The following is a 140,989-nucleotide window of genomic DNA, read 5'->3' on the forward strand; positions in this document are numbered from 1 at the left end:
CCAAAAATGTGTCTGTAGAAGAATCCAGAGTCACTTCTTCAAAAAATAGGTAGTTACGCTTGAGCCAACTTTTATGGCTATAAAACTGTTAAGTTGGGATTAATCGCTATCCATCTGTTAACCCTTATTCAAATGCGAGCTGGTATGCATTTTTTTTACAAAGTTGAAGTGGATTTTGGGTAATTGTGGGTCACTTATTTCATATTCTTGGTCAAAATTTATTTAAAAATAGGGGAAGGGGTAGTTTTTTGGGTGGTAAATAATTTACCATTATCCATTCATGACTACAAATTATTCAATGTTGGTGGTAAAATAGTTACCATTGTCCGTTTTGGTTTATTTTTGGTTCTTGACTAGTGACTTCCTCTTGGTTCTACCTATATTTTATTAAATATTTTGGGAATGAAATAATATTGTTTTTATAAAAATAATTATTATTAATATTGGTCATTATGCTTACAATTATTATGCTTACCTTGAGTCTGAAACTAACAATAAATTCACTAATTACGTAATGTCAAAACGTTACGTAAACAGTTATCAAAATAACTTAAAATTTCTCCAAATATTTATTTAGTTTTATTTGTGCACATACAAAAAACAACAGTTATTTTTATATATCATCAAACTTTTGTCAAGACGGGATCGGACAGTGGTAAACTATTTACCACTTCTTTAAAATGTCTAAACTATATGAATAAATCAATTGCAGACACTGCCTATAAGTGAGACTATACAATAAATGTTATAGTTTAGGATTTTGAATCGAAAAAACACTTATCAGAATTTTCGTTGAACAAAGTTTCAAAAATACCAAAAACGCGCGCTAAAAACTTGAAATTTTTTACACCAAAACCGTTTGGTTGACTTTGACATTACCTGACAGTGACAAATGACGTTGAAAAGTTGTAAGATGGCATAGATAAGTAAAAAAATATATTTAAAAATATAAATAAGTGACCACGATATCTTTAAGTATCACCATATCGAAAATTAGGATCCTTTTTTAAAAGTAAACGAAGTGGTAATATATCTACCTTTATTTGAATAAGGGTTAAAGAGGACACGTGAGATCATTATTTGGTTTTATAACCATAAAAATTGGTCTAATTGATCCCAGAGGTGAGCCCAAAGTGAGGTCTTTTTTCAAGTCACATTTATTGTATATCGCTTTTATAGGATATTTATTGGGCTTTCAAATTACACCAATATTGTTGGGGCACCATGATTGTTTCAGTAGAAACGAGTTTTCCTGTAAAACGTAGGTGGGCCGATTTTTGTGATGACCAGTATAGAACTTGATTAACAAGTTAAAGATATGTTGAATGTTAGTCTTAATATATTATTGTAACATAGCTCACCTAATTAATATTTTCGTAATACTATATTACTTTAAGGGAATTTCCCAAGAAGTTAAGGATAGGTACATACTAGAAGTTAATTTAACTTTAGTGCTTTTCAAATCTTAATTGTTTGCCTTCATTAGGCTGCCTGGAAGTCCTGTCTTAAAGTAAACCTAAACAAACATTGAAATAAAATTGGCTTTAACCTACTTTGCAGGCATTAACCAATATTATTTTATCGCTGAGACTTGAGTAATTTAAGCTATCTTAAGTAACAGCAAAAAATGGAATATCACGCTTTCTGAAATTTGCGATAAACTCAACGCGGCTATAAATAAATATAACGAAAATACTCGTGAATTACTCGCATACTTTTAATAACAATACACCAGGCCTATTGTGATATTTTGTAGATGGTAAGCTTTAAGTGCCTCCTTTGTATTCTGCTTGAAAAATGTTTTTCCTTAAAGGGGTTGTTGGCATGCTGCTTAATGTACACCACCATCCTTTGGTGTTAGTCGCCACAATATTATCTTGGATTAGTAAAGATTTGCATAACCTACTGCTTATAAAATTAGCGTGCTTTGCGAAAGTAGAGCCAGTTTCTTTAATTGTTTGATAATTTGACTGCATAAAAACAAACTTTTATGAAAATTGCAGTTTGGTCACTATTTACATCAAATAAAACTTTTAATATTACAGTACTTATACCTACCTACATTTCAAAACACACACATTGATAAAATAGTCTCATTTCAACTTCAAATCTCAGATACCTAATATAGGGCAAAAATCTCATATCTCTCGCTCATTTTGTTTACACGGACGCGAAATCAATGTTGAATAAGCTTATTGAAACAAGGCTTCAAAGGAGATGTTGACAGGCAACTTTATCAATAAGCATTTTTCCGTTTTTCTGCAGACCCTCGCGCGTCCTTCGCGTTGTTTTGAAAGATTTCTTACCCTCCATTGATCCGATGAAACGGAATAAGTTTGTTTGTTTTACTCCGATATCAGTTTTTAAACTTCACAAGACTCTTTTACGGATTGCAATGCGAATAACAAAGAAATGCGTGATCCATACCTGATAGAAATTTCTTAGTTTTAAACATAAGATTAACGTCTAATGATTCCGTTCTGATGCGGAAAATAAATGGTGTTAAAGTTTAATGAGTCTCTAATTAATTAATGAAATAATTAGTGAATGGTGACTTTTAAAAAGTCTGAACGGTTTATCTATCTAAAGGAAGGATTTATTCGCATTAGTTCCATTATTGTACGTGTAAAAGTGCTTTTTTAAAGCCTACTTACAGAAATAAATGAGTTTTATGAGTTTTTTTTAGTTTTTATTGTCTAGTTTCGTCATCATAATCTCATTACAAGATTAGACACGTTAATTTTAATTTTGGCATCAGACCTAGGCCTCGAACCCCTTTTGTACCGCCAAAACCAATAAGTACCACCTTGTATAACAATCTTAATGTTGGTTTTAATTTTCCAAACTTATTTAAGAAGAAACAAAAAGTGGTGAAAACATGCAAGCTCGTTCATTGTTTGTTTCCCCACTTCGTAAAGGTGACAGCCATGTGTATTGATGTGTAATTCCACATTAATTATCATGATCCACTGTAACAACAAACACGAGTAAGTAACTAATGACTGAATAAAGTATTGATCAAAAGGAAACGGGAAATGTACGCATGTAAATTACTTCCGAAGTAACAATAAGCTTGTAAAATACCCTTTCAAGTTGGACGTAACAACTTTTTGGAAGTTACGAGTTATGTCATACTCATAGTCCCGACGTCACGACTTCTGCGACAAAAACTTCGCTAAATTGAAGGTGACACCACACGACGTTTTGTCACAACGTGTTAACTTTGCCGAAATAAAGTTTTGTGGGATATTTTTCACGCTGAAACGATTTGTACATGAACTTGAGATAATTGTGAAGTTTTAAAACTTTGTATAACCAAAAGTCATGTAATAAACATAAAAGTACGCGCCTCAAAAATACCCTACAATGTAATTACGCTCTCTACGCTGCTCTCATTAACGTGTTCTATTTGTACCTACAAATAGATCTCCTTTACATCCTTAATTTGAATTTGACCCGAGGATTACTTCCAAAGCATTTAGGTACAAATCAAACACCACGTTTGCGACACCTGAAAATGAATGAAAATGGAAACGGGAATTCAGAATTCTGCTAATCTTTGACAAAATACGTTGAACAAAAAATATTTCAAAGCTTTATTTGAACGCAATGGGGAGCAAACAATCTGTGTTTTGAAAGCTATTTCTGAATTTACTAAATTAATTCTGAATTCGCTGAACTGGCGCTGGATTAGGCATTTTTTGTTCCGTGCCAATTGATTGCTTTTTGATGTGAAAATCCATTTAGATTTTTTATGTTGCCTACTAAACTAACACGACGTTAAAACGTAATACATAATGAAACGTCGCTCTTTATTGAGTTAATTAATTTTTAACATCGAAAGTGACCTTCCAATATTTGTAAGGCTTTTAAGGTAAAATAGTTTTATGGTTCCGTATATATAACAAAGGAATCCCTTTTAGCGTCGCCAAATCCGTTAATCCGTTCATGTCCTTAGCTTATCGACTCTACAACTTAATTTCAAAATTAAATTTATGTCACACATTACTGTAAGTAAATAATGTTATACTGTGGTAAACCGCAACTTACACGGGTTGAGTCACGAATAAATTGTAAATAACAACACTCACCTTTAACATTTAAAATTCAATTTATGCACTTGCGGCGCTCGTTAGGTTTCCAAACAGTTCTAGCAAAGCAACCCTACAAATTCACTGTTGAAAAGAACTGCTATTCACACTCGCGCGTTACACGAGCTTCAGAAAGTTATTAAAATTTACCGGCGTTAAGAGTCGCCTCTCGATTCCCGGCAAGCGAAAGTTTGTGGGCTCTATTCCCACCTTAGGCAGATCGATTTTTCAAGTTATTTAAAAAAACCGGCCAAGTGCGAGTCGGACTCGCGCACCGAGGGTTCCGTACAAACCTGCAAGGTTTACAAAGTTCGTTCATTACGACAATCGAGTCATAACTATGGTATTTTTATTGCAAAATGAAATTCATAACATTACAATGGGGAAAGATGGAGGAGCATAAATTTAAGACAAAGATCTCTTTATCGTTTAAGTAATCCTTTATTTTATAGTATTTGATATGAATTTCAACTTGATAGCTCTACGCGTTCATGAGGAAAAAAGTAATAAGTTTATATTTATTAAAAAAATATATATTATGTGATGTAACTAAAAATTTATGGTTTTCGTAATTTTTCCTTTATCTATGCTATAAGACGTTGCTTCGTACCAAATTTCAAGATTCTGAGTTCACGGGAAGCACCCTGTAGGTTTTGATTCCCTTGCAAGTGTCGAAAATTTGCGGCATAAACGGCTGAATCTTTTGATTGCGTTGGCTTAGAAGTTTGATTTTTTCACAGCTTCAAGGGACAGTAGACCTGAGTAATTGATATAAATTTCAGCTTCATACCTCCACGCGTTCCTGAGAAAAAGGGTCTTGACAGACGGACGGACGGACAGACGGACAACAAAGTGATCCTATAAGGGTTCCGTTTTTTCCTTTTGAGGTACGGAACCCTAGATAGAGATCTTTTACAAGGTATTTGATGTGGTCTTGAATTACCGATTTGTCCTTCAATATAAGAAGACACATCAAGGTTAATACTGTGGTATCATATACAGTACCTCTAGTAGGAAAAACTTGCGAGTTCGTTTCGTTGCGTATTCAAAGTGTCATCGAAAAATTTTGTATGAAAAATTAAACAGCGCCCCCTATATTATAGCCGCCCTAGGGGGCGCTGTTTAATTTTTCATACAAAATTTTTCGATGACACTTTGAATACGCAACGAAACGAACTCGAAAGTTTTTCCTACTAGAGGTACAGGTGTAAATAAATTAAGTATTAAATCAATTAACAGTATTTTTGTATTACAATTCTTACAAGTTCAAACCTCACAAATGACACACATTAAGTAGGCCTATAATACTAATGACTACTATACAACAGTACCTCTAGTACGAAAAACTTTCGAGTTCGTTTCGTTGCGTATTCAAAGTGTCATCGAAAAATTTTGTATGAAAAATTAAACAGCGCCCCCTAGGGCGGCTATAATATAGGGGGCGCTGTTTAATTTTTCATACAAAATTTTTCGATGACACTGAATACGCAACGAAACGAACTCGAAAGTTTTTCCTACTAGAGGTACTGGTAGCCAAACTAAGTATCTACTGAAATCTATGTTGCATGAAATTATTAAACAAAGGCCTTTCTGAAAAAGTACCGCGAAAATGAAATTATAAAAACATTTGGTAATGCTATAATAACGTCTAAAATTATTCTGTTAGGTTTTTCCATGAAAAGTCCAGGTGTTTTTCTGTTCTCTCTTGTAAACCACTGGATTTGCATTAAAAATATACTTTGTAAGTAGATTTTTCACTTTTAGAACTATCCCACTGTGCTGTTTACTCGTGGAACATCCCCAATTTTCTAGGCGATACAAAAAATAAGATTCCTATAACAATAAATTCCCACATCGATATTCAAACAGCGTCTCGGATAGCGGTATAAGTTATGGCGTGCGTTTTTCTTTATTTGACAGCATTTCGGAAATATTATATCGATAATTTTCAAAACTCTAGGCAAAGCCTATTTCGTTTAGAGGGATACAATCTCGGAAAACGTCGCTTCTGAAAACAAAGGGCTTCCTAAAACAACGAGAGTAGGGTGGTAAATTAGTAAAATTAACCATTACCTTAGTAGGTAACATATGATTTTAAATATTGAAATAGAATTCAACTGTAGTAAAATCTTTACGATACTTTATTTCAGTTGTAGCTTAGAATATAGCTCAAAAATAACAAATAGAACTCTACTTCACCTCTTCTACTGAACATCGAATTTAATTTATAACGCCTAAGCAAAATATTCACTGAATATCATTTCACTCAAAATAGATATTAAGGCAGCTGTCATTACCGCGGCATATTTTGATAAATCCTTGCCAGATTCAACGCTAAGTGACGCCTTACATTTTGGCAATTATGCCTAATTCTCAGAATATAAATTGCTTTTAGAGACGAGCTGTTAATTAAATTAGTGGTAATGTATAAAATCCCTATCTATGTAGAAGTAAACACGCTGTCCCTATAAAATGAACGACTCTGACTGGAGTAAACAAGGTAATACTAGTAGTTAGGCCTTAAAAAGGTTTAGGTTTAGCAAATTTAACCTTAGCTGTAAACGTAAATGTATCAACGTATGAAGAATATATGGACGTTAAAGTCTTAAGTTTACCTCGTACGTTAACCTACGAGTAATTATTTTATTTTATTTATTTTCTTTATTAGGAAAACATACAGCTTATATTATGATACAGGTAGAATAAAAATAATAATTAATTAGCACTACATAATAGACAAAAAACAACGTTGACATCTACAACTTACTTTAAAAGTAGATAACCCTCATAAGTAGACCAAAAGCTTCTATAGAAGCCTAATAAATACCTAGAGCTCGCATTTTTGGAAATAGGTTCATTCATTAACAACTTAATTCTAACGGCCTAATTTTCGTAAAGACCGTAATCAATGTCACATGTAGGTAATTTTAAATACAAAAACAGGTCATCCATTAAATCCTATTTTGTCGCTATAGCTACTAAACAAATAATATTATACAGGGTGTTTCTTGTAAGGTGTCAAGCCGAAGGCAGGTAATAGGTGAGGACTAGAACTATCGATTTCACCCCCATGTATGTTCTACGATTTTTCGTAGTTTAGAAGTTATCGTTAATTTTGTGATTTTTTTCAAATTTTATGACCTAGTGGCTTAATTTTTTTAAATCTTTTTTTTTGGGTTGACTTTTCTCAGATTTCTTTTTTTTGACAGATTCTCTATTAGTTGCAGATATTTGAAAAAAATAATCACCTTCCTATCTTTGATGCAAGATACAAAATTTTTGCTAGAAACATAAAAAATATGCTTTTAGCAGAACATTCTAATATTTTCAACTGAAATGTATGAGAAAAAAAAGAATTTCCATAGGTCCAAAATAATTTTTAAAACTGCGCAGTTTTCTAAACTTTCATAATAACACAAAAAAAACATGTACTTAATAGGCCATTATTTTCTGTAATCGCTCCACTAAAGTGGTAAGTCGGAGATTCCGTTACATGTTTTTGACTTTCTTAGGACTAAGTAGTATTTGCAATCCCCTAAGTTTACGTTATTTATGTAGAACACATTTAGAGACAATAACTGAAAAGATTTTTTTTATCCACAATGTGGAAGCTCTTGCTCTTCATCTGGTACACAAAAGAGAATATGAAAATATTGATGAACTGCGGACAAAGCTGACTGAAGCACAAAACCATATTAGAATGCAAGAAGCATTTGTAAATTTACGAATAATTGTTTTGCGTCGTTGTTGAATGTGCATTCAGGTCAGCGGCGGACATTTTGAACATTTATTTTAAATTAAATCATTACACCCTTTTTTGCTCTCTCTCTCTCTCTCACACAGACACACACCACACACATCGTAAAGTAACAATCACCACTGTGGTCTAGTGGTAAGACTACCTATTTAGGACAGCCAATTCCGTTTCCACTTTCCATCAGGTCAGATGAAGGATGTGCTCGTTGTGGATAAAAAATGTTCTGTTCAGTTATTGTCTCTAAACGTGTTCTACGTAACGTAAACTTAGTGGATTGCAAACATTAGTTAGTCCTAAGAAAGTCAAAAACATGTAACGGAATCTCCGACTTACTACTTTAGTAGAGCGATTACAGAAAATAATGGCCTATTAAGTACATATTTTATTGTGTTATTATGAAAGTTCAGAAAACTGCTCAGTTTTTAAAATTATTTTGGACCATTGGAAATTCTTTTTTTTTCTAACTTTTAAGTTGAAAATTTTAGAATGTTCTGCTAAAAGCATATTTTTTATTTTTCTAGCAAATATTTTGTATCTTGCATCAAAGATAGGAAGGTGATTATTTTTTTCAAACGTCTGCAATTACTAGGGAATCTGTCAAAAAAAAGAAATCTGAAAATAGTTAACCCAAAAAAAAGATAAAAAAAAATAAAGCCTACTAGGTCATAAAATTTTAAAAAATCACAAAATTAACGATAACTTCTAAACTACGAAAAATCGTAGAACATACATGGGGGTGAAATCGATAGGTCTAGTCCTCACCTATCTCCTGCCTTCGGCTTGACACCTTACAAGAAACACCCTGTATAGGTACGTATAGAATTATAGTGTTTTACAAATTGCCTAGCAAAGTTATATGGAACCTCGTAACTTTCACAGCCCAGAAACTTTCAGAAGCATATTTATAACTTTATGGTGTTTTTCACGAAGTTTTGCGGATATTGTTTTTATTTATTAGCTATCTTACTAGTTTAGGCCTTGTTATTTCGTTGAGCGTGCAATCACCTTGTTATAAGTAAAGAAAAGCAATAAATAATACCGAAAGGGAAGCCGTATCGTGAATAAATTGAATTGTGAAAGGCTTTGTAAATTGACCAGCCTTTTAGGGCTCCATTTGCGTGGGTGTTGACAAATTATGAAAAGTTATTCATATTTTTAAAAAATCAAGGAATATTAGACCTCTAAAACCAAGCTAATACCTATCTAACTTAATTATTTAAGAAGTTTAATACTTAGATAACTCTCCTGAGTCTCCCTGATTAGATCAGGGTCTAATAACCCCAATCCCAATTTTAAATAGCGGAATGCAATTTTAAGGTCGAGTGAGCCGACCATTTAAGGGTTAAAGATGTGAGGGACATAACTCGATCATGTCCCCGATAGAGAGTGAAGTTTTCGGCCATAAAGTTATTTAATGGTTTCGGTTTTAACTGAAAATTAAACGTCTTCAAATATTTTACATCCATAGTTCACCCGTTGTAACTATACGAGTAAGTACTTAAAGCCTAACACCAGGGTTTTACTCGTACCTACATAGCTCCAAAAAAACGCAAAATGTAGAGATTTGCTCAGTGCATAGCTACTACCAAAGTAAAATAAAAAGTGTTTTTAAGCTCAAGGACTTGTACCTGCATACTTTCTGACGAGTTGTAGTGTGAGTGTGACCGACGACAACAGTCAAACTACCTGTATGGAAGCATCATCACGCTTCAATAATATCGGCTGTGTGCCAAAAGCTTTAGCTTTCACCGGAAAGCTTAGTGAAGTAAGTACCAAAATACCGTAATTTCAGGGTTTTTACTGATACCGAATCGTAATGCGGCCGAAACCGAATATCTGTCAAGCACTAATAGCTGCTATAACTATGTAGCTACAGAAGTTTAGCAGTCGACTATTAAATTAGAATTAGAAACAGCCTACTCCGTTTGGGCTCACTCCAGTCAAGTCGGAAACTTTTGAACGGGAGTTTAATATGTAAATAGCCCATTAGGGTCACATAAATAAAACAATACAAGTCCGTCTGTCACTTTCTTCAGTTAAACTTTGGAGAGTCCATAATATTTAAATAACAGCGGTTCAGTAAACTGTTTTTGAAAGACGTACTGTCGTTAAAGGTTTATTTCCAACGACCACCACTAAATCTGCCACCACTGGGTGGTGGTTGAAACGATTATCTAATATTTGGCGAAAAAACCCCCATACCTAAATAGTCACGGAGTAACTTTTCATGAAGGTAAAGTAGATTAATAATGTGGTATTAGTAAAAGAACTCGCACGTAAATAGACGCATTCCTCCCTCGTACTTAACTCTCGTCAATTTTCTGATAGGAAATTCCACTGGGAAGCATAGTCAGAATTCAGTTTGAGGTTTTTTTTTGCCACCCTATTACCTATTTGCCAATATTTTAATAGAAATTTGCCACCTTAAGGTTGTCACGAAGAGATCCCTTTTATCTTTTATCATCAAAATACCAACTTGTAATAAGAAGGTAAAAATAATTAGATAGATAAGTATGTCTTGTTCAAGTCGTCACTATACAAATTGACTGTAGAGTCAGTAGGGCAATGAAATACCTCGCATAGGGTAAGTAACTTAACTATCTAATAACATGTTCTGGGAATTTCAATCGGATTTATGCTCGAGATCACTTTCTAATTACGAATATCTCATAACCTATGTATAAGCTTAGAGCAAGTTTGCTTTGAAGCACCTGCTTTATGGAAATGTAATGATAAGTCGTATAGCTAGCATATCAATTTGCGAAACTGAACTAGGACAAGTTGGAAGACCAATCAAAGTGCCAGCCTACAGTACCTACTCAGGACAAGGAAACTTAGTTTTCGAACCATAATGGATGATAGGTACACCCAGACGTGACTAAGCATGAAAGCTTTGATTAGTCTGTATATTATGTAGATACAATATTTAGACTAGGTAATCACAGGAGGGAAATTAGATATCTACCTACAGAAATTGAGTTTATTAGAGCCTCGGGCGTCGTTTGGCCCCTAGATTCTCTACGCCCACTTTTTCTTACCATTAAATTTTCCATTTAGAAGAGTTTACCTCTTATACTGATTTCTATCCATTTCTCTATCACTCAACTACCGAGAAAGTCAGCTGCTAATTTAAGTATGTTTTAACAGCGGGGAGCGCTTCTACATACGCCACCCTAGAGATAAACATGCTTATTCGAATGAAATCGATCGGTAATGGAACAGAATCGTTTACCGAAGACAAACGGTCAGTCGTAACGATGAAAAACACTATCCATTGGAAATCCCCGGGTTCTTTATTCTATAATAAAGGTTTACGTACCCAAAACGGCTGATAGTGGGTAAGTGGCAATAAAACAGCCTGGCTTAGGGCGATCATTCGTGAAGCTAGTCGGGCTTAAATTTTGGATTCATACGTCTATTACATTGTCATATTCCAACGAATCGGTCACGGACGACTGTGTTTATATAAAATGATAACGGATTGCAAAAGTAAAGTGTCCTTAGTATTATTTAAACGAGGGTAAATAGTCCACGATATTCTCAGTTTGACCCTAAGGTTGACTGGAGGAGAATGCCGACTGTCATTAAGTCCGCCTTCTGTACAGCGTTATGTGCATGTAAGTTCTAAATAAATAAATAGCTGGAAAAGCATGCTATATTATCTCTCATCCTCTTATCATTATTTCAGGAATTAATTACTTTGCATGGGTGTATTTTGCACTACGAAGCGCACTTTTTTCCACCACTCGTTTATTATTAACTTACTTAGTTTTGAGTCACAAAACATTTTTTTAAGTAAGAAACATCCGAGTCGGATCAAAAGAAACCTTTCAAGGTGAAGATCCTCAAAGCAAGCCTAAACGAATGTTTGCCGAGGCGCTTCCCGAGAGTGCGGTAACGGAAAGTGTTTGTAAACTACTCAAACACTCCTACGCAATGAATGCAAGGGTACCTACCTAAGTACCTACCTGTGTGAAGTACAGGGCAGAACAACACAAAGACAAAAATCAAGTACAAGTCAAAAAATATTTATTATTATAAAATAATTGAGGTAACAAAGTATCCTTAAACCTACGTCAAGTCCATATCTCCTATCCACCAAAACACTAAACTGTTTTCGGCTTCTTCTGAATATTTCATATCTGTGATCTCTTTATGCACTACACCATTAATTTGCCCATTTTCTTCTTTCTTCATACTTTCAGGCTTCAAATTTTCATCTTCTATGGTGTTTATGGGGTCAATGAAGTGATACTGCCCCGAACCGGTAGCTAAGATCGGTCTGAGGGGATGTATGGAGACACTGTTGCAGCAATCTTTGTGTAGTGGGAACTGGAATAAATGAATAGCATTTTGAGGCAACTAATATGATTTAATTAATTAAATTACGAATTGTAGAATCTTAGGCTGGGTTGCACCATCTTCCTTTAACTTTGACAAACATCAAAAATCTGTCAAAATCCATACAAAAAACACCGGTTAACGTCATAGTTACGATCAAAGTTAGGTGGTGCAACTCAGCCTTAGAGTAGGCGCACACCGTTGATTTTTCGTCGGCCGATAGTTTAGTCGGGCAGTTGATCAGTATGGGCATGTATGGGAGTGCGCACACTACGCCGATTCGATTTGGCCGATTCTTCATACAATTTAAAACCGGGCACAACTATTGGCCAACTAAAAATCGACGGTGTGCGCCTACTCTTAGAGTGCACAACACAGCTAAGATACTAGTGGCCACTAATCTCTAGGCTGAGCAATTATAAGGAACTTTGCTAAGTACATTAGCCAATAATGGCTTTAGGCACTCCATACACCATGGTAAGGGTTGGTGGTTAAGGATAAAAAAAATTACATGAAGACATGCTTCAGCATAAGAAGTAAGTATTAAATCTGTTGTGAGAAAAACATGATCCTGTAAGCAACTCGGTTTTGTCTATTTACCTTGTAAGTTACATTATCTCCAATTCCCTCAGTTACATCCAAACTTTCCTTCCAGTTGGCTTGTTTAACGTCCCAGACTTTTACTATTCCATCAGTTCCTCCTGTGACTATGTATCTTCCGCACGGAGACACATCAAAGTAAACTCTTTGGTTTGTATCGACTGCTCTGGACAATATGTTTAAGGGTCGCCGATAGTACCGTATGTCCCAAACCAGCAACCGATGGTCTTTTCGAGCGCCTGACACAAGTCTGAAGCCATCTGGTGTGAATTTCATGTGGGTAACTCCTCCTGTTATTAAGAATTAATTTAATCATGATATTTTATACAGTGATGTGGCAACAACACACACTGGGAATAAGAAAACTAAGAAGCATTTATAACATTTTGAATCAGTTATATTACAAAACAGGATTCATTACAATTATGTTAAAGCTATCTGTGAGTTTTTAGCTTAATGTTATGTTTTTTTACTAATTAAAAAAGCTCTAATAAATGAAACTGTACCTCCATGACCATGCATATTCCCAATACTTTTATAGTTTCCTACTTCATTGACATTAAACAAACTAATTGTGGTGTTCCATGAGCCTACTGCCATCAAATTACCATGGGTTGCGATGCATGATGCTGGATTTGATATTTTATGCTCTACATAGTCTCTACCAGGCCTGTAAGTAAACAAAAATACTATTTGGTAAACAAACTCAATAAAAATAAAGAAGTATGTTAATAACAGCTAAATTGAGAACCTCCTCCTTTAGTTTAAATCGGTTAAAAATGTATATAACCTTTTTAAACCAAGGTTATGGAAAATGTACCAACCTTTCTACTTCAAACGTGCGCAAGCATTTTTTGTAGCCTGCCACAATTCTAGTGCCTTGTTGGTTAAAAGTTAAGGATAGAGCTGGTTCCATTTCATCTACAACATCGAATCCTCTGTATGAGCACCTCAAGGAGCCATCAAATGCATCCCACATTTGTATAGGGCCATTTTGCTTTGTGGTTATCCAACTGAAAAAATATTTTAAACATTTAATTATGAAAATTTAAAGTGAGAGTAGTAACAAGGAGCTGGATGGGAAATATCACAAATATTTTTTACAGATTTAACTGGCTACATGCATACAACAGAGCTTAAATTTTTTAAGCAATTTTTGGCACTTTAAAATGTTGTAATACATACCAGCATGTCTCTGGGTATCCACTGTTCATACCAGGGTACCAACAAAAATCATAGATCATACCAGCTTCTTTTACGTGAATCACTGAATCTAATATATTTATTGTTCTATTATAGGTAGGTGTATCTTCATAAAGATCTCTAGGTAATTCACATAGGTGCATCCCATCGTTATTCACTACAGTCAGACAGCAAGTGCCGTCGGGAGACCACTTGCAGCCTCTTAGATAAGGCTGGACGTCGTTTTTGGCTTTATAAGACCGTGACCAAGAAGAACTGCAAAGTTCAAGTAAAGTTTTACCAGCAAACAGAGTAGGATACTCAAAGACCCTTGCTGCACCGAGGTTTTCTTCAGTTGGTTCTGGCGGTTTATCGCCGTTTCCATAATGACTAGTATCATCAATAAGCATTTCAGAAGGAAAGCTTTGGCCCGACATTGACGAAATATCAGTCTCCATTGATATTTCCTCCATTTTCACAATTTTATTATTTCATTTTCTATCACCACAAAAACAACACGCACAGTGTGAAGCGGTTGATGAACTTGTCAAAGTTGTCAATGTCAGTCTTATCAATTTATGTGTCTATGGTCAGTTAGGCTAGACGAACACGAACCAAATACAGTGTACAATAAATATCACGTTATATACTTTCTAATATCACTTGATTTTAAAACTGCTGATATTTATAATTATTGGCAACATTGCAAATCAGCTGTCACCCCATGGCTCAAAAGGGCATGCACCCAGAGCCGTAAAGCTCAATCAAAAAAAAAAAAAAAAGCTGTCACCCCTTCCATCATCTGTCAATTTTCATTTCATTCATTCACGAATCGCAACTCGAAGGAAAACGCGAGTTTTGGAAAGAAAAATATTTAAAATTGTGCTTCAATACCACCTAATATTGATTAGAAACGAATTTATAAAAATGGTACAATGATAAAAAAATATCTGCGCGAAGTTTTTTGTAAATATGTTTTTTTATCCGTGTATTGTTATGTGAATATCGTGTAAGTTTTAGATGTTTATGTTGAGGTATTTGCAGATGAGGCTTAAGTGGTTCGGTAGCGGGTTCCGTTTGGCTGCGGTGAATTTGTATAGAAGCAAGATGTCATACACGGAGACCCCGGCTAAGGCTTCGTTGTGCTGCGAGGACTCTGGCGATGTCCCTCCTCCTACGTTCGCGATGTACGAGGCTCTAAAGGACTCGTGCCAGAACAACGCGACGTACTTCCAGCCGGACGACAGTGAGAACGGCCAGCGCCTGTACCAGGGGTTCATGACGCTGATAGACCACATTGACACCGTGTGGCCCCTTGTTGATCATGTGAGAAGGGTATGTAATCTTTTAAATATCCATTTGAGATGCTAGTACTGATCTAATCTCTAATATTGTAGTAGCAGTTGCAAACTTTAAAATATTATTATCTTCACAAAGTTATTCACTGCATAATACTTTTGTTGTGCAGTAATGCAGATAATGCATCAATGTATTTAGGGTAACCAGCCTCAGCATTAAGAAGGCAAATATGTGTATATTTTGTATAGAGGAACAATGTTTTTTATCTATGAAAGTTCCTTGAGTAAAGGACAAACTCAGTAATACTCCTTCAGTCAGCTAATCTTTTTAACTTTATTATTGTGTTGCAAATTTTGTCCTTAATTTAAAACGGTTTTGGCTTTCAAATCATCTACCTACATACTTTGTTTTGATATATATTTTTATATCTTGTTTTGCTTCTTGGAATAGATAGTACCTACATTCGGGCTTATGAAGTTGCAAATTTTATTAATAAAATGTGGTAGAATGGCTAACTGTAGAAACTACAAGGCCAACTTTAATTAATATAATGCTGAAATGTGATGCTATATGATATGCTAAGAAAATACACATAGAATGTCTATCCTTGAAAATCTAATTTAAGAATTCCTCATCATTATATTACTGAATACCCTTTAAGCCATAAATACACCTATATTTAAATTGATCTAGTAATACATTTTCTTTTTCCTTCCTACATCTGGCAATTACAGCAAGAAAAAATTGGCAGCTGTTTCTAAAACACTATAATGGCTCAACACAAGGTCTCACGGGCGGGTGTTTAGATTATATCAATACTGAACTGTAATTGTGAAGTTTTATTAATTAAATTAATGAAACTTTCTTCTCATTCAAATAAAAAATATATTTAAACATGATATTAGTATAGGATTTTGCATCCTTTACTAATAATAGATGAAACTGTTGACCCACATTTCAAATAATTAGAACCCCATTGGGATAAACTCTCATTTAAATAAAACAATACTTTTTCAAGCATTTACCATAATCTTAAACAAACTATTACACATAAAGTTCTAGGTTTACGTTAGTAATTTTCCAAGACTGATCATGTTTATTTTCTGTTTTAAAAACACTTGCTGGAGAACACAAGTCTGCTTGTTATGGCATGTTCTAAACAAGATTTATGTGTATGTGAAGAGATTACTCGACATTGTTTGTATGACATCATACACATGTGCAGATTATGAACTTTGACCGAGCATTTCTTCGTTATTTTAATAGTGCATGATTAATGAATGATGATAATACCTAGTGTTGATTTATGTAACTGTTTCTTATTGAGTTTTATTTCTAACTAGCGGCTGCCCGCGACTTCGTACGCGTGGACCCCGTTTTACCCTTAGGGGTGAAGTTTCGAGTTTTTTAGGGTTTACACGGAAATTATTCAAACTTTTCTCGCTGTAAAAACCATCCTTGGACTTCAACAAACATTTAAAAAAAAGAATTGGTAAAATTGGTCCAGGCGTTGTTGAGTTATGCGCTTACCAACACATTTTGCGATTCATTTTTATATTATAGATTATATCATACGTAATGATCTTGGCTGATGGAGATAGGACATTTAAATATTAATAATTGGTACTGAAAACTTTTAATATACAATTAGCATGTAGGTAATTATTAAGAATTAAATGTAAGTTAACTTTATCTTTTTAACTAACTGTGACTGTAATTGTGACCATTGTTTACTTAATCAGTCTCCATTGTTGTAGGTGGCTCCAATGTACGATTTCGACGCGAAGTCGCCTGGCAACGGTTATCGCAGCTTCGTCTCTGTCGTGGACTCGTGTGTTCTTCACGGTCTGAAGCTGAGCAGACAAGTCTGTACTGGCCGAGATGCTCTGCTTTTTAGAAAGGGGTACTTCGTTAAGTAAGTATGATAGCCACAATATTTTCATGAATAAGTGATGATAGATTTTTCGCAGTTGCGGTAAAATATGCCTGCGCTCCATTTATTTTTATTACAGCTTTGAAAGCATGGTTCCTCATAAGAGGTACTGTAAAATAAATAAATCAATATTTAATCTTAACTCCTCTCCCAAAAAAATCGAATCAACACTTATGGCTTTTAGCATTTCGCAGTCAATGCATCGAAATCGGTGATTCATTGATTATTAATTGTTGATGTTCTTGGATTAACGACTTGACTTTCAAATCTACAATAATATTAAAAATACTAATGTATAATCTTTAGAGGTCGCGCATTATTTTAAAGGTTGCACGTTATTCTTATCAGATTTGTGATACATACAATAGAAAGTGAAGTAAAGCGTTGAAAAACATCGCATATTCAGTTTGCATATAAAATGGTTCCATCGATTCGGCGGTCTGACATACCACGACCCGAGGATGAAATACGAAAATACAAGGCAACCGAACCGTGATACTTGCTATTTTATAGAACTTGCAAACTTCTAACCAGAAAAGATAACTTTGCTCTAATTCAGCAAAGCACCGGTAGGTTGGTACCTACTTGATTCATGGGGGTACCCCTTGAGCTGTGCTACCCAGGACTATAATAGGAACACATACCTTAAAATACTTATTATAGTAGTTTTTTAAAGATATTTTTAACTCGTTAAGCCTTTGTGGTAAGCTAAATTATTACCACAATATCCAGAGGCGGCGGCGGGGTTCGAAGTTCCTAGGATATCACCTCAAAAGAGATTTGGGGTAATAAACGAATTTGATTTGATTTGATTTGATTTGGCCAGTCCGACATCGACACCAATTGGGCTACTGTCGCTTAAATGAAAGTGAATCAAATACTCGTTACTTTAATCCTATTTCATTCCCTTTATGTAATAGGGCAGATATATCAGACCCAGGGACCGGTGGCCTAGAATTTTAAATGCACATCGCTATACAGTGTGAGTCACGTTAAAGTGTACATATGAAAATAGATGAAACTAGATCTATTTTTATCGACAAAAAAGAGGTCAAAATTTTTTTGAGATTTTTTTTTAATTTTTTATAGAATTTTTTTTCGTCCAATTACTTATTGTAAAGAAAACGTAATAACTTTTAAACTAAGCGGTATATCCTAATAAAATAAAAACAGAAATAATACTAAATAACAGGCGATGCTAAAAAAATACATAAAATACACAAAAAAGGCCAACAAATAATAAAAAATGATACTTTTTGAAAAAAATCTGCTTTTAAATTCGTGTTTTTTTGGTTATTTAATAAATTTCTCCAAAAAATGCCCCTATAACTGGTGGTTTTTATTACTTTGTATTATTCTCTATCGTATTACCTTCGTAAAACCAAAAATCGCATGTCTCTATCCCTATCACAACGTTTGCAATGATCGTTTGAACTAAGTCTCTCCGGGCGCGCCATTCAACGCTTCGTTAACAACGAAACTGAAAATGGCTCTAGATTTGTTATTTTGATAAAGACAAGTTAGATTTCAAATAAAAATAAAAGATTTCGAAGTAAAATAAGCATTTTAGTTAAAATTAAAATTTGTCTCTACCTGTAGCGGAGAATAATGTTGTGGCAGGCCTTTGTTCAAACCGATCATAGCAAATGTTGTGATAGGGATAGAGACATGCAATTTTTGGTTTTATAAAGATAATCCGATAAAGAATAATACAAAGTAATAAAAACCACCTGTTATAGGGGCATTTTTTGGAGAAATTTATCAAATAACCAAAAAAACACGAATTTAAAAGCAGATTTTTTTCAAAAAGTATCATTTTTTATTATTTGTTGGCATTTTTTGTGTATTTTATGTATTTTTTTAGTATTGCCTGTTATTTAGCATTATTACTGTTTTTATTTTATCAGGATATACCGCTTAGTTTAAAAGTTATTACGTTTTCTTTACAATAAGTAATTGGAAGAAAAAAAAATCTATAAAAAATTTAAAAAAAATCTCAAAAAATTTTTGACCTCTTTTTTGTCGATAAAAATAGGTCTAGTTTCATCTATTTTCATATGTTCACTTTAACGTGACTCACACTGTATATAAAGTATGAACCAACACATAAAAGCGCAGTTTTGAACAGGCACTAGGTATTCTTTGTATACCCAAATATTCTTTTACGCATTGACATCTTAGGTACGTGACATTTGCGTGTCTGCTACGTGACTATCGTACCTATACGTGACTTCCATTGCTATCTATATTCGCAATCAATGTGTTTACATTAATGCAGAAAAAGATTTCGCATTTCACTCTTGTGATTCATTTTAGCTAAAATTGAGATATTTTCGATGTATGAGGCAATTCTTAATTACTTTGTGCTATCGAAAATGCTAACCAACTAATCCTTTCGGAAGTCGTCGTTTTTTTTTATATCATAATGTAATAGGAACAAGGTGGGAAATGTGTTAGCAAGTTTTGATTTACGAACGAAAAAACTGCATCCTTTATTGCGAATTCCACTTGGCCAGCATCTCACCTGATGAAAATTAATGATCAGGCCGAAGTTGTAAGCGAGCTGCACCCGTAATCCTCAACCACAGAGGCTATCTTACTGATCTGGCAGTTAGACGAAACACAATAAAGGTTTTTAACGCTATTATTTACTTTTTAGGGAAATCGAATCTTGCGGCCAGCTTCTAGCGTCCTTAGGGACATGTCTCCACCACCTTCACACGTTGCTATCCTGGGCACCGGCGGGAGATCTGTTCCCTACGGAACCGCACTCACCAGAGGAGCTGTTCTCTCAAGCAGACACGATCAATCAGTATTGTTTCTATGGACGATGTCTCGGATTTCAAGTAAGTGAACTAGTTTGTTCATCAGTATTTCGTTCTTATACCTACCGCAAAACCACAATGCAAAAAGCAAGTGTGCTAAAGTTCGTTATGCTCAAAAGTGAAGTCGGAATTTGTAACGAAACCTCGTTTATAAAAAATATCTAGTAAAAAAAAGTTAGAACAGAAGAGGTTAAAGAATAAGAAAAAAAAACGCTTCCCTAGACCCTAGAGCATATTATCACCTCGCTTTATAGCCTCCTGGTAAAACTCAACGCTATACTTATCTTGGGTCTTAAAGTTAAGAATATTATAAATATAATGCACCTTATTATAAGGGAGATAAGTGACCGAAGATCTTTTTCGTTACTCCAGACACATGTTAATATCTTATACTATAATGTATGTGTAAGGTCGTTTTGCTCATAGTAACTTAATTGCAAAAGATAACCCACTGATATTAAATCATCAATTATGTGTGTAATTATACTGATTACATTATAATTAATGCGATTAACGTGTGCTACTGGTCGCTTATCTATCATCAATTTCTCATTTATAAATAGACATTATACAGGATATTGAATAAATCAAATATTTCCGTTTTTGCTGTCACAAGGTCACAAACTGGCACAAATTGCGATTCATTGAAATAAACGTTAAAAAAACCAACAGAATTGAGAACCTCCTCCTTTTGTTGAAGTCTGTTAAAAAAGATGTGTCTTCTTTTTCTTTTTTGAGATTTAAATGTCGGTCCCTGTAAAATAATTTGTTGTAGTAGCCTATTTCGGGATCAGACCAAATTATTTTTTATATGAAATATTTTTATTTGCACAAAATAGTACAATAATTACTGTATAATGTAATACTAAAAATAAAGTGATTGATTACATACAAGTCACATTATCATTATCATCATCATTTCAGCCATAGAACGTCGACTGCTGAATATAGATAGGCCTCCCCCAATGATTTCCATGTTGATCGCTTGGTAGCGACCTACTTCCAGCGCCTTCCTGCTACCTTTATGATGTCACACAAATATGTCTCGTAATAATCAACATAACTTCGCTTCTAGTTCCTACCATCAATGCGCGGCATCCTCAAAGGCATATCCATATGCATGGCCGGGTTCTCAGAAGCGTACTACAGCCACGGGAACCTCATCAGCTCGGTCTGGACAGGAGGACAGTACCTCATCGACCCCGAAATGAGGGCACGGAGAATCGTCAATATATCCCAGTCGGCCAGTGTCGAGTTCTGCAAGGCGTTCTGGTTTCTTGCTGAAAGTGGTATGTGGATTTTTTGTTACTATGTAAAGTTGGTATCTCATCGGACTATACAATTTTTAAATTATGAAGACAGCAATTTTATGAAAGAGAAGAATTTCTTCTTAAAAATTCACAAGTGTTTATTCTCTGCAAAGACTTAAAACGCTATGATTCCTCCTACCTATCTAGATTCTGGGTGATTATTTTACTGCTTTGTAAGTCAGGCATACAAAAAAGCCATTAAGCATCTTTATCACGCACTTGGTTTAAACATTCCCCAGTGCCATATTTAACAATACAGCCCTGTGCAAGCCTTGTTATGGTACAATAAATTGCACAAGCTACCTATTTAGGTTTTCACTGTCACAATTTGTTTGTTTAAGTGGCGTCACATGTGCATTTTTGAAGTTAATTTCGCAATAGGCTAGTTTCTAAAAAAAAATCTTTTAGTCCGTCAATTACATTATCAAAAAATATTGGACACGTATATTTTTTATTTGTCAATCAAACAAGTAATTACGAAGTTATGATGCGTTGAAGTTCCGCGTGACGTCATAAAGTGCTACACTTTTAAGCACGCCTTGACGTAACGGACCTCTTCTTTTGAACTTTGGTGCGCTTTATCTCTTTTAATTTTCATTAGTTTGAGTAGTGAAAAATACGTGTCGAGTATTTTTTGATAAGTTAACCGACGGAGTAATTCAAACTTACTTTTTTACCCAGGAAACATCCCTATTAGTTTTGCTCAAGTGACCTCACTTGTGCGTTTTTAAAACACACTTCGCAATTGTCAATTGATTCATACTTTCAAGCTCGCCAATCACTCTTTTGCACTAGTTCGCCTATAAACCGCACATAACCAACACTTGTATTTTTGTAGAAATAATGAAGCGAGTGCCGAGTCTTATGTCTTCAACGGTGGCTGTAAATAAGCTTATCACGATACCCCCGGAACCTATCACGGTGACCACGACAGAAGGCAAAGAGGTGACAGTGCTGCCCCCTACGGTGCATATAGGCCTGCAAGGACTGAACGTTAGGCTGATCAGTGTCAATAAACGGATGGGAATGGTGAGTAATATGATTATAAGAGTAGAAAATTATTTCGAACCTAAGCTATTAGTGTATAAAGTTAAAAATCAATTTGCTGCGTGGCATTAGGATAGAATATTATTGAGTGCTATTTCTGTGTACAGTTTTTCAGGTTTAATCGCCTCTGTGGTCTAGTGGTAAGACCACCTGCTTCAGACGCAGAGGTCCCGGGTTCGATTCCCAGTGGGGGCAGATTTTTCTGTTCGGTTTGGTTGGTGGTAGGGCTTGTTCTAAGTCCGCCTGGCTAGCTACCACCATCTTACTTAAGTCTGTCGCCATAACAACAATGTTAACAGCATTGTTGTGTTCCGGCAGTTAGAGGTAAGATAGCCAGTTCCTCTGTGGTTGAGGATTCCGGGTGAAGCTCGCTTCCACCTTCGGCCTGATCGTCACTTACCATCAGGTGAGATACAGGCCAAGAGCTTCCTCGTGGATAAAAAAAAACGTGCCTCGTTCACTCACGTGCCACGTCAAAAACAGAGCAATCGCTAACAATTTATATTATTTTCGTGTTGCAAAACAATTGCCTTTAACACGTGTGTTAATTAAGTATTTACTGATTTCCTCACGTTATTAATTGTTTACACGACACGAGTCGATGACAGCTCTTTGACAAGTTATGTAGCATTATAGCAGTTATTATAAAGTATAGCCTGACCAGGAACATAAAAACCCTGGCATAGAGGCGCGTCAATTGCATTTGATAGTGCAACACTGAGTACAGTCGTACCTGTGTTAAATTAATAGGCTAACTTTATGTATCAGGATTCAGGATTACGGGCTAATTTGATATTTTCATAAATTAACGAAAAAATATTATTATAGGTAACCTGGTTTAAATAAATTAAATGAAACCATAAATCGAGTTAGTAGGATTTATTTGATTATTTATCAATAATCAAATTCAGAACTTGAATATTCAACTGCAATGTCTGCTCATGAACGCTTCAAACTCGGTACTTCTTTCCCAATTCCATAAAATTCAACACTTAGGAAGTGACAAAAAACTTTAAAATAGGTATTTGATACAAACCACAGCTAATTTTCATAGTGGACTGTACTATACGATAAACATGTCAGTCAATTTGACAACCTTTGTCGGAAACATTATTCAATGAAAATATTGTCCGAACCCTTAGTATTTCTCTTCGATAAATACTTTAACACATTGTGAACCACTTTTCTTTCACAACTATAAAAAGATTTTAGCAATTTAATTCACAAAATCAATTGCGCACATTTAAAATAAAGTTTGTTTACACTTTGACAGCAATAGACTGACATGCAAGGTGACATGCCAATGAAGTTTTCAGTTACTGTTGCCATTAAAAGAAATTAGTACCATTAGTTTTCCGCAACATGGCGAGGGTTTTTATGTTCCTGGTCAGGCTATAACTAAAATAATTTTGTGAAAATAAATAACATCATTCATTATTAAATAGGCCTCATAAACGTAGCGGGAAGGCGCTAGATGCCGCCACCAACCGGCCATTGTGGAAATCATTGGGGGAGGCTTATGTTCAGCAGTGAACGTCCTATGGTTGAAATGGTGATGATGAAATAACATCATTTGCTTTTTAGGCAGGAGAAGGCACATCAACCTTGCCCCCAGCTGAAGGCATAGTTTTCCACTGCCACGGAGGCGGCTTCGTAGCCCAAAGCTCCAAGTCCCATGAGACTTACCTCCGAGAATGGGCGGCCAAGCTGAATGTACCCATACTGTCCATAGACTACAGTCTGGCACCGCAAGCACCCTTTCCGAGGGCACTGGAGGAAGTGTTTTACGCTTACTGCTGGATGGTGAATAATTTTAAGGAAATCGGAACTACGGGTAAGACTCCGTTGTACCAGAAACACGTCTAAACTTTCTGCTATACTTTATAATTCATTCATTTAGAGACCCATTCATGAACCTACTTATTTGATTAGTAATTTTCAAATTATTCAAATACCCATAACTTATTTGATCCATAAAAATCCGAGATAATTTGGCTTTAAATACTTCAAGGTTCTCATGGATTATGTAAACTACATTTGTTCATTAAACTCTTTCATATAAAAAATATGAGAGCAAAATGATGAGAGCAATACTTATTATTATTCTGTGGCAATACTGTGTTTTCCGATAATCAACTTTCTGTCATAGTAGGTATTAATATGACATTTGACAGAAGCAAGGCACTCACGCGCACCCTTTAGTCACTAAAAAGAAACTTATTTCTGTAAAATTAAAATTTCTGATTGTATTTTAGGTAAACGAATAGTATTTGCCGGCGACTCGGCCGGCGCGAATCTCATAGCCGGCTGCACTCTGAAGATCCTCTCCACCGGTCTTCGAAGACCAGAAGGGTTATTCATGGCATATGCTCCTCTACTCGTCAGCTTCATACCTAGCCCGGCGAGGCTACTGTGTTTGATGGACCCGCTACTGCCTTTTGGGTTTATGATGAGGTGTCTGAAAGGTAACACTAAAACGTATTTGGCTTTCTTATACTGAATTGCACCACCTTAATTTTAACCGTAACTATAACTATAACCGGTGTGTCTGTATGAAGTTTGACAGACTTTGATGTTTGTTATAGTTAAAGTAAGATGGAGCAACCCAGTCTTATATTATGTAATTTTTTTATGCACCTTACTGTCTATTGCATTAAATTTCATTTTCACATACACTACATTAACGGCTGAAAACATTCGAAAGATTTTTACCTACAAAATTTTATACATGTGAAGATTTTAAGTACAAGTACGCTTATTTTAGGGATTTTTAAACTTATTCCGAATACTCCTTGCTTGATAGTATACAAATATTTCAGCATATGCAAGCCCGAACACGAGTAAAAAGGACGACAAACATGGAGCTAATAACACACAGAATGCCGTATCAAATGCGACCACTCCCCTTGACAGCAACGGTTTTCTCAAAGTCAGCCCGTCACAAGGTAAGAACTTACTATCTGTAGGTATTGTGTAGGTACCATATTTTCTAACTGTGATTTATGATTATGAGCTGACCAAATACAATGTCCTCCCACCGAGGAGGCCCAAGAGCATACTTATAAAGCTTGTCCAGATAACGCGTTTTTACTCGCGCGTTTAGAATCTCACGATCATGAGGTACTGGAGGTTATACATTCTGTTCATATGCACTCGCGCGTTTTCAAAACACATGGGAAAGTTTTCAGAGGTAAAACACGCGACTGCACGTGTCCAGAATGTATGTACAGTCGCGGAATGAAAAGGTTCGTCACCTTAGTGTCGGTTTTCGCTTGCACTGTGAGAGTCAAACCTGCCAACATAACCGTGCAAGAAACATTGCTGCTAACATTTAAATAAATATGACGTTTGCTAACGAATAAGGTTTTGCTTGTTTATTTTTCTATCCCATCAGTGCAATGTTACAAAATGTAGTTTTTTTTTAATTAATAGATAATGGCAGGTTGAGCCAACAAGAAGGTTTTAGTTTATCAATCATAATAATCTTCTTGAGAAGTTAAATCGTCAAACAACTTTGATCTGAATAATTTTGAACTTTACTGACGAACAGTTAAAGATTATTTTCTCTAACTCGAGATTATTCTGTAACATAGTTTCAAAAGGTAATATGTGCTCGCGATTCGTTGAAGGAATCAATTTGAAAACTGACGAACCTTTTCATTCCGTGACTGTACATCTAGTATCTCAAAAATTGCGCGAGTTCAAACGCGTAATCTGAATACGGCCATAAGTAGGCACGTAGTTTAGGCTCGCGTTCGCGGTCCATGCACCAGCGCAAGTTTTAGCGTAGGCCCTAAAGTGTGTTGTCAGTTACGATGAAGGGCTTAGTAACGTCATCCCTGTCATTTCATTCATTGTATCATTACCCTATTACAGAAGGCATCAGCGAAGGTCCTTCATCGTTCGAAGAAGTGTCTCCGTCTGACCTGGCCGAGCTGCAAGCCCACAAGTCGGGCAGCGAGCGCAGACAGTCTTCCGACACTACCATCAGCGCTGCTTCGCTGCAGAGCGAGCACACTGCTACCGGTACCGAACTTAGCTCACAGACCGTATCATAAGTCATAACACTTTGTTCCTTATTTAATCCTAATAATATTATAAATGCAAAAGTTTGGGTGTCTGGATGTTTGTTACCCTTTCACGCAAAAACTACTGAACGGATTTTGTTGAAACTTTACAGTATTATTGTTTATAACCCAGATTAACGCGTTCGCGCCTTGCAGACGCGATGGAATTTTATAAATAAAACTCGGAAACTGCTTATTTGATGCTTATGTTACAATACTCGGAATCTGCTTATGTTACAATTTTGATGTTGTTCGATCGGAATCCAAAAGAGAAGGCTATAATTTATGACGATATGTGACCAACTAAATTTCAATAAATAAATAAGACGTGGGTAAAAAGCGCCATCTACGCTGGACAAACAATTTTGACGTCGTAAATTATTCATGCGGGGAAAGCCGTGAAACGCCATCTATCAACATCATCAGTAATTAAACGAGGTTCACGCGTACGAAGTCGCTGGCGGCCGCTAGTTTTCAATAACATACAAATCGTCACCTATTCAAGTTGTAGCGATATCTTTATCCAATATCGAATATGTATCTTCTGTGGGTAAGGTGTGAAAATATAATATTCATCACCATGTCCACTGCTGCGTAGTGTACTATAGTTCATTCAACTTATGATGGTACGAATAAAAATATTGAGTTGTAAAAATCAATTACTTTTGTGTGTTTTCATTCTTCCAAAATATCAATCACTAATCTTTCTCAATTAACCTAACCAAGAATTTCTAATTATTTATTAGTTTATTATTTAGAAAAAAAGGTGAAAAAATATTAAATGAATTGCTTCTGCGTTAGTCGGAACTTTTGCTCATAGGGATGGGACATAAACAATCGCAATAAATCAGTAATCGGCATGGTGGTCATCTTACCATCGAGTCACGATTATTATCTCAGGCAGGTCAAAGCTAAGTCAGTACGTGTGCGTTTGCCTTTGATGACGGTTTTGTTTTATGCGATTTCTATACGTATTGTTTGTTATTGTTATTTTGATGTTTTATTAAATAAAATGCATATATTTAATTCTTTGTGATTTATTTTGTACCACTAAGAATATTCACGTTTATTCCATTTCCAGATAGTTCAAATTCATAGATATAATTTTGATCAAGATTAAAAATCAAACAAATAAAAGGCGATTAGATTTCTATAGAAAATATTCTCGATTCTAAAAAATATCGATTAGGTTTATAAGGAGCGCCTCACTAAATAGAACTGTCATAATCACCATCTTACGCTGAATGGACTATAGAAGACACATACGCTTATTTGTACGCCTGCATACAATAGACGCTGCCGCTCCATCGAAAGAGTTGCATAACGTGCGCATACGTCGATTGAGTCGTAGTCGTACGGGCAATAGACGGTAAATAAATTGATATTTCACCGAACGTTTACGTAAATAATTAATCAAAATATATTCCCACTAGTTATTTATTTTTTAGCGTTAAAAGTCGCATCTCAAACTAATTTGAAAATTATAAATAACTTGGAAGAGCAGCACGGCAAGCGGAAGGTCGTGAGTTCAATTCCCGCCCTAGGCAATTCGATTTTTTCAAGTTATTTATAATTTTCAAATATATTTTCACTGTCCAGGTGTGACCCCGCCCGAGGACAAGTCTCAGCAGTACGTGTCAGACTTCTTGGAACGTTACGTGCTCGACAGCGACACGGACTCGGAAGGCCGCCGGATACCCATCATCAAGCCCAACAAGAACCGGGACGAGTCGCATAAGTGAGTACAGTAGTGTTGTCAATGATATTGATAACTTGTCAGTAAATGTGTAATTAAACTGGTTTGTTCTAAACATATCTGTTTCTGGGTCCAGATTGCGCTAAAATTTTTAACTTACAACGCGACTGGACATCGATGAACAACTGCTTTAACAAATCCGTATCGCGGTGTCGTTTTGACAGCTAGTCCAAACGAAGCTGTAACGTAAATGGAGCGCTACTACACTTTGAGTAAAAACTGACATAAAACAACTTTTTCTCAAACGCTTCACAAACATTTGCTGTGTTTTAGTAATTTCAGTTTAAAAAATAAGGTGTTCGGACTTTGAATGGAAAGTACATAAGTCCGTTGTTTCGTCTTTGTTTGCGCGTGAACTTTACCGCGACACCAAATTACACATTAGCTAGAATAAAACTGTAGCGTGACTGAAGTGTCGACTAGAGATGACTAGAATTTGAGACATTACAAATTACCGCAATCAGGGCACTGCTTGACTGACACATTTTGTCAAAATTTGACTTGTAAAGACTAATTTGACTGAGTTTTAGCAAAACTTTCATGATGCTAATTTCTTCAGGCGATACAGAATCATCTACATATCTGTATTCATGAATTTCATGAAAAGTTCAACAAAATAAGAATGAAGTTTTACAAACCAAAACCAAACACTTGTGTGTTATTAATACTTTCCTCCTAACTATGTAACTAACAAACTAACAAATTAATAACTTTCAGAGAAGGAGAATCAGAGAATTCAAGTACGTTAGTAGGCGAGCCGCCGCTCGTAGACGACTTAGAAAAAGAAAATAAGAAAAGGATAAAGACACGGTAAGTAATGTCATGTAGCATAATTAAGTTGATACTTGTTAAAAAGAAACAATGCTCCATTAATTCCTAACTTTGTATAACCTTGTCTCAGTCACGCACGTGAAATACAGGGCCCTTACCATGAGCTTACATTAAAGCGAGTGGGTCAAAAAATCTATGAAGATATTCATTCTTGTTACTTCGATAGTATGTGTACTGTGTAGTGGAAGTTAATCCTTCAAGCTCCACGAATCTAGACGATAGATATCAATTGTTACGCGGTAGCCCGCTACCGCTTGGGGGCTGAGAGGTTAATAAATGAAATAACGAGTGGACTGTATAAAATTAGTTATCTATTCGATTTAGAATTTACAATAGCAAGATGAGACCGTTTAGTGCAAAGTCGTCGAAGAGAGTGCGTCAGGGTCGTCTTCGTGGACGTTCGCTCGCGAACCGAACATTGCTCGTTCGTTCGCCGAACGCTCGCCACCCGCTCGCTGCTCCCTCCGGTCACGCCGCCCGCCGGCAGTGTCCGTGCGTAGACAGTTCTTGACACTGCTACGCTGCACGCTGCACAATCTGTTATACATTTAATGTAATTTTTTACGCAGTCACTAGCGAGCACACCTAATGTAAACAAACTCATAGTACAATACCCGGCGATAAATATTGCACATCGACCTTTAGAAAGAGACAATCGGCTAATTTCGGTTTCGTAGAGCGTTATCACTGTCGCACTTGAACAACGACTGACAATGACGTTTTGTCAAAGTGTAAACAAACTTTATTTTAAATGTGTGCAATTGATTTTGTGAATTAAATTGCTAAAAACTTTTTATAGTCGTGCAAGAAAAGTGGTTCACAATATGTTAAAGTATTTGTCGAAGAGAAATACTAAAGGGTTCGGACAATATTTTCATTGAATAATGTTTTATCAATGACGTTTTGTCAATCGTATAGTTAGTATGCGACAGAGATAACGCTCTCCGAGCCGAAATAAACCTATTCTCTTTCCAAAGGTCGATGTGCAATATTTAATGCCGGGTACTGTAAGCATACACGTTCCTTGTAAAATTTGAGTTATTTTACTTTTTGTTTATTTGCAGAATAAGTGAAGCAGCCACAGGAATAATGGGCGCGATGTCGTCTCGCCTGGCATACATCACAGGGTCAAATACGATATCTAGACCAACACAGGAAGAGTGAGTAATATTGCCCATTTAGCTATTGAACAGTAAATTTTTAAAGCATCTCTAAACGTACACAAAACACATTTTATGTAAAAACGTTTTTATATCTGATTGTAACTTTCAATGATCAAGGTACTGCCTATTGAGGTGAGTGAACTTTTCGTGGATTCTAGAAGTACACTTTCATCGATACACATGCAAAGTTTGCTTACGCGATAGAACTACCATGAGAAACATTTAACAGTCGTAAAAATACTAATTTGTCAGTTTATGTACTTACTGCAAAAGCCATCTTATTTTTGGTATAATATGCATGTTAGATAGTTGGTACTGTAGAATACGGTACCTTACAGCGGGTTCATTCTCAGTATGGCTAGGTTTTAGTTGTAATCACCTTCATACTTAGATTATTCGATGATTATGTTGATGACATGCGCGAGATCATCTGACGCATCATTTAGTGAACATAACTGTATTCGATATGAAATCAATCCATCTACATATCAGTATCGGAATTCTTTACGAAATTAAATTCATTTTTAGTTGTAAAATACTTTTATCTGAAGTGAGGCAATAATCATTTATGTCATGGAAACATTTTACATACATTTTCACCAGTGTTGGATTTTGGAAACTGAGCCAACAGTCTAGTTTCAAATGTCTCACTTTTTTGCGCTTACTCCATTTCTATAGTCTGGTCTGCGAGCACGTAGAATTTTGTCCAATGACCCCAAGCTACCCATCCTTATTATCGCTCGCGCTCGCGCGTAATTATGTTGCTGTCGCGCTCGCACACTCACTGCGGGCGCCGGTCGTACATTCGCGACAGCAATACAGGGTGTTAGGTAAATGGGTATATGAGCCGACACTAGCCCATGTTAACATGGTCATATAAATGGTATGGTGAAGTCAGAAATTTGATATCATCATTTTATTTTTTTTAATTTTCATACAAAATAAATTTTATAAAATCCGATTTGTATGAAAATTAAAATATTAAAATGAAGATATCGATTTTCTGACTTCACCATACCATTTATATGACCATGTTAACATGGGCTAGTGTCGGCTCATATACCCATTTACCTAACACCCTGTATAATGACGCGCGAGCGATAAGGATGGGTGGGTAGCTTGGGGTCATTGGACAAAATTCTACGTGCTCACAGACCGGGCTTTAGGCATTTTAATTCCATCTTCAATCATTACATCATTTAATCCCAAGTGTTCCTACAGGTATAATGCTTTTCATTCTAGCCTGGCGGTGCGGTCGAATCTCGACGCGCTAATTGCCCGCAGTCCGTCCGACGAGTTCATATTCTCGGTGCCACGAGACCCCTACCTGTCGCCGTACTGGGCCGACGACCAGCTGCTTCACCAGTTCCCGCCAGTTAGAATACTCGTGAGTACATAAATAATAAGGCTTTGTAACTGATAAAGTATTTGACGAACTTATTTAAGCTACCTGAAATTAAATCTAGAACTAAGTGCATTAAATTTACCTTACCTAATGTGAGGCAGGTTTCCACGCAATTAATGGTGAAGAATGAACCATTAAATATCATAAATTCCACAACATTCCTGGGAATCACTTTAGATGCTAAACTTCAATGGGGTCCTCATATTGAAACTTTGTCAAAAAGGCTCAGTTCGGCTGCTTTTGCAGTGAGAAAGATAAGGCAATTAACTGACATTGAAACGGCAAGGCTAGTATATTTTAGCTATTTTCATAGTATAATGTCATACGGCATATTGTTGTGGGGCTCAGCCGTAACATAACCTTGGACCCCGATTTTCCTTGAAAGATTTTTTTAAGGAAATAAACATACTGACAGTAGCTTCACAGTTCATTTATGAAAACCTTTTATATGTCCGCAAAAATATAGAGCAATTCACGAAAAAGAGCGATTTGCATAACTTTAATACAAGAAACAAAAATAAACTTGCCGTTCCAAATTTCAGATTGCATAAGATTGGTAATTCATTTATGGGAAAATGTATTAAATTCTTTAATAAATTACCACAAACTGTTATAGAACTACCCATTCATAAATTCAAAGCACATATTAAAAGTACCTTAATGAAAAAGGGCTACTATAAAGTCGATGATTATTTAAAAGATAAAAATGTTTGGGATACGTTACTGCCTAGCTCGCATAAATATTTATAACTTTGTACATTTTAAAGCATGTAAACCTTTGAAAAAGAGGCTGACAATAGTGACTGAGTTTCTTGCGCTGCTTCTTCTCAGCACTGGCCCATTTATTGTCCTGAAGCAGTGGTAGGGTTAATACTGGGACGTGTAAAAGTGCTTTTTTAAGCCTATTTACAGAAATAAATGAGTTTTAATGAGTTTTTTAGTTTTAAGATAACAGGTGTCGAAAAATAAGGTTGCGTGCATTATTACGAAATAATCACAATTTAGATAACAAAGTCCCATCGAAACTATGAGTGTCAAAAACCTTCACACAAAACTGTTATAAAATAAAAGTATCCATTTTGTCACTTACGCCTCTTATTTTAGGGTAGTGTTCTGAATAACCAATCAGATTGCATTATTAACGAAACCAGGAAATCTGATTGGTTATTCTAAACACTTCTCTGCTCCGCCTTGGTGGAATACCTTATTATTCCTTGTTTAACGTCACTTTTTTTTTTTAAAGATTATTAGCAATTTGTATTGCACAAATTACTAATAGTCCCGTTAGCCCCTCATGGTAAGCTAAACAGGGTTCGAAAATATCCGATATTTATTATAAATATCAAAATATCGGATATTTATGATATACAGTGTGTCCGGGCTTGTAGTGATCAAACTTTAAGGGCAAAATCTAGGGACAATTTTATCGATAAAAATACTTCAAATTTGGGGCCTGACCCATTTCTCGAAAAATTACATCGATTTAAGTTTTTAATTTTTAGTTTACACCTCTTCTTTAAAAAACAAGTGAAAGCGTGGGTAGCTTAACATTAATAGGCAAATACTTTATATCATGCGATAGCCAATAAAATTATCTATTAGTAGAAGAAGAAAACAGACACAAATTTCATACATTTTATGGGAGTAAGAATGGATTGAATTAGAAAAATACGTTACTTTTTTCACTTCTTTTTCAGTTATTTTCCAACACAAGAAAAACCAGGTCGTTAAGGTATGTTTTATTTGCATTGTATTTTTAGTATTTGAGCTATTCTACAAAACGAATGTAAATTTATTAGTCTACGTCTATTAGTTTCGACGTAATTGTTGAACAAAGATACTCCTTCCCAGCGGTTTCCATAGTAATCGGAATAGGTTGTGTGATTCTTTCAGGCAGTGCATTTTCGCATGTCGCGTGCGCAATGGAAACCGCTGGGAAGGGGTATCTTTGTTCAACAATTACGTCAAAACTAATAGACGTAGACTAATAAATTTACATTCGTTTTGCAGAATAGCTCAAATACTAATAATACAATGCAAATAAAACATACCTTAACGACCTGGTTTTTCTTGTGTTGGAAAATAACTGAAAAAGAACTGAAAAAGTAATGTATTTTTCTAATTCAATCCATTCTTACTCCCATAAAATGTATGAAATTTGTGTCTGTTTTCTTCTTCTACTAATAGATAATTTTATTGGCTATCGCATGATATAAAATATTTGCCTATTAATGTTAAGCTACCCACGCTTTCACTTGTTTTTTAAAGAAGAGGTGTAAACTAAAAATTAAAAACTTAAATCGATGTAATTTTTCGAGAAATGGGTCAAGCCCCAAATTTGAAGTATTTTCATCGATAAAATTGTTCATAGATTACGCCTTTAAAGTTTGATCACTACATGCCCGGACACACTGTATATCCGATATATATCAACTTTGATATATATCAATTTTGTATGAAAGCCATAGTATTATTTTATTGTATTATTCATGAATACTATTGCATATGTGTTACATAAACATGTTTTTAATGTTTTTAAACTTAAAATCAGACAAATAAAGCAAAAACATAAAATATTCTGTTAAATACGGCAAAATCAACTAAAAAAAATAAAAATCTTATGTCAAAAAGTACAAATACAGTAACAAATTTTAAAAGTTGATATATATCATCAAAACCGGCTGGATATATATCGGATATATATCCGATATATATCTTGATATACAGTGTGAGTCACGTTAAAGTGTACATATGAAAATAGATGAAACTAGACCTATTTTTATCGATAAAAAAGAGGTCAAAAAATTTTTGAGATTTTTTTTTATTTTTTTATAGAATTTTTTTTCCTCCAATTACTTATTGTAAAGAAAACGTAATAACTTTTAAACTAAGCGGTATATCCTGATAAAATAAAAACAGTAATAATGCTTAATAACAGGCGATACTAAAAAAAATACATGAAATAGCCAGAAAATGCCAACAAATAATAAAAAATTATACTTTTTGAAAAAAATCTGCTTAAAAATTCGTATTTTTTTGGTTATTTGATAAATTTCTCCAAAAAATGCCCCTATAACAGGTGTTTTTTATTACTTTTTATTATTCTCTATCGTATTACTTTTGTAAAACCAAAAATCGCATGTCTCTATCCCTATCACAACGTTTGCAATGATCGTTTGAATTAAGCCTCTCCGGGCGCGCCATTCAACGCTTCGTTAACAACGAAACTGAAAGTGACTCTAGATTTGTAATTTTGATAAAGACAAGTTAGATTTCAAATAAAAACAAAAGATTTCGAAGTAAAATAAGCATTTTATTTAAAATTAAAATTGTCTCTACCTGTAGCGGAGAAAAATGTGGTGGCAGGCCTTTGTTCAAACGATCATAGCAAATGTTGTGATAGGGATAGAGACATGCGATTTTAGGTTTTACAAAGGTGATACGATAGAGAATAATAAAAAGTAATAAAAACCATCTGTTATAGGGGCATTTTTTGGAGAAATTTATCAAATAACCAAAAAAATACGAATTTTTAAGCAAATTTTTTTCAAAAAGTATCATTTTTTATTATTTGTTGGCATTTTTTGTGTATTTTATGTATTTTTTGGGTATTGCCTGTTATTAAGCATTATTACTGTTTTTATTTTATCAGGATATACCGCTTAGTTTAAAAGTTATTACGTTTTCTTTACAATAAGTAATTGGAAGAAAAAAAATTCTATAAAAAATTAAAAAAAAATCTCAAAAAAAATTTGACCTCTTTTTTGTCGATAAAAATAGGTCTAGTTTCATCTATTTTCATATGTACACTTTAACGTGACTCACACTGTATATCCCTTGATATATATCCTCGAACCCTGAAGCTAAATAAGCTTGTGTTACGAGTGTGCTCACCACAATAGTCGAGCGGCAGTGGGATTCGAACCCGCGTTCCTCGGATCTCGAGTCGGCCAAGGTGAAGGGGTCGGAGTGACCCCTTCACCGTTCGGCTATCGTGGCTATTATCTTATAGTACTTTGAATCCAATGATGTTGTATCTACCTATCATATTTTATTTCAGACCGTCCATTTGGACCCGTGCCTGGATGACTGCGTGATGTTCGCGAAGAAGTTGAAGAGATTAGGCAACGTCGTGGGCATCGACGTGTTAGAGGGACTGCCTCATGGATTCCTTAATTTCTCATTGGTGAGTTCTGTTACTGCAATTTTTTATATGTTCAAAGATTTGCCACTAGCAAGTGACAGGTTCTACTCGCCAGTGGCGCCAACTGTTGAAACCCTCATTACACGAAACTACGACACAAACCATAGAGATATAGAGAGATGCCAACTAATGCGCTGAGTTCGAAACTCAGTGTCGCATAAGAGTAGGCGCACACCGTTGATTTTTCGTCGGCCGATAGTTTAGTCGGGCAGTTGATCAGTATGGGCATGTATGGGAGTGCGCACACTACGCTGATTCGATTTGGCCGATTCTTCATACAAATTAAAATCGGGCACAACTATTGGCCAACTAAAAACCAGCGGTGTGCGCCTACTCTTAAAAATTCACACACACAAAGTAATCAAAATATGTGCTCATTATCCTCTGCGGTATCAGTACTCAACATTCGAATAATCTTTAGTACATTACATTATGACGTCTCTGCTGTCATCATTGCTTTCACGAGCAATGTGTTCTGTTGCACCATCTTACTTTTGGGCATATTGTTGCGACACCGGCCCCGCCCCCTTGTCACAATATCTTCCTTTAGTTTCTGTGATCTGTGTCAAATACCTACGTTAATTAATGTTTGTTCCACAGATGGCCAAAGAAGCGAACGAAGGATCGAAGCTATGCGTGGAGCGCATCAAGCAACTTCTAGACCTCGAGGCGGCGCCGGCGCCTGACCGCGACTTATGAATGTGCGGCCTCTGCTGCCACACGTAGCCTGACGCGTGGCACCCTTAGGACGCCAAGTAACACCGTAGGACATTCCCTAGCTAGTCCACAACGAAAGAAACCTTATGGTAATGTCATACGACCCAAATTACGGGAGCACACGTGGGAATAGCATTGGGTTCATACGAATTTCGCCTCTGTTTGCATTGAAAGATTCGTGCGTTTTTGGTGCGCATGTTTGTGACACCTGATATAGAAGATTGGTGTGAGACATAGAGACGCCACATTGCGTACTTTATGGTCGTAAAATACAGATGATCTCTCGTTTTTTGCATCAGTTCTTAAAGTGAATGAACTAAATTGAAAGGAATGGTAAGTTAACAAAAAAATACCAATCAACCAGGGCCATTATGAAATGGGAAGGGCTTTTCGGGTCTCGGGACCGGGTACGATTTTGGAATTACAAAACTTACGAGTGAAAAATTCATGAGTTAAATTGACCACACATACATCTCAATTTTATTGTAATGGTCCAACGGCGAAAATGTAAACACTACATAATAAAACGTCGCCAACCCGTCAACCTACAAAATGAGGAATTTCTTCAAGGAATTTTGAACTTTAGATCTGTATCATAAGACGCAAAATCAATTAAGTACTTGTAATTTTGTGATGTGTCATGCGCTGGCGAACTTACAACTATGACGTCGGTGACTTCGTCATACTCGCACAGTAAAGGTCGTGATAGTTGTAAAAAGAGAAGAGGTGAGGAGTTTTCGGATATTTTAATCTATTGACTGTGTAAATCCATTGTCATCAGTAAGTTGCCTTGATTATTGACGTTTGCTTCTTCTGTCTATTTATTATTGTGCTATACCATATTTCAATTGGTGAGTATTTATTATACTCAAAATAAGTTTTATTTATTTATTTTATTAGCAAATTTGAGCTCTAAAATGAGCTAAAGACATGTAGATTAACAAAGATTTGAGTGACATGAATCTTCTTAATCCATCTGTCGCAGTCAGATTGTATAATCCGCCGTTTTACATTACAGCTAGGCATTTTGCATTACAGCTCTGTTTTGTAATACGGCGGCTTAACGTTTAGCCGGATTGAATACCGCTGAATGAAAATCCGCTGGAATGTATTCGGCGCCAAACGTTCTTCAATAAGGCTAGCCGTAATGTAAAACAGCGTGTCATTACCCGCCGCTTTGACAGTTTTTAGTTCCTATTTTCAATACCGTGGCGCTGCCTGACATAACAACAACAATGGCATCGGATACAGAAATTGTATTGCTTAATTGCGCAGTTATTTGTGAATTTAACAGAGAAAAAGTGATAAATAATATGTCCGTCGACAGTGGCTTTAAGAATAATTATAATGTGCAATTAAATAATTCAATGTGGAACAGTAAAAAAACTGTGGACAAGGGAACGAGTTTTAGAGGTTATAACACACATCAAAATAGCTAAAGTGGCTATGGATTTTGGTGTTCGGCGAAATCCTACACAATATTATTATTATTAGTGTAAAAATATGACATTATGGCTGTGGCCGGTGAAGATAATTATTTTATCTTAAAGAAAAATAACCCAGAAAAAATGACTAAAACTTTATTGTTTTGAGTTACCTGTCCCCTGTGATCATTTTTAATGTCTAAAAAAGACTAAAGCCAAATATCTAATTAATTCTTAAAATGTTTAGAAAAGTTTAATTGTTTTGAGTTACTTTTTTTTTATGGCTATCCCTTGTGATTTATACATAAGTAAAAAAACATACTGAAGCCAAATATATTATTTAGTATACAGTAACGAAGATAATAGTTCTTAAAATCTGTCTTATTAAAATTTATTTTCATTAAACATAGTTTTATTTTGTAAGTATGGTCACTCTACAATCTAAATAGTAGTACGATGCGGCTAAACGTGGGCCGCCGTATTGAAGAACGTATCGCAATGACAATCCGCCTAAACGTTGAACCGCCGTATTACAAAACAGAGCTGTAATGTAAAATGCCTAGTGGTAATGTAAAACGGCGGATTATACAATCCGACTGCGACACATCCATACATAAATCACAATTTACTAATTACTAACATCACATACATACTTTATCATTTAACGTAAGAAAGCATGCAATACACTGAGCATTTAGTTATTTATAAACAGCGTGTCGTTTTGTCGGAACGTTTTTTGAAATGTGTGTAAAAAAATTCAAAATGCATGTTGCCAAAGTAAGAGTTCAAATCGAGTGATTTGTAAATCGATTGTTTTTTCTGTGTGTTTGAGACCACTGATTTCGTATTTGTGTATATATTCTATCTACTACTTAATATCTATGGCTATAACGCATGGTAGTAGTGAAGAGGTGCGGGAATGTGTACAGTCAGCGTCAAATAGTTCATGACACCCAAAGTAACCAAAAAGTTCGCAACACGTCTTTGTTACAATTTGAAAATGCAGGTTCTGTTGTCTACTTTTAACATCTTTGGGTGACACGAACTATTAGACGCTGATTGTATGTATCACATCAAACATTATTAGTAGGCGCGCACACCGTTGATTTTTAGTTGGCCGATAGTTGTGCCCGATTTTAAATTGTATGAAGAATCGGCCAAATCGAATCGGCGTAGTGTGCGCACTCCCATACATGCCCATACTGATCAACTGCCCGACTAAACTATTGGCCGACGAAAAATCAACGGTGTGCGCCTACTCTTATAGTGAGACTTTAAATGTGCTTTCTGACATGTATACTATGCCATCTCTGTTACGTCATATTATGTCACCCCTCACGCACCTCTCCGCTGGAATCTATTCAGATGCGTCATACCTACAGTAAATTACAAAATCCAATGTACTACGTACGGCACATGACATTCACAAGTAGTTTTAAAACTCAAATACAATCATGTTTCGTTAATAGTTGAAAGCTTAATTAACTTACGTACGTGCGAATACCCATATCCATGTTCAGGATTTTAAAAGGGAATATTGTAAATGCATTTTAAATCATTGTTGAGTTCCTAAGATGTATTTATTACGAACGAGATAGTAAATATTAATATGATATTGAAAGTAATGTTCTAATGTCCAATTCGATATGTTAAGTAAAATAATAATCGATTCCATATAACATAAACAAAATGTATATTTGATGCTCGTCACTGAAAAGCAGAGAGTGAATTCTTCAATAGCTCGTAGAATATTAAACAACTATAATAACTACATATTACATAACGCTTTAAAAACAAAATTTATCAACCAATTATATTTTTAATAAAAATACACTATTTAGTTATTAAATCTTTTTACTTTACATAACGAATTATGTACCTAATCTTTTATCGATGTTTATTAAATAGTTTTGGAGTTGCGATTTGAATAATGGAATTGATGAAATCGAAGTACCTGTACTGTATAAACTTACACGATGATGTTATTACGAGAAGTAATTAAGATTTTTAAATGAAGTATTAACCGAATCGTAGATCCTACGTAAAATACTTTTACTTGTTGTGTTTATTTGTAGTTTTTTATGATAATTATGACGTCGAATGTACCGTACTCGTTTTGTTAGAGAGCTAGAAGTAAATACTTTAAAACCTTATCTCACTTTTAGTATCTTTAAAATATTAATTAGTTGGTCTATTCTGCAAAATGATTTCTACATTTCCGCTCTACCTATCTTTTTCACACACTTGTGCGGTTGATATAATATAGTGAGCAAGAGAGACAAATATAGATATGCATATTAAAATCGTTTTGTAGAATAGTGCTTTAGATGTTCGTTTAGAGTTGTATCTACAAAATTTTAATACCATGTTTACCTAGACTAGCGAAATATAAAATTATTTCTAACCTATCTCACAAATCTATGTAATGCAACTAAATAGTATTTGATTAATTAAATTGCGGTTTTAAAACTAGAAAAGCATTGAAATACTTGAGTCGGTATTGGCTTTGGATGTTACTTATTTCATTGTTTATTTTATCGTTAAATGAATGCAATATGACATTGTCTGTGATAGTGAAATGAGGCTTTGTAAAAGCATAACAGTATTCTAAAATGCACGATTATAAAATCAACTTGTAAAATATATTGTATGTTATATCTGTTAGTGTAATTAAAGAATTTGTAAAAATGTATTTAAACGATATTTTTATAGCATAAAGAGAACTGTCCACGTACATGAAAAATTATATAAATTACTTGTGGAAAACATAATCATACTACTAAATAATTTTAAAGGACGCAAATATGTCAGGCCTTAAATTGGAAATGAGAAAATTGTATTTCGACCAAAGAAGTCCATAGCAAAAATGTCTACTAGTCAGTTCGACAACATTGTACGTCTTATATTTAATTAAACTAATGCTAAAAATCTTTTGTTTTATTTACTTACAACTTCGCATTTTGTACCATTTACCAAAGTTAGAAAAAGATAGCTCAGGTTCATTTGGAAAACAAATGATGATATGAAATACCTATAATTTTTCTCGATGATTATTCGATTTCCTGTTACTTCATAAAAACCTGTCCTTGATAGTATACATACCATCTGCGTAATGCGTAAGCATAATCTTGATGGCCGTGTTCCCGATTGTTATTTTAAATATTACTAATACTGATAGTTGTTGTGTCGAACTAACTAAACTGCATTACTGCCAAGTGCCAACCAATTCTGTGAAGTAATTTGAATAACAATAAAATCTCAATGATATTGTTAATTATGTTTATTTTATGCTAATGCTAAATTTGCAGTGAACATGATGTTTAACAGATACGGTTTAGAAAGAGCAGTGTATGAGACACAATTGACTTTTTGGTAACAGTTCATGTTATAATACAATGACTTAGTTACAATTATTATAATTTATGTGTATAGAAATCAGGCTAAAATATTAAATAATACAAAAAATTTAAAACAACAAAAATTATAAAAAATTCTTTGAGAACATATTTGTGGATATGGTGCAGAATAAGCCAAACTGGTTGAAATAAATTGAATTCGAAACCAAAGCTTATTAACGCCAGCACAATTAAAACAAGTTCCTCGCCTAGTAACTTGGAACAAACAAATCAATGGTCATTTACAATCGACTGTGAGATAATTACTTATAATAACTGCTCAATATTATATCGACAAATGTATACTAGAAGAGGATTTAGAAGATCTTCAAATCTGCTACATTATTTATTACAATATAAAGACAGTAAAAAAATGGACAGATAACTTATAATGATATTTATGATATAGTTAAAAGAATGCCTAGAGCTAAGCATTATCATATATTTTTACACATATCATTAGAATGAAATTACCAAGAGAGTTCATTTACAAATTCAAAGCTATCATGAATGACAAAAGTCAGATGTCATTTCCTGTACAAAATGATACTAAATTATTCAAAACACACTTCAAAATGCAATACGCATTCAGTGAGCTCCTTTCGTCGACAAGCATTAACTATGGAAGTATTCTGTACAACATGAATGAAAAGAGTCCTGAAATGATCAGTCATTTTAGTTTTAACTTTATGGCCTCTAAACCATGACTTATTGTAAACTCATTCATTAATGTCTTATTTTTATTCAAATCTGTATGTTAACAAAGTGACTTAAGACTTATTATTTAATCACTTGCTTTTTCACAATAACAACCAAGTTGAGGCTTTTAGGAGTAACTATTTGGGGTTCCATGGAGCTCAATCGTGACCATTGGTTTTCGCATGTGGAATCGACCCATTGAGTAATGGTGCAGCGGGGGTTGTCTTTCTGATTGTCTTGAGGAGTACATGAGCGTCTGCAGGTTCTATTCTCTTGTAGTAGTGTTCTTTCGTCTCCACAATTTCAAAACCAAACTTCTTGTAAAAATCTATTGCGCCTTCATTATTTACTTGGACATGCCTGAAAAACGAAAGCAATACATATTATGAATACAAAGTAACCAATTTTTTTATAATATTAATGAACATGGCATTTATAAAAATAAGGATTACTTGGGAATTGTATTTCAAACTGAACATTGAAATTAAAAGCAGATTTAAAACTTTTCCACACCTTCAGCTATGAACAAACTATATGCCCAACAAATAAGGACAAATCATTAATATATTGATGGTGTAAAATTTAAACAATAACAGCTTTATACTGTTAGTTCTGATAACAGTATCAATCTAACATGAGTGGTTATGTAGAACTGTGTCACAAGTACAATTCACACCAGTCCAGCTAACAGATAAGGAAATATAGCTAAACGCTATTGAAAATCTAATTCAATCAGCTTTAATTTATAAACTATTGTAATTTACACTGCCATTGCACGCTATATTATATTTCGTATGATAACATCAAAGTAGACAGCATTATTATGCTGAAAGCAGTCACTAGCTTAGCCTTGCCTTAACAACAGATTTCCTTAACCAAATAACAGATACATAACCTTGAATCATTGTTACAACATCAAAAAGGGCTTAGCACGTTACCAATTATACAGTTGAAGTGTTCAGTAATTTAATTAGCAATTCACGTGTTGGATATGAGTACTTACAAGAAAATGCTGTCGAAATTTCCATCTTGTTCAACATACTTGAGCACATGTTCTACCATCAGTGTTCCTATGCCCAGTCTTCTGTATGGGTACAAACATCCCAGCGTCATTATATACAACCGCCGGGAGTTCTCCGACGTATCTATCCTACAGCACACTGCCCCAACGACAATGTCATTGTAATAAGCTAGTTTTGCTAATTCACCAGCTTCTAAAACGTCTTTGTAGAACTTGTCGTTGTAAGACACTGGAAACACGACTGTATTCAGCTTTTTCAACTGCTTTATATTATGCGGTGTCACGTCGCCAAGTTCTATTTTAGCTCTGGAAGTGTAAAGATGATTTTTATACAATAAATATGCACAATTTCGGTATCAACGAGGTTGCAATTAGGACTTGCTAGATTTGAACAAATCTATCGAGTGATAAGGATAAATGACTATTAAATACAACGCTGAGTGAAAATGTTACTTACCTAGTCATTTTAATAACTATTCTAATAAAAACACTACAATTTTAAAACTAATCTAACCATTTAACACAGTTATATCACACGAGATCAATCCCGCCATCTGCCACTAGCTGTCGCTCTGTTCGCCATTATTTTTGACAGCAGACTTTAATGTTACCATGCTGCTATTCAAATATTATAATTCGCTCAGCTTACAAAAGATGATAATATAATTTATCAACTATTTACGCCTTTTTCCGAAACAGTATGACCTACAAACAGTAAACATATGTTACAAACTGCATGTTAACAGAGTGACAATGCATAAAGGGCTTTTAATTTTTTATAAATCAACATTGAAGATGAAAGGAGAAAAATATGAAATAATACATTAAACTACTAAATGCAACAAATATTCTTTACTGGTAATTCTGTAGCTTTCGTTCAGAAATCTTATAGCGCAATAAAAAAAACGTTCAGAAACCGAGTAGTAATATGCCATAGACTGATAAAATTACTTTTGTAGGCAAAGGAAAAATATCGCAAATGCTGTCAAATTACACGTGAGCTCAAGAGCTCATCCCGGGCCCCGGCTCATCCCTAATCCCATATATTACCTTTACAAAAATAAAATGGCGCGGTGATTCGAAAAAACATCGTAATTCAATTGTTTCATTTGTAAAACGTCACATACCTCTGAAATTCTTCTAAAAAACGATAATTTCGTTATCAATTCTTATCGTTTGCGAACAAAATGTTACTAAATCAGTTGCGACATGTGAGGTCTAAAGCAAACTTCAATAATTTCGTGCATAATCAGAAGTTTCATACTTTAGATCGAGCAAGATACCAACTTGCTACGTCTCACGAAGCTCGTATGTCTCCAAACGCCGACACAACCACAGTGAAAAATGTTGAAATAAGCCCTCCTAACAGCCGAATACTGGGTGAAATTTTCCCAACAACTAGAGTGGTGCCAATGGTTTTGTCTAACAAGGAGCCGGTTATTTTATCCTTCGACGATGTGCCTGGTCCGAAGACGTTGAAATACTTGTCGAATGTGCGGCAATATTTGTCACAAGTTGGTACTCAACTCATGGCTGGGGCTCTGACGGTTGGGCTAAATATTGGTAAGTTGAAATTACCTTTAAATGCTTCAATTTACGTGTAACATGTTATCAATAGGGATTTTCTACCTTTAAAAATCTCTCAGGAACATATATCAACAACCGAAAGCCGCTAAAAAGCCTATCCGTGCTGTTCGACGAGTATGGCCCAGTAGTTCGCTTCGTCAGCCCCATGGGAGGAGACATAGTCCTCATAAACCACCCGGACCACATCCAGAAAGTGTACACCATGGAAGGAGAAAGCCCCGTCAGATCCGCTTTGGACTCCTTAGAGAAATACAGGCTGGAACATAGGAATCATGCATTTAGCGGAATTTATTCAGTGTAAGTAAAATCCCTATCGTACGCTTTATCTCGCAGTTGTTGTGGGCGACACTAAAACATTACACAAATTATTTTAAATCAATAGTTTTTCCCGCGTAAGTGTCGGTCTGTCGCCGTAATACAAACTGTCTTAACTTTACACTGGTTGGGATTTTATTGGCGGTCAAGCTGTACATTCTGGCTACACAGGAGTTGCAGCGGTGGGAATAGTTCCGTAACTTTTCCCTGAATGCTTAACTATTTATTTTTATTTTATTTGTCTAAAAAACGTCTAAAACTGCTACTGCTCCAGCAGTTGCTAAGTTAAAATTATTTTCTCAGCCACGGCCCCGAATGGATCCGCCAAAGGAGCACCGTGTCGAGCCCGCTGCACGACGCGGTCGCGCTCCACATGCACGGCCTCAACGACGTCTGCGAGAGTTTCGTGCAGAAGGTCTACAATATGAGGAACCACCAGGACGAGGTGCCCAAGGACCTGATGAAGGATATCCATAAGTGGGCGTTTGATTGCATTGGTCAGTATTCTTAGCTAAAGCCCGGTCTGTGAGCACGTAGAATTTTGTCCAATGACCCCATACCCCCCAAGCTACCCATCCTTAGCGCTCGCGCGTAATTATATTGCTGTCGCGACTGTGCGACGTGCGCCCGCAGTGAGTGTGCGAGCGCGACAGCTACATAATTAGCTTGGGGTCATTGGACAAAATTCTACGTGCTCGCAGACCAGACATTAGTATTAATCTTTGTATTTTGAGATGCCAGCACTGCTAGTCGATTTATGACAGGGTCTTCCTTCATCAGCCAGTATTCCCGAACCAGTATAAAACATAGTGTGGCACGCCCATTCACGAGGTGAACAGTCGACCTTTTAGGTAGCAGGAGCAGAACGCGCTGGATGCAGACAAGTCGCCAAAATGTACTTAAACGTGTTGCGAACTTTTTGGCTACTTTGGGTTGGGTGACACGAGCTATTTAATTTGACTTTTTCCGATTTCCCGATTTCCTATAAGAAATAAGACAATCTAACTAATCACGTTTATTCAGGGTTAATCGTATTCTCGAAGCGGTTCACTATGCTGGATACGGAGCTCATCTACAGCCAGTGCGACATGTCGTGGTTGTACCACAGCCTGGAGAAGGCCACGGAAGCGATCGTCAAGTGCGAGTCGGGCATGCACCTCTGGAAGTTGTTCACCACCCCGGCTTGGTATTCGCTGGTGAAGAACTGCGATAGTTTGGACAGGTACTTAACATCTATTTGTCATTTCCCAACTTTTTTTGTCTATTCCAGTTGATCAAAGTGGACTCCAAGCGACATTTTGGTGTCTTTTGATCACACATATTATGGATCTTATCCATGGGTGATCAAAGGATACCAGTGTCGCCTGGAGTCCACTTTGGTCACCTGGGTGATCAAATTTTAATATACCATTTTTTAACATGAACAAAGAAAGCTCTGTCTCAGATGGGAATTGAACCCAACCTTTCGCGTGCCGGGTGACTGCTCTCACTCAGTGACTCAGCAGATTTTTTTTATTTAGAAAAATGTTTAACGCACAATGATATTATATAAAAACAAAAGCAGATATGTTATAAGCGCTCGCGCTGTGAATACTCAAATACGTCCCAATTGGGACGTCTTGTGTTTAGTCTTCGTGTGGCCTGCGTCGTGCGCAATCGCGTGCGTACCACACCGTAAGTTCCTGTTCTTACCAAAATAAATAAAAAATGCCATCGTGTGTGTTTCGAAAGTGTACTAATTATGACTCTAAAGTAAACAAAATACAAGGGATCTCTTACCACATGTGATTATGCAAAATTATTTAGTATTTATATTTTCAATTATTTATGCAAACAATCAAGACGCCATGCGCCATGTTCAAGTTAAGAAAGAGAAAGCGATCTTGTTTTGACGTTAGAGCGATAAGGATGCGTGCGCTGCGGACATAGATTAGTTAGTGCAGAATCGTTAAAACTATAGCTATCTCTTTCATTTGCGTGCTATTTCGTATCTTTTGTTTCACTTATCAGTTACATTTGTCAATGTGTGCAATTTGGAATAGCTCGGCACGGATTCAAATCGTAATTTCTATGAACGTAACACATCTATAGTTCTAATATCATTGTTAACGCACTTATATTTTGTTGCAGTTTGATAGGAAAGCATGTCATGGAGGCTGAACAATCAATTTCAATCAAAAACAAAACTGAAAATGTTTCAAGTAAGAATCTACAAAATTTACAGATAGCATAGCGTAAATATTAACATCTCTACTTAGAACCTTATGCCATTAGCTGAGATAACGAAGATTTCTAATATAACTATCTTAGGGTAATTGTTTAGTTGAACAGAATAACTATTCTAAACAAATGTATTTTCAGGTCAACATTCTTTGATTGACACCATGTTACTCGGAGAGGAGAGAATGAATGCAGAGGATATAACCACAGTAATTATGGATATGCTACTAATTGGAGTCAATACGGTAATGATTTATAACGTACAAAAATTTAAAAGGAGCCATATGATGTATTTAGAATTTTAGATTCTTCTTTATGTTTTCGTCTGCAACTCACACATTCTTGTTCCAGATTACCTCATCAATGGCATTCCTCTTATACCATTTAGCTAAATATCAGAGGGCTCAAAAACTTCTCCATGAAGAAATTGGTGATCTGTCAATAGATCTAAAAGATTTTAAAAATATAAAGGAGAAGACACCTTATCTCCAAGCATGCATCAAGGAGAATCTAAGGTGATGATGTACAACTAGGGGTTTCCTGTGGTAGTAGTGTTTGTTTTACGTCAAATAATGCCGCGAGGCTCCCAAGTGTAAGCTCTGTTACGTCACATGTCACCCCTCAGATAAACACTATCCCTGTAATTTTATTAGGAAGGAATAAAGTTGTAATTGAGAAATTTTTGTTTTTCAGATTAGTGCCTCCAATCCCAGTACTTACAAGAATCTTGCCCAAGAATATAATATTGGACCGATACAAGTGAGTGCTTTAAATTATTTTTATCCTGTGTAAAACCATAAAGTAAATTCATAGATAGGCATAGATGCCTAAATTAATTCTAACACTATTATTAATTTCTGGCAGCTATGCTCTACATTTAAGTTTAAAAAAATATCTGAAAAGTTAATTTTCCATTAATGAAGATACTAATAAAATTATTGGCCATTGATTACAGTATACCACGTGGCACTCTTATCATAATGTCAGCGCAAGACACAGCCCTCAAAGAGAGCAACTTTGAAGATGCCAATGCGTTCAAGCCTGAGAGATGGAACAGCCCTGATGCTAAAGATTATCATGCTTTTGCTTCTATTCCGTTTGGTCATGGTGCAAGGAAATGCCTAGGCCAGAACATTGCAGAAACCATGATGACCTTGCTGACGATTAGGGTAGGTATTTGCTGTACTGCATTTGTTTCATTTTTAGAGTATAAATATTATTTTACTAGATTTGTTGGTCCTAGCCCATAGTCTTTGGGTTATGTCACTGCTCCTATGTTATAATTAATGGTTTTATCTCTATTATTTCAGTTGGTGCAGAAGTACAAGCTGGAATACCATTATGGAGACATTGAGCCAACTAAGACTTTTATTGCTAAACCGAACAGAGCTCTAAAGATAAGATTTATTGATAGGACCCAATAGTGCGACTGATACTTAACAAGAGCTTAAGCTGGAAGTAAATTCAAACAAATGTGTTTATAGATTAATTTTATTATTATAACTTGCTAATAAAATTTAAAAATATGACATACATTGTTTATTTATCACACAGCTAGATTTTTATGGATAAAAAGGATTTTTGTTTAGTACTAAAGTGATTATAAAAATTAAAGGATAATATTATGTAGGCTGATTACAAAGTTTCATAATGATATAGGTAAACAATATTGCTCAGATACCTAGTGCATTACATTGCAAACCATTTGGTACCTAAGTAGGTCATTTAATAAAACTATATTAAACCTAGAGCTAATATTGCCATGATGACTACCTGTGGCGCCTTGATGTAAATATGTTCAAGTATTTCCCTCTCGTCATTTCCTTGGCCTCCTCTAGTCCCAGTTGGTATGCCATGTCGTGAAGCTTCTTCACTTCCAAAATTAGACCACTCGCAGACAAAGAGTTCAGTTCTGAAAATAGAAACAAGAAATGTTGAAACATAGGTACTTTGTTGTCGGCTTAAATGAATAAAACTTGTTTTAAAAAACCTAGGCTACGTATTATTATATGTTAAAATTTGGATCTTCTGGGTCTAACAGATTTGATGTTTAGTGAAGAATTTACCACATGTGGCTTAAATGAATAAAACTTGTTTTAAAAAACCTAGGCTAAGTATTATTATATGTTAAAATTTGGATCTTCTGGGTCTAACAGATTTATTTATTTATTTATTTGTAATAGGTATACAAACAGTTTACTTTATTTGATGTTTAGTGAAGAATTTACCACATGTAGAGCAACCAACACGGCTTAAAATAGCTAAAATAATTATTTCTAGTTTTGAAAGAATTAACCAAATGCTTAGAGTTATGACTTACGTTGCATATAAGTGTAGTCTTCCTTGGTCAAGCCTTTATTCCAGGATGGGGGAGATTGATTGGCATTCTGAACTGGCGCAAACTCCGATACTCCAGGTACTGTAAACGAGTCATTTGAAGATTTAGACTCCTCATCACATTTCGTTATGTTATTTCCATCATCCATAGCAAACCAAAAGTTTAAAATTATGAACGGTTACAAACGAAATGCCAAACAACAAAATACAACAACGCCATGGAGAACGGACGATGAACGGAATGACATCACAAATCCCGCGATTTTTGAAAATCACAACAATCGATTACTTTGGTTATGATTATTTTAATTGATATTAAACACATACTCTGTTCAGGCCATAGCTCCGGTGATGCACGATCGAGCTTCTCTAAACTGAGAAGACTTTCTTCCAATGATGTCAGAGGAATATCATCAGATGTGGTTTGGCCTACAACAAAACAAACATTCACCATGAAATTACCACTGAAAATAGTTGGAATTGCTTCAATTGTTAAAAGTCACAAACGATTATTTAAAATGGTGTTATTTGGCGATAAATTACACGAATTAATTCCTATTATGAAGCTATTTTACCTTCCTGCACAAAAGAATTCTGTTTCGCGGCCATTTTCCAATTTTTGACAACATGACAACATCAATTCCATCGATAGACAAACCATAGATCAAAAAATATCTATAGATACGTTATAATTATTGCCAAGCTGAAAAATATTTAAAATATACTTTTGGTAGAAACCAAAGTTTTGAGATGTTCTCCCAGAAATAGTGTAGTGCACGCACATTTGTCATCAGTCTATCGATATGGCTACGGCTAATAGAAAATGTTTTCTCTAAGATCAGACGACAAGAGAAAGATTAATTACATTACTAACATGTAGAATTCTCATATTTTAGTTGAATCTTCAAAGATGTTCCAAAAAAAGTCACTTTTACATACTTTTTTTTTTTTTCATTTTTCGAAACCTCAACTTCTGAACGGGCAACTATAGGCGCGCGCTGATAGAGTAGAATTATAGTCAACAAGCCATAGAATAAGTTTTAAAGCAAAATTCTGTCAAGACTTAGTCTTCGTGTTTCATTCCATACTTCACTTTCGGAGAAAAACTTTTAATGACATTTATTCATCAAAATGACATAAACTATCGATTGGAATTTTTAATAATAGAAATTGTAGAAAAACAGCTGTGCAACAATCGCATTTTCGATCCATAGTGCGGCTACTAAACAATCCCTAGTCAATGTATAGAATGCCAAAAACGTTTAGTTATTGTATGAAATATTATTAATTTTATGCTCTGAGTCTGACTAGGTATTCTATACAATACCAAACGCGCAGCTAGCCGGCAATGTGTGTGCGATTGGTATCATACAGCTGATACAGCTCATTCGTACTAACATCTTTTATCTTCGAATCGGTAACCCTAAAATCCTGGGGGACAAGAATATAAAAATAATATTCTTCCAACCTCTCAAATTTTAAAATGTATTGTTTGATGTATCTACTTATTTATGCCCTCGGCTTCGACATTAATAATATTAACTTCTGACTCTGGATTTATAAAATTTTGAAAATAAGAAATTAAGCGTTAGCAAATCGTTTTTTTTGCATTCCCTTACTGGACTCATTTTGCACGACAATTCGCGGTTGGATGATTTTAGATTGAGTTCTTTCTTCCAACCATGATGATCAACCAACAAAGTACTAATCTGTGGGTCTAGACAAAGAGCACAATCATTATAATCGCAAACCAGTCGAAAAATGGTCGAAAGGCCTTTTTTTTTGTATGGAGTTTTGACGGAGTCGATTTTCGATTCGATCAAAAGTGCAACTAACTGAATCAATTGATTCTTTGTTATTACTTACAAATTGTGTGACACACTTACAATTGTTATATTAACGTAGTCCATAATTTATTTTATTAACTAAAATGGACAGACCATGGTTAACCATAGTAACGTAAAGATATCGATAGTGACCAGATTACTATCCAAAAGCATCACTAGCTACTACCCATTGGTAGTTTTCTTCTCTTTCTTTCCGGCTGTCAACTGTAGACAAGGTGCGTACGCCACATGGTTTTTCAGTGAAATAAATAGTGAAAACTCTGGTTATTGTATCGTAAATACGATCAAAAACACAAAAGGTAACGCAGATTAAACTTACCTGCTGGTTTGGCTCCAATTTACAATATTAACATTTTGGTATAGATCGCAAATCTACCACGAAGCACCATGCCAATACTTCCATGTAATGGACTAACGAAGTTTATTACCGAGATAAATACACTCTGAAGTATAAAGCATTACCTGTTTAATTATTTCAAACCTGATGCAACTTATTTACCCATTGGTAATGTCTGGATATGATCACAAATTTAACATAACCTAACTTCGTATCAATACAAGCCATACTTCAGCTCGTACCAACAGTGTATGGTAGAAAACACAGCTTGTTACTACGTAAAGTGGCACCTAATTACAAATTTATGTAGAATACGTGTGTTTACTATCTCTGCTATAGTTTGGCGGGTAGTCAATTTCATTGGATATCTCAGGGTTTAACTAATCATTACCTCTTAACAATTTCAGATGCGTTCCGTCACGCTCAAGGATGTCGAACAAGACAAGGTCGTCAAGACCGTAGCTGCTCACTTGAAGAAGTAAGTAAAATTCCTTGAATAATAATTTCTACCTTGCTCTGTACAATTAAAGACGAAATTTCTTCTTGGGGAGTTGTACTAATATTTGATATTACTACTTGTTTAAAACATTAATTAAATTGGGTAAACTTTCTTGGACATGTTTTTTTATGTTGCCTTTACTTATTTATGCTATTTTCTACTTTTTAGGACCGGCAAAGTCAAGGTCCCAGAACACATGGACCTCGTCAAGACTGCCCGTTTCAAGGAGCTGGCCCCCTACGACCCTGACTGGTTCTACGTACGCTGCGCTGCCGTTCTCCGTCACATCTACATCCGCTCCCCTGTTGGAGTAAAGACAGTCACCAAAATCTTTGGTGGTCGCAAACGCAATGGTGTCACTCCCTCACACTTCTGCAGGTAAATGTCTTTATTTTTAAACTTATGGTGGTTAATTTAAATTCATTCATGAGAAGATAAAAATTGTGATTAATCCATAATAAGCTGGGTTATACATTAGTTTTCAATGTACAATTTAATTAAATTCGAAGTATTTTTATTTTTAGAAATTGAATCCAAATTTCTACTGGCTAAAAATTACATTTTATTTTACATGTGTGCTTAATTAATGTGTAATGCAGCTAAAAATGGTATTTTCACTAGTTGCCAAAATTCTATCACGATTAAAAATCCCCAAGTTTCATTATTTTATCTTTTCCCTCAATGTTTAGCTGCACTTATTTCTATGCAGTGTATTCACAAACGATGCTTGCTTATGTGAAGCAGTAAATCGGAACGCACAGCGTTGAATAGAGCTCTGTGATTGGTTTGTGTGTCACCCTGTGCATCCCCGCGCGCACTGTGAGACCTCATAGTAATTTTTGTGAATATGGGTGTTAATCAAATACATAAATAACTACAACTGATGATTGTCACTTCCAGATCGTCAGGCAGCATCGCCCGCAAGGCGCTGCAGGCCCTCGAAGCCCTCAAGCTGGTGGAGAAGGTCGCCGACGGCGGTCGCGTCCTCACGGTGCAGGGTCGCCGTGACCTCGACAGAATCGCCGCCCAAGTCCGCCTAAAGGCCAAGCAGGCTGCCAAGCAGAGTGTCATTGTTCTGTAATTTAATTTACGAATAAAAAAAAAGTAAAAAACATTTTCTTTTTTATTATCACACTGATTTTTTTTCTGAATTGGATTGGAACTAGACTTAAAAATCTGAGTCAGGTAACATAAAACTACGAAAGTACGGAAAAAGTTATTTGCATAAACCTACTAGCATTTTTTTCAATTTTCTTATGAACAGAATGCATCGCGTGTCATACCTAATTATGGCAAAAAAGAAATCTCAAAAAGAGAAGGTAACGCGATGGTTTATAGATGAAAAAGTGGGTTTGGTTTATTCCTGTTGTTCGGGTTGTTGTTCCTATCGATCGGGCTTGTCCCCATTGGTAGACTTAAATTATTTTTATTTTATTCCCACTGTCCCCACCCTTCCCCACCGGCCGGAGGATGGTACAATGGAAATGAAAAACAATTGTTTTTATTATTTTATTAAAATCTCGTCTCCACAGGTGTGGTGTGCACCAAAGAGCATAAAAGAGTAAGAGACGGCACTCCATAGATATTTTTTGAGCTCACGCACACATATGCATTTTAGAGAACGACCCGCAAATCTTTACCAACCGCACAAACTACAGGCGGAGCTACCAACATAATGCCTTATTTTCTGACAGTATTAGTGACGTTCGTAATAACTTATCGATTATCGATACTTTGCTAGGGTTGTAATTGCATATCGATATCTAGTATAGGAACCTTCAATATTTTAATGATTACTATTTTTATTTTATACTATGTGTAAGTAAAACGAAGTTTTGTAACGTAAATTATTTATTTCGAAATAAAATAGGTATATTACAATAAGTATTGAACATGACATAGCAGTTGTAGGCATGAGGAATTATTGAAAATTATAACAAAGTACAGAAATGATAATTTTATAAACTTTTATTTTCACAACTTTTTCTAAGAAAAAATAGGATTTTTATTTATAAACATCTTTAATTTTCTTATCAGCTGATCGAACCTCAGCCTCAAGATTACTTTTCAATGCTTTGTTGCTGTGCTTTTTTACTTTTGTCAGCAAAATTGTTTTCACTTTTTATGAAGCTGTCATTAATGATTTTACAACTTTTTCTTAGAAAAAGGTAACTTAATATTTTAAACATCTTATCATAAAAGACAATGCCGGAAATTGGCGTCTTTTTTTTTTCGCGCGGCCATCGACCATACCTTGTATTTTGATTACAAAATAGTGTAATAAACCAAACTTACTATGACATGTATATCTCTAAACTCAGTCGGAACTGAGTTACGAGCATTAGAAGTTTGATGATTTTCATACTAGATTTGCTTTTTGCGCGCAAGTTTTGTAAGAAATTGCAACAAAATAGTGACATTGTATGTGTAAACAAACAATACCATCCATTATAGGCTCCAGACATCAGGATGGAGCAGAATCAGCGCAATAAAAAAATTGCGCAATATTTTGTTGCAATTTCTTACAAAACTTGCGCGCAGTAAACAAATCTAGTATGAAAATCATCAAACTTCTAATGCTCGTAACTCAGTTCCGACTGAGTTTAGAGGTATACATGCCATAGTAAGTTTGGTTTATTACACTATTTTGTAATCAAAAAACAAAGTTTGGTCGATGGCCGCGCGAAAAAAAAAAGACGCCACCTTCCATACAAAATCTGGCATTGCCATTTCTTTATTATTTTGTTGACATTTAAACCAACTAAAATTACAATTTGTACTCAACATTAAGAAAATGAATTTTCCAACATTTTCCATATATATCTGGTCGGCAATATGGTCATGATAAAATTGTTTAGCTTCATTTACGGTGGTACATAATTGAATTGTTGGATAAACGAGACTTTTTTTATCATGCCACCATTCGCGAAGAGATATATATGCATACAAATCATTGTCAGCAGGAGTTTTCACGCTCAAACACTCTTCACAAATTAAACAAGAACTGTTCTGTAATAGTTTGGCAGCTAAATACCCGCTTACATATACTACTGGTTGGTTTTCAAGGCTACACAAATTTTCAATGGGCTGTTCTAAGTTTTCAGGGTCCGGGATAGACAACACAGGATAAAATTCAGTGTCTGTGGAATCTTGAACATTAATTTTTATTTCTGTTGTTTTTAAATTAGTTTTTAAAATGTCTTTATATTCCAGCATATGTTTATTGTTGTCTGCTTCACAATTAGCACTTCTGCTATGAGGCACTTTCAGCCCAGTAACCATGCTTGTTTTAAGCGCTGCAGTAAAGTGCGTGATAGTGGGATTTCTATTGGTTACACTGTGTTGCCTAATGATTCCAAATAAGTTTTCCAGAGAGTCTTGGTTAAACTGTCTAAGGTTCATATATTTAAACTCTTCATTCTTTAACTTTTCCCAAATATCGTTTAAGGATTTGATAGATATTTGATATCCCTTTACGCATTTAACATTTTTTAGTATCGTGTTTTCTGCTGTTATAAATTTTATGGTTTTTAACTTATCAGTATAAAAGGTCCAAGACTCAATGTGATTACTTGATGTGGAAACATTTTCCCGGATCCCTTTCTTTACGTCATTTAAAGATGATGGACCATTTGTACAATCAAATAGTTTATCTAACTGTTCAATCACAAATGCTGTATCATTGCAATCAGAAACTTCTTTCCATGCCATCATTTTTAAAATAGCTGCCACGGTATTACTCAGAGCATGCGCAGCATACTTCACCCTCATCTTAGTTTTGAATGTTGGATTTACAATGGTACTATTCAGTTTTTTAAAATTTAAAAAATTTCTGTTGTGTTCTTCTGCAACTACCAAATGCCTCCATTGTGCAATTTTTCCATCGAAAGACATATTTCCACTTTTAAAGAAATTGTTTCGTAATGATTTGAACAAGTGAGGGATGTCATAGATTATAAAAATTTTGTCATTATTTACAGAGAAAAAGTTGCTATCTATGCCTTGTCCACAGTTTCTTTTTAACATGTTAAGAGCTCCTATATTTGTAGATCCCTGATCACAAACTGTTGTTAGAACCATAAATCCGATTTCTTTTAATTTTTTGATGATGTCCGATATAATTTTTGCCAGTTTTGCTGTTGATATTGTGCCTTCCACAAAATAGTGCGCAATATATTGTTTGTATTTATGTTTAGCACCCTGTATCATAAACACTAACGCATGGTCTGCAATTTTCTTTTCTCGTCCCATGTTCTCGCCCTCTCCATAATCCACGTAGCCATCCACTTTATCAGCAATTTCGTTATAAATTATCCGTTTCTTTAACGCCATCTCGTCAAATATTAACGAGCAATATTTATTTTCCTTTGGCATACTTGATGCTTTTGCCTCTAACATATCAATTATATTTTTATTTATACCAGGCTCCATTGGTATATTTTTTAAAATCCTTTGGAGCGTTTTAGTGCTTGGTAGCGTAAACAGCTTTTGCATATAGCGGTATGCTTTAGGGGACCGTTTAAATATAGCCAAAGCATATATTTTGTTGGCTAAAGTCCACCTTTTTCCTTGTGACTTTTTTTTGTTATTCTGCACTACATCCTTTACTAATGATGTCAGCACTTCCGAATCTAACTTGTCTAAATTCACTCTTGACTTCGCTATATTCCTTATTGTTTTTTTTTGCATTTTGTAACTGTCGCCAAAGCCTCTTCTCTTTAATTGTAAATGTTGATGAAGTGTCTGTAATAAAAACATTTCCATTAGTAAAAAAAACAACATTAAAGCAAATTGAATTGAATATTGGTTAATTAATCAGCAATTTTACTTAGTTTTTTAAATTAGGTATGTTTTATCTTACCTTTCATTTCAATGTTTTTCTTAGGTCTTTTATAACTGTGGACTAATATTTCTGCCTGTGCATCTTGATGGCAAATGTTTTTATCATCTGAAATATTATAAATATGCAAATTAGTTTAAAATTTATTTTGTTGTTTTATGAAACATATTATTTCCAAATCAATCAATCATTATCAAGTTTTAAAAAAATGCAAAGACAGGATAATGATAGCTCTTCTCATAAAATATGAAGCGTGGGCCCACCTTCAATAACAATGACATAATATTAAATTAAAGGCATTTAGAGGTTTTAATGTTCTGCATTCTGGATGCGGTCTGCGGGTATGTCAAGACAATCTGTAAGTGGTCGTGATAAGGCAATCAGTCACGTGTGCTTTGCGTTCTTTGTTCGTATCCGCACGGTCAAATCGCATTAATATAAAATGTACAGAAACCTAGAATGTTGTACATATAAGTTCATTTTGACCTGACTGCAGACTGCAGAACGCATCCAGGGTGGCATTCTTTAGTTTGAGGGAAGGCATATTATTATTTTAGAAGGTAAATAATTAGTTTGTACACTTACCATGAGTAATGGGTTTATAGGTCATATGTTCTGGTGCATTGGAAGTAGAAGGAAGAGGTTCAAAAGTTGTTTTCGCAGAAATAACAGAATCTGGTATATCCACAGCTCCCAAACATGTTGAATTTAGTTGTTTGGTTGTAGTTGTAAGGGGAACTGAAAGCAGATAATGAAATGTGAATTGGGTAATAAAATGTCATGTTCTTACCCAACTTTAGGGTACAATCAGTCTAGTACATGTCTTGCTCACATTAAAAATTACTAGCTTATAAATATTATTAAACTAGCTGACCCGGCTAATTAATGTAGATTGCCTAAAATTTTTCAAATTGGTCCGGTACTTTTTTTTGAAGAATTTGTATTACACAAATTACTAAAGTCCCTCTAACTCAACACACATTCTAAGCTAAATTGTGTTACGAGTGGGTTTACTACAATATTCAAGCTGTGGGGTTCTAACCCGCACTTTAGGCTATCTTGGCTTCGAGTTACGGAGCCGATCAAATACAAACAAACAATTAAATATTTCCTTTTTATATTATTAGTATAATTTTAGATAAACATACCTCGTTCAACTGGATTTGACTTCTTTGGAATGCAATATGAATGATCATAAAGAACTGTAACAAAGTATAGATATAATTAATAATTGAAATTATATATTATTTATTGATAAGCATACAACACATGTTTGTGGTTACAAAGAAAGAACCTTGTTAAATTGCATTCGGTTGGTTTGTTTTGGAAACCAAAGAAAATTAATTAAGACATCTAAATAATTCAGAAAAATTGATAGATAGTAAATTAAATTTTAAAAAAATAATTGAAGTCATCATCATACCTGTCTTGAGGTTTTCTTTATTGGAGTCTTTTACATGAAGAGGAAACTCTGTCAAAACTTCATCTGGCAAGATGGGATTGCTCAATTCCAGTGTTGGAATAGCTGAGTTCTTCAGCCGAGTTCCTTTGGCATTGAAGGATTCAGGAGTGAAGTGCCCACCACAAACAAACTTCAGTTGGTGTAACTTTTCAATAGGTACATATGCTAAGTCTTCTATGCCAGCATTTTTAACCCACATTCGACAACTGAAATAAGAAATACCTATTAGAAAAGAAAAAGAAAGTTAGTTGATGAATAAATTTCAGTTTGTTAAAACTGAAATTTATTCATCAACTAATTTCTTTTAGTATTGTTATGCAATTCATTTACAGAGTATGAAACAAAATACTGAAATTAAAAATTGGTTATGGTTATTTACTGTATGATTAAAAATATTAATCCCAGCCTTTAAGTTTACACAATCAGTAAAATTATCTTGTAATAAATGAGTGTTATTAGAAACTTACCGGTCAGAATCCAGAGGAAACCTACTCAAAAGTAAGGGTGATCCACCACGACTTCGCCTCTTATTACAAATAACGCACTTCTTGTTGTTTCTACTCTCCATCATCAGTAGAAGCCTAAAATGAAATAGGTATTAATTAAACAAAGCCTATAATTTCTCTCCAACCAGTGTCAATGCCCTGGTTCATGAATTTACCAGTTTTGAAAGTACATTTACATTTTCATCACATAGGGTTGTTTTTAATGAATAATAGATTTGTAATAGATCTAATATTTCAAGTAAGTAGATAACATACCCATTAAACAGAAAAGTAAATAAGAGTTTAAACTTCTGTAGAAGTTGAAACACAGCTTATTTAAAAGAGTCTCTATCTCACAAAAAACATAACACTGAACAGCAAACTTTATCACGCCCGATACGGAGGAACTTAATCAACTCAACGTAAACGACAGAAAAGTTTATTTACAGTAATATTGCACCAAATCTGAGAAAATAACTTCACACGAATCAATTCGCCGGTTAAAAACTCAAACTCAATTGACAGACATTTTTTTTCATTTGTCAAACTAACAATACTACCAACATAAGGACACTAACAATTATTTTTAGTATGGTGGTATTGATCCGCGGGTTCCCCTGCTGTAGTGAAATCAATCCAAAATGCACTTTATTGCTTAAGGGATAAGGTTGTATATCAATTGCTACATATAGAGACTAGTTTTTGTATGAGAAGTGTCTACCCACTGGTGTGCACAAATAATAAACCGTGGGTTCGACCATCCATTTATTTATATCAACACGAAAAAAAATATTTTGGTGGATATCAAAATAATATTTAAGCTATTCATTGAGCTCATATTATTATTTGGGTACAAAAGGTACAAAACTGGGTTATAGGGCACATCACTAGCCTGTCATTGGTGATTTTGACAGTGACATTTTGGTGACATCCATCAACAACGTCAAGTCGTTCGCAATCCGATGCTGACTTCAAATTTTATTTTCGTTTCGCGTTCCTCAGTTCAATTCGCTTCACAGATTTGATTGGATGTATTCTAAATAATAATATGCAGTGATCACAAAATGTTTGTGACATTCGGACGTCGCACTATATTGATAGTGTTAGTGAATGTAATTTCGTGTGTATTGTGTCTCCGGCAATATGGGGATCCAGGAGACACTTTGTACGTGGCAGGTGGAGAGGAAACTACTGGAAAATTGACTGTAATAAACAGATTTTCGGAGGAGGAGAACTCCCAGCTAGAGAGGAGAAAACGCGATGTGGCTCCTTCAACACCTCCCGCAGTCGCAGCAAACATAAGTACATGGGTAACGATCCATTTCCTTGTTAAGACTAAGTCCCCTTTGTTGTTTGTAATTTTTACTGCCGTACCCTCGGACAATATAATAGTGGGTCTACGTATCTTGTTTATTTACTTGTGTACTTTCTATTATTACTTATTATGACGTCGTACTCTCGCCGCGCGGCATTGATTTTATTTTTTCATTGTTGAGAAAATACTGTACAGTTGCCAAAAAATGTTAGTTATGAAGATACATCAATTAACATATGCCATGACTAAGCTAAATAGAAAGTAGGCTAGTACTTGATGAATTAATTTTTAAAGTAAATTTATGACATTAAGTACCTACCTACATAACAATGATAACAAAGACTGTATTGTTAATGATTTTAAATATTTACCAATTTGAATTAGTTGATGATTACAGTTGGGTAATATTGAACTAGTCCTTGCCCTTGAGTCCATTGTCATAGTGTCAGTATAGCTCCTTAGTTATTTTTTAGCATTTTTCCTTAGATAACAATGGTTAGGGGCCCTAAACTCTGATTTTTAATTCGACGGAATTTTGACATTTCATAAGTGTTGTCAACATTGAAACATTCCCACTAAGAATGGAGAGCATTTTCACAAATTAAAAAATAATCCTTTCTTGAATTTAAGGTTTCACTTGAAAAACTAAGGTTTAAAAATGTACTGATAATTTCAAAATGGTTATTTGAATTTTTATTATCATATTTTGGAAGTTACAAAAAAAATTGGGAAATTATTTTTCTATTACTGGACTCCCTGGCCAGTAATCCATGGGTTACAAACCTTTTTTATGAAAATCCTTTTGTTAATAAAATCTTAGCTTCATAAAATAATCAATTTAACAAGATGCCTATTTTATAATCCAAGTTGATTATGATGACGACAATGATGATTGATGATCAATACATATTTTCGTTTATGTTAATATGTTGTTTTACTGTGTTAAAAACACGTTTTTTTTTTTTTAATCTCTAAAATGTACATAATAATTAGTGTACATTGAATTCACAATACAAACAATAGTTCTTTCTTGTAAGTTGTACTTGATGAAATTTCATTTCATATTATTTATTATTAATTCAAAGCAAAAAAGGCTTATTACATCTGAATTGTCAAAAAATGACAGCTGTCAGAATTCCGTCGAATTAAAAATCGGACTATAGTAGACAAGTCTTATTAGACAATTGAATAAAGAACTTTTTTCAGGATACCATCTTATAAATTTTTGTAAATAAATATGGTCTACACTTTTTAGTTTTATAGGTCCATGATAACTAAGTAGCTTTTTTTTTGATGCAGGTTTTATCAAATACAAAGGTTATTCAAAATCTATACTTATAATAAATCTGTAGAGAGGTCAATTCTGTACATGAAATATATTTTCAAAATAACTATCAGGGGGTGATTAGTGATCGATACTGATGCCAAAAATGCAATCAGTAAAATTTTTGTCTGTCTGTCTGTCTGTCTGTCTGTCTGTCTGTCTGTCTGTATGTTCCTTATAGAAACAAAAACTACTAGACGGATTTTAACGAAACTTGGTACAATTATTCTTCATACTCCTGGGCAGGTTATAGGATACTTAGGAATTCCCACGGGAACGGGAATTAGCGGGAAAATCCTTTTGTATGAAAAATCTAAACCGCTTAAGTTAGACACTTGAAATTTGGCATGCAGGTACCTTAGTAAACTTAAAGCTTAGTTACAACAGGATATTGCAAAATTCCCACGGGAACGGGAGTTAGCGGGAAAAAACATTTGTATGAAAAATCTAAACCGCTTAAGTTAGACGCTTCAAATTTGGCATGCAGGTACCTTAGTAAACTTAAAGTAAATAAATAAATAAATCTTTGGACAATTTCACACAGCGCCAGCTAGCCCCAAAGTAAGCAACTTAATGCTTGTGTTATGGGTGCTAGCTTAACGGATATACTACTTATTATATATACTTTTTTTTTTAAATACATAAATATTATACATAGTCACACCCAGACCCGTCACAGAAATTAAAATTCATCATTTCAATTTCTGCCCGGCCGGGAATCGAACCCGGGACCTCTCGGCATAGTAGTCCGTTCTGAACCACTACACCAAACGGCCGACAAAGCTTAGTTACAACGGGATATTGCAAAATTCCCACGGGAACGGGAGTTAGCGGGAAAAAACATTTGTATGAAAAATCTAAACCGCTTAAGTTAGACGCTTGAAATTTGGCATGCAGGTACCTTAGTAAACTTAAAGCTTAGTTACAACAGGATATTGCAAAATTCCCACGGGAACGGGAGTTAGCGGGAAAAAACATTTGTATGTAAAAATCTAAACCGCGTAAGATAGACTCTTGAAATTTTGCATGCAGGTATCTTAGTAAACTTAAAGCTTAGTTACAACAGGATATTGCAAAATTCCCACGGGAACGGGAGTTAGCGGGAAAAAACATTTGTATGAAAAAATCTAAACTGCGTAAGATAGACTCTTGAAATTTGACATGCAGGTACCTTAGTAAACTTAAAGCTTAGTTACAACAGGATATTGCAAAATTCCCACGGGAACGGGAGTTAGTGGGAAAAAACATTTGTATGAAAAAATCTAAACCGCGTAAGATAGACGCTTGAAATTTGGCATGCAGGTACCTTAGTAAACTTAAAGCTTAGTTACAACTGGATATTGCAAAATTCCCACGGGAACGAGAGTTAGCGGGAAAAAAAATTGTATGAAAAAATCTGAACCGCGTAAGATAGATCAAGGGGGGGTAAAACGAGATCCACGCGTACGAAGTCGCGGGCGGCCGCTAGTTTTACATATAATAATGTTTTTTTCCTGCCTTTAATAATTTATAATTATGCCATTTTTATAGCTAATTAATCTCACAACAAATTCATCTGATTATTTTTATTAATTTGATTACATCTGATTAGATAAACGGAGTGTATGTTATCAAGTTAATTTTGATTTCATAATCTATGAATAAGCTAGAATTTTTTGAATTAATTTGATCTAGTGTTTTGTTATTACTTTATTATTGAGTGAAGAATTTATACCACTTGGTAAAATTAATGTATTTGACAGACAACCAACCTGACTGACAGTCATCAGCAGCTGATGGTACACTGGGTGGGTGAAGGCTCCAATGTCATAATCTGCCTGGCCCGGGACTCCACTCCCCGGAGCAAAGGCGTGATCTCACCGTCAGCCCTGTTCATATCTTACAACTATGGCAAGAACTTTACGAACAAGACTGAGAGCTTCCGTTTGGGAGACACAGGTGATAGTGGATATGCACAGTTGGATAAGTTCTTCAACCACCCAAAATACCCAGAATTTGTAAGTATTGATTGTAGAAAAATCCAGTGTATTCTAAACTTCAGAGATACTAAGTACAGCTTTTTTTACAGTGTGTATTTGTGGACTCTACCAACAAAAAGCTGTATTACACAAGCGACAATGGCCGCAATATCCACAGATCAGACTTGACATTCCACCCCAGTGAGCTGGCTTTTGATGAAGAATTCCCTGATCGATATGTCATTTTGGATAAAATTGACACTAGTCGTAAAGTAAGTACTTTATACTATAAAATTATCATTGTAGTATGATGTTTGTTCTTGGTGTGATTTCATTTAACGATAACAAATGCTTGCAGTTGTATCTCACTGTTGATGGCGGGAAGACTTTCAAGATGATCAATGGCTTCGTAAAGACATTTTTCTGGTCATCTGGCCCTGGCTTCTCGAAGGTTTTCTATGTGGAAAGATGGAAGCCAGATAGAACGAGTACAGTATTCAGCGCGAGTGATCCGGCGGACTTGAACAACGCCGACGTGTTGTTCGAAGAGGCCAAAGACTTTCAGATAAAAGGAGACTTCATGTTTGCGACGAAGCAGTCTAAAGAGGTGAGTCTTAATTTTGTTCTATTGATTTGGCAAAAAAGTATGTTATAATAACACAAAAAAAAATCCATGACCAAATATGACTTAAAGACTGTATGTGTATATTTCTAGCTTCTTGTAGCATAATTTACATAAAATTTAACTAAAAATCATGTTGAGATCATCATCAATGTCTTACGTAAGTTTAATGCTTACCTACCTATCTACATCTTACTGAAATCGTGACCTGCCGTCTACCCTACAGTTGCCGGCATCGATGTTATTGTTTACAACGAATTTATTTGTTCTCTGATCCTCATCAGACACAGGGTTCGAAAATATCCGATATTTATTATAAATATCAAAATATCGGATATTTATGATATATATCGGATATATATCAACTTTGATATATATCAATTTTGTATGAAAGCCATACTATTATTTTATTGTATTATTCATGAATACTATTGCATAAGTGTTACATAAACATGTTTTTAATGTTTTTAAAACTTAAAATCAGACAAATAAAGCAAAAACATAAAATTTCTTTAAATACGGCAAAATCAACTAAAAAAATAAAAATCTTATGTCAAAGAGTACAAATACAGTAACAAATTTTAAAAGTTGATATACAGGGTGTTAGGTAAATGGGTATATGAGCCGACACTAGCCCATGTTAACATGGGCATATAAATGGTATGGTGAAGTCAGAAATTTGATATTATCATTTTAATTTTTTTAATTTTCATATAAAATATTTTTTATAAAATCCGATTTGTATGAAAATTGAAATAATTAAAATTAAGATATCAATTTTCTGACTTCACCATACCATTTATATGACCATGTTAACATGGGCTAATGTCGGCTCATATACCCATTTACCTAACACCCTGTATATCATTAAAACCGGCTTGATATATATCGGATATATATCCGATATATATCAAGATATATATCCCTTGATATATCCTCGAACCCTGATCAGACATAAGTCCATATTAGTTTATTTTCGATTATCGCAATCTTATCAGGCATTACTCCTACGAATACTTACGAAGGTAATCGATTTAGTATGTGCGATGTTTTTAAATAGGTGGTATCATGACACTGCCGATAAGTTGGTAGGTACTATTGTTTACATAAGTAGGTGTTCTATTTACATGTAAACAGCTATGCTGACACGTGTGAGGTGTAATGTTTCTTTCTGTTTTATTTGTGCCTACTTTTACTAAAACAGTAATTAGACCGTATACTTAATTGACCGTCAACCGACGATGTAAACTAGAGTATTCTTATAGATGGAAGCCTGTGGTTGGACACATATTGGCTAGGTATCTATTTTTGAGTGTAGATTCTTGAGTTTAATATAGTAAGCTATCTAAAGCCCTATAAGTACTTGAGCAGATTAACTCAAATGGATCAATTCTATTTCGATTTGTTTTTACATAATCTAATAAACAATTAAAACAGAGACCAAGAATTCGTTTATTCTTCCAACACGCGGCGGTTTCCAGTCAAGTCTTTGTTCATCACCAAGCAACATAATATCATCCCAAAGTTTTAATAGGCAGGCACTCGTATTAAACTAATCGGATGTCTGCCTCAGCCCTACAATTAAATCCATATGCTTTTTGTTAATTCAATTTCAATTGATTGTATGTAGTGTTCTCTTCCTGAACAATGCCCCAGACCGTATCCTGCATTTAAAAAGTAATAAAAATCTTTAATTTACTTATTATGTATGCAGTAAACGTAGACAAAAAGTTGGTGCCTCTCTTAGCCATGTTATCATGATTTATTTATTTATGATAACGTTTCTGATGTCTTCAACCTCACACAATACTTGGAAGCCAATAAATATTAATTGAGATAGTGACGTTATTCTATCATTAATTCATTATCTAGAATTTTTCATGTTACGTGTCATATTGTATGTGGGCATTTCCACCGCGGATAAATGTAATTCATAAAATTGCAGAGTCGATAACAATCCAGATAATAACTTGTAATGAATTGTAGCAGTAATGAATGATTATTGTTAAATAATAACCTATTGATAGAGATGTATTTTTCCTCAATTAACATACTAATTTGGTGGGAAGTTGTGACCTTTGTCACACTCATTTGATATTATATTTTAATAATGTATTAAAAAAGCAATAAACGTTATTTATTATTTCATTTCTTCTGTTTGTTTACTCAAAAATAGTTCGACAGAACTCTTTCTGATGTACCAGAATAAAATGATATAAGTCAGCAGTAGCGGCGTAAGGGGGGGGGCGGTGGGGGCGGTCCGCCCCGGGTGCCAAGCATCAGGGGGTGAAACAAGTCGCGCAGATTAGTACTCACTGGCGCATCTGCATGGCAAATCTGCGGTCTATGTCATGATACGGGGGGGAGGGGGGTGCGATTGTCTTTCAATCTTCGAATCGGTAGGTAACCCCAAAATCCTGGGGGGTACCAGGGGGTGCCTTAGAACTTGTAACGGGGGGGGGGGGGGGGGGGGGGGGATCGCCCCGGGTGCCAGCCCATGCTACGCCGCCACTGTAAGTCAGTTAAATACAGCAACCAAACAAATACCTAACTTTAGCTGGGGGTCTAGTAGGTACTTACGTATTTCAGGTCCGCGATGACTAGTTAAATGTCATGTGGTCTACGTACCTACTTGATACCAGTGCAAGGAAACGATGTAAGTGAATAATACTCAGTGAATTATCTGGCTTGTCTCTCGCTTTGCAGCGTTCGAGACGTTCTGTTAACACGTTGAATGGGCTCTTGTTTGGTCCCTCGAGAGGTTTCTACTTGAAATTTGAAATGGATGAGTGAAGAGTCATACATTTTAAACACTTAAAGCATCTAATAATTCATGTTGCGCCACTTAACTTTTCAAATCCTACAAAACGATTTTTTGTGACCTACGATTAAGCTTGCGGAAATTAAGAGGGTCTTGTATTCCGACCTTAAAGCAAGCGCGAAGCATTTTATAAATTCACCACGTAACTTACCAAATCGCACAAACTAACGACTAAAGATTACGACGAAGCTTGGTGACCTTTAATTAGAAGATATTTAGCCCTCAGGCAAATTATTGTTTTGATTTGTTTGTGTTATGGGCGATATTTAATCGGCCGATAACCCGTAGGTAGGGTATTCGGCAGTTTTTGTATTAGAGAAAATTATAAAAAGTCCGTTTATTTTTAGCTAAAAGTATAATAATTAGCTACCAGATGAAAGAATTCGGCTCATTTCATTATAATAAAATTTTAATGTACTTATCTGTCTATGTATAAAACTTTGATACAGCTGTAACTCTTTTGTTCCATTTGAACTAATAAATATTACTAAATTAATTAAAAACAAGTTTCAATATAATTCCATTAAATTCAATGAAGTGTTTTTTTCACAGAAGCAGTTATAAATCGTTAACGAGAAGATTGATGCCTTTGTTGTTATACGAGTACATAAACACCGTATAAGGAAAACCTATAACATAATGTGCCTTTGTTCATTCTAGCTCGATATTCTGTTAAATGTCGTAAAATATCCATGAACTTTCATACATATTTCATTCCAACATTAAGCAAACTGCTTACCGCAAAAAGTAACAAACAGAGTTACTTTCATATTTATAATCTTTATCTACTTAATTGCTAAAGATTTATGTAACCATACACTCAAAGAAGCAGGTAGTGATTTCAAAAATACCATCTCAAGTGGGTGAGCCACTAAACCACTATTTCAAGAATTAAGCGTAACCGATTTAGGAAGTCGTAACTCGATTTGGTTAAAACGACAAAACGACTACGTAAATTTCTTTGACCTTCAGAGGATGAAAGTTCGTTGTATCTTCTTGACGACAATTCATCATGTCGGACGTCTCAAAATAATCGGTCACCTTCCTTCTTTGTCCAAGTTTAAACGTAAATGACTTACTTATAAGTGAATATGAACGACATAGAAATATCCTAGTCCATAAATCTAGAATTAATAGCAAAGGCCATAATAATATAAATCAGGAATTGCAATTTATTTATGAATGTTATAGCAAATTCAAGTTCATAGTTTATTCCTTGTTTATTCTGGTGCGAACATAAAAACATACATTCTCACATACTTACAGTGTTAATATTTTATAGGGTTCTGCTAGTTTACGATCAGGATATTAAGATAGTTAATGGTAACTTTGTATGTTTAAATATACAGTACCCATTCTTATTAAACAAAGTTAAATAAGACAAAATTTCTGAAATATGCATCCTCCAAATAAATATTATTGGTTACTACGGCGAATCGCTTGAAAAAAACAATTACCTACAACGGTGATTTGTAACGTGGTCGTTTACTTCTATTCGGACAGATGTGCGCTGTGTAGGGCTACCAAAACTAATTTTAATTATTGAATATTTCAAAATTGGCCACTTTGAATTATACAACTACGCACGAATTAACATTTTGCTGCCAATTATTTTTATTGCTGGTTGTCTATTTTTATAACATCAATTAGTTAATTACAAGGACTTTGGATTTGATTTAAGTTTATTGAAACTACTTGTTTCCTATTTGTTTCCTAGACCCGTATTTATTTAATCGTAAACATAGAGTGAAGTTTTTGCTTATTTATACAAATCACAGGACGTAATCCAATCTTTAGTATAATCTACTTTTAAAGGTCGTTTTATTAATTTTGATCAACATTTATACATCGGTATAATAGTCATTGAAGTATCAAGCTTCAAGGTCTGAAAGCCAACTCTGGTTGGTGCTGGTGGTAGGTAGCCCTAGCAAACTAACGGTCCAGTCACTGTTACGTTGAGCCAAGTAACGTAACGCTGTTGATGACCGTCATTATCTTCATATTCATTCATAGTTTCATTGACTGGCTGATTTTTTGCACATCAAATTGAGTTGTTCAGATGCCTAACTAGACGGAAATTTTGGATTTCATGATTCATGCTAATATGCTAAACAGTGGGTGTTGCGGATTTAGGTAATAGGTACTTACTGCGAACAACCATAACATATTTTGCGGTTAGTCATAATTTAATTTAATTAATTATCTGTTCCAAGTATTGTATTTGTTTCTGGAATATTCAGGATATGAAACTCAAAGCTACGTCCATCATGTTTTCATGATTCATATTATCAGGGGCTGACAAAGTTGACTGGGTCGTCTCCAGCCGACATGTTGTTCCGAAGTGGTGGTAGATAGTGATGTACAAGGCTTCCGAGTCCTTTTGCCGAGAGCTCAGAGTCGTTTACAGGGCTCGTCTCGTTTGTATGAAGCTCGACGATTCGAAAGTCTTTTTTAGAGTTCGAGCCTTTTTCGGGGCTCGCCTCGTTTGTATAAAGCTTGGAGTCTTTCGCAGAGCTCGAGCCTTTTTGAAAGCTCGAGCCTTTTTGAAAGCCCAGTTAACTTTTGTGTTAAGATCGTCCTATTTAATAAAACTACAGAAATTCTGATACCTACAATAAAATACATATTTGAAAAACGTTTTTCACAAAAGGACACAAATCAAATAATGACTACATACGATTAGAATTATAACTTTTCCTAATAAAATAAAATATAAGTAAATTTTAAGAATCTTATACTAAAAATCAATGTAGGTGACGTTTTTTTTATTTTTTCGAAGGTTTGAGCTCTTTTGAAGGTTCGAGCTCTTTTGAAGGTCCGAGCTCTTTAGAAGGCTCTAGCTCTTTTAAAGCCTCGAGGCATGGCTTAGAGAGCTCGCAGCTCGGCTAAGCTCGGGGCACCGAGCCTACCGAGCTCACTGACCCTTGCCATTCCGCCTCGATGCTTCAAAAATAGGACTCGACGCCTCGAGTCTTGTACATCACTAGTGGTAGAGCAAGCTATATTTGGAACTAGTATAAGTGCCCTAAAAAGGCCTACATACTATTAAAGAATTTGGAATCGAGTTGAAGAATCGTGTCAATGGACTTGACTACTAACATTAGTATCAGTAACTGTTTCCAAGTTCAATATTGTTATGATTCATGATGCTGTTATTTGATTTTGTATGTTCCCCTCTCCCGATAGCGTAGGTCATGAATATAATTAATTATGTTCGCTAGAGTAATCGTTTGCATAACTACAAAAGTTTTACATTACCGATACTTTACATTGAGAAAATATTTATTAAGTAATTAATGTTATTTATAATGTAACTTATTATCTTTCAATACAGAACATACCATATAACCACAATTTTATTTATAGAACCGCGATTCATCTTCTCTCTTGACGAAAACATAATACATTTAACGATGCATATTAATTAATTTCAGTATAAAATAAGTAGGTACTACCGCCTCAACGACAACAAAACTGAAGTAAATAAAGTTAAATTAGAATGAATCATTTGCAAGTAGGTACTGGAAAGTGAATCATACTTTTAAAACTGATTATAAAAAGTAGTGGAATATCTAAAGGATTGTTAACAGATAATCAGCTCTAAATAAATGTAATATGGCTGGGTTTTCCTAAACTATAAACATCAATTACCACAGTAGGTCTTGTAAAAATGCTTAGGTAAATTGCCAAGTGTTGATAACAATAAGCAATATTTAAGTCGGTATATTAATTGGTTGTGTAATGCAAACCTAACATATTGAAAGACTAAACTGAAAATACAAACCGCTTAAAATATGCAGGCATTTGAAAAGAACAAAGACATTGTGAAAGTATGAACAATATGTTATTGATCATTCGATATTTATTTTATGGTAATATCAATGTCCTAAAGGAATATAGAACAAGTAAATATGTAAATTGAATATTCGAGGTCGATGTATTGGTTTGTTGTTTACTTGGTGTCAAGATAATTTTGTGTTTATTTCCATTGATTGAACATTTTGCGGAAGATATTGAGTTTTCAATAGGTTTATTGCACAATTATTAAAATTGTATTGCTATTTTTAAAACTGGTTTCAATGCAAAATTGATCTTTGTATTTTAGTTTTCATAATGAATGTAATTGGCCGTGCTTGTAAAAACTTCCACAAAGAAGTTGTTATTGCCTGAGTCAAGCATACTTTCGTAAATAAACGGGAACGTATGTATGTTTGACCTAAAACGCCCTGGAGTTACTCAGTATAATTTATTCGGCTAACAAGCTTAGTTACGACAAGTACACCGAACCTACGAGTTTGGGGTCGAATGCGCGTACAATGCCTCAGTTTCGTAATAACATGAACGTTTTGTTGCAGAGAAACACACTGCACCTCTACATCTCCCACCAACGAGGCCCGTTCTACAAGGCAGAGTTCCAAACCGAACTGGATCTGAAGAAGTTCCACATAGCAGATGTCACTGACAAACGTATATTCGTCTCTGTCATGCACACCGACTCTTTAGCCAATTTGTTCGTGTCGGAAATCAACAATAACTTCTCACAATACAACTTCGTATTGAGCCTGGAGCAGATATTGTGCTATTTCCCCGATGGCAACTGGAAGGACAGCTTTCTAGAGTAAGTTGAATGATTTGCAAAGTCCATTATCTCTGGAACTCGTTTGATGACTGATGGCAGGCGAACGACCACTTGTCACCCTTATTGCTATAGGTTTAAAGAAAATTACCAGCGAAATGAAGTTCTTGTAAATAGTTATTAGCCTCGCCAGATAAGGCGGTAATTCTGCCCAGCTCATTATAATGTACATTGATTTTCTACTGTATATGAAAGGGCTTAAGTCCTTTTTTCAGAAACAGTGAATTTTCGCTCGCTGCGATTTGTAAGTTGAATACATACTACGTATATGTAGATTAATGCACTAGGACCTAGGTCTTTCTGAATGACCTCTAGGACGTTCTACGCCCCAATTAATGAATAAGCCGGTTTCGATTCCTATTCTTTTTACTGCTATAGGTACAATGTGTAATAATATATTTTTAATGCCTCCGAAATCAGAAACTGGTTATGTGAGTTATGTGACGTCTATGATCACGAAGAACTTATCAATCAGCAGATAAATGTTAAGTGTCACTGATCGTTAATCTAAAATTCTTGGCATGATTCATATGTTTTGCTTTACGAAATTGCGAACGAATTTCTTTGTTCTTCTTTTGGATACGATAACGAGTATCTTAGTGTTGATTTGATAATAAAAATAAATTAATTACCCCATGAAGTCGTTAGCTACTGGTAAAGGTCACATTATCAGAATAATAACTATGCTTGTATGGAAAACTAATTAGTTCGAAGGCCTTTTTACTATGGGTGTTGTTATGAACCTCACATTGAATAACACATAGTCCTATTATCAGTTTTTCTTGTAAAACTTTTTTGTAGGTTCTGTTTCCTCCGGATTATTTATTACTGGTTTCTGTTGTACTCTTTTGATTACGATAAATTACTTATAGTCTACTTAAATGGGGTTCTGAACATTGTACAATCTTTGAAAATCCATCAAAAGGAAGCAACTCTCTGATTCAATTGATCCGACATATTTCATTATTATATTTGTTTTCAGGGACGTAACAGAAGACCCGTTCACGGATTTATACCGCGTGGAAGGTTTGAAAGGGGTGTACATCGCGTCCAAAGTGAATTCCACATCGCTCGTGTCCAACATTGGACCAGAACACCTCGTCTCCATGATCACGTTTGATCACGGTGTCACTTGGTCCCTCATCAATCCGCCCACCATGGATGAGAATGGTAAGTAAATAATCCATTATTTAATTACAGCCTACAGGTCTAGCCTCATCTAGCGCATGTATAACAGGTATGGGATAACATAGCTCAGGCCCTGAGGTATGTGAGTGGCACGGAAGGGGTGACGTAATAACATAATATGACGTGGTAGTGTACAAGTCTGAAGCACATTTGTAGTCTCGCTGACGTTAGACGTCTCAAATAAAAACATCCTGCCGTACCTCAAGTACTGATTCAGTTAAGAACTAGACCAATAAATTTAACCATATAATACACAAGGAGCGGTTGGTACGTGACTACGAAACATTCTCCTCAATCAAACCCTACTCCATTGTCCCATCTTGACTTTAACAAAGACACGGTTGTTCGGTCTAATCAATTAGCAACTCAGCATTATGGAACAAAGGATAGGTCAAACCCTACCTTGCGCCTCAGTTATTACTTTAACATAAACAGCCGTACATTCCGTTTTTTTAAACACCATAGTGCTCCAATTGCTAAATAGGTAATGTATTGCTGTGGTCTTGCGGGAATTCCCCGTATCGTGTTGGTAAAAATAAACAAAACGACGGGCAGTTACAGAATAAATAAACTGTTCAAACTATTATATCAATTCTTGGTTCCAAAATAAGTAGAGCGTGTTATGGCGATTAGATAACGGATACGACTTCGTACGCGTGGATCCCGTTTTACCCCATTAGGGGTGGAGTTTCGTAAAATCCGTTCTTAGTGAGCACCTACGTTCTAAAAGGAACCCCAATGCAAAATTTGAGACTCCTAGCACTTGTAGTTTCTGAGATTTCGTGATGAGTGAGTCAGTCAATCAGTGACCTTAAGCTTTTATAGATATAGAAGATAATAATTTAATATAGGTGCTACAGCTCCCGGTATAAACGCTATTGCTCGATATACGAATGATAATAAATTGTCACCTGTGGAATTCTAACCCGCAATGTGAACTACAAAAAAACCAGCTGTACAACGAAAACTTCTTTACTCAATAATTACTACTCAAATAATAACAGTCATGTCAGTTTGTTGCCATCGCTAAATAATAATAAGTATTAAGTATGTTATTAAATTTAACCTTTCTCGTGAATTTCATACAACTCACAAAAACTCGTCATACAGGCGAATCAGGTTTAAGGTGTTTTTGTTTATTTGTGTAGTTAAGATGAAGCAATTACTCTGCTACATAGTCGTTGATAATAAAATGATATACATACCTACCCATTCAAGATGATAAAAATGTTATAAATAAAATGACTCTTATCTTCTTATGTAACAAGTAAAATCTGGCAACTGTTCTCGGTTTTATATGGTTTCAAACCTTTCACCGAGACATCGGTTCATTCTATTAGTGCAATTTGGATTAAAATATTCTACGTGACGTTTTGTCATTATGTATCATTTTATTACCACTTTAGAGAACATAAATACATACATTAATAGTCCGTTAGCCGAGCCCATAGATATAATAGCTTCTACTAATGTAGCTTCTTCATCTAATCAAACATAATTATGTTTACAATAAATTAATTATTTAGTTTATATTGGATTTCATTACCACAATACAATGTAGCTGATAATTATTATGATGTCAACATGTGTGTAATTTGAGCTTGAAGGATAAAAATTTTTATGTTATGGTTTGTACATTTGAAATATTATCTGAAAATAAATTTGTTTCCCTAATTCCTGTTACCAGTAATAGGTATTTGCTTGTGAACACAGAACTATAATAATTTCCTGAAAAAAATAGGTAAAAAAACATGTAGGTATGTGAAAGCTGATATCAATATCACGTGATTATGAGGTCAATAGGGCGTAACGTTAATCTTTTTTTGTTGTTGACTGAATTTGTATAACATGAAAAAATCTACTTGGACATTTTACAGTGTAAAAATGTCCAAGTAGATTTACACTGCGTCATCACACTAAGGAAATCGTTTACAGTGGATACCAGACAACAGATAAACGAATAAAATGCTTTTTATATTGTGTAGAAAAAAAAAATTGCCAGAGTAAAATATTTACATACCACTCCCTGATCAATTACGAAATCTCAGACACTATAATATAACACCTACAAACTTGAGCCAGGTAGGTTCCTTATAGAGTGCTCCGAAAACTTACCTGTACATTTTTTCCCAGGTAACCGCCTCGACTGCTACCTGAACCAATCCTGCAGCCTGCACTTGTGCCAGAAGTTCAGTCAGCTGTATCCAGTCACAAGGTGAGCGAATTACCTTACATGTCACCTGATCCTTTTGCCCTATGCTTACAACGCTAGTATTTGAATAGTTAAATACTGTTCGGTATACCTATAACTCTAACAATTCTATTTTTATGAATTGAAATCAATTTAATACGAGATATCATCAGTGATTTCGCAAGTAATTTAATATAATAGTTGGTGATGTGTCGAATCAATTTATTTAGGTTGGGAATTTACCATACTTGTGGTATAGTTGTGGTAATAATACGGATATGTTTTTTGTCTAAATATAGATACTTTTTTGTTGCTGTTACCTTTGATTTTAAATTTTAGTGTAGCGTTTTCCTTCCTTATATTGCAAAAGGAATAGGTACACAGTAATTTCGTGACCTCTGATTTTCCTCAAACAACAAGCTAGGATGGCCGATGCTGCATAATAATTTAATTTGCGGTCGCAGCATGTCTTGGTCTACGCATATGAAATATTACACCGAATTCTTAGAACCGCACAATGTCCCCATTATGATGAGGTTGTTAAACGACTCTTGTTGAGTCTTGTTATCCTATGTCAATTGAATCACAAGAAAGCACTATATGTTCCAAGTACCTACGTGTGCTTGAATGCCCTTTGTCCTGTTATCAACCAGTCAACATCTTTTTACATTGACCTCTGTTATTGAACCTTCTAGTCTTTCGAACACGTGAAAATTAAGTTAATTCAAATTAGTACCATTTTGTACATCGTTTTACTAGTTAGTTCCTACTTAAAGTTCGGACGAACGTATTTGTGTACTTATTTGGTATATTTATTTTGATAACATCTTAGCATAGTCACGAACTACTGAGTGCATGTGTGATGATACTGATTATGGTCATTGACTTCTTTAAATTGTATATTTTTGTCTGCGCTGTGTTGATATTCTCTTTAGGCGTCTTTACATGACTAACACCAGTTGGCTGAAATTGTGACGCTTCTTTAGTTGTTTTAAATATGACGTAAGCGTAGTTTGCTGTAGGCATAAATTTAACTTCATTGTCTAACTACTAGTAGCACAAAGTAACTATGTAGTAGTTACTTTGCTTGTTTTAGTAGGTATACTAAGGCTGGGTTGCACCATTTTACTTTAACTTTAACAAACGTCAAAAATCTTTCCAACTCCATACAAAAAGCATCAGTTATCGTCATAGTTATCGTTAAAGTTAGGTGGTGCAACTCAGCCTAAAGATTTTTTGCTATTTACACGAAGTTGTACTATTCAGGTTAAACAAAACGATAAATCGAAAACAGTGGCATAAATTAAATAGTAAAAAACATTACAATATAATACTGCTTATTTACCGTGATCGGCGTCCACGTTTTATGTAGTCTCTATATGTGCTTAAATCCTTAACTTTATTAATGTCTAGCTTGGCCACTTGTACCCACAAGCCGTTGAGAAATCAATTTCATAGTGTAACGTTACTTGCAGCCCGCCAGGAAATGTTGTAGCCGCTGTGTCAAGGTAACTGTGACGTGGTTGTATGTGTTGTGTGGTTGTGTGACATTTTGTTCATGTTTCATACCCTCTACCCTATACCTGAGACACCCACACATCGACCTTCAGAAAGACCTTAAAATAGACCTCATAAATCCAGAGGTCTATAGGTTTTAAGACCACTTGGACGATGTACTGCTGTGATCAATTTAATAACATCTTTTGCGCATTCTGAAAGTAGCTATTATGTACAGGCCCGTTGGCTAGTAGTATTAGGCTGGGTTGCACCATCTTACTTTAACTTTGACAAACGTCAAAAATCTGTTAAACTCCATACAAAAAGCACCGCTTATCGTTATAGTTACGATCAAAGTTAGGTGGTCCAACTCAGCTTTAGTTTATCTTTCTAAGCGTCGATTTGTATTTTTGACGGGTGTTATGCGTTGCACATTGGTGATGGCATGAATAAAATATGAGTTTCTAAAATGAGTGATCTTGAAATACTATTATAGTTATTATTTTGTTGAATGACATTGTAGTGTTCAGTCGTGGTTAGAAGTAGGCTTTGCATACATATCGTATTTATTTTAAAAACCATGTTAAGTTTAACAAAGCATATATTGCCATTGAATTATTGAACGATATTGTCCCGTTTTCAAAATAGTGTTTTCATTGCTTTGACATGTGATAGATATCGTTTTGTAAATAATACGTAACCCTTAGCGTGCTACTCTGAGAGTAATAAAAGCTATTTATTTACAGGTCAGCTAGCATTATGAGTTCCAAGTCAGCGCCTGGCATCATCATGGCAACAGGCGTCATGGGCAAGTCACTGAAGGGAATCCCCGGGGTTTACATCAGCAGAGACGCCGGCTTGACCTGGAAGAGAATCCTCAAAGACTACTACTTCTTCAACTACGGAGACCACGGAGGCGTCCTCGTTGCCGTCAAGTACTTCAAATCCCGTGGCGAGACACGCAGGATCCTCTACTCGACCAACGAAGGCATCGAATGGAACTCTTATCAGTGAGTCACACAATGCATTCATATAATAAATTATCTCAATCGATTATTATGCCAATACAAACGATTGCATTCATTCGCAGGTTCAACCAAAATGACCTTCGCATATACGGGCTAATGACCGAGCCCGGCGAAAACACTACGACGTTCACTATGTTCGGGTCAGCTAACGACCAGCATCAATGGATTATCATAACTATAGATCTGCGTAACACGTTCTCTCGTAATTGCACGCCTGACGACTATAAATTCTGGTCGCCTTCCGCGCTCAACTCGTCGGTATCGTGCGTTCTCGGGGTCAGGGAAACTTATCAGCGACGTTTCGCTCACACTAATTGCTATAATGGCATTGATTATGAAAGACCCGTCAAGAAAGAGATATGCGAATGTAGTAGGCGTGACTTCGAATGCGACTTCGGCTTCAGGCGTCAAGGCAGCGAGTGCGTTCGCAATAAGAGCGTTAATTTTGACCCGTACGCTATTCCATCGGATTGCCGTCCCGGAAAAACGTATCAACGCACCAAGGGCTATAGAAGGATAGACGGGGATATTTGCTACAGGGCTTCCTACTTGCCGTACTTACCAGATACCATCCCGTGCCCAATCGAGGAACCCACGGAATTCTTACTCGTCGCTTTAAGGGACAAAATCGCTCGCATTGACTTGACCGATAACAGCACCATAATGCCGGTAACGAATCAGAAAAACATTGTCGCGATAGAGTTCGACATGAAGAATAACTGCATTTACTGGGCGGATATTGAGTTAGATAAAATTAGTCGTCAATGTTTCAATAACGGCACCACCCAGGAGATCGTTGTGGACACTGATTTGTCCAGCATTGAGGGTATGGCTCTCGACTGGATTTCGAATGTCTTGTTCTTCGTTGACGGTATGAGGAAGAAGATCGAAGCGGTCAGAACAGATTTAAATCACGCTGGTAGAATGCGAACGACTATCTTAGACTCCAGGGTGCTGACTAAACCAAGAGGTATTGCTGTGCACCCTAAGGCAGGGTATCTGTTCTGGACTGATTGGGATAGGGAGAAGCCTTCCATTTCCCGATCAAATCTCGACGGAACCGAGGTGAAGAAACTCTTTGGGAAACCAATAGTACAATGGCCAAATGGTATAACAATTGATCAGATGTCGGAGAGGATTTACTGGGTGGACGCTATGGAAGATTACATCGCTAGTGCAGATTTGAACGGAGGTTACCTTAAGAGAATATTATGGAATGATGAAACGGTTTCGCACCCGTTCGCTGTGGCTGTGTTGAAAGACAAAATGTATTGGGATGACTGGAAAGCGAAGTCTATCTTTGTTGCGGATAAGAACACTGGAACTGATATCTTAACGATCAACGATACTTTCACCGGATTGATGGACTTGAAGGTCTTCGCTCATTTTGTACAACATGGATCTAACGGCTGCTCTATCAAAAATCCCCCTTGCGAAGCTTTATGCCTGGGCCGTCCCGGGGGCGGATCGAGTTGTCTATGTCCAGATGGCTTTACAAAAATCAATGGGAAATGCATGTGCCCGAACGGAGAGCGACCAGCGGCTAACATGACCTGCCCCAAGAAACCTGGCTTGACTTGCGGACCAGTGAGTATTTTTAAGTTTTACTAAAGCTTCAATCACACCAACGCGTGCAGATCGCCATTGCTGGCGCGATCAAAGGCCCATGACAAGTCGCGTGACAAATGACAGTTCGCGCGACCTTTCATTGGCCTATGATCGCGCCGGCGATGGCGATCTGCACGCGTTGGTGTGGTTGAAGCATAAGACTTCACCTATTATTTGAACACCTATTTTATACTCTTGTTTGTTTAATTCTAAATTTCATAATAATGATTTTCTAACAGGACCAGTTCACGTGCAAAAACGGCCTCTGCATTACGGCGACGTGGCGCTGCGACGGCAACAACGACTGCGGCGACCATTCGGATGAAGTCGGCTGCCTGTGCACGCCGCCCATGATCCCTTGCGCCGATACTAGCTGCTACCTTCCGCATTGGAAGTGCGACGGCGACATCGACTGCGCCGATATGAGCGACGAAAAAGGTCAGGTCAAACCTATTATACAGGGTATTGATTTCAATCCTCGCCATATTTATTTAGATGATCTATTATGACATATAAACGCATTATCCACCAAAAAAATACAAACGGAAGTGGAATTTTTAGCGAATATTTTTCGTGCGACATCAACTGTACTGTGGCTCGCAATACTGCAATACGTTTACACTGGCACCATAGAGCTACGCGGACCGCTCACTTATCATGTCGGATAGCCTTCTGAAGGAAACTACGTAAAGTAGGTAGTGTAAATAAGTATTTTTCTTTGACTAATTGAAGTTAAAGTTCGTTTTAATAAGTTACTTATAGCCTGACCAGGAACATAAAAACCCTCGCCATGTTGCGGAAAATTAATGGTACTAATTTCTTTTAATGGCAACAGTAACTGAAAACTTCATTGACATGTCACCTTACATGTCAGTCTATTGTTGTCAAAGTGTAAACAAACTTTATTTTAAATGTGCGCAATTGATTTTGTGAATTAAATTGCTAAAATATTTTTATAGTCGTGAAAGAAAAGTGGTTTACAATGTGTTAAAGTATTTGTCGAAGAGAAATACTAAGGGTTCGGACAATATTTTCATTGAATGTTTCCGACAAAGGTTGTCAAATTGACTGACATGTTTATCGTATAGTACAGTCAACTATGAAAATTAGCTGTGGTTTGTTTCAACTACCTATTTTAAAGTTTTTTGTCACTTTGTAAGTGTTGAATTTTATGGAATTGGGAAAGAAGTACCGAGTTTGAAGCGTTCATGAGCAGACATTGTAGTTGAATATTCAAGTTTAGAATTTGATTATTGATGAATAATAATAAAATCCTACTTGCTCGATTGATGGTTTCATTTAATTTATTTAAATCAGGTTACCTATAATAATATTTTTTCGTTAATTTATGAAAATATCAAATTAGCCCGTAATCCTGAATCCTGATACATAAAGTTAGCCTATTAATTTAACACAGGTACGACTGTACTCAGTGTTGCACTATCAAATGCAATTGACGCGCCTCTATGCCAGGGTTTTTATGTTCCTGGTCAGGCTATACTATCATTTTCATACAGAGGGTCTATCCGTTTTCTGGTAACACCAATCCAGATTGAAATATGACATTAACTGTCATATTTCAATCTGGATTTGACGAAAGATCGAATATGGAAATCGGGCGTTAAACAATGCCCTAAATATTATGACGAGGATTGAAATCAACATCCTGTAGATCTAGCGCTTAACTGCCTGAGATATGGGAGCGGCATGGGAGGGGAGATTTTAACATTATGACGTGACAGAGCATACAGATCTGAAGTCTCGCTGACATTTGACGAACAAAAACACCAGCCCGTGCCGCTCCATACCTCAGGCACTAACAGTTAATCGCTACAGCTATAAATTTGATAAATCAGTCGATACGATTTCGGTTACCTTGATCAAGTTAGATGTACTTGCTTTTAATAGTGATACTGGGCAAGTGATGCTAAAACCGTCTTACATTGTGTAACTGATTTCATGTAAAGTTGATACGATTCATTTTCGTTTTATTGTAAGTGACAGTGCGTGTATTATATTAACTATGCTTATAAAATTGTAGATTGCGACCGCAACAACTGCACGGCCGATCAGTTCCAATGCACCAACGGCAACTGCATCGAGAAGCGATGGGTGTGCGACGGAGACAACGATTGCAAGGACGGCTCGGACGAAGGAAACTGCCCCGTAAGTTTATAAAGATAAGATATTATTTACTTACAGTAACATTATATACATACTACAGACAAGTAAGGGCTATATTTCACCGGGACACCATGGCGGCGCAACCAGTCGCCGGCTACCAACAAAATGTATACGGCTCTATAGAGAGTTACTCACCTGTGCGCGCCGCGATAAGCGGTTATCACGCCATTTTATCGATTTTGCCCATACATTTTGACGTCGATAAAAGTTATCACGGTGCGCATATTAGGCCTACTGGTGTCCGTTTGGTTGCGCAAAACTGCATACATTTTGTTGGTAGCCGGCGACTGGTTGCGCCGCCATGGTGTCCCGGTGAAATATAGCCCTAACGGTTTTTCTGTTTTTATCTATTGTATCATAACTGAAACAAATTATTATGACTAATCAATTATGCAAATTGTTATAATTATGTCTCGACTATATCCGGAGGAAATTAATGTGTAAAAATTTATTTCAATGTCAGTGCAACTGATGTTTTCCGGACTACAGTTGATATGAAAATTGACGATTTATATGCATGATAATAACTGTATTTGTACGCAACGCAGATATTTAGTCATTTTAAATGGCGACAATCTCTTTGCTGTCTGTTTTATCGACCTTGAAATAATTTACAATCAAGAAATAAGTATTTGGGACTCAAAAGCGACATTTATTTATTTATTTAGTGCTATAATGTTTAGAATCTAAACTTTAGATCATATTCCATCGTAGTCCCAGTTCACGATTTTCAAATGTTTTATGCCTTAACCGCATATAATTCATCCGTCCTTCCTTATCACGGATAAGTCACGAAGGTCATGACAGGTTATGACAATGCTTAATTACTTCGGTATGGCCGACCATACCTATAAAGGTCCACGGCATTAAAACTTTATAGCGTACTAACATGCTGTTAGTAAATGTTATTACTTTACAATGCTATACTAAGTACATAAGGTTCAAATTGATGCTTATAATTCTATAGATAACTCCAATGAACCCCATCGTTCGCGACGGCGCCAACTGTTCGGCAGACAGTTTTGCTTGCAACAACGACAGTTCCCGCCATTGCATTCCCAACTCATGGGTGTGCGACGGAGAGAGAGATTGTCTTAGTGGGGAAGATGAGAAGGACGAAAAATGCAAGCACTCCACCTGCGCGCCTTATATGTTCAGATGCCCGAACGGAAAATGCGTGTTCAAATCTTGGGTAAGTGATGCAATATCAAGGTGTAGTTGCTCCTTTCGTTAGTAAGTTGATACTTAATTCTTCGCGTTGTCTGATTGTGAATTTAAAGCTGTAAAGTGACAGAATATCTTCTATAGGCTTCTTCTTCTTATATCGTTTGAACGATACAATGTAACCTTGTTGGTGATCAAATAAATAAAATAAAATTATTTCAACTGAGGGTCACAGACCCGATGCAGATCTAATGAAACGCCATAAGAGTGATATGGCTAAATTAGACCGCATTAACAAGCACTGAATCTTAATTATACTAATTGAGAAATCGGGATCAAGCTTAAAAAAAAAAACAAAAATTTCAAAAATCTCCGAGTTTCAAAAAACTCCGAGTCTATAGACTCATCCCTTTAGCACTAAACCACGGAGTTGTCACATCAGTACGTAACAAATGCCACTGACCACAAATATCATGATCTTAGGTATGTGACGGCGAAAACGACTGCGGAGACGCCGAAGAATCGGACGAACAGAATTGCAACTCGACTGGCCACACGAAACTGCTTCCTCGGCCGACCACAGAGAAGATAGATTTCCCTACCACCTGTTTGGATTGGATGTTCCGTTGCGAGAATGGCAACTGTTTGCCGTACTGGTGGCGTTGCGATGGCGTCGATGATTGCGGCGACCACTCGGATGAGGCTGGCTGTGGAATGATACCGGAGACCACGTCGGTAGCGCCTGATCACGGGGCCACGAAGGCTAAGTGCGGCAAAAGTCAGTTCACGTGCCAACCAGGTTAGTAAAATGTTATTTATCTGCTTTTTTCATAATGTCTAATTTTGTTATCATATTTATTTATTTATTCATTTGCATTAACATATTCAGCACATACAGGTATACATGCATTCATACATTGACCCTGTGAGGGTGTAGCAAAGTCACAATCATTTAATAGGTACTTAGATAACATCTAACATTAACAATTACAAAATAATGCTTTTAATCTTTCTTATTGTTTGTCTCTTTGTTAAATCTTAACAATAGTAAATCACAGGCTCCGTTATGAAATTATGACTTTATGGTCTAGCTTTTTTATGTCATCTAAACTAATTTACGTTGTTGTTTTTATTTCTATTAATTACCAATGCCATAAAGTTACTAATTTAAGTACCAATCTGCTTTAGCTGTGTGCTTACCATAGTTACCAAACCATGAGTTTACATTAGATGATGATTTGATTTGATTTCATTTGTGCTCGCTAGCGTCTCCGTAAAAAAATGTCATAAAATGTATGACTGATTGTACAGCGCCCCTAGCTCGTAGCTCTTTTGACGGACTCTAGTCATGACGTTTAATGTAAACTCATTATAAGAGACCTAAAGTTGGGCTTATAACAGAACCTTAAGCCTGCTTTATCATTCATCCAGGTGTATGCATCCCACTCAGCTGGGTATGCGACCATCGCGAGGACTGCGCCGACGGTTCGGACGAGCTCGGCTGTTCTCGGCCTTCCACCATCGACACCACGCCCACCTGTGCTGCCGACGAAGCGGCTTGCGCTGATGGGAAAGGATGCATCAAGGACGACCAGTTCTGTGACGGAATATCGCAGTGTGCTGATGGCAGTGATGAGGCTCTGTGCGGGTCTCATATCGTAAGTATCTGGCCTTAGAATGACTTGAAAAATTATTTTACCTGTGCAACGAACTGGCTAAATAGCTGGCCGAAAGGTCTTATCAATTCTAGCCAAGTCACATTGATACAGACAATATTTTTTTTTTCATAGTATCGCCTTGCATCGCTACGCCACAAGTGAAGAATTTTTTTTTTACAGACTAAGTTCTAGTATAGCTACCCCCACCTATTAGATCAAGGAAGCCTTCAGGCTGGCTAAAAATACCAGATATGTTTTGTTCGATTGCTAATTGTTCGGTTATTAAGCACTCACCTTTAACGCACGACTTTTAATTTACTAGAGGGAAATGGAATATTTGGCTTACACTCCCAAACGGCCTGATGTTTGCATATTTGTCTTTTAGTCGCCTCTTACGTCATCCACGAGAAGATCTCTAATTCTATTTATTTATCAACTAATATTATCTCTTCCTAGAGCAACAAGCCAGTCTTGGAGTGTCCTGCCGAGTTGTTCGTGTGCGACGAGGCCACGCTGTGCCTGCCGCGCGCCAAGGTGTGCGACGGGCAGCAGGACTGCTACGACGAGAGCGACGAGGCCAACTGCACCGGCGGCGACTCGCACGTGCATCAGGTAAAGGCGTTATGACTTGAGCAATAAGGTTCAAATTAAGTGGTACCTCCACGCTGTGCCTGTTGTGAGTCAAGGTGTGCGACGGCCAGCAGGACTGCTACGACGAGAGCGACGAGGCCAACTGCACCGGCGGCGACTCGCACGTGCATCAGGTGAGGCTTATAGCTCGAGCAATAAGGTTCAAATTAAGTGGTACCTCCACGCTGTGCTTGCCGAGTTTCAAGGTGTGCGACGGGCAGCAGGACTGCTACGACGAGAGCGACGAGGCCAACTGCACCGGTGGCGACTCGCACGTGCATCAGGTGAGGCTTATAGCCTGAGCAGTAAGGTTCAAATTAAGTGGTACCTCCACGCTGTGCCTGCCGCGCGCCAAAGTGTGCGACGGCCAGCAGGACTGCTACGACGAGAGCGACGAGGCCAACTGCACCGGCGGTGACTCGCACGTGCATCAGGTGAGGCTTATAGCCTGAGCAATAAGGTTCAAATTAAGTGGTAACTATTAGTGCTTGGCCAGGCTGCAAATGCGGGCGCGGCGCGTTGTACTCAAACATATGAAATCTTATTAGACTTTTCATTATGTTTGACATGGCGCTGGACCGGTTGAGGAAACGTTTGTCCAGCAGCGGATGTCATTACGTAACAAATAACCGAACGAATATTTAATATAAAAGTGTTAATACTCATGTTAATTTAACTATCCGTGCCATACAACTTTTAGGCTGGGCTGGGTTGCACCATCTTATTTTAACTGTGACAAACGTGAAAAATCTGTCAAACTCCATACAAAAAACACCGGTTATCGTAATAGTTACCGTCAAAGTTAGGTGGTGCAACTCAGACTTAAACTATTACACAAATAGTTTTATTCAGAAAGTATGAACGAATGACAGTTATTGGTATTTCATGAGGTAAGCAAAAGAACAAGAAAAATATTTTGAGTAAGAAACAAGCTCTGTATTATCATTTTTAACTCAATCTTCTTTTATAGTTGATCAGCATCGGCGTGGGCCTGTCGTCGATAAACTCGAGCAGCTTCCTGGTGTCGTGCTGGATGGCGCAGCAGAAGATGGTGCTCTACAACTTCCTGCCGTCCATCGCCAAGGTGACAGACGGCGTCTGGCATAACATGACCTGGTCCAACGACTGCATTTATAGGTGAGAATGATTTTTAAGCGAGATGTTCAAAATTAAAGTGTGGAACAGCTGATAATTTAAATTGATTGAACCACTTTATAGATCGCTGTCAGTTATTTGTTCATTTTGAGTCTCGGCCCCTTATTTTGAGAGTTGTTTCATTTCATTAAACATATAGCTCATATTATGTTCTAAACAAAATCTGTTTTCATTCCGAGTGCAGTTTCAAATTCACGTCCTTATTTACGACCCAAGTGATTGCAAGAATTTTTCCTTATTTATTTCAATGAATGAATGAACGTTATCAGTAGAATATACTTTAAAGGTAATCAACCCTAATGTTATTATTATCACAGATTCAAAGACTTGGAGCCATACACGAATTACAACGTGACTTTCTACATCCAAGACAGCAAGTCGAACAAAACATACGCATCGCTAAAATTCGTCAACACCACCACGGGAGAAGGAGGTGAGCTATGATCATTATTTTTGTATTTTCATAGGTTGGTGACGGTGATATAGTACCTTTTTTGCTTTTCCTAAAGTGAGCTAAAAGGAGCAATTTTGGCTCTGGAATACGCAACATTTTTATATTGGACCAACATCGAAAAAATAAAATCTCTTCATCTGAATTGCAACACCAGAGTTGAATAACTAATTTACAAAATTTTTCCACCTTGTACTGTATTATGTTGTTCTTAAAGCACACTATAATACTTCTTTTATAAAGCCTTATTAACATTTTCTCTCTCCAATCTCTAGTACCATCGCCGCCAGAGCGTATGACGGTCCGCCAAATGATCGGCAGCCGAGTGCAAGTGGTATGGGACGCTCCGAAGCAACCGCGCGGGGTCATCCAATACTACACAGTGCACTACGCGCCGCCGCTGCCGCCCATACAGAGCACCGTGGCCGCTAACGCGTCTAACACCATGGCTATCACCATCAAGGGCCTGTTTAAACCGAACAGCAATTACTCCTTCTGGGTAAGTCTAAAGCCTGGTCCGTGAGCACGTAGAATCCCGTCCAATGACCCCAAGCTACCCATCCTTATCGCTCGCGCGTAATTATATTGCTGTCGCGACTGTGCGACGCGCGCCCGCAGTGAGTGTGCGAGCGCGACAGCAACATAATTACGTGCGAGGGACAAGGGTGGGCAGCTTGGGGTTATTGGACGGGATTCTACGTGCTCACGGACCAGGCTTTAACACCTTTTCTTTATTACCGTCGCCACCAGAGCGTTGTATTTTGCTAGAAGTTTATGGAACGATTATGTAATGTAAGCTTATTGAATAAAAAAATGGAATCCATCAAGTTTTTTTTAGATTGTGCACATTATGTACTATCGGCCACAGTTCCAGCTACCCATTTCCGTTTTTTCTTTCGCTCTCATCAAATGGTGATTCTTTGCGATAGAAGGAGACGACATGACCAGAAATGGGTAGCTGAAACTGTGGCCGATAGTACAAACAAGAATAGTAAGTCATGATCGTGCTGATCGTGTCTCTGTGAGTGCATTCCGCATCAGCCAATTAATTGTTTCTTCGTTTGACACTTTTTCAACATGCGTCTATTGTTATTTTTTTGAAACGAGCCTTATTAACACCTATCTCATTTTTATAACAGGTAACAGCATCAAACAATGCATACACGTCGAACTCTTCAGAAGTGGCCAACATAACGTTCGAGGAGTTCGGTGACGTAGACGATCTGACCAACGTCAGTATGACGCGACTTAACTCGTCCGCTTTGTTCCTGTCTTGGTTCCACATTCGAGGCGTGGAGGGATACAAGGTGCAAGTGAGGCTGCCGCCTCAGTATCCTAGGAGAGAACCGATGGAGACTAAAGCACATAACATTACTGGTAAGTTGAAAAAGATTTGGCAAAAGAGAGAAAGTCCGGTCGCCGATAAGGATGGGTAGCTCTGGATCATTGTACGAAATTATACCTGCTCAGCGACCGGACTTCAGTTTGAAAATAATTAAATTATAAATTCAAATTCAAAACGTTTATTTGCCAAAAACACAGTAATACAGGGTGACAATATTAAATAGGATCATGTGTTTAGTCTGCTCGCAGACGTGCAAAAATTACAGGATTCAATAGTATGTCAAATAATTAAGAAAATGACAATGTAAAATTAAATAGAATATAAAATCAACTTTTTCATTTGTGTTTCTAGTATTAATCATACTGGATGATGTCCCAGGTGATGGAAGGAAACGAGTGTCAGTCTTTGTCTGGATTTAACTAATTCAATCAATAAAACAAAAAATAACCAATGCAATGTTTCAGTTACTTTTTTAATTTCTTAGTCATCTAGGATATATTAATTTAGTATTCTAATAAGTTTTTTATTTTCAGTGACGAACCTCCCACCGGGCGTAGACCTCTTCATCGACATCCGAGCTTTCAAAGCCTCATTCATCGGCGAACCATTCACGATCCCGTTACACACATTCGGCGAGCCCGATGAGACTTTGAACCTGACCGCCATCTTGTTGAAGGATAAGGGCACTTCAGTACAGCTGCGCTGGGCCCCGCCTACGGGTGATAGATATAAAGACAAGAACCTTACTTATGAAGTGCATTATACTAATGTTGTGAAGAGGCTGCAGCCTGGAGCGATGAATAACGGTTAGTACTTTTTTCTTTCTAAATAGCTGCCCCATTGTCTTGTCCGAATATGACAGTGTCAAACGATATTTGCGCCCGTAGTAATGAAAATTCCATAGAAAATGGACGTTCAGTTTTTTTTTAATTTGATAATTCTCTGGGCAACTTTTTTCAGTTTTTCTTTAAATACATAAACCTTGTCTTGGCCATGAATCAGTTAAATCTATTCTGCCACTAATAGTTTTAATTTTTCCAGACACCAAAGTGGTGACGTCACAGACCAGCATCCAGTTAGACGGCCTGAATTCTTGCGAGAGCTACGTGTTCGCCGTAGGAATGGTGGGCGGCCCGCTGTCCAAGCTGACGGAAGTCATCACTAGAGAGAATCCCAAGTAAGTTATAAAAACCTGACTTGTGATGAAGTTGAACTCTCTAGTAAGTAATTGAGAATTTGGTGGATATGAAATTACTTTTTTTTTATTTGACGGGGTAAAAAAGTAGCAGGCAGAGTTAAAAAGTTCATGAATGCCATTTATTACTTACTCGATTTTATTGATAAAATAATTTACACCAGTTTTTTTGCTGAAAGAAAGAAAGATTCTCAAAGAATTAGAAGAAGCTACACTTTAAACGACTACACAAACGAAGCACATAAATAGGAACTTTTAAAATGTTTGCTTATGCATCTATTGTTAATATTTTAAAACATAATTTTCATTGTAACCAGAGCTCCAGTGAAAAACCTACGTGCTAACTACGACGAGAACACCGGGAAACTCACCATCTTGTGGGACGGCAACTGCGATGTATTGAGCGAGGCAGTTACTTACATGGTAAGCCAAAAATATTGAAGAACCACTAAAATGTGTTATAAAATGTTTCAGTTGGTTTTCTTAAAACTTACTTTATAATAATTACCCTGAGTTTATTTTCCAATGTTAAAGCCCGGTCTGCGAGCACGTAGAATTTTGCCCAATGACCCCAAGCTACCCATCCTTATCGCTCGCGCGTAATTATGTTGCTGTCGCGCTCGCACACTCACTGCGGGCAGCGGACAGTTGGACAAAATTCTACATGCTCGCAGACCAGACTAAAAGAAAGATTCATACAATAATTTGTTACGTCTTTCACTATTCCCTCCTCTATCCTCCCATGGCTATACCAACATTGTGGTTATGTAAGCCTCGTCGAATCAGGAGAGATGTGCTCGGAATTGCGTCTGCCTCTGGCAGGTAGAAACCTCTATGAAATATTAAAGAAGACATTGTTTACAGTTGGACGTGACCGAAGAGACTCGCGAAAAGACCAGCAGCTATGAGTTGCTGCCGACCAAGAACGCCAAGCTCTCTCACGTACTAGAGGGCGTGCCGGTCGGCGCTCGCTACCACATCTGTGTTCAGGTACTTGATACAAGGATAATCGATAATAATCCTTTCATCTTTTGTAAAATTATGAATTAACTAGCTTTTGCCCGCGGCTTCACCCGCGTGAAATTTCGTTTGTCACAAATCGTCATAAGTTGTAGCCTATATGTTATTCTGGGTTATAAACAATAATACTGTAAAGTTTCATCAAAATCCGTTCGGTGATTATTGCGTGAAAGAGTGACAAACATCCAGACATCCAAACATCCAAACTTTCGCATTTATAATATTAGTAGGATAAACATTCAGTATCCGCGGGTGTGACATGCGAACGTAAAAATGGTTTTGATAGAAAACAAAAGGTTTGGTTCTTACACCAACGTTAGTGACGATGTGTGACCGATAAAATTTACATAAAATTTAATGAAACATTCTCTTATCAACATTTATAATACATTCATTAACTTTGCGTCTGTCCTGCACCTTTTCGTACTCCTGTGTTTATTAGATGTGTAGAGATTTACAGTATACTGAGTGAGTGAGAGATTTACTTTGACCATCTCAAGCAGGACACATTCTATTCTTCAAAGTGTACAAACCACATGAGTAAAGAAAAGGAACAGAGGCAAAGCTACATACGAATGCGCATAGGCGTAGTCACACGTTACATATACCTACCTACCGTAGCACTTTGACAACGTGTGACTGCGGTTTTCCAAACTTGAAAATTACTATGCAACTACATTAGCAACTTTGTTCAGTTCAGTATTCTGAAAATCTTGTTTTATACTTTTTCAGCGTCGTTTTTTGTCGTAGTTGGGTTTTAGTTTTTATACTTTTAATCAAATTAATTAATTGATTAAAAAATTAATTGATTAGTGCCAATACTGGTGCCAACCCTACCAAAATAGGTATACATTTTGCTAGCTCTTTAGAAGCTTTGTCTCTGTTTCGTTTCTTTACTCATGTGGTACAAATTCCAATATTATAAGCATAACTTCTTTTTTTACAATAACTAATCTGTGTTAACATTTGCAGTCGAAGATAACCAACGCATCCGTAGTGTGCACCAAAGTACGCGCCGGCGAGGTGGCGGCGCCGCGCGGCGTGGTGGCGTGGCAGTCGCCCAACGGACACGTCATGGTCAGCTGGAACGACGCGCACGACCACACCAACCCGCACAAGTATGTGATACTAGCGGCCGCCCGCGACTTCGTACGCGTGGACTTCGTTTAATTTTAATGATGTTGATCATCTATCAACATCTTTCCAACATTCTTCAACAGCATTTAACAGCTTTCCCCGCATGAATATTTACGAAGGTCAAAATTTTTTGCTGTACATTTTAACCAATGACGATAGATGGCGCTTTTTACCCACGTCTTTCTTATTTATTGAAATTTAGTTTGTCACATTCGTCATAAATGAATGCCTATATGTTAATCTGGGTTATAAACAATAATACTGTAAAGTTTCAACAAAATCCGTTCAGTAGTTTTTGCGTGAAAGAGTAACAAACATCCAGACATCCACACAAACTTTCGCATTTATAATATTAGTAGGATAGTAGGATTAGTAGGATATTGTGCATTTTATGTTGCGGCGATTTTGTGACATGTATAGTCCGGTGTTTATTCGTTCGTTTCAGCCAAATGACGTCCACCGCTGGACAAAGGCCTCCCCCAAGGTGCATACAATAAATTAAATTCCTCCTACTAGGTGGACCGACGATCTGGTAAAGGTCGCGGGAAGAGCCTGGATGCGGGCGGCGCAGGACCGTTCATTGTGGAAAACCTTGGGGGAGGTCTCTGTCCAGCAGTCCGGAAAACTGTGACATGGTGGTCAGTGACTTTAGTATGTTGTGGACAGTGGCAGTGACGCGCACTGGGGTGCGTGCCCGAATGAATCCGAGGCAATGGCATTGATAATACTTGTGTGTATCTAAAAAGTGTGTTTCTCAACTGAGATATTACTTTCCAGGCCAACCTATCAAGTGATAGTATCTGATAAGGAGATCCCCGAGGACCTGCTTCATCCCGACGAAGACATGAAGGTGGCGTCGGCGGAGTTCTCGCCGCTACTGATGACGGCGCCGGCGCGCGGCCCGCTATACGTCAGCGTGCGCGCCGTCACGCCGCAGGGCTACTACAGCGACCTCAGCGAGGTGCACACGCTGAGCATGGAGGGTGAGTGACGTCACGCCCGTGCGAGCCTGCCCCGAGCGCGGCATGCAGGCGGCGGCGCGGAGTCTCGCCGCTGCTGTGACGTCAGCGGGCGCGCCGTCACGCCGCAGGGCTACTACAGCGACCTCAGCGAGGTGCACACGCTGAGCATGGAGGGTGAGTGACGTCACGCCCGTGCGAGCCTGCCCCGAGCGCGGCATGCAGGCGGCGCGGAGTCTCGCCGCTGCTGTGACGTCAGCGGGCGCGCCGTCACGCCGCAGGGCTACTACAGCGACCTCAGCGAGGTGCACACGCTGAGCATGGAGGGTGAGTGACGTCACGCCCGTGCGAGCCTGCCCCGAGCGCGGCATGCAGGCGGCGCGGAGTCTCGCCGCTGCTGTGACGTCAGCGGGCGCGCCGTCACGCCGCAGGGCTACTACAGCGACCTCAGCGAGGTGCACACGCTGAGCATGGAGGGTGAGTGACGTCACGCCCGTGCGAGCCTGCCCCGAGCGCGGCATGCAGGCGGCGGCGCGGAGTCTCGCCGCTGCTGTGACGTCAGCGTGGCGCCGTCACGCCGCAGGGCTACTACAGCGACCTCAGCGAGGTGCACACGCTGAGCATGGAGGGTGAGTGACGTCACGACCGTGCGAGCCTGCCCCGAGCGCGGCAAGCAGGTGGCGATGACTGTCTCTTTAAGGCTAAGGGTGGGTAGTGAACACCCTGTTCAATTGACGTACCTATACTTAGTCGGGTCATAAGTTCTGTCACACGTTTATAGTGAAATAATTGATACTAAATTTGTTTTTACGGTAATCATTTATATACCAATAGAAAGGTATTAAAACAAAGATTTTATGCTTATAAAAATTATTTCAAATTTTCCTCGCAATTATGAATACAAGGGTTCAAACTGCGCGGTCAGTGGTCTCTAGAAACACGAGCGAATTTCGTATCAATATCGGCGGCTGGTTTAATACAGGATGCCTTGAGGGACTCCAAATCAGTATGAGGCATAGAGCAGGCCTTCCTCACCAAATGTTGCCATATTTTGTAATCCAACAGATTAGAGTCTGGACTGGATGAGGGCCAGACTTCGTGCCGGCTGAGGTCAATTTTACGCCCTACGAATGGGTTTTGCGCGCTTTTCGCTCTATGAGCTGGCTCAGAATCCTGCTGGAACTCCCAGTGTCTGTTATTGGGCATGATATGTGAAAAAGGTTCTATAAGCTTTGTGAGAACTGAATTTTGATACAGAATGGCTTTCGTTTTTATGCCTTTCATGCAAAAAATACCTCAAAAAGCCCAAATTTGAGACATGTTACCAAACCTTGAGTGACGATAATAGCTGGCCTATCTGGACAGCCGAAATTAAGCTGGTGCTTCTTCATTGATGTATGCATCCAACTTACCATTTTGTTTTTTTGTAACTCTCCTCCATGGTAAATAAAAACATTCGAAAAATTTTATTCAAGGTACCGTTTTCCCGCGTACCGCTTAAGCAAAACGTGGGATTTCTTCAATCTTAGGTCTTTTAAACGCGCATCCAAGTAATTTTTGATTTTTATTCAAAAATTTTGAAGCCTTTTAGTCTTCATAAATACCAATTTCACCCTGGTTCTGCTTTAGCCTACCTCCAGGGCAGGCAAAGTCTGCTAACGCATGGGATTTTTTTGACCTTCGCAGCTTTTAACGCTGCTGGAGTCCTAACCGTGCAAGAACAATTACTTTTGTTTTATGTCTTCTACACTTAAAACTTCATTATATCGTTTGATGAAACGATAAACGTAAAATTAATATTTAATTAAATTTTTTCAGCACATCGAAAATCTGCTTTGGCGCGTAACCGCACCAATGCAGCGTGACAACCGCTGTTCGGTCTTCTTTATGCGTCCACTACGTATTTAAAAACGATTAAAAATTAAAAACAGTGCACATTTTTAATTTCGTTAAATATTCTAAATTCTAATTCAATAAATATTTTTGAGACCTTCATTCAAAATTCAAAAGTTATGATCATGTGACAGAACTTATGACCAGACTAGGTATTTTGAACTATCATAATACGTCGAGAGACGTCTCGTATAGTGTCTTGAAATCATTTGTATCGACAACCCTATTGTAGTGTTCTCCAGTTTACTGTGTACTAAATTGACTTTCATTTGTTTTAGCAGCGGCCGAAGCGGAGACTGCGAGCATGGGCAACGCAGTCTGGTGGGGCGTGGGCGGTGCCGCGCTCTCGTGCGTAGTCCTGGGTGGATTGCTAGTCCACGCGCTACAGAGGCACAGGAGACTGGCGCGCTCCTTCCTGCGGTTCACTGCGCATACGCCGCGATACGACAGCCGCCGCGGGCAGGCCACTATTGGCGACCATGGTAAGTGCAGTCAAGAGTCTTATTCTCTCTCGTGTGTAGTCCTGGGTGGATTGCTAGTCCACGCGCTACAGAGGCACAGGAGACTGGCGCGTTCCTTCTTACGGTTCACTGCGCATACGCCGCGATACGACAGCCGCTGCGGGCAGGCCACTATTGGCGACCACGGTAAGTTCAACCTTCTTCATCTCAGTCGTTACACTCTTTTTTTATCCACAACGAGGAAGCTCTTGGCCTGTATCTCACCTGATGGTAAGTGATGATCAGGCCGAAGGTGGAAGCGAGCTTCACCCGGAATCCTCAACCACGGAGGAACTGGCTATGCTGTTAACATTGTTGTTATGGCGACAGACTTAGGTAAGGTGGTGGTTAACAGATTGCTTTGTCGTGGGCGAATGATGCTCGCCTTACGACTACGGTAAGCTATCGACTGCTATACTTTCAACTTTAAAGATTGATTGTAACCTGCTAGGGATCTATATATGAAGAAGTTCACGCGCTGCAAATTTTTGGAACATTTTTATTCTGATGATTGCGCGCAGTTCGCCGCGCTATCTAAGACTGGAACGATTTTTGTCTAATAGAAATCTAGACTAGATTCTAGATACTACATGGTCGATAACAAGGTGTCTTATTAGCGTCTTGACGACAAAGTAGATACCCTTAAACTTTGTGGCAGATTAATAATTTAGTTTGTAATACCACAAAATAATAATAAGTACTAGGTACGTACAGAAGTTTTACTTCGCGAAGGTATTTAAAAAATGTATGCTCAATGTCATTAACAATATGGTGTAATTTAGCCTGTCTCAAGAGTCAAGCACCATTTTGTTAACAAACGTCAGTGATCGGCACTGCGCCGAAGCTATAGGGCTGACTTCGGTAAAATGATGTGTGAAGTGAGGTGCCAAACTGCGGAAAATGGCGGAGGAAATACATGATTTAGCATGAATTATCATGAATTATCATGAATAATATTAACTACTTATTTACCTCTCAGTGTCTTGAGGCAACTTAAAAAAGTACATTCTGTGTTTTTATTATTATTTAGGCTGTTAAATACTGCACAGTATTTAGTACACCATTTTCTTTATTTTCTTCCATCATACACAAGAATACGCGTGCGTGAGTCAATGTTCGCTCGTATGTGAGGCCTTGTCGAATAGTATCCTGTAGGTGGGCCATCGTGCGTGTTTTGTTTTCGATGTAAACTCGCGGAGATGAACAGGCCTGGTAATACGCGATTTACATAACTAACCAATGTTTCGTGTTTCAGACGACGACGACGTGCCTCCCATCCAAGGCTTCTCCGACGACGAGCCGCTGGTGATAGCGTAAGCCTGTGATGAACTCGTGATCTTGTCGTAACATAGTATTTATATTTATTGTCCATGTCTAGGTAATATTTACTCATTATATTCAATAATGTGGTTGTTCAAATTTTAGTTACACTCTAAATTTAAGTACAGAAGTCAGTTTCACGAAGACAAAATTTATGCACTGATTTATTGTAATCTAATTTAACCACAGCCACGAGTAAATTATTCGTTAAGAATGTTATTCTAGTACTGATTTATTTAACGCGCCTAGAGTATTATTATGTTATGAAATGTCTATGTTTAAGTTGTTTTAAGAAGAGTTGTTGTATACTGTACATTCGACATACGCGTTAAGTGTACGCCATATGCTTTTTATTATTATTATTTGCCAAATTTTTGTGCGTTATGACAACGAACTTTATATTGTTGATAGAAAAAGACATTTTGCTTGCTCATTTCGATGTATCGTATCGTAGGATAGAACCGCAACTATCTCGTACATTAAATTTATTCGAGTTCGACACCAAAGATCGTTATAAGTACATTTAATTAACATTACAACCTAAGGTTTGTGTTGAACTTTGTGTGAGAATTAAAACATATAGTAAAGGATCTCTTCATTCCCAATGTACTGTGCATAGTCGTTTTAAGTCTTTAGTTCCTATAAAATTTCGTAGCCACGTCATCTTTTTGACATTTTTTTTCTAATATTATTTTTGTTTAAATTACTGTCATAGAGAGGGCTGGACTCATATAAAAATTGTAAAAAAAACATTGAATTAAAATGAATATAAAAATATATTAAAACTACTTTTCATTTTAGCCTCCTTAACAATTAACACTACTAATTAATTATAGTCAACACACAGTCACACAGTTGAAAGTGTTAAAACTAAGAAAATATAAGAAAACAAGTTACATTTATTTCTTGCTTTTGACCTTGTAAAGGATTGCTTTTACGGATAGCTAAAACTAGAGAAAAGTTCTGAAAATTACATTCTATGTAAAAGCTACTTTTATACTTATTATTTCTCTCATAATCTGCTGCCGAGGGTGCCCTAAATTTTAATGTCAAGTTTAGAATCGAATGATTCTTATCGATTCTATTCAATACCAAGGTCTTCGAAGGCTCGGACGATCCAATCCTGAGCCGGGAGTAGCACCAACGCGTTGTCGCGCCAGACTGACACACCTACAGCTGTTTTGCGGCCATTGGTATCGCAAATCAATGGGCCGCCGACCCCAGTCTGGAAAGAGTATGAATTCAAATGCATTTTAGTACGTAACATTCTTGCTAAGAATTTAAGACTTATTCCAGTTCATGTATGCTTATTGCCTACTGTAAAAGTGAAGGTACTGTTAGGGATAGTAAAAATCATATAAAAGTAAAGTGTCTTAATGCTGGCTAATCAAGTTTTTTCTCTTCTCTGTTGTGACAGAGTTCGTGAAATTCGTGTAGTGGTTAACTTACTTCAGTTTACTTGATTCAGTGTCCGAAATATAGACACTAATAATACGCTAAAACTAGTACGATTCGAATATGCATGAGCAATAAAAAAATAGCATAAACATTGCACGTCCTACGGGTGTTTGAGACGAAACGTACAATCCGCTAATTTTGTAGAATATAAACATGGTATGATGATACTCACAACAGTGCCACGCGTCTTTACAGTGACGCAAAAGCCATCGTCCGGAAAGTCGAGGGACTTTGTTAAGCGCGCTGCACACTTCTGTTCGGAGGCTAGCGAGACCCTCTGCCAGCGGGGCTTGGGGCGGACGTCTAAAAACAAAATAATTGTGTTTTAAAGTTATAGGTACAAAAAATGGCGCATAATGCCAAACTTGATTTTTACCTACTCAAGAAAGTGAACTATGAATACATCAAATTTATCTTGTTTTCGATGGTTAAATGCACTATTTTACGAGGATCGTTCACCAACGTGGAAGGATATTTGTTTATGTATCGACGTTAGTAAGTCATCAAACATCAAAAGTTTACAAGTGACTGGCTTTTGCCCTCGGCTTTCTTATCAAAATCCGTTTAGCAGTTTTGCGTAATTTAAGTCATCCTGTTCAACTTTTACATTTCAAGGCATTTCAATCGGGTAAGGTGAATTATGCCCGTTTTCACCACCAATCCCTTATTTTTAAGTGACCTAGGGGTAAAAAAAAACAAATTCTTGTTATGTGTTAACCATAACCTCACTTAAAAATTAGGGATTGATGGTGAAAACGGGCATTAAAGTCGCGAACAAATGCTAGATCGGAGGATCTACCTTGATCAAATCCACCCCATCCGAAGAACATGCAGCCGTCACCAGTGGGCGCGCTGCCGAGACACACTGGCTGCACTTTGGCGTTCAAGTTGAGAGGAGTGTTCCAGTGCTGAAATAAATTATTTTGTAAGTAATTCTTATTATTATGTGTACTAGTAAATGATTACAACTATTAGATTAGTTTTTATTGGCTAAATGTATGTGCTATATTTTTAAACCGGCAGACAGTGGTGACTGAGTTTGTTGCGGCGCGATCTTCTCAGCACTTGCCAAATGTTTGTCTTGAAGCGCTCGTAGGGCAAAAAAAGAATGACATGTATAGGCTCCTTAAGAGCATTTGACGATTTGTAAGTACTAATTTAATTAGTCTACTCTAAACAAATAAAGATAATTTTGATTTTTATTTTATTTTATTTTTTATTTTATTTTTCTTTATTCAGAAAACCACAGCTCTTTATAATAATAACACAAACAGATATTTTTGATTTTTTATTTTGATTTTGATTACACTTGTATGTAGTTTTAATATTTTCCTTGTTGTTCACAGATTCTACTGGGTCACAACAAAACAACACACAAGTCATTGACAGTTTAACGGGACCGAGAAAGTTTTCTGTTTACGATGCGCAAGTTATTTTACGTAAGTAATAGTCGTGTTTTTACCAGTGCCTTACCTGATAATTAACTAAATAATATTAGGTAATTTTCAGTTGTAATAGTTCAGTTTTTAGGGTTCCGTACCTCAAAAGGAAAAAACGGAACCCTTATAGGATCACTTTGTTGTCCGTCCGTCCTTCTGTCAAGACCCTTTATCTCAAGAACGCGTGAACGTATCAAGCTGAAATTCACATGAAATACTCAGGTCTATTGTCCCTTTAAGCTGTGAAAATATCAAACTTCTAAGCCAAGCCAATCAAAAGATACAGCCGATTATGTCGATATTTTCAACAAATTTTCGACACTCGCAAAGGAATCAAAACCTACAGGATACTTCCCGTAAACTCAGAATCTTGAAATTTGGCATAAAGCATTGTCATATAATGCAAATATAGGAAAAATTGCGAAAATTACATTTTTTTAGTTACATAATATAATAAAAATATTTTAATAAAATGAAACTTACTACCTTATTTCTCACGACCGAATAAAGGTATCAAATTGAAACTTATACCAAATACCTAGATCTATTGTCCCTTTAAGAAATAAAAAAATCAAACTTCTAAGTTAACGCGATCAAAAGATACAGCAGTTTATACCGACACCTTAGACGAATTTCCGTCACACGCTAGGGAATCAAAACCTACAAGGTACTTCCTGTGAACTCAGAATCTTGAAATTCGGCACGAAGCAACGTTATATAGTACAGATAAAGGAAAAATTGCGAAAATGATAAATTTGAAGTTATATAAAATTTAAAATATTATTTTTGCTTACATGACATAAAATATTTTTTTAATAATTATAAACTTACTACCTACCCTTTTTCACATGAACGCGTAGAGATAATAAAGTTGAAATTCATATCAAACACTTCTTAAATCTAATTGCCTCTAAACTGTGAGAAATTCTAAATCAACGCAAAAATTCAAAACGCTGAGGTAGGTACCTACCTATAATGCAAATATAGGAAAAATAAATAAATAAAAAATAATCATACCGCATATTTTGAAATTCGCCACTACTCGCAACGGAATCAAGTAAGTAATTTGATTTAATACGTCATAAATTGTAAACCGCTACGTTTGTACGGCGGAACCCTCGGTGTGCGAGCCCGACTCGCACTTGGCCGGTTTTTTTTAATAAATTAAACTTAATATTTATTTAGTCTCACCAAAAGCGCTAGATCATGTGCCAATATTTTAGGGCGATATTGGGGGTGTAGAGTTACGGTGACGAAGCGGCTTTGAGCGCGAGATCTGTCATTAAGATTCCACAAGCCAGCTAACAGAGTAATTTCTTTTGACGAGGTTCGTCTGAAATAAAATATGAATAAAAATTATAACATAAATATAATTTTAAGGGCAATAAAAGTTAATATATTAATATCACGTAGTATGTGGGACGGAGTACCTACGTGATCTTATTTTATGAGTTAGATTCTAGATTTATTTTCTACCTATTTTAGTTCCCACGCGCGAATTAATTAGCATCTCATAAGCATAAATAAGTGTAATATTCTGTTGTAGGTACATTCTATTACAGATAATAATAGTATTATTTTATTAAGCAATAAAAGCTAATAAACTTGGTTCATTGTACGAGTATAGGTAAATTCAAATTCAAAATCTTTGTTGCTCATATTAAGATCCGGAACGGTATCCGCTTATATTAAGATCATCCTACGCTGTGCTTGTCTATTTATTAAACGGTTTGCTAAATTATTTTAACCTAATTTTATACGACATACGAACCCGTAGACACAATCGCCGGTGGTGACCGCGGCCTTAGGATGGACGATCGTGGCGTAACACAGAATGCCTTGCGGTCTCCTAGTCAACACCGCTAGAGCCATCCAGGGGTGTGACCCGCTAACCGCTTCGCCGACCTGTTTATCTTGAACAAAAGATTTTGAAACAACAAAGTACACTCAGCATTTTCAAGAGCAATTTAGATTCTTTCAAGTCGTTATTATATGGAACTAAATTTCTGATAATTAATTACCACACAAAGCACCGCTTCGGATCGACTGTAAATACAACGTGTCCCAAAATTCAAGGATAAGCCGGCGCCGCAGGGTGGACCTAGTCATGACTGCTTTAGGAAAAATAAGAAAAAAAAAATATCTCAATTATTTTTTAAGTTACACAATAAATTATGAAATTCGTCGAAAATTGACACCCCTTATGATATTTTACATTACCACGACTACAATTTTTCAAATACTTCAGTTTTTTTGTTTGTATCGGCAACTTAAGTAGTGCTGCTGTCCACCCCAATTCTTAAAACCCTCAGAATCCTTGCAGTTTTTACACAAAAGATAATCAAAATATGATATTTCCTTAAAATTTTGAACGATTTTTACTTACACTCCACTTTGACTCGTCGTTTTGTAAAAAAACAGTATGAACACTACTGCGGCAAGTTTTTTACAAAGTTGACGCAACTATCCAAGATTCCGAAATGGTATAATACACTAAGAAAACTAGTCGCAAAAAAGATATGCGTACCATTTTTACAAGCACTTCGCTTGTTAGTTAGTATGGGATAAATCTTGCAACTGAATTTAAAACCAGTTCTCCTTAACCAATTGAGCTGAAATTTGGTATACTTGTGTAAGTACGATGACAATGCAATATTATGGTACCATTGAGCTGGATGGAGTATGGAGGTGGCCATAGGAACTCTTAACGAAACGGCGGAATTACATCTAGTTTGGGTTCGTTGGACTTGTCTTTTCGAGCACTTTAGTGCTAGATGATGTTCAGGGTCCTGATGATGAAGTCAAGAGGTGGCAGGAGCTGGCCATAGGAACTCCTAAACGAAACGGCGGAAGCTTATCGAGTTTGGGTTCGTTGGATTTGTCTTCCCGAGCACTTAGGCCATGAGATTGAGAAACAACTAAAAAGCTTAAAATAAAGTTGTAATAAAAAAAACTTATTTAAAAACAAGCTTGACTTCGTTTGAAAATTATAATTGACTTCATCATCAGGACCCTGGACATCATCTAGCACTAAAGTGCTCGAAAAGACAAATCCAACGAACCCAAACTAGATGTAATTCCGCCGTTTCGTTAAGAGTTCCTATGGCCACCTCCATACTCCATCCAGCTCAATGGTACCATAATATGGCATTGTCATCGTACTTACACAAGTATACCAAATTTCAGCTCAATTGGTTAAGGAGAACTGGTTTTAAATTCAGTTGCAAGATTTATCTCATACTAACTTACAAGCGAAATGCTTGTAAAAATGGTACGCATATCTTTTTTGCGACTAGTTTTCTTAGAGTATTATACCATTTCGAAATCTTGGATAGTTGCGTCAACTTTATAAAAAACTTGCCGCAGTAGTGTTCATACTGTTTTTTTACAAAACGACGAGTCAAAGTGGAGTGTAAGTAAAAATCGTTCAAAATTTTAAGGAAATATCGCACGTTCATAATCAAACCGTCACTATACGAAATTGGGAGAAATTGAGTTAACAACGCCATCTATCAGAGCTCCGCGAAAAGTGCATGCTGTAAAAATCCCACGCTTAAAACTCAAATAGTTCGGCAGATATCACTAGTGTCGTTATGGAGTTTAATGGGGAAACCGGCATATGTTGTGAGTAACAGTGACACGTTTTTAGTAGTGACGGGAACTGGACGGGCACGCCGTGATAGTTATGTGGACTCTGTGTTGAAAAACGTCATTTTTAGCATAAAGACGCTTTTACTCCAAATCATTAAGATAAGTCACAATAAAGTAATACGAAAAACGCCTTAAAACAAAAAGTGACAATATTTCTCTTACATTTTTAAGAAGATTGTTCCATCACTTCGTAGAATGTTGTGTTTATCCAAATTGTGTAATATGAAAACAACAAGAAAGATTTTTAAATGATTAAGTAGGTAGTTATAAATTTTTTTAACAGCTAACAAAAATCATCATCATCATCATCATTTCAGCCACAGGACGTCCACTGCTGAACATAGGCCTCTCCCAGTGCTTTCCATGTTGATCGATTGGTAGCGGCCTGCGTCCAGCGCTTCCCTGCTACCTTTACGATGTCGTCGGTCCACCTTGTAGGTGGACGTCCCACGCTGCGTTTTCCGGTACGCGGCCTCCATTCCAGAACCTTTCTGCCCCATCGGCCGTCAGTTCTGCGTACTATGTGCCCTGCCCATTGCCACTTCAGCTTGCTAATCCGTCGGACCACATTTGTCGGTGCTAACAAAAATGCCACCAGTCAATCCAAACTAGTAAAATCAAAGAAATTATCAATTACTACTTTATCTAGCGTTTGTGGATTATTTATTTATTTATTCGATCACCAACAAGGTTACATTGAGGCTTCACAAAAGTAACTATAAAGAAATGAAAATGCCTTGGATTCGATCGAGATCTGAGCAGTGCTACAGTCTCTCCAACGGTGCCAAATTGACTATAGATACATCGAAGTGTTGAAAGGCTTGTACGAAAACGCCACAATGTCGGTTCGTCTCCAGGATCAGGACTCGAAACTCATCCAGTTGTAGCAAGGGGTGAGACAGGGAGACGTCATAATATCTCCGATACTGTTCAACACCGCCCTGGAAGATGTTTTCAAGCTTCTGGACTGGAGTGGATTCAGCATAAATATCAACGAGTACCTACATCATCCACCTTCGATTTGCTGACGATGTCGTAATCATGGCTGAGACTGTGGAAGATCTAGGCATAATGCTCGATGGCCTAAGTAGAGCCTCTTCAACAAGTGGGCCTGAAAATGAATATGGACAAGACAAAAAAACATGTCAAATGTCCATGTAGTATCCACTCATCTGGAGACTCTACACTCGAACTTTGTTGACAATTTATGTATACCTGGGACAAACAGTCCAGTTACGTAGTTCCAACTTCGAGAAAAAGGTCAATCGTCAATCCAACTCGGCTGGGCAGCGTTCGGAAAGCTTAGTGATATTCTCACGTCCGAAATACCGTAGTGCCTCAAGACAAAAGTCTTTGATCAGTGTGTGTTGCCAGTGATATTTTATGGATCTGAGAGGTCACCCAAAAGGTGATGGAGCGTGCGATGCTCAGTTAGTTTCCCTACGTGATTGAATCAGAAATGAGGAGATCCACAGGAGAACCAAAGTGACCGACATAGCCCGCAGAATCGCTAAAATCAAGTGGCAGTGGGTGGGGCACATAGCTCGCAGAGGTAATGGCCGCTGGATAATGATCCAGAATTTAAACCTACTTCTCTGAGCCCTTTTCCCATGAAAAATCACTATCTAGTTCGTCAAGTTCATCGAGGTCATCAAGTTCTTGTTGTTTAAAGGCTGCCTGTACAAAAGAGTACCTTATTTTCTAAGAGGTTGATTTATGCGATGTAATTTTATAGTAATTTCATGTGTGTATCCTATTTATTTCTGATCGAGAATTTACATTTATTACTGTTACCTTAGGTACCACTTAATCCAAATTATAAAGTTTTAAGTTCATTAAAATTACTGATTTTTCTATGTTAGTTTTATTTAATAATAATCATTTTTTAATCTTTCATCGTCAAATTTATATGAAAATAGTGACATTTCTACCGGAATTAATAATACAACATTAACATGTTTTTAATTGAAAACTGTCACTGTCTGAATTTTAGTGGAAAAGTGACACTATTTTTAGGGAAAAAATTAAATATTAAATAAACCATTATGATAATTTGAAAGATAATTATATTCCCGTAAAAGCCAAACAAGCCACTACTGGTATTCAACAAAAAACAAAACATTTAAGAACATTTTGCACACTTTGCAAAGGTTTTAAAATTTGAGTATTTCAAATGCTTTTCCTGAAAAATCGACTTTTTTGTATAGTGACGGTTTGATTATGAACGTGCGATATCATATTTTGATCAACTTTTGTGTAAAAACTGCAAGGATTCTGAGGGTTTTGAGAATTGGGGTGGACAGCAGCACTACTTAAGTTGCCGATACAAACAAAAAAACTGAAGTATTTGAAAAATTGTAGTCGTGGTAATGTAAAATATCATAAGGGGTGTCAATTTTCGACGAATTTCATAATTTATTGTGTAACTTAAAAAATAATTGAGATAGATTTTTTTTCTTATTTTTCCTAAAGCAGTCATGACTATGTCCACCCTGCGGCGCCGGCTTATCCTTGAATTTTGGGACACGTTGTATATACCTACTAGAGATGAAACGGATAGTGGTTTGGCCGGATATCGGATACCGGATATCCGGCCAGCTGCTAGGCCGGATAGCCGGATATCCGGCGGCCGGATAGTTGGCCCATTGTCTCGTTGCATGTCGTGACAAGTTTAGCGCCGCACAGGTGCTTCGAACGCGACCAGTGGGTCTAATAGTAGACTAGACTAGTCACACTTTTCGAAAATCGAATCAGTCCGAAAAGAATGTCATATTTTGCCACTTGTGTAGGGGGCAGATCAATTCGGGCGATTTCGGTTGCCATCGGTTTCGAGCCTGTGGCAGGCCTTTTTGGAGTCAAATTTTATTGCTTATATCTTAGACAAACTGTCCACTTGCTAACAGCTATCCTACAAACATTTCTGAGCTCTTGCTGGACGTCGATACCAGTCAAATGACGATTTCATAGAGAGGTTGACATGAAAAAACGGTCATCCCACTGCAATGTGCACCGGCGCTGTTCAGAACTTGGTCTCGGGATTAAGCCACCAGTCTTCCGAAAGCGTCTTAGAACTTTCGAAACCCAGGACTGGCTTATGTGGAGCTGACGTGCGACAGCCCGCTGGCTGAGCCCTTCTTGCAATAGTGCAACGATTTGTGCTGCTTCTGAAGGTCCCAGGTAAAGTGTCAAAAGAAGCGGAGATGTGTATGGATCAACGTGTGAAAGCAAAAATCCGAAAACACGTGCTTTTATAGGGGGTAAATAGGCCGCAATCGCGACGTATCAAACAGTTGATACATGTCTTTTTCGTTACTTCTTCAATCAGCCGGGATATCTTTTTAAATACTGGTCTGATTTAAATGAATTTGGTATCAATTTAAAGTTAAAAGTTTAATCTTTAAAATTATGTGACTTTTTTATTACTAACAAATTCTTTAGTACACAAGATCGCGTGGAAACAACTTCATGTAAGTGATTCCATACTTTTGCTCGCGAGTGTAGTTTACTTGCTGCGTTATCTGACGGAACTGCATCATGATGACATCAGACCATCAGTGAAAAAAATTTTGTTTGGCAATATTTCGACTTAACAGATATTTACTATTTATGTATTCGTCATTAGAGTGAATAGCCCAGAAAAATAAATTAGTTTTTCTAAAGGCCTTAATATGGCTTTTTCTAACTTTTTGGACTTTAAATAAAAGCCGTCATTATTATAAGCCATTTTATTGATGTTTACCTCAAAGATTAATATGTATTTCATTTTATTAATAGGAAATTGTCGTAGTTTTTTAATATCCGGTATCCGGCCGGATAGTGAGTTACTATCCGGTATCCGGCCGGATAGTAAATTTAGGCCGGATATCCGGCCTACCGGATAGTTACCGGATATCCGTTTCACCTCTAATACCTACACTACGATTTACATATAAAATTGTTTAAGCCTATATTCAGTTCTAATGGTTTCATAAAAAGTTGATTTATTTTAAGCTTGATCTCATTAAAAGTAAAATCGCAGCAAAAGTTTGCGTTCTGTAATTCAATTACTTACTTCGCATCGTCAAAAAGGGATCTCATTATTTTCAAAGTATACCTACTTACTAATTTAAATTCTATACGGCTATACGTAAAGCAAGACTACAAATTCAGCTTACCATTTCTATTTATTTCAATTTGGTGCCGAGCAGTTCTGCCACAATTCTCAAACACTTGTTGATTGTCGTCAACAACGCCCAAGTCGACTTTTATGGGCTCCGTGCTGTCATCTTCAGTGCTTCCTTCAGTTGTACTTCGTCTCGTATTCTTTGCATAAAACTTATTCTTATTTCGCCCCAAATTCAGAAGCTTAAATCCTTGAAGAACTTGGAAGTTTGGGCTTGACTGAAAACTAACAGTTTGACCCTCAGGGTCTCGTGTGAAGTCTTCCGGTGAGCCTGTTGATACTTTTGCTGGTCTGCCTCGCTTGGGAGCTTTAGAACTTGCTGGAAAATAAAATTGTAAAAGTAAAAATCTATTTCAGTTGGTCTTTATTCAAAAGCTCCGAGTCCAATTTATTTATGAAACGAATTCATCCGATTACGTTTTTTGCTTTAATCGAGTAACAGAATACTCTTTTATATCGTGGTGAAGTAAAATAGTGCCGGATCTTTTTGATTTTTATTTGAATGCGTTTATTCATTTTTTAAGTTGCATGATAGTTAAGCGCTTACATTTCCTGGGGTCAATTGTGGAGTATCCAAACGAAGTTCCATCATCCTCATCACTGTCATCACTGCTAGCACCGTAAGATGGTTCAGGACTATCAAAAGACCATGACGGTTTGGGTGGATTGTCGGAGTATAAACCGACTAGGCCTGGCTTAGGCAGCTCTACTACATAATCCTCAACATAGTCAGGGTCGTCGTAATCTTGTTTTTGTGAGCCATGGGTTCCTGGCTTCTTCAAATTAGAACCTTTTATGTTCCAATACGGGTCTTCGTAATAATCATCAACTGGAGTGACGACTCTAGTATGCGTCACCGTGGTTGGCTTAATGTTTTGAGGCCGAAATTTTTGTCGTAACAGAAAATCTCTCTGTGATAATGCTAGATTAACTGATTCTGGTTTATTAGACCTTCGAAAACGATTTGGTTGGCTTTCTGAAGAATCGGGGAACACTATTTTGGATGATTCTATATTTAGTGGTAAAATGCAACAAATTAAGTGCGATTGTGCACTTATTAGCTTCTTAGGATTGGACCTGAAAATGTGGTTTAAAAATACACTATAGCATGATATTTATATTTTGTAACTAAAACGTTGAAAAATTAAGTAGATAATATGTGAATGTCACTTACCTTTGTCGGTTGTAAATTACGCCATTTCTTCGGTAACATTCATTTTTCTTAACGTAGGAGCAGATATTCTCCGAGTTTAAATTATCTTTTGTGTCGATTAATGGTTTTTCGAATTGAAGTAAATTTTCGTCGTTAATCTGAATCACTATTTCACCTGGAACATCTTTAGTTGACTCAGTTGTGTTGGAAAATGTTGGCCATAGTATTGTGTCGTCTTCAGGGAATTTAAACAAAAATAAATCTTCCCTACTTTCATTATTTTCATCATTTATGGTATTTTCTGTAACAGGGACGTCTTTCGATTCGTCTTTTGATGTAGGCTTTGCAAGTGAATTAATAATGCTGTTTTGAGATGTCGAAAGATCTGATAAGTCAGTTTTTAACGGATACTCAATGGAATTGTCTTCTTCTGGATATCTAAATATGAACAGATCTTCACTTGGTTTGGATATAACTTTCTGAGTATCTGAAGTTCCAAGATTTGTATCAACTGCAAATGTTAATTTATTTACTTCTTGGTCTGAAGGAGACAATTGATGTAATGGCTGTGTTTTTGTAATATCATCGTCGTCCGGCCATATGATACTATTCGAGTCTAATGAATTCATTTCTTTTTCTTTTCTCCACTTCTCTTTTTCTGAAATTGCTTTTTGTAGTTTATCTTTTGTTATCAATAACGAGTTGTCACGAAATATTATTTTTGCAGATTCATCAGTATCAAACTCACTCAGTTCTTCGAATTTCGGAGGAGCTGGTTCTTCGCCTGTAAGTTGCGTCAGTTTATCACTTAACCACCAAAATTCACCGTTAATTTGCGCGTAAGTCGTTCTTGCGAATATAAAAAAGCAAAACAGGATTGTTGTTTGCATTTTCGTAGTTGCGTGTGCGTTCGCGGGAGTGTTGCGAAAATGTGTAAAATCGCAGGAAGTTCCAGTGCGCGGCGCAATTATCCGACGATTTGCAACGAATTTACATTTGATGACAAACACACAATAGGTACTCTTTTAGGTTCAAATGCGTGATTTACGCACGCTCTGCATTGACTAAATAAGTACTGGGATAAATGCAGCTTAGTAGATGTTGCGTTAGTCATTTATTGATTTGTAACAGGAAAACTGCTATTCCAGTTAAAGAAGTAGGAACTGATAGGATATTTAGGTCATGGGAAATAATGTTTTAATTAGGTCACAAAACAAACACTGTTGCTAATTAGTTACTAATATTACTACTAATGATATCATATAATACGTTAAGAAATGGTAAAGTACCTAAATGATCTTTTTGATAGGACTTTGAGACGAATTGAAGAACTGTTTGAATAGTGTTATTGGTACTACCTTTCTATTCATAAATAAATAAATAAAAAATAAATGATTTACCTAATGAAAAAGTTATACCGTTCGGATGTTTGTTGAAAGGATGTGCAAATCAAGTTATCCGTTCCCCGTCAAGTTAGTAGTTTCGATCGAAATCAGTTTGGCAGCGACGAAGTTTTTAAAGTAACTGTTATAAGACCGAGGGAAACTTGCTACGGATCTTGGCGTTAAAACGAATCTTGCATCTGGGAAATAAGTTTTTAGATTACCTAGTTTGCGCAAATATAAACTTTAAATTTTATAATAGCAACAAAGTAAACGGTTTTCAACAGCTTTTTAAGTGAAATTGCTCATTTAGAGTTAAGTTTGTGAGCTGTTAAAGGTAATGATGATTAATTACTCAGTTACTACTCCTTAATTACTGAAACACAATACGCTCGCTCAGAAGCTTTCAGAACAAATTTGGTTATTTAGTCACAAAGTTCCCAATGCGCTTAGAGGCTTATTTCACGCGGGCGCTCAATGAAAAATGCTAGTATTTTTTAGTCCTGTATTTTTCGGATACACTGGAAGCAAAGAAAATAATCCACGTGCAGTATTTGCGATTCCCATTCAGTTTATTTGCGTTCATTGACTATGCAATTAGAATGCATAGCCATTCTCTTTCTATGATCTGAGATAGCCATGGTTGTGCGATTCTGTTTTTAGGTCAGCAAGGAAAATTGCATGAAATGGATTTTTCAACTCGCTCCTAATCTTATAAGTTTGTTTGCTCTCGGAATAATAATTTCCTGGTATGCGAGTGGGATTCCGAATCCATTACATTTTCAATAAACGTTTAATCACTTATTAGAGGATGCCTTGGGAGGATGCATGCCTTCGAATTAATTCTATTACTTACTTCAATAAGTAATCTACCTATTCAGTTCAGGAATAACGACATGAATTTGAGCTTTAACATACTATGAGATTTTAAAACAACGTCACGTCGTTTTCAATGAATTTGGTAATATAATTGCCAAATAATTCTCAGTAAGGCATAACAATGTTGTCATAAATTCTGCTCCTTATTCCTTCAACGTCTGTCGCAGGAAATTATCCAAGAAACAAACGATTTGATCCTCCAGAATTTGATGTAAAATGCAAATTGGAAATCACTTTGTCGAAAAGGGAAATTCTCAACAAACGCCTTGTGAAATACGGACATTGTTCCAAGATTCCCGAATGCCGAAATAGTATTCGGATACCGTTCGTTCGACCGAAAGAGATTTGTGTGGAACTCGCGTGAAGACCTCCGGGAATAGTACAATAACTTTACAGTCCCAGTGTAACCCTTTAGTTGTTATGCAATTTATTAGAAATTTGCGAAACTTGGGCGTAGTTTTTGGTTTAAAAGCTAAGTAATAGTAAGCAAATATTTAGTTTCGTCACAGATGATTATAATATGTACTAGTAGTTTCGTTAAGATTTCATGGAAATAATTAACTTTCAAACAATATCAAATAGAAGTCGTTAAGTAGCAGAGGCTTCACGCACGTGTAAACTTTTACTAAGATTACTATGAAGGCTTGGATTAAGAGAATCGCAGCGTCTATAAATAAATAATGAGTAACAAAAGCCAATAACGTTGTAAGCATTAACTAAGTAGGTAGGTAAATGTAGAGCGTCCTAGATGTTGGGCATTATAGTATTAATGTATCATTTTCAATTTACTGTTTAATCATTAACAATGAAAGATTTCAGCCAAGGTCTAATAAAACGGATTTTCTAAACAGATAACATTTTATAAAGCCTGCTCTCGCGACTGTGCGACGGGCGCTCGCAGTGAGTGTGCGAGCGCGACAGCAACATAATTACGCGCGAGCGATAAGGATGGGTAGCTTGGGGTCATTGGACAAAATTCTACGTGCTCACGGACCAGGCTTTAGCACCTTCATAGAGTTACTGCTATTTACCTCGGCATTTCATACGAGAGCAGATAGGCTTTAGGTTTATTGTAATACGTACTCAGTTCACATTCAAACGGCGCGGAAACAAGCCTGAAACACTTACCGCGGTCACGTGCGACTTGTCGCGTTCAGTAAATCAGTTTGCCAACATTTTTCACAAGAAATGTAAGTCAAATACAGATTCTGCACACGTTCATACTTAGAGCGTTAACTTAAATTTTTCTTAGATTTTAAAAGTATGATCCACAATCTGAGCTCCATTGCTTATGTAGATATGGTTATTCCGTGATTCATTAAGAATTAAAACAGTGCGTACTCCATTGAGTTATAATGTACTACGTACTATATAGTATGTGCTCAGCGGTTGCTGTGACAACACGCTTGAGTGCAGTTTTGTTTTTTGAAATATGCCATCCTATAGACGAAAATACTTTTCAAATAACTCCAGATACATATTAAGTAAAAATCAAGGAATGACTTTTTACCATTAAGTTGTACATTTATGCACTTTAAAACACTAATTTAATTTTAATTTGTTAATTACAAGGCGTCACCGCGGCGGCAGCCATTTTACGAAAATTTCAAAGAATAAAAATCGCAGACTTGACACTGACGCATAAATTAGTATACGAAAGGAAGGTTAAATACAGCAATAAAAAGATTTTTTTAAAGATTATAAGCACTTTGTATTGCACAAATTACTAATAGTCCCGTCCAGCCCCTTGTGTTAAGCTAAATAAGCTTGGGTTACGGGTGGGCTCACACAATAGTCGTGCGGCATCATGGATCAAACTTGTTTGAATCTCACTGCTGTTGTTCGTATGCGACTGGTTAGTTAGTAAATCACCCTATATTTTAAATCAAAAATCAAAATTATCTTTATTTGTTTAGACTAATTAAATTAGTTCTTGCAAATCGTCAAATGCTCTTAAGGAGCCTATACATGTCTCATTCTTTTTTTGCCCTACCAGCGCTTCGAGACAAACATTTGGCAAGTGCTGAGAAGAAGCGCCGCAACAAACTCAGTCACCACTGTATTTTAGTTTCTGAGTCCGGATGGATTCATTTATTTACCAAATCTACCGATGTACAGGACCTATGAGTATAAAAGTGATTCGTTCGACAGCTGAAAAAGTAAGCAATACGTTGTCATCAAAAGCTTCCATTTAAATTTCTTAGAAACACTTGGTAAAAAAAATGATGCTTCTTTTTAGATTTTTCAATGTTACAAAAAACTAGAAAGTTTTACATTTTAGATGCACTAAGTCATTACCTAAAAACTGATATATCTTGGCTTTAAATCAACTAGTCTAGGTGCTAGCTACACAGGAGATGCAGCGGTGAAAAGGAGAGGTGGGAATAGTCCCGTAACTTCTACCTCACAGCTATTATACGTGTACTCAACCACTAAGATTAAAGTTTATGACTTTCAGTTATTTTATTGGTTCTGGAGTGAAGGCGTGGGTCATCCCTAGCTTTGTTCCTACCGTGACGAGTGGGAATTTTTCCAAAATCTCAAGATGGACTGACTGAAGATAGCAGGAAGACGCTGGGTGCAGGCCACTATCAACTGGGCGATGTGGAAATAATTGGAGGAGGCCTTTGTTCAGCAGTGGACGTCCAGTAGCTAAAATGATGATGACGATGTTTCCTTACAGTATCCAATTCAATAGGCAGAAACTAAACGTAAACGAAGTGTCGCCTCTGTAATGGTATCATTATCTATAACTCATAATATTTCGTGCGCTGTTGGATGACAGTTTTAAACTAGAGATGGGTAATTTTTTTATCGAATTAGAAAATACCAGTTAACGATTCGCAAGGCGATTATCGATTACATTAGATTTTAATCGGGAAGAAAAATAATTAATGGCTTAAGCATCAGTATGAAGCCCATACGCACTTGTAACACAAGTAACACGATTAGCCTCAGTCCCCTCAGTTGTGAATTCGGAATCGCCAGTTGTAATTTTAAAATCGCATCACAGAGTGAAGTAACTAACACCAAAAAACGGCAGAGCGAAGTGATTTCGAATGTTTCAACTGCTACGTTTTGTCACTTGTCTAGGAGGGCTAATTTTAGTCTAAGGGAGGGGAGCTTAGATTATATTACAGGAAACGCACAATATAATAAAAGAAAATAATGTAAGTAGCTGAACCTTTTTGCTATTGAGCACCATGAAAATTTAACACAATTTAGCCGATTTGTTTATTTTCACAATCGTTTCACAATGTCTATGATGAGGCGACCGCAGGAACGTCACTATTCGTGCAATCCTATCAATGAAGTACGACATTTTCTGGTGCAGATTTTATCGCCATAAATTATGAAACTTGATAGTCATGGATTTGACTGACAGCTGTCCGTCAAATTCCCGCCCCGCACCCCGCACTGTACATATTTTGTTCGCGATGTCTGTTCTATACGTAGTAATATTACTTCAATGGCGTACTCTTATTGATTTCAGTGACTACTGCTGTTTCTACTGCTGCTGTTACAAAAAATCTTCAATATGTAAACTCGCTTTAATAATAAGTTTTAAAAAACTTCGGTACAATCTGAAGAAAATTTAGATAGAGATGCGGATGTTCCGCATTTGCAGAGCGCGTAACAAAACTCGGTACAATCTAAAGAAAAATATAGAGATGCGGATGTTCTACTTTGCAGAGGCGAAAGCGGAGTTTGTTACAACCCTATGCAGTGAATAAGAAAATTTTATACAGAAGAAGTTAAACATTAGCGAATATTTTCTCGGTAATTTAATGGGTCAGTTGATAAAGAAAGGCGCCAGTGCCAGAACTGGCGTCGAGACAAAAGACTGGAAACACTTAACTCGGACACGTGCCGCTTGTCGCCTTCAGGAAATCAGTTTCGTTACGTTTTTCACGAGAGAAAACTTTAAACAGACTCTACTAAGATTACCTTTAAACTTTTAACGATCCAGTGGTCCAGTGTATCTCAGTTTGCGAGTTTACAGGTTAAACTAACGTCATCATTTTTGACGGTGTGTTATCCCAAGTGGTCGAAGCGATGGAAAAAGGCACTCGAAGATTTGCAGCGCATAAAAATGGTCTCTGAGATAGAAAAACGTAATTTGTCCCTTTTTACATTTTTTATTTCACCTGCATCATAATAAAGAATCAGATCATCCACAATGCATATTGAAATGAATGTTAAATATTTGCAAGTCTATTCGTCACTGTCGCCGCGCCTCTTTCATTTCCGAACGCCCGATTAAAATAATGCACTCAATGCAGCCGACTAAAAGCCGGCTCTGCAGGCAGAGCGGATTCAGTAATGGAAGTTATTAACCAGTATTACGGAGATTAAATCTTTAATTAAGGTCATTTTCAGCAGATAAGTAAAAAGAACACTGAAAAAGTTTAACTGGTGCAATAATGAAGAAAATTCGTGAAAATTCGTCCCACTTGTTCAGGCAATAAGCTATCATAGATACTAAGGATCAAAATATAAGAATAAGGTTTATTTTTCCATATTATAAATACGAGATGCTTGGGAGAGCAAAAGGAGACATAGAAATAGTGTTATTTAGCTACAAAAACATTGTTATTCTCCAAAATAAAGTCTTTTAATATCAGCACAGTAATGGAGTTGCTGCATATTTTAATATAATGGGAATGAAACCCGCGCTGCCCTGGACAATGACGAATGGACTCGCGCCGCAAATATTTAGTTTTAATTTCGATATGCATTGTTGACGCTGTTTCATAATAATCATTTTATTTGCTACCGACATTGTATGCTGTGTGACATTCGATACGCGGTTGTGATCAGCATTTCATTTTGTCATAAAATAAGTAGGTAGGTAATATTGAAGTCAATTTCAGGGAGAAATTATAACATGTTCAATTTCTACATTCAGTTATAATTATGTAGGTACTCGTATATTAGCCTAGGCTCGCAGCTCTAGCGAATTTAGTTTTAACTATGTTGTACATATTGTTGGTATATCCTAATCTATTAATAAGTCTCTTATTAAATAGTAAGAACATTAATTTATCATTGCCAAAACTTATTAACAAACATCACACAAAAACTTAAAACTAAAACTTTCATTATAATTTATTTCTACCTTTGCATTTTTTGCTGCATTTAACTTGATCTCAAGCGCACTGCTCTTCTCCAGTTCTATGAAGAGTTAAACTTAACCAACTCAGTAAATGCTACGAAATGGGCTAATTACTAAATTCATACTTTAAGTTCCGTTGCATAAAGTTCACTATAATTCACAGCGCAGGTACTTGAGATTAGTTGCTTCATTCCTCATTGCAGGTCTTAATAAACATTTCACGAGGGTTCTTAGTGCTTGAACAGTGCTCTTAGTTGAGTTAAAGTATAAAAACTAGATAAAGTGTGTTTCAGAAAATATTTCAAATGTTAATGGAATTTTCATGAGTTTAAAGGTTCGCTTTGTTACATACGTTAAGGTTTTGTTTAGTCCTTCTGAAGATAGTCCTTGTTACTTTGTTGATAGTTGATTGGATTTATTCTATTTTAAAAGGCATTAAGTAGGTAGTTTATAATTTTCTGAATTCTGTTTTTCGTCTTTGCTGGAGTTTTCATCTACGGCTGTAAAACGCAGTGACTTATTGTAGCACGCACGTTTCGTAGAAGGGTGAAATACCAGAAACGGATCATAGTCGGAAAATAATGTTATATACAACTTTGAGCAGTGGCAATATCGTAACCAATTAGGTTTTATCAGAAGAACCTCGAATGTACCTACGTGAGTGTCTCGTTAATACTTAACTTTAATACTTATTACCGTAAAACAGCAGTAAAGTATACAAAACGGGAAAAATACACAATTCATACTTTGCAATAAGGCCGTAAGTATGATTTAGTTTGTCACAGCAGGTACTCGCGGGGTAAGTGGCTTCATCCCTCATAGCAGTCTTAATAAAGATTTCACGAGCGCTCTTAGTGCAGGAATGGGGCTCTGGGAGTTGTAGAATAAAAACTGGACAATTAGGTTTCTCAGGCTACATTTTCTTTACGTTTTTCTTATACACATTTTCGAATGTAAAATTCAAATCAAAGGCGCATCTACAAAGGTGCCAGTGGATTTTGTTCGATGTTAAGTTCAATTCGATCTTCGACGCATGACAACTTGGGGAGTATACGAGTAAGGGCTGTTTTAAAAGCTGAAAGACAATGCAACCTCCTTACGTTTAGTTTTATGAACTTTGTGACCGAATTGCATGCAATTGCAATTAAATTCTTGCTGTGTTAAAGACCTGCATACAGTGAAATGGTAAGTACGCACGTGAGAGGAACTATTCCTAACTCTAGCTACCATCGCTGCAACTCCTGTGTAACCAGCAGGCTCTACAGCTTCACCGCCAATAAAAATCCAACCAGTGAAGGTCAAGTTGTATCGAAGGAAAGTTCAACTGTCATTGGATCCGCAACGAAATGAATCAGAAGAACATAGAAGTTGAGAGTTCGAAGTTAAGGTTCGACTTTCCCTCCAGTACAAAGCGGATGACAGGTGACAAAAAAAAAGATTTATAGATCCACGAAGATGCGCCCTACCAATTTTTGGTCGAGGGAAGCGCGTTGTGCGGGGAGTTTGATCCGAGCAATCCGAGTGTCATTATTGTAGTGTGTACTGATTACACTCAAACATTAGCGGAAGAATGGTGGGGTATGTCTTCGTGGATGAAACGATCTATAATAACCTATAAGAAACGCACATGTAGACTAGACGTACACATCTGCGGCCGCTTATTTACAAATTATGAGTGCTGCATCCCCAAGACGAACGACGCTTGAAACATGCACGAGCCGGTAGACCTCTGCGCTACTGAATTCTAAACAGGGGTGATATTCCCAAATCGCTCGAGAATATTACGATTGAATGCAATTTCGCACACGTACTCGTAAGTTTAAAGCATGTAGTAGGAAAACGCGCATAAGGTGCCGTTGAAAATGACGATGTCGCTTAAGGGTGTCGTTTAATCGCTGAATTTACATTTCCATAAAGGTCGAAACTATTGTCCATTTATAGTATTTATCTTCAGGGTAATGAATTTCAGCTTAAATTCGTATTCTTCATGGAATTTTTTATAGATCTCACAATTCGTCTCTATATTCTCCCGTTTCTAGATATTTATCTGAACACATCCCATTTGCCATTTCAACAGTATTTGAGAAGCTTTACACTATTTTAAGTACCTACCTTAAGGTACCAAGGTACACTATAGGTTACTATTTTTGTAGGGAAATTTGCGAAATATTGTTTTCAGAATAGCCCACCTAATACGTTGTAGGCGGCATGCGGCTTTTCCGACGCACTCTCTTTACTACATCACTACGAAAGGGATTTGCTAAAAGCCGCAACATACAACACTAACTGAAAATACTGAACTTTATTCATGACTCTCTTAAGGTCGGTTTTCCCCCGGCTGGCTTTTGATGGAGGTGCATAACCATGTTTTTATATTTGTTCCAGGCCTGCACAGAATTCAAATCACACATTTTATGCGACCGCGAGTGATATTGCTCTCATAGAGTTTTATTTGCATCAGTTATGATTCTTAATTGTACATTTGTATGCAAAATTTATAGTTTACTCACATGATTGTGTGATATAAACAATTTTCAGCAATATACAGTATGAGTGTGATGACAAATTATACATCATTGTTTAGTAGGTACCTACGGAGAGTCTGACTGAGGGAGATATACAAAACCTTCACCGGAACGAACAAAAATGCAACTATGTATGTATGTAGTCGCTAAGTTACTTTAAATAAATCGACCTTTTCGTTTGACTAGACAATGTAACTTTCAATTTAAATTTAATTTAATTTGAGGATCAGTAATGCTAGTAGGGTTGCAGTACTTGCAGTAGAGTAGAGTGGTGTGGTGTCACTTTTAGGGTAATGAGTATTCCAAAACGAAACGTAAACATAAAATCCTGAAAATACCACTACCATTGCTTAGCTCAGGGAAATTTGGGTCAATGCTGAAAATAAAGTCTTGTTATTTCTAGCTCGGCTACCACGGGTTGGAAGACGTATCGTGGGTATGCTAGGTGGACCGACGATCTGGTGAAGGTCGCGGGAAGAGCCAGGATGCTTGCAGCGCAAGACCTGTCGTTATGAAAATCCTTGATGGGAAGCCTTTGTCCAGCAGTGAAAGTTATTTGGCTGAAACGAACGAACGATTTCTTGCTTCGATTTAATAATGGTCAATGGTCATATCGATAGGTGTACCTACATACTCCACATGCATAGGAATTTCTGTTCCATCTGCCATCGTTAGGCTCCGAATAGGAACGTGTCTTGCGTAATGGGCAACACACGTAACCCGTAGTCCATCTCACCCGTTCCCAATATTGGTTACGTTCTGAAAACCTGATTTCTCGAAATGCAACTGTATTTGTCGGTACAGTTGCCATAGTCCCAGAATGAATATAAACGATATTTAGGTAGGTATGGTATGAATCATTTCACAAAGAGAAGGAATCGGTGCTCGAAGTATGTTAGTTTCAGTTAGTTCCAGTTTCAATTCGTACTCGTAATATAGACAATGTAGAGCATAATAGACGTAAATCAACATCCGTATCGTTCTACTTATTACTTTCAATTGATAGAATGGTTTCTGATTTAAGATATTTTAGGAGGATCGCACCATCGTCTAAATTTTTCAATTTAAAACCAGACCTTAGACTTCAGAGTCACAGTTTCAGTGTCCACAAGTTTCAAGAAGTATAAAGAAGTGCTTGCATATCAAGCGGAAATCAGTGGTTTGAAGTTTGCAAGCCTACATTGCCTACCTCTAAATAAAACTATCGCCAGCGACTGCTGTGCGATCACCCCTGGGCGCAGTTAGGGTGAAATACTGCGCATTATGGCACCGTCCCGGCCAGAACTTCGCCGACTAATTAAACTTCACATAAGTGATATTTATTCGAATTAGCCTGTCGTTACGTACAGAATACCTACAAGTATTGTTAGAGTTATGAACAGACTTAGCACAGTTAAACCTTTATGTTTAGGTACCTACATTTAAGTGGATCACGTTTGGACTGAAAAAAAAGTTCTGTAAACATACGACAGAACTTGAAAAAAAAAAATGGTTAGCGTTCGGTACATCATAAGGTATCACCTACACATAAAGTATATTTTCAGACCATGAGATGTTACTACATCGGACTGATCAACGGATCAATCGAATTTAAATTTTGTTATACAATGAATGAATTGTATAACTACTCGTATTTAGTTATAAAAGATGCTTTATTCTGCTTACATTTATAGCTTAGATGCTTCTTGTGTAACGAAGGGAACTAAAATTTAACTTTTAAGCTATGAGTACTTTTAGTTCGGGCGTGTTTTAAATTATAAGTGCTCGTAACATCTAGAAAGTTGGCGAATTGCTCCGATCCGCTCACGTTGGACGTAGACAAACTACATTTAAACTACGGTACAGTCAGTACATCAGAATATACATTTTTGTTCAAAAATAGTAGCTATTACAACTGCATAAGAAGCTACAGTGTTTAGGTCCACGTTGTCGCCTGTACATGGACGATAGTTCTCAACCAACTCGTAATTTATTAACGGTAAATAGAGGAGATTCACTCAGCTCATAGGAAATTTTTAAATAATAGTATTAAGATTGAATATTATGCTTAATTACATATTGTTGCCAATAATACATTAAATTTTTAGTCAATGCTGGTAGGATTTAACATTTTTAATGGCCTATCTCAAGAAAACAGTTTTATAGGTAGGGTAAAAAGATTATGAGACATGTAGAGGCTCCTTAAGTACAAAATATTTGACGATTTGTAAGTACTATTTATTATTAGTCTATATGTTACAGGAAATGTATGAATTCTAAGAATTGTATACTATTCCTAGGAAATGTATACAATTCCGAAGCTATTTAGGAAATGTATAAAATATTGCTTCAGAGATTTTTTAATACGCACATATCCTAGGAAATGTATACTTTTCCTAGGAATTTTATAGAATTCCAATATTGTATTAGGAAATGTATAAAAATAAGCGGCACAACCGCGGTTGCGTGATCGGGTGCCCCTCGGTACGCCTAAAATTTCATTTAGCCAAATCACATTGGCCGATAGGTACTTTTAACTCACAATTATTATTGTTTGGCATACCTTTCTTTCGGCATCACGCATATTACGCTGAAGTATTGAAAATCCCTAATTTTAACATCTCTAATTTTAACTATTATTGGCATGAAGGTTTTAGTACTCCTGTAGCTGGATAACAAAGTCTCGGTTAGGTTAGGTTAGACTTGTGACCTTACACATACACATCTGCCGCAGCGCGGTAGCGCCATGTAAGTTTCGGAGAAAAAAAAGTGGCGTAATAAATATAACTTTGTGTAAAAAAAATTTAGGCTTAAAATTTGTGTGCCATAGACAACTTTAGGCAACTTTACAACAACGAAAGGCGTCCAAAAAATTTGGAGATTCGATGGAGACCCCGCGTAATCGGATGATGCAATATCCTCCCCTCGCACCGCATGTTCACGCGTATTCATTGAAATCTTAATTACATTTCCGATTGCTGTTTAGGAAATGTGTAATTTTCCTAGGAAATGTGTCTAATATAATTCACATCACACATTTCCGGATGATTTTAGGACTTATACACAATTCCTAGGAATTGTATACAATGACGGATTTCATACATTTCCTGTAACATATACAATTGACTGTGACTTTGACTATATTCCTTATGCTGAAGCCGCGTAGGTAGGTATAAAACAGATTTCAAAGATCTAATGTATGACCTGAGGGCCGGGGACTATTATCAGACATAAGAAAAACAGATAGAACAATTGAAATTCAATATTAAACGAGCACCTCAGGCTAGCTCGACAGACTCGACATAGCAATAGTTCTTTTGTCGGGTGAGGTAAGAGGCGAGTATTGTCCGCGCCTTAATGAACAGCTAACGAACTGAGAAGCACTCCGCCTTAATGGCCGCCGTTAAAGCTGGACCGAGGAATGCCAAGAGCTTCGCCAGATCTTGGCGAAAAACTTAAATATAATTTGATGTCGTGCCATTTCGAGATGCGGAACAATTTACGCGATCTACTGATAAAATATTTCATACGCCTCTACACGCGTTTAAAACATGGTCTGAAAGGACTGCAATCATACCGTATTATGAAAGACTTTGTTACTAGTTTTAGTCAGAAGTTCTATTCTGTGACTATTAATTTGTTGATTATCATAAAGAAAGAGCACAAAATCAAGATACTGTATACTGTATAAAGAGAGTGGAGCATAAAATTATATTTAGACGTGAGTTGACGTTATACTTTATTATTGCACTAAACTTTCATAAGACGTGTCAGTCGCAACGTGTAATGGAAAATGTTGGTCGTTGCACGAGTGAGCTGTAACTTCGGAATCAGAATATCTGCTAAAGTTCGTAAGTGGAAAATGTGGTAGAGAAGTCAACACACAGACTGCTTTGTATGAATTTGAATAAACTTATGAGACGGGTTAAATCTCTGTCTGACAAACCACACCAACAAAAGAAATTGCTAAAAGGTTAAAAAGGTGTGGTGATGTTCTTATTTTTAGAATTTTTAAGTAGGTATGCCCGCATTTAAGACACATATTTCCCTTTTATGGACGAAATTATGTTTGTCGACTTATCAAGGAATCTCAGGAACGGTAAATTCTTCAGCTTGATTCAAATTGAGATTCCTTGATAAGCTTAGTTCCTTAAAATACCAATTAGAAGAAAGTTTTAAAAGGGATTGAAGGTTTACGGAGAAGCCAATATTGGCTGTACGAACAATGTTACGAGTTACTGTTTAAAACACAACGTACTTGTACGTTGTGTTTACCTACGTATATCATGCTATTAATTTGTTAAGCAAGTATCTTCGGGAATAATTTAATGTGCTAAATATCTACCTAGATCTTCAACAATGATTTAAACATAAATGCTAACGCACCAACCGTAGTATCGCTGACACATACGCCCGTATTCACAAACATTACTATTAGGTCTCATTGGTCTCATGAACCAATCACAGAGCTCTATTCAACGCTGTGCGTTCGGTTTGCGGGACTATTCCTACCTCTCGTTCCCACCACTGCAACTCCTGTGTAGCCAGGATCTACAGCTTGACCACCATAAAAACCCGTTCGTGTGCGTTCGATTTGCTGCTTTCGTTTGAGAATACGGACGATAGATGTTTCTGCAAAGTTTTCCTTCAACGCTCGCTTGCACACGCCGAGCGATTTTGATTTTATTCCAACTGTATCGCTCGCTGCCGCCAGTTGATCTTTCTTTTGATTCAAGCTTTTATTTTCAGTCTGCAGAAATACTCAATGTTTCTCTTACAGTTTTTACTTCTTTTCCTTTCAGCGGTTGTTCGTTAGTAATAAAATATTACGTCTAATCGGAAGCTCAGGAGGGAATATTGAAAAACGCGTTAAAATTAAAACTGCAAACGTTCAAATTTTTGGCTTTAACTATAAAAATTTGCTGGAGCAGCGAATTGCTGGATAGCTTTTTTGACGCGTTCGTAAACGCTACATTGCGTAAAAAATGTATTTTGTTTACTAACGCCACCACGAATCCCGTAACGCAACTGAAAATAAAAATCTATGTTTTCTATAGTTTAGTTAAATTGACATAATATCAAGTTATTTTGCGCTTCATGTAGCTGTAACAAAAGTTTCATCTCTTTGTTGTTTTCAAATATTATGGATTTCTAAATAATATCTGAATATTACCTACTGGTACTGGCGAAAGCTATAATATGCTTGGCGTGCTGCCTACCTAACGATGTTTTGGGAATTTCTCATAACCCTTTCTACCAAAAGTGAACTGCCTCTACCATACCAAAGCAAAGCATAGCCATTGTAGGTTCCAAAATTCGATTTTGCGTCCATACATCAATCAGTGCGGTAAAAAATTTCCATCAAACGCTCTAATAGGTTTATGGAACAGAAAGATAGAGAGAGAGGGAGATTGCGGGAGGGAGCAAAAAGAAAACGGACTGAAAGGCTTGGAAGTCCATTCAGATGCATTCGACCGGCGGGATTACAGCCGCGCGGCAACAACTGGAAGCATTCTGTCGTTGCGGACGACTCATTGGATACGAATACTTTTCTGTTTACTAATAAATTAAATATAATAATGACAATGCCTGCTGAAAAGTAGAGTCTGAAACGGTTCGCCTACCACGATACCATCCACAGAATTTTTCACCTACTATCGATTAGCCCAAAGAACGTTTCGCCCAATAACGGTTAGCCCGCTGAATTTTTCACCCATTATCGTTTATCGTTTAGCCCAACAATGTTTCGCCCATGAACTGTTTGCTCACATAATGTTTTATCCACAGTCTTTTAGTTGAAAACGTTTTGGCCACAGTATGTTTTTTTTAACTCTTTTCTTCCTATGTGGTTTTTATTTTTTAACATAGATGGATTTATTATTATTTGCATGCATAATCTGAGTTACAATACGAGAAGCATAACCTTTAGAATAAAGCACTTAATATTGGTCTTATTTAATTACGAATTGATTTAATTTAAGTGCAATAGTGGAAGTCCGTATTGATGATAGAGCATTTAGGACATTTGGTTTTTCGCAATATTAAGTCTCAAAGGCTTGAATTTCATAAAATGTCTCTATTCTCTATCTTTCAATTTCAGATTACCTACATCTTATAGCTAGGTATTTGCTGTGTACAAATAATGTGATTGGCCGATGGCCATTCCAGTAGATGCTGGTCGAAGTTAGTGTCCAACATGTGTACCATAACGCGACTTCTAAATCTATCGGTGCACAGTCGGCTTGCATGACTGTGTTGCGGCGAGCAAGCGGATTGCGCGAGCATGTTAGCGTTAGCCGCTGTGTTTGTAAGCACCTCGGCTAGTTAAAACCACATTATCGGTAAGTTAACGTTTGGCTAACATCGTTCAGTCTTTTCAAGAAAAGTCGAAATGCATTACCTGAAATAAAAAAAATGTATGAAAAAATACAGTCTTGCATAGATAATATGGATTAGTCGTGTATACTTTATTGAATTGTGAGCTGTGAGATTAATTGGAATTTTTTGAAATTTCAAACTTTTTAAAAGTAAATGAAAATCTGTTTCACGACAAAGTAGATGCATTTTTATAGTTTTCCTAGAGCTTAATATAACGGAAATTTGATATATTAAATGGCGGAAAAGGTTTATTACAGTCCAAACTGTTAGTAGAGAACCTTCTTAATTTTGCAATTTTGCTTATTAATGAAATAAGACTTCTTGCTATGGCGTGGTAAGTACACAGTCCTGAAACGCAAAGGAGGCTGCTAATTACCTTAATTATTCGTCAGTGGGTCCTCGGTACGAATGGAAGTCTAAACGTGGATTACAAATATTTTACGGGACCTAATTAGGGTTTGTTTTTGGCTGCCCGAAAAATTTCCGCTAATTTATTACGGACATCCAGAATTTGTTGGCTGTACAAAAGTTTCTTGCTCATTGCGACTGCTTGTCTGTATTCGGGTGATAATTAAATGTATAAATATTAAGTAAATATGGCAAGTACCAATGACTACGTCCCAAATTCTACAAACTAGTGGAAAATATTACCTTGGTATGTGCACGCTATGGCACTTTTTACCACTAGTTGAAATTTATGTTATAAAGTTACATATCTCAACTAAGAGATACACAATCCTTCTTTAAAAGACAGCTAATCATTCTGATTTAAATCCGATTCCAAAGTTAATCGCAAATCGATTAAATAAAAGACTTTTTCTCCAAAGCTTTCAAAATTAAATTTCCCCGAAGGCTCCAACAAAGGTGTACCGTAGACAAGAGATAGGCCTACCGACGTGGCCGAACAAAGGTCGAACACACGGGACGTGACCTCTTAACTAAACATAAAAATAAAAGCTTTTACGTATTTCTCCGTAATCGGAAACCGAGGTTGATTTATGTAACAAAGGTAAGAAAATTCGGTCATATTTTGTAGTCGACTTTCTATTTTTATAAACAGAAATACTTACTCGTGTTTTTTTATCATCAGCTAATGTTTTTTTTTATAATGACAGACTACTTATTTCTTCTATCAAAATAAATTACGAACAGTGTTCCAAATCTTGCCTACATTTTATAATTTTAGGTCGTTCATAGAGGGATAAATGTAGAAATGAAACAACCTAACAAAACATTAATATTTATGGTAACACCTAAATCGCAATATTAATTAAGAATCGATTCCGAATAACACGAATAAATGATAGCTAAATCGAAAATGGATTTATTTACAAGGCAGGCTTAATGCGTGTTTCCTGCTAAATCCCGTTTCTGAATTGGGAGAGCCTGGATTTCCTTTCGTATATCCGCGATCGGTGAAATTTATAGAGTGTGAAAACTCTGTGCCGATGGATCTCTGTGAAATGACGAACGTGATCCGACTGCGTAGCGCCGAAACAAATAGGGTGCGGATGCGGAATTTACCTATAGAGTAATGTTTGTTGTGGCAGAATTTGGTTTGGTTACTGTTGGGATGAAAGTTTTGTATTTTATAGTGACCTTCAGTCAAATGCTATATTGTAGAAGAGATGAGGTCGAAATACGAAACGAATAAGGTTAGTACGTTTTACAGTGGCTACCTAATCCTTAAAGCACAATGGTTTGATGTGTACTTAAAAAAATACGATTTCAAATGTAGAGTCTATTTAAATTTTCTGTTACATTCATCATTGTTAGGCATTAAGATAACAACTAGACATTTAAATTTCATTGAAGAAATAAGAAGTGCATCTATCCCCCGCAGCGAGCGTACACTTCCTATTTAGTGGGATTCCACCCTTTGTCCTTAATCTAATGCCGGGATCTAGTGTTGTTGAGTTATAAAAGGGTGTAAAGGTCTGTAACTGGTCCCCCAGGACATTATTTATGGGACCGCAGCCCTGGATGTCTGGAGCACAGCGAGAGTTATGGCTAACCCACATCGTGATGCCGACAATTTAATACAATAAAACCGTGATCTCTCTGAGAAAGCGGGTGGATTTGTTAAGAATTTCGGGGATTACCCGAACGCGGACGGTCGCCTGAATGATGCGAAGAGTTTAAAACGTAAGTTGTGTGCGTAAAGATAACTCAAAAAGAAATTCATACAAGTATAACGTTAGAACTGAAATGTCTCAAAATACATACTTAGTAGTAAGTAACTTAAGTACTACTTTGAGTAATAAAATACTTTTTAAGTTTTTAATGTTTGATGTGTCCTCCATTACATGATATCAAAAAAGCACTTTAAATTTTAGCTCACTAAAATTAAAAATGCCAGCCCTGCCCTTATAAAACTCGTTATTCTTTTCCGTTTCATTTTATAGTGTTAAATGAAGCCGCCTGCCTCCTTGTCTCCATTCGCCCCGTGCACTGTATTATGAATTTCAGCGCTGATATACTGAAATATATTGCCTTTATGCATACGTCTCTAATATTCACGCCAGTTTCTGTGTTTCACTTCGCAAATTTGCTTGTTCCTTGCCAATTTTGTTGGCTAGCAGTGTAGGTATTGTAGCGAACAAAATGAGATTTCTAAGCTCATCCAAGTATTTGGAGAAGCGTATATTAACTTAGATATTAAGTACAATAGGAATATAAGTACGAGTATATTATGCAATAACAATTTTTATTATCTTCGTTTAAGTTCTATCACCACGTAAGTCATTTTTAGCAACTTTTCAGGAGATTGGACGAAACGACGCGTCTACGCGTCTTTCGAGTCTCTAGCGAATGGCATCAAAATCTCAAAACCGCCAAAAATGACTTACGTAGTGATAGAACTTAAACGACGTTATGAAAGTTTATTTGTGCTTACGATATAATAGGCATCTTGAAAGACACTAAAAAAAGAAATGGCAATCTCCCCAGTTGATTACTTGACTAAGTATTTACAAAGATTTCCATTACTTAATTTTCTTTTCATGCCCCTTGGTTGTGCTGGAAACCTTGCTGGGCACAGGGCTAGAATTTCCATGCCGTCATTCAAGCCAAACAAATGTAAATTAATAAATAAAAGCTTATCTCAACAAAGCTGCTTTGAATCCCTAATAAAAGTCTTCGATAAACTGCATTAACTGAGCAAACTCCGCGGGACCTTTGTACTTCAGATGCTTGCATTAGCATATAAATTAATTTCCTAATAAATAAGTTTTGCGGGGCCGCGTCCTCAAATGAATTTCGATTGGACGCGTCATAGAAACTTTGCTGATAGACGCCGCATAATTGTTAAATAAGTACGAAATCAATGCAAGTATACGAACAAACAGAATCCCAACTAATATTATAAATGCGAAAGTAACTCTGTCTGTCTGTCTGTCTGTTACGCTTTCCCGCTTAAACCTCGCAACCGATTTTGATGAAATTTGGCATAGAGATAGTTTGAGTCCCGGGAAAGAACATAGGATAGTTTTTATCCCGGTTTTTGAAACAGGGACGCGCGCGATAAAGTTTTTCTGTGACAGACAAAATTCCACGCGGGCGAAGCCGCGGGCGGAAAGCTAGTAGTATATAAAATACTTAGGCATTTAAAAATTATCATTTTGGCAAGTGGTTAGATAAAGCTTAGCGCTAGGCGCAGACTAATACTTTTATTCGGCCGATAGTTGGGTCCCATTCTAATTTGTATTAATAAGAATCGGATTAAATGTGCGCAGTTTCATACATCTCCATATCGATTAATAGCCCGACTTAACTATCAAACGCATTTCTTGTAATAATAATAATAATAATAAATCTTTATTTGCCAGTAAACATGGTATACAAAGATGGAATATTCATAATGTTTCAGACATGTTTAGCCAGAGAATTAAGCATGCAAATTATGGTAAAAAAAAAAACTCAAAACAATGCTCAAAGTTTAGCCGGGCCTTACAGTTAATAATTCTTTAATGTCATAGAAGTTCTGTGAGACAAGCCAATTATAAAGATGCGCCTTAAATTGATAAACATTTAATTCTTTAAATTCTTTGGGTATATTGTTAAAAACCTTTACGCACATAGTCAAACAGCTTTTGCTGTATTGCATGGTTTTTGGAGTATCTTGCAGAACCAGTCTATGAGGATCTCTACTATTTCTGGGATAAATGTCACAAGCCCTCAAAAACAAATGCTTATTTTGCATTACAAATAAACTTATCTCTAGGATATACAGTGATGTTAATGTCAGCAAGCGAAGTTTCTGGAATAGTGGTCCACAGGATGTAAGCGGTGGAACACCACATATTGCTCTAATGCATTTTTTTTGTGCAATGAAGGCTCTTTTGATATTGGTACTGTTTCCCCACATCAGTAACCCGTATCGTAATATGGATCCTACATATGCGTGATAAATGGTGATTGCAGTTTTAACATCAGTGACGTTTCTCGCTTGCTTCAAGGCATAAACAAACCTATTCACTCTATTACAAATATTATCTATGTGAACTTTCCAATTGATATCTTGATCTATAGTTAGTCCCAAGAATTTCGTTTGTTTTACCTCATTAATTTTTGTGTCCTTATAATGAATGTCAAGTTTAATGTTTTTATATTTATTGAATTGTATGTAGTTAGTTTTAGTCAAGTTAATTTTTAGGTTGTATTTGTCAAGCCATTTTAGTAATAAGTCAATTGTATTAATAATTTCATTTTCATGTTCAGTAATTGTATTATTGGATGTCACTACTACCGAAATATCATCGGCAAACGCTACACATTTATGGTGTGACACGTCAAAAATGTCATTTAAATAGAGAATAAATAAAATTGGAGCCAGTACGCTACCCTGGGGCACACCTTGTTGGATATCTTTATATTCAGATTTGTAAGTCACAGACTCGCTGTTTTTGTCTATTTTGTCAATGACAACGCATTGCTGTCTGTCGCTAAGGTAAGACTTTATCCAATTCAGTGCAGGACCCCTTATACCAACTGCTTCTAATTTAAGTAGTAGCAATTTATGAGAAACGTGGTCGAAGGCTTTGGATAGGTCAATGTATATGGCAGTGGTTAAGTTTTTGTTGTTGATATTGGTCAGAATAAACTTCATAAGGCTATGAGTGGCTAATGTCGTGGATTTATTTTTTTGGAATCCGTATTGTTCATTACTTATAATATGATATTTAGTACAGAACTCCACTAGCTGCCTATACATACATTTTTCGAAAATCTTAGAGAACACTGATATCAACGCAATGGGACGATAGCTATCCATATCCTCAGTGTTCCCTTTTTTGAACAAAGGCTTGATGATTGACGCTTTAAGCAGTTTTGGAAAAGTACCCGAACAAAACGATGAGTTTATTAAAAACGTTAATATTGTTACGATTTCATTAGTACATTTTTTCAGGACTATGGTAGATACTTCGTCAAATCCTTCTGATTTTTTATTTTTTAGTGTCATGATTTCCTTTTTAACGTCATCTTCGGTTAAGGCCTTAAGGAAAAGGGAATTAACTATCTGTTGATTAAATTTCAGTTTTTGTGGATCCATATTTTTGTTTGAGTGTGGAAGATTGATAAAGTAGTTGTTAAATGCTGTAGCTATAGCTAATGGTTCTGTTAGTATTACGTTATTACATTTTATTTTATCTATAGTTTTGGTAGTATGTTGTGTATCGTTCAATTCGTTTTTTATAACGGTCCAAGATGCTTTACATTTATTTTCGCTTTCATTGATAAAACGAATGTTTGCATTCTTTTTGGCCTTGTAGATACATTTTTTCAGTATTTTTGAGTACTTTATGTAGTTTATTCTGTTTAATTGGCTTTTCTTTTTATAATACACGAATCTGTGCTTTCGTTTATTTTTGCAACTTACCCTCAGTCCATTCGTTATCCAATTTTGCTTTTGTTTTTTTATAGTGTTGATTTTAACTTTAATTTTGGGAAAACATAATTCATAAAAGAGTTTAAAAAGTTCATGGAATTTTTCAAAGCTATTGTTGAAGTCGGACTCAACGTAGACTTCGGACCATGAGATATTTTTCAGACAATGTCTGAATTTCAAGATATTTTCTCTGCTATAATCTCTCCTGTAAACAGAAAACGTTAAAGTTGCGGCGTTTTTATGCTTAATAGGAAAACTCAGCAATTGAGCTGTTTCATGATCAGAGAGATGGAGCGGTAGCACTGATGCTGTAGCGTCTGAGACATTGCTTATTAAGTGATCTATGCATGACTGTTTACGCGTGGATACCGTTATGTGTAATTTCATACCATAACTTTGTACTAAGTCATGGAGGTGATTCGTAATATTGTTTTGGTTTATTGTATTAATATTCAAGTCACCTGCTATTACAATTTTTATTTTATACTTGTTTTTATTAATTATGTCTTACATTTAAAATAAGAAAGTGATGCTAGTAAACGTACATAAAGTACTTTTTGTGCTAGTTTTATCAAGCTTAAGAGAAGGAGAGCGGTCCTAATGATATGTTACAAAGATAGGTATCCTAAGCCCACAATATGTAAAACATATCGCCCCCCAAAAGATACTGCACTTCCTAATGGATGCAGGACTCGGAGGCGAACTGTAAGGAAAACAGCGGCGATCACAATAGATCGATAACGGTCGCAGTGATACTAGGACTTTATTGAACTAGAATAGCCGCTCAACACAAATAAAAAAAATAAAAATAGGCGCGATGGCCATGTCTATGACGCTACTTTTCTGTGGTCCCCGTAAATCACCAGAGAGTAACCTATTTGCAGGTATTTTAATTAATTTGAACTTACTGACTGTACTGGTGGTGGAACAGGCTGGGTGCTGATTGAATTTGTGACGTTTAGGCCAATTAAACACGATCTAATTTAGGAACTGAGTTAGGTATATGACCTGTATTTGAAAATACTAAATCATGATTGTACAGGAAATATTTGGTATGAGTTCAACGTTATTAATTAGTTTCTGCAAATATGTACAATTGGGAGCTTTTGTGTCGCGCTTTAACAAGGCCTACATTTTCCATTCACTGATTAATTTCATCCAACAATAATTTACATTACAGCAGTTTTGTTTCATTTTATTAGCTGCTTACTAATTTCTAATTAACATCTTTACAAAGACATAATTATACAACGCCTTTGTAACTATAGTCAATAGACGACGACAAAACTTTACTAATCAAAATAGGTTAGTAAGTACTAAATACAAAGTAGTTTCGTTGACTTTGAGCTTTAAGCCCACATCTATTGCCTTTCAATGGTGTTCACTTCACAAAGAACTTTTTATCAATACTATTCTAATAAATCTCTGCACCGCTAAACGGGGTCTTGCACTTAGTATGCAAGTCGAATGGCTCGTGATGAGCTCTTGTGCGCGGGCCGCGGGCACAATGTACTCGTTACTGCGCTTATAAGGGTTGTAGGGTATCGATACTGGAAGAAAAACATTATTTATGTGCAATAGAGAAGGGATTCTTAGTTAAGATGAGGTTTGATGAAGTCTGTGAGCTAATACATAGACCGGACATAAAAGTTATTCCTTATACTTTTGTCTTTTTTACCTGAAAATAAAATTCTATAAATGAAAAACTGATAAACTATGCCTGTTGATGTAATGTAGTTAGAAAGTTAATTTTCGTTAATAACTAATATTTGAAGAAAGAAGGAAAAAAAAGATTAATTTGAAATGAATTCAAATCAATATCAAAAGTATTCAGGACAAATAAAAGGGTAGAAATATTTCTCGTAGGTACTTTAAGCTTTTTTTGTGAAAAACTAGCACCACTATTTCAAGTGCGCTTTGCTTCCTAATGCTAGGCAATGAATCAGGCCTTACCGCAAGTACTTTTATCGCAATTTTTTCGCCGTGCGTTTAATTCAATTTTGCCCCGCTGCAGGGGAGAGTCAGGTTAGTTTGCCAGCTAATCAATCAGTGTCCACTCGGTCGATGCCCAATTTTGGGGAAATGCGTCGGATTTTAATAAAATTGTCGCAAATGCCTGTTGCCTGGGTAATATAAAAGTTTAGGAGGGAGTGAGGGTATGTGCAAGAGTAATCCGTTATTTTTTCGTACAATGTGTCTGGGAGAAAAGTTTTGGGTATGGGGTGATTTTAAGAGAGGAGACTGGGGAAAGGAATGTTTGTCGTCAATGTTTGGAAATGATGATTATTTTCCATTTAAAAGGTACACTATCGAAAGTTATATTAGAACTTATTTTGATACATACTACCCTATTAGGGGCATGTTACCCGAGTAGAGATTTTTATTGAAATAACCATAACGCGAATATTGTTACTCTACTATTTGCCGAAAATAACCAGAAACGAAAATATTTTTCCAACCGGAATGTCCAATTATGATTCCAATTCTAGTAGGCATATCTTATGCAAACACGTCGATGTAGCATCCGAACCCCCGCTATGCAAATGATCATCTGTGAAAAAGGTACATGCTCGAGGGAACAGTAATTTGAATAAATATTATTTCGCCACATATTTTATGTATGAACACCCGAAGCGCGTAGGGCCAACACTACGGCAGATAGAGCAGCCAGTTCAAAATGAATGTTAAATTCACGCTGCGTCATTAAGGCTTAGTTGCATCATCTTACTTTAACTTTGACAAACGTCAAAAATCTGTCAAACTCCATACAAAAAACACCGGTTATCGTTATAGTTACGGTCAAAGTTAGGTGGTGCAACTCAGCCTAAGTGATTGTGATCCAAATACCACAGCTCGCTGCAGTTTTGTCGATCTTAATGAAAATCTTTACGAACATTTTAGTTCGGAGTAAAGACTGACTATCCGAAAGAGATACAAATGTTATGTATCATGTCATGTTGCGTCGACGTGAGTTTAACCGCGAGATGATGGGTTTTATTTATGTAGTTTAAATACATACCTGTACAATTAAGAGTTTCTCCTTATTACTCGTAGTCTCTTTAAAAACTGGCCATATAATCGAAACAAAGACACAACAACTTATTTCAACTGGCTGTTCTCTTTGAGCTGCGAAGTGAGCCTAATGTGAAAATCTCATGATACACTCCGTATTATGAATTGTTATGAAGGTGTTATCCGTTTAGGTAATAGGCTACGGAGGAGAAGGGTTCTTAATAAGTATAACCGAATTTATTACTGCGCGGAGACATTCGTTTGTTTTATTTAATCTTGAATATTTGGTTATAATATTACCTAATTTTATATCAAGGGGATTTCTGTAGGTTTGAGATGAGGTTGCTTTTTCAGTGCTATACCTATGTGGGGAGGCACCGGTACCTACTTAGACGTTATGGAATTATCACGATCAGCTTAACTCTGGTAAGGTCAAAAGTTAAAGTTTAAACATGTTACAGGCAAGTTATTTTTCAGCTCTAAAAATAGGACTCAGATCAAAGATCAAACACCACAAGAAGTGTTTACTTAGAAGTTTTAATAAGTAATATAAAATTAATAAAATAATCTGATGCACTGGTGATTAACCCTTTCAAATGACATGAACCTTTTTGTTTCAGGAAAATATTCAGTTCCCGAAGAGAGCTCTTCTAGGAACTCTAGGAACTAGAAACACTAGTAGAAGTGCAGAGTGCTGATAGAATTAAGATTTAAAGAAAAAGAAGAGAGTGATGAGAGATAGACCGTGTATTTTTAGAGAGAGAGAAGAGAAGTGACAGATATAAATAAACAGTACAAAGGTCATATTCAAATATAGCTATCAAAATATAGAATGTATGTACAGCCAGTTCTGGTTACTTAAGCAAACAGGTTTTTACAGGTCTGTTAGGGATTCTGCGACGAAGTGTAACCCCGCGGGCGAAGCCAAGTGGAAAGGCTGTATTAATCAGTTTAAAGCTATCTTAAGCACGTTCGTCCCACCCCATTAACGATGTTGGCACGTTGACTACGAACTGCTTCTTCATTTCGCTAGAATGGACACAATATGTGAAATAGTTTGGTTGAACGCACTAATCGCAGGAACTTCTGATCCTATTTATCGAGGAAGGCTATATAAAATTACCCTATTACCATTAGGGGCGTGCTCAGCCGCCTCCGTAAAGAAAAATGTTGCAAAAACGGGAAATATTATTCAAACTATTTTCACGCGTACGGAGTCGCGGGAACAGCCAGTGCCCATATGAAGGAGGAACGATCTTATCTAATGATCGAGATACGCATGCAAAACATCAATCGTTTCATCCAAATGTCGTCCTTTGCTGGACAAAGCTATCCCCCAAGGATTTCCACAATGACCGGTCCTGTGATACCCACATTAAGGTATTTACTTCCCGCGGCATTCACCAGATCGTCGGTCCACCTAGTCACTAACTAGGTGCCCAGTGTCCCACTAGGGCCTAGTGGGAGGCCTGCAGACACTCGGTACTACGTCTTCGCCACTCGATAACTTTTCTGTCCCAGCCAAAACAATGAATAACAAATTCAAGTGATTTATTAGCATCTTTATTTAATTTATTTAATCATGTATTATAATAACGGAATGAATAGCTGCATCCAGTGCCTTCCTGCTACCTTTATCAGGTCGTCGGTCCACCTTGTGGGTGGACGTCCCACGCTGCGTTTTCCGATACGCGGCCTCCATTCCAGAATCTTGCTGCCCCATCGGCTGTCAGTTCTGCGTACCTACTATGTGCCCTGCCCACTGCCACTTCAGCTTGCTAATCCGTCGGCCGGATGCAGGCCGCTACCAACCGTGCGATGTGGAAGTCATTGGGGCAGGCCTATGTTCAGCAGTGGACGTCCTGTGGCTGAAATGATGATGATGATGATGATGATAAATGAATAACTAATTATGAAAGTAAAATGTACATTTAACATAACGATACTTGGTCCGGGTTTGTTGATAAAAAGAAATTACCTGAATCAGTTCGAACTAACTGCACCGCTCGCCGCAGACAAATGGCGCGATGTGGGGTTCTTTGATAAATTTTCAATCCCACCGGTTTTCTATCTTGGACTCGAATTAACTATCCGCTTGGAAACGAATCCGGTCGAATGAATTAAGCGTGGATAACACCGCAGCAAAAACAAATAAGTATGATAACTCATAGCAAAGGTGACAACAACTTTATTTATGCTATTCTGATTAAATATTATTATACTTTAGTAAGGCTATTCCAAAAAACATCATTATTATTAATGTCACCTCTCGTCTTTACCACGACAAGTCTTAAAAATAACTAGCCTACTAACCGTCAATGAAAGCGATCTAGTGTAATATAGACAGGTAGTTGATGTCCAGTAACAAATCAACCACGTTTCCGGTGGATATCAAATACCACCAAAGCGAGATGTAATAAACACAAACATAATTTCGATAAAAAGATCAAGGTCTATCATAAACTATTAAGTCATAAGTTCATAACCCAAATGTATAGAATTTTCATACTAGCTAGCTAAGTCAGGTTTGACGTTCTCATAAACTAAAAGGGTGGATTCCTATGTAACTTCGTGACTGAATTCATTAGCTAAGTATTTTGATTTGAATTTGAGTTGATATTAATTTACCTATGACATTATCGTGCATGACGTGTTCCGAGCTACAAAATATAATATTATACTGATCTGTTTTGACTATTTAGTGCTAATACTAACTAACATCCTCCAGGTTTCTGTCGTAGCGTTTTGTTGGAAAGCCGGTGACGTAACGAGAGCTGGAACGAGCGCCTGGAACTGCAATGATTGTAACAAGATTTAGGTCGTTGATAGTGGATTAATGGATTAATTAGCTGGACTTAGTTACGTAGCTATTGGCAAGAGGCGTTAGTGTAGTACTACAATGATCTTGAAGTCCATTTATTTCTTTAGATTACGTTAACAATACCTATACTCTTACATGCGAGTTTTTGGTAATTAAGTACGCGGTGTTTAGGCCTTATGTTAGCTTTGCAATCAGTCTCGTATTTAACTGATAAGATTTTCCTTTAGGATCTTATTTGAAAATACAATTTCTCAAGTTTTGTGTAGCTTTCGAATCGTTAGCTGCGTTTCATGAGTACTTATGAAAGCTCATTTACAATTCACTTTTTAATTTAAATCAGCGAACTTTTGCAAACTTAGTCGTTTGTGAAATGATGAATAATGCAATTTGCCGACGACAGACACAATTCATTCAAACGCCATAATAAGACCAATTAGCAAATTGAATTCTCGATAAAACAAATTGAAAGGTAAATAATTTTGAGCCTTAAGAGAAAATCTGTAGAAACAGTTTTATAAGAAGAGTCATTACGGATGATTTCGCCGAAGTTTCGGGAAAGTTTTCTCTTCGTAATTTCTTTCTACGGACAAGGATCCTAATTGAACCGCTCAATTTAAACTTGCTTCGGACTCGACGAATCTCGACCAGAAATATTATTTTCAATTAGGCACTTTGCAACCTTTTTCATTTCTTTTCGTGTTTGGTAAGTTTCCACGAACCTTTATCATTAAAAAGAATTCTACAAGTTACAAGTCCTACCACTTGTAACTTCTACCCCCTTATTAATAAAAGTTACATCCCATAGTTGAAATCTGGCTTAAATTGTCATTTGTCATTTAGACCCAGCTATCGGCCGACTTTGACTTTGATGTGCCGTTGTCTGTTCTTACAGTGTTGCCTTGTCAATTAAGCATTACTTGGTACTTACTGTTGAAATAGATCTGACGTCTGAACTACTAAACACTTTTCAGGTATCAATCCAGAGGGCTCAGTTAGAGTTTACATCAAACGTCCTCACTGAGTCACTGATTTAATGTCAATTTATTACAATTTTATTAAAAAATTATGACGGACATTAAATGTATGACGGATTGTACAGCGCCCCTAGCGGAAACGTTGAAGAACTAAAATTTTCATACAATTTTTACTCTAATTTTATGTACACTTACACTCAGCCCACAGTACATTTCTCAGCAGTGCAGTAGGCGAGGTGTCGAGTGTAATTAATCGTAAGATATTAGGTGCGCGGGAGTCGAGCCAGCGCACGTACACCGCATACGTCGCGCCCAGTGCTGCTACGTGATTCGGATTTCCTGTCCGTACGTTGAATGTATGTTCACTCAACAGTGTTTTACTGCAGTCAAATGCGATATTGTATGTACTAATATGAGTAGGCATCATAGTAAGACCTGTAAGTACTTGCAGCTTGACGTTTCAGCTGTGTTGCTACAGCTGTGTTTACAAGCAGATTCATAAAGATCCTTGCACATTTTACCAACTAAGCAAAGCTTGTACTATGGGTACTAGACAATTTTACCAATACAAGTTTATATTAAACATACAGACGATATAAAAACTGACAGGATCACAAAGCGAGTTCTTTTGTAGTAAGACCCATAGATGCTATTAATAATATTAGTAAGGTGCTATTAGAAAACTTCTAAAAACCTAGACGTTTCCTTTGAGCCAATTAGGAATCGAACTTCGGACCAGTTGTGTTTAAGGCAACTTTACTGCATCTCTATTCTTTTCAGTTGTCAAAAGCTGATGTTACAAAATTGGTGTTGTATTGTTACTAAATAGCACTAGGTGCTGTCTGGTTTCTCACATTTGCCATTCCTCGAGTCAGATCTGATCGGGATCTCTTAGAGCCGTAAGTGGGACACAATAAGATCCAGCCGGATATTGCAAGTCACGTGGCGCGGATATTGGAGGGCCATGAGCGAACGCGATATATCGCGGCGCCATCTCTATTCACTGAATGGCTCTGTGAATTGTACAAGTGCATGTTGATGTGATATTCATAGCAGCGATATGTGGATTCGTTTTCTATATTCAATTTTCTTGTAGATATTTGACCGCGCATGCACGATAAGGTTTCCAATAGTATCCAATCCATGTATGAAAAATCTTCAGCCTTTCTCACTCCACGGTTGCACATAGGATATCAAATACAAATATTTTATTTATGCAAACACACCGTTTACGCATACACCTTCATAGGATATCAATACTAATAGACCACGATTGTAGCCTATAAGTTCCTACTATTCCAATTAAAACCAGACTACGAGGACGTTAGTTTTCAAAACAAAATTAAACTCAATGCTTTTTAAAAAGATTTAACAACCTAATCAGAAAATGCTAATAAAATACCTCTCAAACCAAGTTTTAAAAAAGAAACCTTCATTCATAATCCAATCATCGCCGAATGCAAATCCATCGAGAACTGCGCGTAAGCCGGTTAAACTCGCATTTGCTGGAAAAATTCAGTGAAAAACTGGGACGAGTTGAGCCAAGAAAAGTTGACGTCAGCGGTGCAGCTATAGTGTTCGCTCAGCCGTCGCTTCTGAGGCGTAGTTTGACGTTTGCGGCTTGTTGCGGACGCAGATGTATGTTTCAATAGATGTCGAAAGTGTCTCTCTATGTTACAAGTAAACTTTTCGCAGACATGTCGTTGCATCCTGAACGAATTTGATTTCAAAATGTTATTTTATATATTGGTTACTTTTTCGTATAAATATTAAGTAGGTACTGAATATGACCATAAAATGTGCAATCAAATCTTGTTGTCGTTTCTGGTGACTAATTCCACAAAACAACAAGTTAAGCTACAGTGAAGACTTTTCCGGCTTTTTACTTAAATTTCACAAAAATCTCAATAACTTTGGAACCATTGAAAATCGCGGAACATACATGGGGGTTATATCGATAGGTATTGAAGTCCCCCATCGTTTGACTTACGATGATCTACCCCCCCTGTTACACCCTGTATATGACCATATTAACATGGGCTAGTGTCGGCTCATATACCCATTTACCTAACACCCTATATAGTTGTTATTGCTTTTACCTGATGTATGAAAAGTTTGTTGTTGTTTCAAGGCTTACAAAATAAACGGTTCTCATCCTTCAAAGATGGTTAAAGCGAAAATAGTGGCATTGCAGAGTTTATTCGGCTAGGCCAATTGTCAAATTGAGTTAATTTAGGTTGCATTTCATCGAATTGGTACGTCCTCGCATAAATTATGATGCACGACTACGAATCGTATTATTCACACTGTGTGCACGCAAACTTCCATACATTTCCAGTATAATCTAATGCGGCGTCCCCGCGGCCCTGTCCAGTGTTTAACGAGGCTATTCACCATCCGCAAGCGTGTTTAGAATGTTCTAGACCCCGTTTTGTTTTGTCAAAGCATTTGTAACTATTCGCCAACCGAACTCAAACAGTACCGCGCTATCCGTCGGTTTCCTTGTTTTTGACAGCACAACCCGAGAACCAACAATGATTCTTATTACAAAGCTCCAAGCCCCACACTCTAATTGTCCAGTATCAAAATTGAACAATATTGTGCAGTCGTGGTCCCAATCCTGCTAAACGCAACGCCGGACTTACTGCTTTGAAACTACACTTAAAACAAAGCGAATTTAATTTTCTCATTACTAAAGAGCAGCTTTTGCTAGCATGTTTGAACAAAGGAATAGAATTAGGAATAGGTTTGCTAATTTAGATGTAGACTTAGGTGAACTTTAGAGGAAAGCAACGCGCTTTAAAACAGGAAGGTTTAGTTTTTTAATTTTAGTCTATGCCAGTGTTAATATTATGTAGTTATAATATAAAATGCTTATTGCTTGCTTAAAGTATATTTTCAGATAGGTACTTACCTAATATTATTTAGGTAGCATACTAGGGAGATTACTTTTCAATTTCATAATATTCCATGTGTTGGAAATGTTGAAATATTATTTTCCTCACGCTATATTATTTCGTAAACAGAACGTATTTTATTACGTATATTGTTTATGTTAGCATCGTCTTTCCAAATTAACTCTGACAGACGTGTTTCGGCGGAACATTACTTTCATTTCGCTGAAGACATGAAAGTAAATAAATCAGTCATTTTAATTAAAGTGTTGAAACCATAATTTATTCGAGGAAAGGACACCTCCAGTAATTAGTGTGCACCGCACCTCCCCAGTGATTTATGGTGAAAAAAGCATTCCAAGCAAAGAGATGGTCGGACAAATAAAATTCCGACTCGTAAAATTCGGAATGCCTTTTGAGCCCATTCGGATTCATTAAAAACCTGTGAAAGAATTCTCAAGTAGAGATTGCTCTATAGTCCTATTGTGTTGGTATGCCATACTTACCTGGTTTTGTAAACAATCCATATTTAATGAAGTACCGAAGTACTAAGCTTTAGTGCAACACCTACTCTCTTTTTCTGGGTTGCATTATGAAAAAAAGTCATGTGATGACTACTTACCTTGCTCATGCCCGTATTCACAAACATTACTATGATTTCTCAAAGTGCGCGTGGACGCACATGGGTCACACATGAACCAATCACAGAGCTATCTATCTATTCAACGCTGTGCGTTCGATTTGCTGCTTCACTTATGCAAGTATCGTTTGTGAATACGGGTGTTATTGTTGTTCCAAAACTGCTCACATATGAACTATCAAAAATACCTTTGAATTATGGAACCACAACGAATTACACCTGTTTGAATTGCCCATTATGTGATTTTAACGACGAAGACGTTAATAGCTGAGTTCATCGTAAAGGACCCTATGACGTGTCGGACTGTCGGCAGCTAGTTAACCTACCAATGCCTCCCTGCCGTGAGGAATGCGGCGCAAGTGGCACTTCCCACGTGGAACAGCCATTCGGCGGATTTATAGGCTTCGACTGAATGGCCGCAGGTGCCAATAATGGCTGGTAGTTCCGACAAAACTACAGGATCCAAAGTTGTAGAACCTATCCATTGTTTTTTTTATTCAGAAAAGTTCGTGTAGGCACATCTAAAAATGGGTAATCAAATGTGTGTCAACTGCCATCTTTGGAATGTTTCAGCCATGTATCAATTCGACTTTTGAAATGGGATGCTGAAGTCATACTCGATTTAAAGTTTCTAGACATTTTTCATACTTACCTACTACTTCACACTCGATACAGTCGCATCTATTAACTGATTGTTTGCCGAGATTCCAGGCAACAATGCAAAAGCCATTGTGTGACTGATCAGTTCACGGCATACGAGAGGTTAAACAGTTGATTCATTTCAGCAAAGTTTTTTGCAGACTAGCCAAAAACATGTCATCTAAAACACGTAAAAAGTTCGGAC

General features: G+C 36.6%; 9 protein-coding genes across 12 annotated transcripts; 4 read left to right on the forward strand and 5 right to left on the reverse strand.

Annotated features, from left to right (window-relative positions):
• Positions 1-11,860: 11,860 nt before the first annotated feature.
• Positions 11,861-14,509, reverse strand: LOC135077826 (telomerase Cajal body protein 1 homolog). Its single transcript, XM_063972364.1, has 5 exons — positions 13,975-14,509; positions 13,614-13,802; positions 13,296-13,459; positions 12,790-13,079; positions 11,861-12,180 (listed from the first exon to the last, which is right to left on the reverse strand). The coding sequence occupies exons 1-5, from the start codon at positions 14,442-14,444 to the stop codon at positions 11,920-11,922; spliced, it is 1,374 nt and encodes a 457-aa protein (XP_063828434.1). The 5' UTR covers positions 14,445-14,509; the 3' UTR covers positions 11,861-11,919.
• Positions 14,510-14,792: 283 nt separating this feature from the next.
• On the forward strand, positions 14,793-37,796 carry LOC135078029 (hormone-sensitive lipase). Of its 3 annotated transcripts, none has more exons than XM_063972575.1 (16): positions 14,793-14,937; positions 15,016-15,306; positions 17,028-17,185; positions 19,863-20,049; positions 21,104-21,317; positions 22,177-22,367; positions 23,970-24,219; positions 24,641-24,850; positions 25,205-25,330; positions 26,262-26,411; positions 28,052-28,190; positions 28,926-29,018; positions 30,104-30,199; positions 31,424-31,589; positions 35,668-35,793; positions 36,412-37,796. In XM_063972575.1, exons 2-16 carry the CDS (start codon positions 15,016-15,018, stop codon positions 36,508-36,510), a joined length of 2,496 nt encoding a protein of 831 aa, XP_063828645.1. In that variant the 5' UTR covers positions 14,793-14,937; the 3' UTR covers positions 36,511-37,796. The 3 variants fall into 3 exon arrangements, with proteins under 3 accessions (XP_063828645.1, XP_063828644.1, XP_063828643.1); XM_063972574.1 differs by having other exon boundaries at positions 14,793-14,901; XM_063972573.1 differs by lacking the exon at positions 14,793-14,937 and having other exon boundaries at positions 14,992-15,306; positions 31,445-31,589.
• Positions 37,797-37,892: 96 nt separating this feature from the next.
• LOC135078304 (sortilin-related receptor-like) lies at positions 37,893-92,129 on the forward strand. Its single transcript, XM_063972903.1, has 30 exons — positions 37,893-37,923; positions 52,116-52,188; positions 52,378-52,587; positions 53,110-53,286; positions 60,051-60,306; positions 63,378-63,632; positions 63,704-63,865; positions 63,952-64,200; positions 71,392-71,654; positions 72,655-72,842; positions 74,994-75,075; positions 76,527-76,559; positions 77,295-77,558; positions 77,639-79,163; positions 79,424-79,622; positions 81,226-81,350; positions 82,336-82,560; positions 83,016-83,331; positions 83,964-84,190; positions 84,647-84,802; positions 85,791-85,957; positions 86,293-86,408; positions 86,702-86,925; positions 87,566-87,803; positions 88,305-88,577; positions 88,813-88,948; positions 89,284-89,389; positions 89,831-89,956; positions 90,959-91,104; positions 91,901-92,129. Exons 1-30 carry the CDS (start codon positions 37,896-37,898, stop codon positions 92,112-92,114), a joined length of 6,759 nt encoding a protein of 2,252 aa, XP_063828973.1. The 5' UTR covers positions 37,893-37,895; the 3' UTR covers positions 92,115-92,129.
• On the reverse strand, positions 41,218-43,658 carry LOC135078031 (probable N-acetyltransferase san). Its single transcript, XM_063972578.1, has 3 exons — positions 43,525-43,658; positions 43,050-43,373; positions 41,218-42,406 (listed from the first exon to the last, which is right to left on the reverse strand). The coding sequence occupies exons 1-3, from the start codon at positions 43,530-43,532 to the stop codon at positions 42,205-42,207; spliced, it is 534 nt and encodes a 177-aa protein (XP_063828648.1). The 5' UTR covers positions 43,533-43,658; the 3' UTR covers positions 41,218-42,204.
• LOC135078026 (probable cytochrome P450 301a1, mitochondrial) lies at positions 44,144-48,718 on the forward strand. Its single transcript, XM_063972571.1, has 10 exons — positions 44,144-44,630; positions 44,714-44,951; positions 45,273-45,466; positions 45,993-46,191; positions 47,100-47,170; positions 47,331-47,434; positions 47,541-47,704; positions 47,883-47,948; positions 48,145-48,358; positions 48,500-48,718. Exons 1-10 carry the CDS (start codon positions 44,255-44,257, stop codon positions 48,611-48,613), a joined length of 1,740 nt encoding a protein of 579 aa, XP_063828641.1. The 5' UTR covers positions 44,144-44,254; the 3' UTR covers positions 48,614-48,718.
• Positions 48,667-50,172, reverse strand: LOC135078027 (protein lin-52 homolog). The gene is made up of 4 exons (XM_063972572.1): positions 50,102-50,172; positions 49,854-49,955; positions 49,510-49,608; positions 48,667-49,101 (listed from the first exon to the last, which is right to left on the reverse strand). The coding sequence occupies exons 1-4, from the start codon at positions 50,133-50,135 to the stop codon at positions 48,959-48,961; spliced, it is 378 nt and encodes a 125-aa protein (XP_063828642.1). The 5' UTR covers positions 50,136-50,172; the 3' UTR covers positions 48,667-48,958.
• Positions 54,961-59,720, reverse strand: LOC135077827 (THAP domain-containing protein 5-like). The gene is made up of 6 exons (XM_063972365.1): positions 58,979-59,720; positions 58,473-58,717; positions 58,198-58,251; positions 57,635-57,787; positions 57,071-57,157; positions 54,961-56,952 (listed from the first exon to the last, which is right to left on the reverse strand). The coding sequence occupies exons 1-6, from the start codon at positions 59,080-59,082 to the stop codon at positions 56,795-56,797; spliced, it is 801 nt and encodes a 266-aa protein (XP_063828435.1). The 5' UTR covers positions 59,083-59,720; the 3' UTR covers positions 54,961-56,794.
• A 97-nt stretch (positions 92,130-92,226) lies between the features above and the next one.
• Positions 92,227-96,572, forward strand: LOC135078032 (sortilin-related receptor-like). Of its 2 annotated transcripts, none has more exons than XM_063972579.1 (3): positions 92,227-92,711; positions 94,254-94,457; positions 95,731-96,572. In XM_063972579.1, the coding sequence occupies exons 1-3, from the start codon at positions 92,705-92,707 to the stop codon at positions 95,790-95,792; spliced, it is 273 nt and encodes a 90-aa protein (XP_063828649.1). In that variant the 5' UTR covers positions 92,227-92,704; the 3' UTR covers positions 95,793-96,572. The 2 variants fall into 2 exon arrangements, with proteins under 2 accessions (XP_063828649.1, XP_063828650.1); XM_063972580.1 differs by having other exon boundaries at positions 94,257-94,457.
• A 110-nt stretch (positions 96,573-96,682) lies between these two features.
• On the reverse strand, positions 96,683-108,722 carry LOC135078030 (uncharacterized). Its single transcript, XM_063972577.1, has 8 exons — positions 107,680-108,722; positions 107,053-107,582; positions 106,498-106,824; positions 100,464-100,605; positions 99,884-100,025; positions 98,053-98,161; positions 97,426-97,556; positions 96,683-97,020 (listed from the first exon to the last, which is right to left on the reverse strand). The coding sequence occupies exons 1-8, from the start codon at positions 108,546-108,548 to the stop codon at positions 96,877-96,879; spliced, it is 2,394 nt and encodes a 797-aa protein (XP_063828647.1). The 5' UTR covers positions 108,549-108,722; the 3' UTR covers positions 96,683-96,876.
• Between the last annotated feature and the right edge of the window lie 32,267 nt (positions 108,723-140,989).

The sequence above is a fragment of the Ostrinia nubilalis genome, chromosome 14, assembly GCF_963855985.1.
Source record: "Ostrinia nubilalis chromosome 14, ilOstNubi1.1, whole genome shotgun sequence".
NCBI classification, from domain to species: Eukaryota; Metazoa; Arthropoda; class Insecta; order Lepidoptera; family Crambidae; genus Ostrinia; species Ostrinia nubilalis.

Bases quoted from the DNA above. Each gene is read 5' to 3' on its own strand.
- LOC135077826 (XM_063972364.1), bottom strand. From the start codon at position 14,444: ATGGAGGAAATATCAATGGAGACTGATATTTCGTCAATGTCGGGCCAA. The intron at 13,803-13,974 runs GTATGTATTACA...ATATTTTTTCAG, and splicing joins GGATACCCAGAGACATGCTG to TTGGATAACCACAAAGCAAA. The intron at 13,460-13,613 runs GTTGGTACATTT...GTTTACTTACAG, and splicing joins CGCACGTTTGAAGTAGAAAG to GCCTGGTAGAGACTATGTAG.
- LOC135078027 (XM_063972572.1), bottom strand. From the start codon at position 50,135: ATGGCCGCGAAACAGAATTCTTTTGTGCAGGAAG. The intron at 49,956-50,101 runs GTAAAATAGCTT...GTTTTGTTGTAG, and splicing joins GAATTCTTTTGTGCAGGAAG to GCCAAACCACATCTGATGAT. The intron at 49,609-49,853 runs GTATGTGTTTAA...ACTCGTTTACAG, and splicing joins GGAGCTATGGCCTGAACAGA to TACCTGGAGTATCGGAGTTT.
- LOC135078031 (XM_063972578.1), bottom strand. The intron at 42,407-43,049 runs GTAAGTACTCAT...TTCGTTTTTCAG, and splicing joins AATTTCGACAGCATTTTCTT to GCATGTCCAAGTAAATAATG.
- LOC135078304 (XM_063972903.1), top strand. From the start codon at position 37,896: ATGTGGAACAGTAAAAAAACTGTGGACA. The intron at 76,560-77,294 runs GTAACTGTGACG...ATTTATTTACAG, and splicing joins GTTGTAGCCGCTGTGTCAAG to GTCAGCTAGCATTATGAGTT. The intron at 88,578-88,812 runs GTTAGTACTTTT...TAATTTTTCCAG, and splicing joins GCCTGGAGCGATGAATAACG to ACACCAAAGTGGTGACGTCA.
- LOC135078026 (XM_063972571.1), top strand. From the start codon at position 44,255: ATGTTACTAAATCAGTTGCGACATGTGAGGTCTAAAGCAAACTTCAAT. The intron at 44,952-45,272 runs GTAAGTAAAATC...TTATTTTCTCAG, and splicing joins TTTAGCGGAATTTATTCAGT to CCACGGCCCCGAATGGATCC. The intron at 48,359-48,499 runs GTAGGTATTTGC...CTATTATTTCAG, and splicing joins TGACCTTGCTGACGATTAGG to TTGGTGCAGAAGTACAAGCT.
- LOC135077827 (XM_063972365.1), bottom strand. From the start codon at position 59,082: ATGATGGAGAGTAGAAACAACAAGAAGTGCGTTATTTGTAATAAGAGG. The intron at 58,718-58,978 runs GTAAGTTTCTAA...TTCTTATTTCAG, and splicing joins TTTCCTCTGGATTCTGACCG to TTGTCGAATGTGGGTTAAAA. The intron at 57,158-57,634 runs GTAAGTGTACAA...ATAATATTTCAG, and splicing joins CTATAAACCCATTACTCATG to ATGATAAAAACATTTGCCAT.
- LOC135078032 (XM_063972579.1), top strand. The intron at 94,458-95,730 runs GTAAGTGCAGTC...TTCGTGTTTCAG, and splicing joins GGCCACTATTGGCGACCATG to ACGACGACGACGTGCCTCCC.
- LOC135078030 (XM_063972577.1), bottom strand. From the start codon at position 108,548: ATGCAAACAACAATCCTGTTTTGCTTTTTTATATTCGCAAGAACGACT. The intron at 106,825-107,052 runs GTAAGCGCTTAA...TTTATTTTCCAG, and splicing joins CACAATTGACCCCAGGAAAT to CAAGTTCTAAAGCTCCCAAG. The intron at 97,557-98,052 runs GTAGATCCTCCG...TTTTGTTTTTAG, and splicing joins ATGGGGTGGATTTGATCAAG to ACGTCCGCCCCAAGCCCCGC.
- LOC135078029 (XM_063972574.1), top strand. The intron at 15,307-17,027 runs GTATGTAATCTT...CCATTGTTGTAG, and splicing joins TTGTTGATCATGTGAGAAGG to GTGGCTCCAATGTACGATTT. The intron at 28,191-28,925 runs GTGAGTACAGTA...AATAACTTTCAG, and splicing joins AACCGGGACGAGTCGCATAA to AGAAGGAGAATCAGAGAATT.